This window comes from Adiantum capillus-veneris, chromosome 20 (assembly GCF_014529385.1).
Source record: "Adiantum capillus-veneris isolate H3 chromosome 20, ASM1452938v2, whole genome shotgun sequence".
Classification (NCBI taxonomy): Eukaryota; Viridiplantae; Streptophyta; class Polypodiopsida; order Polypodiales; family Pteridaceae; genus Adiantum; species Adiantum capillus-veneris.
In genome coordinates, this window is record NC_140950.1 from 78,952,121 (window position 1) to 79,096,299 (window position 144,179).

Sequence of the window (144,179 nt, forward strand, 5' to 3'; positions counted from 1 at the left end):
GCGTACTTGCGATCAAATTCTTTGGCCTCCAAGCGTAATTGCTCGCGTTGACGCTCCATGGCTGCCATTCTTGCTTCGTGCCATGTTGTCATCATGTCCATCATCGTCTTGCACCAAAAGCCTCCATAGGATCTGGTGCAATCCTTGGCGTAGATGGGGAAGGGTCGGAAAAACCTCCTGGTGAGGAAAACTCCTCTTCTCCACTCCCATGCTCACCACCTCCAAGCGAAGTATCCATTCCACTTCGAGTGATGACCATCTACTGAGATCTTTGGTTCTTAAGTTCACGAGGAACTTGGGTTCTTGTGGGTCTTGGGTTCTTGAGGGTCTTGAGATTCTTGAGGTTCTTCTTTCGCTTGCAATCTATGTTAGAGAAAGATCTTCTCTTCACCCGAGTTCTATTCTTTTCCGCGGGCGCACCCCTTGGCGTCCTTACGCTCACATCAAGGTTTCTTTTTCCCACCTCACGTCGATTGGCCGGCCGCTAAGTGCACGGTCCGCTCTCAATGAGTGAAAAGAGAAACAAGGGGAGGCTAGACAAGCCCTTCTTTCTTGGGTTTCCTGTCACTCTTCAAAAACACGATTAGGAATCGACAAGCCCAAGTGAACTTGGGTTCGTGCGACCTCAACGAGCAATTTTTTTTTTCTGTGGTTCTTTCCTTGAGTGATACAGAACACTGCCAAAGCTCTGATACCAATGTAAGGTGCAACGGAATTGAATGTTGAACTTTGCTCAAGATGAGTGCTCCGAATTGTGCTCAAGGTTCCTTTTACTTACGGAAGGGAGAGCCTTCCGTTCCTTTAGTGAGAGAGTGCAATGGACACAAACAAAGCGGTGAATGGACATTGTGAATGGAAGTGAATGAGACTGAGAGATAGAGAGAAGAGAATACGACACCGAGAAGTTGTCAAACCCTCCTCCGAAGGCCCCACTCTCTATGGCGAGAGCGGTCTACTTATGATTGCACAAATCTCTACAATGCTTGGCCTTGCCGACGATGTCGACGACGAGACGGCCTGAATCTGAAAATGCTAATGGCCGAAAGCTGCAAATCTTTATTTGCTGAATTCTGACTCTATGTCGATGACGACGTCGATGGCGACGACGCGACGACGACGCACTGAAAACGCAGATGCTGAAATCTGCTTTTTCCGGGCTGAATATGTAAACCTTGCGAAATCTGACCGTGCGGCGAGGATCTGCTGCAGGAAGGTGAGATCTGCGAGGTTCAGGGGTTCTACTGCAGGTACTGACTGCTGAAAACTGAAAACGCTGATGCTAATGTGGATTCCGTCGCGAAGGAACTGCAAAACGCTAGGTCGCTTGCTACTCCGCAAACGCTAGGGCTGAATTCTGCTAACGCTAGGGCCGATCTGCTATTGTGGGGAATCTGCTAACGCTATGGCTGATCTGCTGTTTGCTGTCGCTGTGAATCTGCAAATGCAAAAATGCTGGCTGATCTGATGCAAAAACGCTAGGCCTTCTGCAATGCTGAAAACGCTAGAGTTGTCGCGGGGGTTGGTCTTGTTGAGAAGTTGCCTGTTGAGCAAGGTGCTCCTGCTGTCTCTTCTGCCAAAAAGTGCTAGCGCTAGGTTTGCTTATATACAAACTTAGCAAATTGCCCTACCTACTTTCCAACAAAAGTCACTTAAAAATAATAAGTGAAAAATGTCAAAAATAGGAAAAATAGGTTTAATGCACTGGAAAATGCTCCTGATGGTAATGTTGATGATCATGCTGTGTGCAACCAGAGGATATGCATCTACTCTAAGTGATTGGTCGTGCACGGTTTGCGAACAGACTCACAAAAGTGCCAGATCACTTCCTATTCTAGACTGACTTGATTGACTGAACCCTGGTCATGCTGTAGCTTGTCCACGGACACATAGGGTTGGATGTGTCACGTGACATCATGTTTTTGTGTTGAAAGTGGTTTCAGGAATTTTCAACCTCGGAGATTCTTGAAGAAGGTAGACGCATGACTATAGACGAAGTTGAAGCATTGCAGATGACTTTGTGTTGCTTTCGGCGCGGCCCAAAGAAGCAAGCGTTGCAGACCTTTATGAAGTTCAAGTATCGCACGACCCACACCTTAGAGTGGGCCGGCGAAGAGTCCTTTCATGGATTCCTGATGTTGTTGGTGATCTCCCCTGACGCCATACAGTTCGGTACCAGTACCTCACTTTGAAAAGGAGAGGATGTCACGTGACACATCCAACCCTATGTGTCCGTGAACAAGCTACAGCATGACCAGGGTTCAGTTCAGTCAAGTCAGTCTAGAATAGGAAGTGATCTGACACTTTTGTGAGTTTGTTCGCAGACCGTGCATGACGAGTCGCTTAGATTAGATGCATATCGTCCGGTTGCACACAACATGATCATCAGCATTCCCATCAGAGTCCATCAGGGGAATTTTACAGTGCATTGAAACGTATTTTCCCTATTATTGACATTTTTCACTTATTTATTATGTGACTTTTGCTGGAAACTAGGTATGGCAATTTTGCTAAGATAATATATAAGCAAACCATAGTGTCCATCATTCGGTTAAAGGTCGCTGGAGCATTGGTAAGCCCAAAAGGCATCACCAAAAACTTGAATAAACCGAAAGTCGTCTGAAAAGCTGTCTTGTAGACATCTCCCGGCGCGATTCGGATCTGATGATATTCGCTCTTCAAATCGATCCTGCTAAAACAAGAGGATCCATGTAGTCGGTTTAGAATATCATCGATTCTAGGAATCGGAAATCTGTTCTTGATGGTGATTTTGTTGAGAGCTCTATGGTCAATGCACATTCTCCAAGATCCGTCTTTCTTCAAAACCAACAACACCGAAGAGCAGTAAGGTGAAGTACTCGGTTGTATAAGACCCTTTTCAAGAGGTCTTTCACTTAGTTCATAATCTCTTCATTGTGGGCTCGGCTCACATGGTAAGGTGGCCGGTTCGGTGGTGTGCTTCCAGGTATCAGATCAATGGTATGATCCTAAGGACGAGCTGGTGGCAACTCGCCTGGTAGGCCCTCTGAAAAGCAACCGGCATGAGTGTGGAGAAAATCCTGGCGTTCTTTATCAAGGTCAAAACATATTCGACCTTCAATCATCATTCAGTTCTCTCCAGAAAATCAAGGAAAGAAGCTGAATTTCATCAAGTACAATCTCTGTGCCCTTCATTTGTCAAAGTCGCTTTCTCAGCTCGATAGTCAACCACGGCATTGTTCTTTTGGTACCAAGGGATTTCGAGGAGGACGTCACAACCTCCCAACGGCATTACGTAGAAGTCCTCGTGCCCTAAACACTCTTGACATTGCAAACAAAATTTGCCAACGATTGGTGTAATGGCATTATCCCGTCCGGGTGCCGCTAGAACTACCTCCGCCTGTGGCCTCAGCCTGTCGGGCGTAATTCCAAATCGAGCTTCCAATTCAAGTGAAAAGAAGTTGGCCTTGGTTCCTCCATCAAAGAAAATGAGGGCTTCCTGTTATTTCACTTTACCCTAGGTGCGGTAAAGTTTGTACTTTCGTCCATCTGATTAGGTTCGGGCCCCACGCAATGTGGTACCGGTTCTATTTTCATCTGCCTTTTCTGCCACATTCCTTTGTTGCTCTAGAACTCTCTGGCCTGTCTTTAGTCTGTTCTTGCTCTGCCTTTTTGGGGCACTTTGCGGAGATGTGCTTATGTTCCTCGCATCCAAAACACTTCCCCTCTTTGAGATAGATAAACCTTTCTCTAAGAGTCTGTCGGGGACGTGTATCTTTCTTTTCTTTGTTCTGGGAACTCTTTCTCTTTCTACTTTCATTATTAGAAGTTTGTTGAGTTCTCTAAGTCAAGATCTCATCAGTGGGGTAAGTCACTTTGCCCGAGTGTATGGCAAAACCCCGTTTATCATGACCCATCAATTCTTGAATAGAATGCGACTTTTGTTCCAAGCAATAGTCTCGGATCTCTGTAGGAAGTCTGTAGCAAAACCGCTCAATCTGTTCCTTAAATGAAGAAGCTGGTAGAAAAGATCGCCAAAATCTCTCGCAATCAGCGTCCAAAGAATCTCCCTTGGTCATCCGAAGATGATTCCAAGCGGTTCGTATATCTCATTCGTACTCTCAAGTCAGCCAAGAAGAAATAAAAAGCCGTTCGAATTTCAACCATTTAACCGGAGCTTCCTTTCTCAGTAGAAGAGTGGACCACCATGTTTGAGCATCACGGAACCTAGAAAAGGATTCAATTCGATTGTCCACCTTCGTTAAATTCTTTGACTTTCTTGCTTTTTTCTTCGAGGAAGTCATATTGGTTGGCTTTATAAAAATGTTTCTTCTTATGTGATCGTCGGAGTCCGAAGTATCTGACAATGAGTCCTCGGTAGAACTGTCAGAAACTGGGCAAAATCTAGGCTTCTTTGCCTTTTTTTTCTTGCCCTTTCCAAAGCAAATCTTTTGGCTTCGCTTGTTCATGTCTTTCTGCGAGTACAGGTTCTGCTTTTCTGCACTAGTCTGTCTTTTCGACTTTACTCCCTACGTGAGAGGAGAAGCAATGGCCACACGCCATCTCGAATAAATCTTATCAATCGAGTAATTCTTCAGGTGTATCACCAATCTCGGGTCCTTGGAGTAAATCAATCTGTTCACACAAATGCCTTATCTCAGTCAGATTCTTCACCAGAACCCATGTGTAATTTGGGAGTTTTAATGGCTTTATGCCGTGTAAGACAGAGCGATGAAGACGGGAGCGCCCCCGATGCGCGATGTATGAAGGGTGGGAGTGGCTAATAAGTCCGGTGTCGGGGCACGAGGATTCTTTCCCTGCGTGCCCTTTGTGCACATGGTTAATGTTTGGTAGGGGCTATCTACCTGCGCATCTGCATGGGTTGTTGGCGAAAAATGGATTCGAGATACACGAAAACAGTACATTATGATATTGGCAATGAGCTTTCTTTATTCAAATGCCAGTTGGGTAAGGAATTTGTAATAATATACTGCAAAAGTATTACACAGAAGATTAAGTATCACATGGGTCGCTTTTGACATACCTTTTACGTAGGATTTGATAGTTGCAAGACACTAAATTTATGTGTTAGGGAATCTGACAGGTTTTGAAGGCATTTGTGGACATGCTTTTTTTTAATGTATGACACTGCGCTACAAATATTAATAAGGGATGTCGTGTCTTTGCATCAAATGCCCCCCTTTAATCCCTACATATGTAACCTTTCTTTGTGGATTTCTCCCTTCCATAACCCCCCTCCCTTACACTTACGTGCTACCATACAATAATTATTAATGAATCCCCCACGAAAATATGACTTTTGTTGTGGAATGAGGTTTAATGGCAAGAAGAGCTGAAAATAATTTCCCTTCCCAGCTAATTAGAGGCACAAATTCTTATCAAAGAAAGGGCGAGTATCACCAAGGCTCTGGTTGCGATGGAAATTCGACATGTAGAAGTTTTGAGTATGGTGTAAAATTTGGATTCATTTCTGTCCTTTTGATGTTCATGAAGATGCCCATGTCTGTTATTGCGTCTATTGTCTGCTCTCAAGTAATGCAAGGACAAAGGTTCAGTTCAGTCTTTTAGTGTTATAACAATTTAGTATTTACAATGTAGACTCCTTCAAATTGGAAAGATATAGGGATGTTGTCATCTATGTAAGTTCTGATAAGTTACTAGTAGTCGTTTCTAACATTAAAAATGGTTTGTGGGCATTTTTGACACCGCGAGGAATGAAGAAAAAGAAAGGAGGGTAGCTCCACGTTATTGCCATCAAGCTCATGCAATTGCCAGCAAGTGCTCCTTTCCATAAAAAAATCAGCGGCAAAAATCAGGAGAATTCTCCAAATGTTTTGCCAAGTCGGAGTGCAATCACATAAAATAGCTGTGTTCCTCCAACGATAATAGCAAAAGATTCCAAAGCTTTCTGCAAAAGCATCAAGTAAGAATTGAACAATCAATTAAGGATTGGACAATGCATCTCTTATTCAATTTTTGAACTAAATTGTGTTTGAGCTGTGAATGTAAGGCAGCCTTACCACTGGTGGGCCTCGGAATTGATTTTCGTTTATTTCCTTTGATGCAAGCCTGCATATTACAAGAAACATACCAAGTTGATTGCATTAATAAGCGATACAACGAATTTTGCGTTGCATAGATCTTCCCACTAAGGTGGCATGGCAACCTTCCTTAATTATGACGAAAATGCACGATTCACAATACACAAGGCTTAATGAGAGAGAATGCTGTTCTGATGCTTGGCATTGGATGCCAACAAGAGCCTACGCCTGCATCTGCAATTGCAAGAGCATATGGTGCATGCAGACAAGAAGATTTTCTGATGATGAATAACTTATTTAAACATTTTGCTCTGTCTGCTAATATATTTCCCGTCTACTACACCGCCCCCGCCCCCAAAAAAAAAGCATACAGGCATGCAGGTGCATTCACTTGTTATTGGCAGAAGCAGGCCTAATGAAATTCATATTGTGATGATGACAATTACCCAAGGGCTTCCCATGAGAGGAGCAGCGCAATAATGGCAATGGCAGCGCTAGCTGTGAAGCTTTCCAAAGTCCACGTATGCACATGATGTAAGCCGCTCAAAACCGATCCCATTCCCACTGCGCCTGCCACCAGTGAAAATATTGCCAAGTATGTTGTCATCTCGCTGGTCGAAACTGCATTTAATTTGCGCGCGCGCGCGCACACAGAGATTAGTCTTGAAAGAGTCCATGGTAGTCTCTCTCTCTCTCTCTCTCTCTCTCTCTGTCACACACACACACACACACACACACACACACACACACACACACACACATAGGTACGTACGTGTAGCGCTAGCACGCAAATGCACATGCACATGTGCGTGCACACACATACATAACTGAAATTTGGGCATACCTTATGTGCTCTCTCTCTCTCTCTCTCTCACACACACACACACACACACACACACACACACACACACGAGGGAGGGAGTGAGAGAGCACCCGGGTCAAGGGCGCCATTGATGGAGAGGTTCATGACATAGCCAGCAAGTGCAAGGAGGATCATGTAGACGCAGAAGTTGAGGATGAGCAGGCCCAACGTAGCAGCACGCGGTAAGCCTCCCGCCATTTCTGTACTACACGCTTCCTACTTCTCTCTCTCTCTCTCTCTCTCTCTCTCCTTGTCCAGCATCCAAATCAGAGTAGTGCTACTGCTCGCCCGCGCGTGAGCATCCGAGCGTGTTACACTCTTTTGGGTTAGTCGTGATTTGGAACGTCTTTACGCCCCTCCATATCCACCTACACACACGCTAGCCCAATCTTGCAAAGGTGCAGCAAAGCCTCTTCCGAATGCCATGTTTTTGCTAATTAAAGTAAGAAACGTTAATAAAGTTAAGATAGCCCGTTTTTTTTTTTTTCTTTTCCCCCTTTTTTGCAAAACTCACAATGGTGAGTAATACATTGTGAGTAAATTGTATTAGTAACACCAAAAAAATTTACAACTTCTAGTCATGCTCGTGCCGAGCCATAGTAACCATAGGTACATTGATTGTCAGGGGAGCCACCCCATGACTCTTAAGAGGACACTAGAAAAACTTGGTTGAGCAAGGGGCAAACCTTGACCCGAGCATGGATCCATATACCTAGCCATGTCAGTTAGTCAAAGCGGCCCGTTCCACTCATCATAGTTCTTTCATTTCGTTACCTTGCTTTCTTGTAATATCTCTGTGAACTTAGCCGTTTTCAGGGTGTTCTCGAAGACTCAACCGTCCTTGGCCTTCCACACATGTTTGAAGTAGCAAAATCTAACAACTTGCGTGTTGACAAGCAACCCTTGGCTTTTGAACACCTTCCCACCCAGGAAGAGATCGATCTTGCAAAACTCTATCTTCCAATCCTTTTGCAAATCTTTCCTATGCCACAAATCGTCGGGCACTTCTTGAATACGTGAGGGAGCTCCTCATATGTATTGGAAGCATCTAGTTGACCCAATCCCTCTAGCTTGACCGTTCATGCCAAATAGGTAAGGCTCCCCATAGCACCGTCCATAGGAAAGGCTTCATCTCAAGTGGCCAATGTGGGTACCATATATTCTTTGTAATTGTCACCCATCTTGATTCTAGCCATTGCTTACCCCACTACCTGTTCAAGGGGGAAAACCAATCTTTCGAGATCATAAGGATGTTATACATGTTCTTGGTTTGTGGTTTAAGAAAACGTATGTTCGTGGGTCAACGCCATGCTTTTCATTTGAAACTGGACTTGTCGGCATGTAGCCAATATCTATATAGCTGTTCTATAACTCTATTTCCCAACAATCTTTTTGTCCCAATGAGGTGGTGAAATTGGGAGGCCAGTTGGTTTGCTCCTTTCCAGCTATTGTTGCTGATGTCCCAAAATTGGCAAAGTTGTTTAAGACCTTTGTTATTGATTTTTCTGGCAACCTCCCTCCAAAATGGGTTCAATAGGATGCTTCTCGCCTCCCAAAAAATTCTAAAAACAATATTTTTTCTTGGTGATATGTGCATGAGAGAGAGAGAGAGAGAGAGAGAGAGAGAGAGAGAGAGAGAGAGAGAGAGAGAGTTCCACAGGGTCTTTAATGGATACCCCATCATGTAATCAACAACGGAGGGTTGAGCGCAGGGATCTCGAGGGAGTCCGACATGAAGCAAAGGGTCAACGCAATGGGTGGTGTGAGAGATTTAAAAGCAGGACGTGCACGTTGGTAGCTCAGTGCCTTGACCAGGTATGCGCTCCCTTTCGGTGTCAGCAATGTATGAACACTTAACTTATAAAGTAAACCTATGTGGGAAAAAGTAAATTAGGACCACAAAAATAAGCTCGAACTCGCTCAAACAAAATCTGATGGTTGAATTTGTCTTGTATCTCCCACGTGTAGGTGGTCCTGGTCGATCCCATGATGGGGTCTTCATTAAAGACCCCTAGGCTTTAGCGCTGAAGAGAGGGGTGGGGGGAGGGGTTCTTAGGTGGTGGTGGTTATGCGAGGGCTTAGTTATCCGTTTGGGTAATTGAGGCTACTGAGCCTCTTGCACATTGAATGAGCGATAACTGAGCCATGGTCACAGTCACGTGCGAGCATAGTTTTCGGTGATTACATGCATGTGGCAGTCAACAAAGGCTACATGGAGGATATTACCTTTGTTAGCAAGAGAGAAGAGAGAGGATCTAGAGAGAGAACATTGATTCCTTTGAAAGGTGCCTGCACTAAATGTATTACAAACCCTCCCAATGCAACTGTGCCAAAATCGACATAGCTACAAAAGCCTATGCTCTGTAGTACTGAGCTGGCTCAATAGGATACGCGTGACCACATTGTGGCTCAATTATCTGCATGAGTTAGTGATAACTCGTGATCACCAGCTTATAAAGAAATGTGTGAAAAGGTAAAGAAAATGGTCTTAGTTTTTTCAATTTCAAGATGTAGTACTAAAGAGAAAACAATGATTTCAAGGTATGTACTTTAAACCCATCATTGTCTTATCTCTAATGTCTTTTTTTTTGGGCAAACTCACAATTGTGAGTGATTGTATTAGAAAGAAAATAGAAAATTACAAATCAATCTCAAGCCCAGGCCGAGCCTTGAGAGGCGGATATTACATTAGACTTTACAACATAAAGGCTTTGATCGAATGGCTTGTGCTGCTCAAATCCAATCATCCGAGTCATGAATTTTACTTGTCGTATATATCAATTCTTTGCTTTCTTGAATAATTAATGAGAAACTGGCCACAGAAACTTCATTATTGAAGACACGACAGTTCCTGACCTTCCAGTTATTGTAGAAGAAGCAAAATCTAACAATTTGGGTATAGATAAGAAGGGCAGGACTTCGAAAGCGTTTTCCTAAGAGAAAGATCCTTCTTGAAGAAACCAAGCTTCCACGTTCTTTGAATCCATTTGCACACCTTCCTTGCCAAACCTCTTATGGTTGGACATTCCATAAAAAGGTATGACAGGTCTTCACTAGCCCCCTGGTAGCCATAGCATCTATCGGATCCTATACATCATGCCTGAATCTTGACACCCGTTAGCAGGGCTCCCCAAAGCACCTTCCATAAAAACACCTTCATGAAGTGGGGCCATTGTGGCTTCCAAATGTTTAAGGTGACCTCAGTCCACCGAGCTTATGTCCACTCTATCTTCCATTGTTTGTTTAAGGGGGTAAACCAATCGTTCTTGTGCATGAGCTCCTGATATATGATCTTGGCTTGGGGTTTGAAAAAAGACCTACCTTTGGGCCATTTCTAGGTTTTCCACTCAAACGTAGAGTCTTGAATTGACATTAGACCGTTGTTCAGGCCTTCAAGAACTCTACAGACAAGCATCTTCTCTTCTTATCTCTAATGCTAAAAGACCCGCCCAAACACTACGGCTTTTTTAACTGGCACGCCAAAAGGACATGTTTAAGTTAGGTCAGGACAATTTCTCTAAAATAGAAGAAAAATGTAAAAGTGACGAGTGATAGTAAAGTCAAAAGTCATTGTACTCTCTATACATCAAGTGTATGCTTTTTGGCAAGTTAAAACATGCCATAGAGGAGCTTTAACTAGAATTCACACTACATGAGTGAGATTCACACTTCCGTCAGTGGAGTGGCTACCTTTAAGGGCAAAATAAAAAAAGTTATTGAGAAGCAAGTATGATCAATATTGAAAAATCAAAACAAAAGAAAAATCCTTCATCCACCGTTGCACTTAAACTGCACAACAAATCCTTTTATATCCCCAGAATAATAAACTTATTCTGTCATTTCGATCATAGTCCTTGAATGAAAGTCTACCAAAAACAAAATGGCCCAGACAAGAAAATGTTACACGTGGAATCCCTCACAACCCAATGTTCCCTACATTTTGTTCCAACTACTGTGGAACATCACCTAACATATACAATTTCACCACTCATTTGTCATAGCCAAACCCAACTGAAGACTCTCACCACCTCCGACGATGGTGCCACCGCGGAGAGGAAGAGGAGACTTTGGAATGTATGCATGCGTTGTCGTGCTGTGACACGTACATAGTGGGAACGCATGCTACAAGATCTATCTTGTATTTTTTTAGATACATAATTATATTTCCTATAGTGTACATATGCATATTTAAGTATAATAATAAGCCTTCTATCTCATCCTATTATTTTTCTCAAGGGTAACCTATCCTTACTTTACCATCATAAAATACTATGGGAAAAGCATCAATAGCTTCGCCTTTTTAACTTGGGGCAAAAAGCATGGATTCTTTATTTCTACTATTTCATTATCATCTCACACCCTAGCTAGATCCTATATCTAGGGTAAACTCCAATATATATATATTCTATGTATTTTTTATACTTTTCTTATATTTCTTTTTAAATAGCTACAAGGAGAGAATCAAATCCTAGTGGGACACTAGGTGGCATGATTTCAAAGATACACTTATTTTAATGCATTATTGCAAGCATGATTACAAAACTTTGTGAAGGAGCAATGTCATGCTTTCATATGGCATGAGGTGTCCTTTAGAATTAAATGAAAGTCTAGGCTAAGGAGACCACATGAAGACTTTTGCTGCCATAAATGGACCCTATATGAATTTTTTACACAAGGTTCCAATCCGAATTGGAAAACGATTTTAAAATGAAAATCGTAGCTAATGAGCTGAAGGTTCTGGCCATATTTTTACTTTTTTATTTGGAGCCACGGTTGAGGAGTTATGATCAGAATACTGGACCCCAGTCTGCCCACATCATGCAGGGACATCTCATTTCCAACTTTTTCAGTTTCTATTCACACTGGCTCCTCTCTTCTTGTGTAAACCTTTAGGGGCTCCCTTCACCTATAAAAGGGGACCTCTTCTTCCTTGAAAAGGAACTCAAGCATTCAAACCATTGATGAGAGGAATTCATGAGGGAGTGAGTAGTAATGCCTAATTGTACTGAGCCATTAACATAAGCCCAAGCCTACACTTTTTCCTAGAAGAAGACTAGCCTTCTTGCAACAAGCTACCCTTGGAAGATCAACTCTAATCAAAGAAGGTCTTACACTTGGTGTATCAATCAAAGTGGAATTCTCCACTCTTCTTCTCTCTCCATCAATAATGGTGTCCAAGGGTTTGTCAAGTAAGATGTGTTCTACATCGATGTTTTCTTGATTTCTTGTTGTTTTCTTTTTCATCTCTAATCCAACATATATATATATATATATATATATATCTAATCTCATCTCTTTAACCAAATCTATCTCTTTCACTCTTAGTAATTCATCCTCTCTACAAATTTTAGGTTCTCCTTGCTACAGGTACATCTCTCCCCGCAGTATTCTTATTGCCTACGGGCAAGAATAGGGCTTGGGAGGAAAACTTCTCATCTCTTCTCTTCTCTTCTCTCATATCTACATTTCTCACATACTATCTTAGATGAATAACCCACATGATGATAATTTCTATCGCTTTCACTCTGTACGATCTATTAGAATTTACGTATGGATTAGCCGTAAAATACACTTTCAACAACGTATAGTGTTTCTCTTTGGCCCAGAAAGGCCCAATGAAATACTTCTATCACCAGATCCCATCATACTACCTCTCATAGACTATAACTTTTCTTTTGACGTAAGCGTAGTTATCTTGCTATGAACCAAGAGGATTTGTACACACAATTAATCCCAATCACTAGACAAAATATATATATTATGGTAAGCACAAAACTACAATTCCAAAGAACAATTCGTAGCCTATTTGGCCAGCCAAGATTGAATGCCATTAACTCATCTGTTAACCCTTTCATATTACCCATGATACGATATGACCATAGCCTTGATGTTTTCATCTTTGTGTTATTTTGACATTTTCTTTTGTGTTCTTTCTTTGTGCGTGTGAGTGCAAGAGAGAATGGGTGGGCTTCTTTGATTGTACTTCTTTCCAAACCCTAGTCTTCAAGGCATCTATGGTTTAACTCGTTCATATAGTTTTTGTCGAGTTCTCTCACAAACTCTCACAGGCATAAGCCCGGTGCTTTCCTGGCAAGACCGCAAATTTCTCGACATATTTTTGGTGAACCCGACGCGAAACTGCCAGGGTGAGAGTTTGTGGATAACCATGGGTGCATGTTGAGCAACAGGATATGCATTTTGACCCAACAACAATGCAAATGTTTCAAGCATTTGCAATGTTCATGCAACAACAACATGCCACTGAAAGAAGGGAGATTTCAGCAACGAAGGCCATACAAGCGGTCGTCAACAGAATGGATCAATTCAATGGCAAAGATGTAACCAAGTACTTACGCGAGTATGTGAAGGAGATGGAGCTGCATCGCGTGTCAGAAGGTGAGATGATTCAAAGCTTTGAGCTAGTTGTTGCTCCAGAAATTAGGGAGCATGTTAGGGAAATTAAAGATGGACATGGGAGAAATTGGGAAGAACTCAAAGTAGCTTTAAAGGAGGAATATTTCATGGAGGACTCTGAGAGAGTGACCAAAAGGACATTCTTAGAATGGGTAGTCAAGCCAAAGCAAGGACTATCAATAACAGAACTACTTAGGGAATTTGAGCGGCGCTATGCACAACTCACAAGGACAAAAAGGGCCACACTAGATGCAGAGAAGACAGATCTTTTCTTACAAGCTGCAAGTAAAGAGTTTCAAGAAAATTTGGAGCTTCTTCTTGAAGATAAAGATGTTGAGCAAGGACTAAAGACCGACTGGAATGAGGTTGAAGGTGCTGTCTCACTGCTTGCCAAACGACAAAGAAGAAGGGACAAGATGGTACTAAACACTACAAGTCCTTCCACCTCAACTCCTGACAAAATGGTAAAGCCTACTTTTATCGCTCCTAAGTTTGATGAGTCCATGCTAGATGAGCTTGTGAAGGGAATGCGTGACTTGAAGGTGAAGCTTGCAAAGCTTGAAGAAAAAGGCCAACCATCAGGGCCACTTCCTAGGCAAAGACAACAGCCCAAAGAAGGGTTTGTTAATAGATGTATTTGGTGTGATAGTACAGACCATGTAAGAAGGGATTATGATGATTTTAGTGATGCTTTGTCAAAAGATGTTGTCTTTTTTAAGGATGGTAAAATCCACTTAAGATAGACAGGTCTACCCTTGAGAACTAACTTTGGGAAGGGGGGAATGCAAACCTTAGTTGAAGATATGGCAACTAAACATGCCACCTCTTCAGTTGAGGCAGCTACTTATGGAGTAAAAATTGAGCATTTTTGTGATGAAGAGGTGACCATCATGGTCAAATTTTGCCAAATGTCATGCAATTAGCTAAAAAGGGAAAGCTTACAAATGAGATTCTACATGAAGCAGATGATTGCATACGTCTAGAAACAGGATGGAATGATCCGGTGGACTCATTGTCAGTGCATGCCTACATTACAAAATGCCAACAAAATGAGGCAATTGTAGAAGAGAAGCGCAGAGGTGAGAATGCTGATGAAGGACCATCAAAAAGAGCTTCTAGAACTGGGGGAAGAAGTGACTCAATTCCTTCTCAAACACCCTCAACAAAAGGAGCATCTCCACCTGAAGTACTCATGGAGGAGTCTACAACAGGAAAGAAGAAAGAGCCAACGAAAGGCAAGACAAAAGGCCCAACTTATAAACTACAATCTGATATTGAGGTTGCTACAGATTTAAAGAAAGTCTTGGAGGAAAGGATCTTGAATAGCAAGATTGAGTTTACTCTGGGAGAAGTTCTTGGCATTGCAAAGCGTGAATTCCATGAGGAGATCATTGACATCATCAAGAGGAGGAGGCAAACCCTTGCTGAAGTTTCTCGTCCACAGGTTGAAGGGTAAACCTCAAAGACACAAGGGATGCAACTGCAAAATAAGGAGAATGATGGAGCTGTGGTAGGATGCTACCAATCTAGTAGGAGAGTGAAGCAAGTGTATTTCTCAAATGATGATGAAGAAGTTGAAGATATTCCTAGGAGTTACTATTCACGAAGTCATTGGGCAAGGGCTACTACAGAAACTTTGGTCAAGGTAGATGATCTTGAAGAGCCATTTGTTGCCTTGATTGACCATGGTTCAGAAATAAACATAATGTCAAAGAGTCTCTACAACAAGTGCAAATGGCCGATGGACACAGATCATGGCTGGATGGTAAATGTGGCAAACAATTCATCCGGTGAATTGTATGCAACATGTCCAGGTGTGAAGGTAACAATAGGTGATGTAAAGATTGACCAAAACTTCTTTGTACAGGATACATCTTCATATCATCTCATCCTTGGACAACCCTACATTGTGGGAGTTCGAATGGAAACAAAGGTAATGGACGATGGTTCAGCATATGCTAGAATACGTAGCAAAGATGGTAAACGAGCTGTCCAATTTCTCACAGTCTGTGTAAACCATGAAAGAAATCGTGACAACCTCAGAGAACATCCTCTACCAAAAGTAAGCAAAGAGTTTCATGATCATAGAGAAATGATGGGTTTTGGCCAAGTACCATTGTAAAGCGGGATTGCAGTGGTACAGAAAGAAAAAGGGTCTCGCCTGATCCAAAAATAGGTGAAACTTTCTCGATGAGCTGCATGGTAACAAGGAATGGATCAGTATGTTTTACAAAACTTGAAGATTTGAAGAGATATGAGAAGCAATATGTGCATAATGTACAAATAGGCATGAAAAAGAGTGGGTTGCTAAAGCCTACTGAAAATGTTTTGGGTTTGTGTGAACAAGTTTCTTTTGTAGATACTATGGGTGAGCTTGATGCTATAATGAGGTCTAGTTTGCATCTTGAAAATGAAGTTGTGGAAGTTTGCTCTATGGAAATGTATCAACTAATAGAAGCCTTTAAAGAAAGCCAAACAGTTGGCCCAGAAGTCCATGTTGAAACTAAATACAAGAGTGTAGCAAAGAAGGTGAAACCAGTAGCTTCACCCTTACCACCTAACAACAGGGAAAAGATTGAACAGGCTTCTTTACAACCAAGTTTGCGGAATCCTAAAAAGATCGGGCATACCTTCACAAAGGAGTCTTTTCAAGAGTTGCAGATTGGTTGCGAGGAGTTTCTAACATAGGAGGAGACAAAGTGCTTCAAAGAAATGCTTTCAAAGCATGGTAAGGCTTTTGCATTTGAGCCACATGAGATAGGATGTGTTGATCCTTATATTGTAGCTCCTATGGTAATTTTCACAATACCTCATGTGCCTTGGAATCTGCGGCCTATTCCGGTTCCAAAGGCTCATTTGCCAAAGTTAGTAGAGCTACTGAATGAGAAAATCAAAATGGGAATCTTGGAGCCTTCTTGTGCTCCATACTCAAACAGGTGGTTCACAGTTCCAAAGAAGAATGGTTCTCTACGCTTCATCCAAGATATGCAACCAGTGAACAAAGTGACAATTAGAAATGTAGGTACAGGTCCAATTGTGGATGAATTTGCAGAGGCGTTTGTAGGGAGGGCAATCTACTCAATGGGGGATCTCTACTCAGGGTATTATCAATTTCAGCTTGCAATCGAAAGTAGAGACTTGACAACCATGAGGACACCTTTGGGTTTGGTAAGGATGTGTACCTTGCCAGAGGGAGCAACCAACTCGGTTGCACATATGATGAATGGGATGAATAAGGTCTTACGTGACTTTATTCCTCAAATCACAATGCCTTTCATTGATGATTTGCCTATCAAAGGATGTGAAGAAAGTGACAAAGATGAAGCTTTGGATCTCAAGGGATGTCGCAGGTTTGTGGTAAATCACATAAATGATTGTGATAAAATTTTGTCTAGGTTGGAAGAAGTGAATCTCACATTGTCAGGGAAAAAGTCTATGTTTGGTGTCAAAGAAGTGCTCATTGTGGGGCACATGTGCGGGCCATATGGTAGGAAACCTTGTCCATCAAAGGTAGATGCCATCCAAAGAATGAAAGAAACATGCACTAGCATCACTGAAGTTAGAAGGTTTCTGGGAGCATGTGTCTTCTATGTTATTTGGATTCCACATTATGCACATGTAGCTGATCCTCTTTATCAGCTGCTTAGAAAGAATCAAAAGTTTAAATGGACAGAAGCACATGTAAAATCCATGAAAAAGCTAAAGGAGTTACTCCAGTCAGCAACGACTTTGAGAAAGGTAGACTATGAGTGTCAAAGGCTAGTGATTGTGACAGTAGATACCAGTCCTATAGGGATTGGATAGGCAATAGGGCAAGATGACAAAGAAGGACACAGGTATGTGGTAAGATTTGGAGCAAAGGTACTAAGTGCTCGTCAAAGAAACTATCCACAGATAAAGAGAGAGTTATGGGGTATGGTTACAGCCTTGAAAAGTGGGAAAGAGTACCTAATTGGTGCATGTGTGGTTGTAGAAACAAATTGTCTACCACTTCTTGGGATGATTACAAGCTGCTCAACACCAGACATTGCTATGTTGCGGTGGATTGCCTACATTAAGTCCTTAAATCCCGAGTTTAAGCACATTGCAGGTAAAGACATTACAGTGGCAGATATGCTATCAAGGGCAAGGTATGAAGATGAGTCACAAATGATTGATGAGGGAGATGATGTAGGCACAAAATTCTATTCTATCTCTCATGTCAAAGGTAACAATGTTTGCATGACTAATTCACTTGAATTGTTCTTGAAAGATCTTTATGAAGGTGATTGGCTTTCTATTGGAAGGTACTTGAGTACTCTAACAAAACAAGATGATTGGTCTGAACAAGAATTCAAGAGGATACGCAGGAAAGCATATGGGTACTTTTTAAGGGATGGTTACTTGTGGAAGCATCCTAAACAAAAGGGTGCTACACCACAACGGGTTATATGTAAAAAAGAGACTCAAGTAAAGCTCATGCAAGAGTTTCATGAGAGTCTATGGGCTGGACACAGGGGTGTGTGGGCAACCTTCTCCAAGTTGAAAGAAAAATACTGGTGGAAGGGTATGTATAAAGATGTATCTCAGTTTGTAGAGTCATGTGTAACTTGTCAAATGTATTCAAATGTTCGACATCGTGATGGATTGCACCCTACATATCCACTAGCCATGCACTATAAATGGGTAGGATTAAAATGTTTAAGAGAAGAGAAGACAATGATCTAGAAGATATTGATGAGGAAGAAGAGAAAAACACAGATGAAGATCAAAGTGAACATGAAGCTCTGGAATCATCCAGTTAAGAAGAAGACAAGAAAGATGTACAAGAGGTCTATTCTTACAAAGAGACAATGTGGCACATACCGGAGGATGTGCAGGTTTAGAGGGGGTGGATGTCGTGTTGTGACACGTACATAGTGAGAACGCATGCTACAAGATCTATCTTGTATTTTTTTAGATACATAATTATATTTCCTATACTGTACATATGTATATTTAAGTATAATAATAAGCCTTCTATCTCATCCTATTATTTTTCTCAAGGGTAACCTATCCTTACTTTACCATCATAAAATACTATGGGAAAAGCATCAATAGCTTCGCCTTTTTAACTTGGGGCAAAAAGCATTGATTCTTTATTTCTACTATTTCATTATCATCTCACACCCTAGCTAGATCCTATATCTAGGGTAAACTCCAATATATATATATTCTATGTATTTTTTATACTTTTCTTATATTTCTTTTTAAATAGTTACAAGGAGAGAATCAAATCCTAGTGGGACACTAGGTGGCATGATTTCAAAGATACACTTATTTTAATGCATTATTGTAAGCATGATTACAAAAATTTGTGAAGGAGCAATGTCATGCTTTCATATGGCATGAGGTGTCCTTTAGAATTAAATGAAAGTCTAGGCTAAGGAGACCACATGAAGACTTTTGCTGCCATAAATGGACCCTATTTTGATGAATTTTTTACACAAGGTTCCAATCCGAATTGGAAAACGATTTTAAAATGAAAATCGTAGCTAATGAGCTGAAGTTTTTGCCCATATTTTTACTTTTTTATTTGGAGCCACGGTTGAGAAGTTATGATCAGAATACTGGACCCCAGTCTGCCCACATCATGCAGGGACAACTCATTTCCAACTTTTCCAGTTTCTATTCACACTGGCTCCTCTCTTCTTGTGTAAACCTTTGGGGGACTCCCTTCACCTATAAAAGGGGACCTCTTCTTCTTTGAAAAGGAACTCAAGCATTCAAGCCATTGATGAGAGGAATTCATGAGGGAGTGAGTAGTAACGCCTAATTGTACTTAGCCATTAAGATAAGCCCAAGCCTACACTTTTTCCTAGAAGAAGACTAGCCATTCTTGCAACAAGATACCCTTGGAAGATCAACTCTAATCAAAGAAGGTCTTACACTTGGTGTATCAATCAAAGTGGAATTCTCCACTCTTCTTCTCTCTCCATCAATAATGGTGTCCAAGGGTTTGTCAAGTAAGATGTGTTCTACATCGATGTTTTCTTGATTTCTTGTTGTTTTCTTTTTCATCTCTAATTCAACACACACATATATATATATATATATATATATATATATCTAATCTCATCTCTTTAACCAAATCTATCTCTTTCACTCTTAGTAATTCATCCTCTCTACAAATTTTAGGTTCTCCTTGCTACAGGTACATCTCTCCCCGCAGTATCCTTATTGCCCACGGGCAAGAATAGGGCTTGGGAGGGAAACTTCTCATCTCATCTCTTCTCTTCTCTCATATCTACATTTCTCACATACTATCCTAGATGAATAACCCACATGATGATAATTTCTATCGCTTTCACTCTGTACGATCTATTAGAATTTACGTATGGATTAGCCGTAAAATACACTTTCAACAACGTATAGTGTTTCTCTTTGGCCCAGAAAGGCCCAATGAAATACTTCTATCACCGGATCCCATCATACTACCTCTCATAGACTATAACTTTTCTTTTGACGTAAGCGTAGTTATCTTGCTATGAACCAAGAGGATTTGTACACACAATTAATCCCAATCACTAGACAAAAAATATATATTTTGGTAAGCACAAAACTACAATTCCAAAGAACAGTTCGTAGCCTATTTGGCCAGCCAAGATTGAATGCCATTAACTCATCTGTTAACCCTTTCATATTACCCATGATACGATATGACCATAGCCTTGATGTTTTCATCTTTGTGTTATTTTGAGATTTTCTTTTGTGTTCTTTCTTTGTGCGTGTGAGTGCAAGAGAGAATGGGTGGGCTTCTTTGATTGTACTTCTTTCCAAACCCTAGTCTTCATGGCATCTATGGTTTAACTCCTTCATATAGTTTTTGTCGAGTTCTCTCACAAACTCTCACAGCCATAAGCCCGGTGCTTTCCTGGCAAGACCGCAAATTTCTCGACATATTTTTGGTGAACCCGATGCGAAACTGCCAGGGTGAGAGTTTGTGGGTAACCATGGGTGATCATGTTGAGCAACAGGATATGCATTTTGACCCAACAACAATGCAAATGGACAATTACCCTATGTGGGCTTACATGATGCAATATGTTCTTGTGTCAAAGAGCGTTTGGAATATTGTGCAAGGCATTGTTGGACGTCCTGGTTCTGAGGATGTAGGCGATGTTGAGGATATTGCAGGTCTTGTTGCAAGGATTGCTGCTATTAGAGTTGTTTTTCCTACGGCATAAAAAGCTAGTTGGGATGTAAAGGATGCACAGGCTCATGCATTGATTGCGTTGTCTGTGAAGCGCACCATTACTCCTCACATTCCTTCAACGAAATCTGCAAAACAGGCTTGGGATATTCTAGCAGGTCTTTATGCAAGCTGCAATGAGGCTAAAATTACTTTGCTACGTAAAGAGCTGGAATCGAAGATTATGCATGAGTAAGATGATATGGATAATTTCATTGCTGGTGTCAAGGATATCAATGAGAAACTTATTTCTGCAGGTGAAGTCATTTCAGATAGTTCCCTTGTGCAGACTATTCTTGATGCCTTACTAGATTCTTACCAGACTTTTGCTAGTACTTGGAAACTTATGACCCAAGGAAATCTGAATTTGTCAAGTTTGATGCATTATGCATATTGCTGTTGCAAGAGTCACTTTCCAAAGAAAACAGGACTAGGCAGTGTGCAATTGAACAGGCTTTTATTGCTTCTCAAAGAAAGGGTGGTAACAACAATGCAGCCACTTCTTATGGTTCTGCTGCGAGTGTCAAAATTTCTGTTCCTAATGCTTTCGCTGGTAGCAATTTATCTGAAAATTCTGGTGATAAGGGCAAAAAGAAGATGCGTTGCCATTATTGTAAAGCTAATGATCACTTGATCAAGCAGTATCCTAAGTTGAAGGCCAAAGAGGCTAAGAAGAAAGAGGGTGGTTCCAACTACAAATGCAGCCATTGTTGAGTCTTTTGTGAAAGAAGACTGTGATGCTGATATTGATGCAGAATGGGCTTTTAATGAAGAGTGCACGTACAATCCTGCTGTCCATGATGCATGCATGTTAGTTGCTGCAGATTCACATGTGTGGTATTTCAATAGTGGTGCTACAAAGCACATTACCTCACATCGTGAATTGTTCACCTCTCTTGAGTCTGTCCCTCATGGGAATCCAGTCACTTGTGCCAACAATGCCTCTTATCTTGTTCAAGGAGTTGGAAAGATTGTGCTTTACGTCTGCAAATGGAAGTTCTTTCACACTTGTTGATGCACTTTATGTACCTGGGATCAAGAAGAATCTTTTGTCTGTATCTGCACTTGCTAGACTTGGACTTGTAGTCAAACTTGCGGATGACAGATGTACATTTCATGATCTCAGTTTTAGTGATGAAATTGTTGCATCTGGCCTTTTGTGCCATGGGCTGTATAAGCTCACTTTGTATGACAAGTGTGCACAAAATTTTACAAATGCAGTTGCAGATTCAAGGGCTGTTTTAGATGCAAAACTGTGGCATTCACATTTTGGGCATCTGAATTTTGCCAGTTTGTTGCATTTGCAGAAATCTGATATGGTTGCTTCTTAGCCGCGTCTTGAAGCACCTGTCAAACATGTTTGTGAAGGCTGCATTTTGGGTAAGATGCAGCATTTAAAGTTTCCAAAGGATGGTTCAGTTAGGGCCACATGCAGGTTGCAACAATGTTTGTGGGTCCATGCAAACTCTGTCCTTGGGCAATTACCTTTATTTCCGCTTAAAGCAAAGTCCGAAGTTTTTATGTGCTTCAAATTTTTTTTGGCTATGGCTGAAAATGTATCAAAATGTACTATGGGCGCCCTCCGTTTTGGTCGAGGGGGGGAGTATATGTCTGATGAATTTAATGCATTTTTGGCTAGTCGTGGAAATAAAACACCAATGTACAGTGCCTTATACACCTCAACAAAATGGTGTTGCTGAGAGGAAAAACATGTCACTTACAAAAATGGCACGATGTATGGTCAAAAGTCAAGCTTTTCCGCATTCTTTTTGGATGGAGGCCATCATGTGTGCCACTTATGTACTTCAAAGGTGTCCTACGAAAGCTTTGCAGTAGTCTATTACTCCATATGAAGCATGGCATGATAGAAAGTCTTCTACTGAGCACATGCATGTTTTTGGCTATTTGGCATATACTTTGGTGCTACAAACACAATGCAGAAAATTGGATGATAAGGTTGTCAAATATATTTTTGTTGGTTATAGTGCTGAAAGCAAAGGCTATAGGTTGTATCATCCACAAACAAAGCGTATCTTGGTTTTACGGAATGTAGTGTTTGTGGAAGATTCTGTTCAGCCCTTGCTGTCGTGTACTAGGGACAATAATGTAAGCTCACAGGACATTAATGACACTTTGTTGCCTCTTTTCAGTGGTGGAAGTTCGAACGTAAATTCCAATGAAGCAAATGTACAGCCTATGGGGTTTCTTGAAAATGTTAGAGATTGGCCTATTACTGATGCAGATGTACATGATGTACTTGACGAGAAATGGAATGAAAATGAGCAGGCTAAAGGTATGCTAAAATGGATGGTGCATACATTGCATGACAGTAAATTGCATACACCTTTGTCTAGTCGTACTCGTTTAGGCTTTGGTCATACATCTTATGCATCTGATTGTTATGCTTTGGCTGTGTCTAGCTTACATGATGTTGAGGCACCTCTGTCTTTTGATGAAGCCTAGAATTTAGAAAATGGGATGGCTGCCATGCAATCAGAATATGATGACTTATAGAAAATGACACATGGACTTTATGTGATTTGCCTTGTAGAAAAAATGCCATTGATACGAAGTGGGTTTACAAGTTGAAACGCAAGCCGGATGGTGAGATCGCCATAAGGCTCGACTTGTTGCAAAGGGTTATGCACAACAAAATAGCATAGATTATGAAGAGGCTTTTTCTCCCACTTGTCATATGACTACTGTGCGTTTTCTATGTGCATTGGTAGCTCATTTTGGTTGGGATGTGTATCAAATCAGACATTGTTACTGCTTTCTTGAATGGTGACATATTTGAGAAAGTCTATGTAATGCAGCCTCACGGTTTTTTTAAGAAAGGACAAGAGGACAAAGTGTGCAGATGTAAGAAGGATTTGTATGGGTTGAAGCAATATCCTGGTGCTTGGTATGAGAAAGTTGACACTCATTTGGTCAAACGAGGCTTTCGTAAAGTCCAACAGAAAACACATTGTATGTAAAGCGTGAGGGTGATGTACTTCTCATTGTGGTTCTTTATGTTGATGATTTGCTGATCACTGGACCAAATGAGAGACATATTGCTGAATTTAAGGGTGATTTGAATGCTACTTTAAAGATGAAAGATTTGGGACTGTTGCATCATTACTTGTGTGTACAATTTAAGCAGTTTCAGAAAAGTTACATAGAGACATTGCTATGTAAGTTTGGACTTGAGGATTGCAAACCTATTGCCACTCCCATGGAAACAGGTTTGAAGTTGAGTCTACATGATGCTGATGATCCTGCTGATGTCACTCTTTACCAAACTACTATTGGCTGCCTCATTTATGTATGCAACACGAGGCCGGATATTCAGTTTGCAGTCTTACAGGTCAGCAGGTTTATGCATAGCCCAGGGTCTAAGCATTGGCAGGCTGTCAAGAGGATTTTCCGCTACCTTAGTGGCACTTTACATCTTGGCTTGTTTTATCCCAAGGGGGAAATCATTGCCTCCAGCCTTACATGCTTTTTCGGACTCAGATTGGGTTAGTTGTTTTGACACGCGAGTGTCCACAAGTGGTTTTTGTTTCATGCTTGGTAGTTCATGTATATCATGGTTGATCAAGAATCAACCTACTGTGGCCACTTCGAGTTGTGAGGCTGAGTACAAGGCAGTCTTCACAACTATGGTTGAGTGTATATGGCTCAGACGCCTTATGGCTGATTTGGGTGTTGGACAGGACACTGCCAACACTATCTACACTGATAGTCAGAGCGCACTGGCAGTTGCGAGGAACCCAGTTTTTCATGCTCGCACAAAGCACGTTGAGGTGCATTACCACTATGTCAGGGAGAGGCTCTCAGCATGAGAGATCAACTTGGCTTATGTGCCAACACATGACAACCTTGCAGATCTTTTCACAAAGGCATTGTTTCGTGAGAAGCTTGAAGCTTTCCGCAAGGCTTTGGGCCTACTCCCCTTTGTGGACTGATTATGTCCTCAGGGCATGGCACTTTCCTTTACTCATGTGCCAGCTCTCGTTCACCGCATCACTCCAAGGGGGATTTGTTACCATATACATGTGGTAGTGATGTGTGTGAGCACACTAGGACCACCCGGGAATTTTTTCCCTCTTTAGGAGGTTTTTCCCCCCGTGCATTGTATATACGCCCATCACTTTAGGACTATCTATCTTTCTATTGCACACTAAGTAATACACTCTCTATTGTGTGCCTTGAGCTTCCTTCGTCTTCTCCAAGCTGTGTGCGTTTCTCTGCAACCCTAATTCCAACAATTACTTCAACAAAGTTTTTCCTATTTCCAACAAAGAACTTGTGTTGAACTGTGAGAGGAATTCCATCACAGAGACAGAGAGAGAGAGAGAGAGAGAGAGAGAGAGAGAGAGAGAGAGAGAGAAAAGAAGAAGAAGAGAAGATAATTTTTAACTTCGTAGGAAACTATCCCAAGAGACCTTAAAGATCTATCCATTGAGGAGAGTTCAACTCAAGACCTGTTATGTGTGTGTGTGTGTGTGTGTGTGTGTGTGTGTGTGAGAGAGAGAGAGAGAGAGAGAGAGAGAGAGAGAGAGAGAGAGAAGAAGAAGAAGAAGAAGAAGAAGAAGAAGAAGAAGAAGAAGAGAATTTTAGCGCCATAGGAAACTATTCCAAGAGACCTTAAACATCTATCCGATGAGGAGAGAGAGAAGAAGAAGAAGAAGAAGAGAATTTTTGACGTCACAACTGGAAGATGTAGAGAGTGCTCAAGATATCATTAGACAATTAGAAACAAGATTTTGAACATGATTTTGTAAGCGAACTTCTTAATACAAGTGACTTTCATCAAAGCATGGAAGCCACCAAAGCCAAGAGATTGCAGACAACACTTGATCCAAGAAAAAATTATTCTTGCGCAAGAATTTTGGAATTGATCAGTAAAGTCTCAACACAGTACGTACAAATGAATTTATAGGTGCATGGTCTACAACTTGGTGTGGAAAATCTATTGGCGTTCGCAACGACATATTTGATTGTGCCAAGGAAGGGATGCGTTAGTTGTGGCTTTCTCACCGTGGACATCTCAAACAACCATCTGCCATAATCTCAACATGAGCCTGGCCAAGATGCCTTTGCCTATTTAGATATCCATCCCAAGTCTTAGTCTCTCTTTCCTTGCAAGAAGAAGAATATATGTGTAGGACGTGCATTGTAGGCCGCACACACGCACGTGTGTGTGTGTGTTATAGAGAGAGAGAGAGAGAGAGAGAGAGAGAGAGAGAGAGAGAGAGAGAGAGAGAGAGAGAGAGAGAGAGAGAGAGAGAGAGAGAGAGAGAGAGAGAGAGAGAGAGAGAGAGAGTCTTTCGGCTTGATACCTTGAAGATCTCCCGCTTTGCGAGTGGTCAACTTTTCGAGTTTGTCACGTACATCCTCAATAGTAAAAAAAGAGGGTAGTATTTGGTTGCTCATATAGTTGCCTACAACGTGTATACAAATCTATAAGACCCAAGTTACCAAAACTCTCAACCTGCTTGCTCCTCAAGTTTCTCCGAAATCTTCCACATGATGCGTGCCTTTCTTGGACTTGAAGAAATTTGAATCAATGCCTTGTATGTATGCAAATGACTTTGATAAAAATCTTTTTCCATAGTTGCATCTAGCTTCATCAAGGACTTTCAAGCATCTTGATATTCTTTATCAAACCAACTTTTCCATGAAGTACGATCATACAAGCGAAATTCCTCTAACCTGTTAGGTTTTAGGCCCGTGGATGGTTTGGCCGGGCGCCTGCCCATTCATTCTATTCTTTTGGTTATAATGGAAATAAGGAGTGTGAGCACATTGGCTCACTAAGCTCCACCCAAGACTGTGTTGCTCCTTCTCCTTCCCTCTTCTCTCCTTCCCTCTCTTGCATCCTGCACACATCTCTTTCTCAACCATTGAAGTACGATCATACAAGCGAACTTCCTCTAACCTGTTAGGTTTCAGGCCCGTGGCTGGTTTGGCCGGGCGCCTGCCCATTCATTCTATTCTTTTGGTTATAATGGAAATAAGGAGTGTGAGCACATTGGCTCACTAAGCTCCACCCAAGACTGTGTTGCTCCTTCTCCTTCCCTCTTCTCTCCTTCCCTCTCTTGCATCCTGCACACATCTCTCTCCACAAGTGGTATCAGAGCTACCGGCATCCTGACCTCGAGCCTCGGCTACTCGCATGTGCAACAAGCCCAAAGCAAGCATGAAATTTTGAGGGGAATTTGAGCATCTGTAGATGATCAACAGTCAGGTAGCAGCTCGGCACTGAGCAAGGCAAAGGGAAGAAAATCAAAGTAGGTCGAGAAGCAAAGATTTGTAAGGCAAATCGAGCTTGAGAGTGTGTGTTGAGGCACACACACACACACTGCTTGAATCTTGAGATTGCAGGCATCGCTGGTGAAAAATTGGGATCAACAAAAATCGTAGCACTGGTTGCGCATCGAGCTGGAGTAGAACACAAACACACACTCTCCTCTCCGCAGATTTCATTCAACAGAATCAACAGACAAAGAAAAAAAAAAGGACTATGTATAAGGGTGGGTGCACGCACCCCCCCCCCTCTGCCCCCTCTTTATGCATCATCGACTCTGTCTCTTGTTCACACACACATACACACCCTTTGACTAACATCAAGAAAATGTGTGAGAGAGATCTCCAATTTCGACATCGACAGTGTGTGTGGGTATCTTTGACTTTGACATTGACACCACTCTTGCGCATCAAGAGAGAGAGCAAAGATTCTACATTTTCTTCGACATTGGTTCTCAGCCTCCCACTGCTCTTCATCAGCACTGTCTGATAGCAGGAGGCGGCCTTGGCATCGGCAATTCACCATCGATATTGGTGAGAGCGGATCGGCTCTTGGATAGACTCTGACATCGGCACTCGACATTAGAGACATTCCGACACCGACTTAGCAACTATTGACATCGGTAAGTGCTTCTGTCGGGCGGTGGAAGGCGACATCGGCTTCAATTTTTGGCATTGACTTTGTCGATGATCTATCGACGATCTTTTGGCATGCATGGACGAGGTACCTTTATCATAGAGGAGTGATGCTTGATATTCGCATTGAGTACATCTTCGTCCAACGACGAAAATCGGCACCGACATTCCCAGTCTACACCAACACTCAGGTTTACAGGCGGCTTTTGAGCCCAAATACAACAGTTTCTCGGGGTTTTCAGATGTTTACAGGCACAACACCTTTTAGGCGATTTTGACAGTCATTTTGACAGCAGTTTCTCTGCGACAAATACGTTGATAGATGCATATTTTTTCAAAGAGGGAGAGCTTCACTGTAGAAAGTAGAGTTATTACTTCCTTGCCTGCCAAGAATATGGTGAGAGAGAGAGAGAGAGAGAGAGAGAGAGAGAGAGAGAGAGAGAGAGAGAGAGAGAGAGAGAGAGAGAGAGAGAGAGAGAGAGAGAGAGAGAGAGAGAGAGCTCTATAATATGAAGGATAGCACGACGACTTCGGGTAGAGATGGAGTTGAAGATGGATTGAGGGAGAGAAGATACCTCTTGCATCAAGGAAAGAGAGCCTCCACTTCTAAGAGCTTCTGAAGGCAAAGAAAAGTGCTAAAAATAGTGAAAAGCAGGAGATAGGTTCACTCGCGTTCGCGGACCCCCTTTTTTCTATGTGATTCTAAATATGCAATTTTAAATGTTAAGAAAAGCTTGTCTATTTTGAGGAAGAGAGAAAAAGAGAACTTCTTATCTTATCTTACCTTACCTCTCTTTCTTTTCTAAAAATACTCTTTCTTTGCTAAAAATACTCTTTATTTCCTAAAGCTACTATTCTTTTCCTAAAAACACTCATAGCGCTATTGAGCTCTTTTGAGAGCATATATCCTCGCATGGATCCTTTTTACTACACGCAACAATCCTTGGCGCATGTTCGTGCGTTGTCACTTATGTACATTGAGTTGTAGTTATTGCCTATTGTACTTCATGTGGAGCCATTTATTGGCTATTTTGGCAGCTTTTTCGACCGTTTCTGAGATTCGAACCAAAAGAGCCATTTTTGAGACTCTAGCTAGTTGTTTTGAATCTGCTTTAGTCGTTGCGTGAGGTTTTCTTTGAGCTGGGGTATTTTCAAATATTGAGATACCTTCGATGATACAGGTTATTGGAGCTCCCCTCTTACGGTACCCTCGCCATAGGATATGTATTTGGTTGGATTTTTTTTCTTTTGACACCAAGTTGGTGGTCACACAGCAGTTGGTTTTGAGCAGTTTATGTCTAGTGACTGTTTTGAGCAGTTTATGCGCTTCCTTATGTCCTGTCGAGTTTGAGAGTTTGCTCCTCGTACGAGGAGACTCTGTCGAAGTCGCGAGTCCATTTTATGCGTTGTGGCACATTTGATTGTTCTTACACTGTGATTCTGCTACATTTGGTTTGAGTTTCTTCTCCTGTTATAGGGAAAACTCTGCCAAAATTATCCCAAGAGATTCACCATAAAGTTTTTGGCCACATTCTCTTGAGTCATGGCTGCGTGTAGTGATTCCGATAGAGAAGAGTACTACATCAAAAAGTTTGATGGCACAAACTTTACTATTTGGCGACAGCGTATGCAAGATGTTTTGATCAACAACGGCTTGATAGCACCCTTGCATAAAAGAAGAGAGAATGCGTACACTGATAATCAATGGGAAGACTTGAATAAACATGCTATGGTAACCATTTGCCTGCATCTTGGTGAATCCATTTACTTTAGCATAATGGATAAGACCAATGCCAAAGATTTATGGGATGCTCTATGTGGAGCATGGGATGGAAACAATGCCTCAAACAAGGTTTTCTTGATGAAGAAGCTTATACGCATCAATATGAAAAAGCGAAATAATGTTAGTTCTCACTTGAACAAGTTCAACAACATATTTTCACAGCTTACTTCAAAAGTCTCAATTTTGATGATGAAATGAAGGTTATTTTCTTGATATCTTTGCTACCATCGTCATGGGATACCTTCAACATAGCAATTCTGCACCTAATGGTAAGCTAGTTTTCAACGATGTTTCTAGTGTGTTGCTCACTGAGGAGATTCAACGTCAATATCTTGATGCGAGTGGGCATGGTGATGCGTATGTGGCTAGTGGAAATCGTGACAAGCAACAAAAACGTGATCATAGCAGCAGTCGTTCTCAGGATCGCGGGCAAGGTCGTACCAAGAGTCGCAGCAAAGACATGAGAAATGTTGAGTGTTATTACTGCCATAAAAAGGAACACTTGAAGAAAGATTGCCCCACATTGTAGCATGACAAGGGTAAGGAGAAAACAAAGGGTGACAAACCTAAAAGCATCATAAAAATTAAAGAGCTTAATGTGGTTGAGTCTCTAACCATTGAGACAGTTTCTGACGTGGCAAATGATGTGTTGATTTTCACATCGGATTTGAGTCCTAATGCATTGTTAGCTCGTGACGAGTGTTATGCACAGAATTGGATTGTGGATACAAGTGCTAGTTTTCATGTGACTCCTCACAAAGAGTGCTTTTCTACATACATTGCCACGCATGACACAATGATGCTAGGCAACTCTTATGAGCTTGATATATGCAGTGTGGACAAAATCCAATTTTCTACGCGTAATGACACTGAGTTTATGCTGCAAAATGTTAGACATGTACCCAAATTGACAAAGAATTTGATGTCCATTGGACCACTGGCTGATTTGATTACACTACCATGTTGGCTTATGGTTCTTGGATTATCAAGAAGGGGAATTTGGTTATGCTTAAAGGCCAAAAGTATGGCTCATTGTACTCACTTTATGTCTCTTTTATGAAAGAAAATTCTATTTGTGTAGCCAAGCTTCGGTCTACATAGTTGTGGCATAGCCGGCTAGGTTATATGAGAAAAGGGAATGAAATTCTTCCAGTGTTGTGGTTATATCTCCATGTTAGATTGATCTAACTTCTTTTTATGTGACTCGTGAGCATTGCTCTATGGCAAAAAAATGTTGACATCCTTTAGACAAGGATTTAGGAAGTCCTCTAGATCTCATTCATAGCGACTTTTGCGGATCTATGCCGGTCAAGTCTCTAGGGAGAGCATTATATTTTTTGACATTCATAGATGACTCTACTAGAAAAGTGTGGGTTTATCTCTTGAAGAAAAAGAATGACACCTTTAGTGCCTTTCAGAAGTTCTTAGCCCTGGTCGAGAACCAATCGGGTAGAAAGCTTAAAGCTTTGCAAAGTGAAAATGGAGGCAAGTAGATCTCCTCTGAGTTCAAGGACTTTTGCAGTAAACGAAGCATTAGAAGACACTTTATCATGCCTTACACACCCACCCCAGAACGGTCTGGCTGAGACGATGAATAGAACCATTCAAGAGCGGGTCACTTCTATGTTGTCTATGGCCAACTTACCAAGAATTCTGGGGAGAAGATGTTATGATAATTTCTTATTTGATCAATCAATCACCTAGTATATCATTGCAGTACAAGGTTCCACAAGGGATGTAGAAAGGTAAACAACCCAATTATGACAGATTATGTGTATTTGGGTGTGAGGCATTCTCACATATGCTAAAAGAGCTTAGACAAAAGCTGGACCCAAATCACACAAGTGCACCTTCATTGGATATGATGTGGACGGAGAGGTGGGATATTGTCTCTGGCACCCCGAATCTAAGAAGGTAATACAAAGCACACATGTGATATTCAACGAGTCTAAGATGCACAGACAACCAGCAAAAGATATTGAGTATCACAGATTAGGATTTGAGGATGTTGCCTCACCACCAGTTACACAGAATATTGACAAGCTAGTAAAAAATGACTAATCTCTATCCATGCAAGCATAAAAGGGGGAATCATGACGAGAATGTAGCAATTGGCTATAAATTTGGGTGCTCTTTTTGGTGTTGTAATTTTCATCTATACATAATGTTATGAGTGCCATCATTCACAATTGATACAAAATCTTTCAATCCTTTCTTAATCATACATGCTACCCTTCCTTGCCTCTTCATTGCTTGAGATTCTTTGATCACATTAGTGAGTGTACGTTGTAATCCTCCAATCCATTAATCCTTTGTGCATCATGCTCCCAAGTCTAAAAAGAAGTACATCATCGATTTTTCTTGTTAGTTCATCTATGCCCACCCCTGTATTCCATGGGTATCCATTGCAATTTCAAAAGCATACTTTTAAGTGTAACTCAACCAGATAGATCGCACGTTGATATTTGCTCGAGGGACTTTCCTCCTTGTTGGGTATTTTGTTTTCATGAGAGTTCTCCTTGTTTTTCTTACTGTCTCCTCATATCGCTTGCGACGCATATTTTGTTGCCTAATAGTACGATCTTCACATACAAGACATTTGTATCCCTCAAATAAATTCAGCTACTATCAAGGATAATATTTTTTTGGTGTCATCTAACATGGTGCATACGATTGGTCATTCTCCCGAGAAAAGAGCTCCTTGCTTACCAACTCTATGTGCTCCATATATGATAACTGTTGCCATGCCAAAGTGGGTTTTGAATAAATCTTCAATAAAAATGGCAAGAGAAGGAAGTTATTATAACTTCTCTTTGGAAATTTATGAATAACAATGTTCTTAGAATGCCACTCTCATTCCCTTCTTTTCTACATACACATCCTCAACATTCTTTGTTTGGGCCATAGCTTGCATAAGAGAGGAATTAGGAACCACATTGCCGCAAAATACATCAATTCAAGACTTGTTTGTGCATACAATTTTCATGTCACATACATCCCGGCTCATGTGTCAAATTTATTCTCTTTTAATGCATGGCCCATACGACTTTGCTTATGTGCTCCTTCAAAGAGTTCAAGTCCACAAGAGGGCATTTACATTTTTAGACTTTCTCTTCAAGTTGCATCAAACGTGTTGTTTGCATCTCAATCTCAAGTGTCCTCTTGAGTTTCTCATTCTCAACAACAAGAATGTAAGTCTTCACCTTGCTTGTTTATGGTCTTTGCAACGATACCAAGTATACCATCATCATGGTTTTTGATGTCATTGATTGAGTGGTTGTGTTGCTATCTCTACACTTAGGAGATTTTGGATCATTCTCTACAATGGTTATGGACCTTATTGAAGAAGAAGAAACCTTGCAAGTGCCGGAAGACATTGCATGTAAAATAAGAGATGAGAGGCAACTTTCCCAAACTTGTTCACTTAAAAAATGCTATTGCAAAAAAGCCTTCCATAACTTTGAAATTATATGTTTTTCCACCAACACCTATAGAGCGTTGTGTTCTTTGATTGAGGCTATAGATCACTTAAATTGAACTTTGGATGAAGACGTTATGCTTGAAAGAGTGAATTGCTGCCTACTAGGTCAAAAATGGCTGCGCGAGAGAGAGAGAGAGAGAGAGAGAGAGAGAGAGAGAGAGAGAGAGAGAGAGAGAGAGAGAGAGAGAGAGAAAAATTATTTTTAACGTTTATGTGAGGCCAAAGTCGGGCTATGAGAAAAATCAAGTATACACGTTGGAGAGGGGGAAAGGGGAACACACCCAACACACAACACAACCCCTCACTATAGCCCAGGGTATACACAGCGCCCCAATCCACTAGAGTTCACCTTCAAAATTCAACACTACCCGCAAGCAAACCACCACTTTCGCACAACCATACGCACATATGCCTTGCAATGCACCAGACAGACTCAATCACTCCGTTCTGCTCAATTCATAGCCTTCCACACTCACACAACCTCTCTCTATCTCTCTTTGCACGACAAACCTCGGGGGGGCACACGCGCCCACACACGCGCGGAAACACGCGCACACAAGCAGAGAAGGGGGAAGGGGGAATGACACCCAAAAATAGTAGAGAATAGTCTTCTAGCATATGAAATACCATATACAACCAACACACTGCCGGCATGAACCTCGGCAGCCAACACAATGGCTGAAAAGCCTTGGCAAAAACTTCATGGAAAAAACCTAACCTTGGTCCAAGACCCCAAATGAACATCTATCTCCTTTTATAGGGGTGCCCCTAGGAGACTCCAAAAAGAAAAATGGGGTGAGCTTCCATGTCGTGCACTTCACTTGGAACTCCAATTAGAATTTACTTGCATTGCCACCACTTGGCATAGTCCAATTTTGGAAACATTTTCATGGCGTGTATATCCTTCTAATATCCGCCCAACTTGGCCGCTTGGCTTGCTCCCCTTGGGGCCTTTAAATTCTCCCTTTGCTTTGCTATCCTCTACTGGCCGGATAGGCCTCGACCCTTGGTTGGCTTTGTGACTCCCTCACTCCTCCTATCATTGGTTGCGGGACCCCTCCCTTGTCGAGGCAATAGTGACCTCGCTATGGGGTGGGGGGGAGGGGGGGGCACTTTTGATTTCAAAAGAAGGCCTCTATGGCCGCGGGATAAGACCCCTAACTGCCACGCGGATATGCCACATCATCATCACTGCCACGCGGGAGCACCGCCTCTGCACCACTGCCACGGGCCAAAACCGCCTCCAAACGCCCCACACAGCGCCTTGCGCAGCGCCGACTCTCGCGTGCCATATCCAACGGGAAGGAGAGCTCCCCTCTCTCTCCCCTCTTGTGTACTAATGGGCACTCATGGTCCAATATATATACTGCGCCGTCCGCAGCCCGCGACTCGCATATGGGGCAATTGCTAGGACACGTGGCAGCCCGTCGTTGAATTGCACCCCCAAGGGTCATAAACACCTTCCAAAATATTTAGAAAAAACCCCTTTTTTTTGTCCTCTTCCCCAAGATCCTATAGTCTACTCCCGGACCCGATTTCCAAGCAGTAGCAACTTACTGAAACTCCACCTTCCCGCTCCAACCACACTTGCCGTTGTTAACCCTCACGGCTCACGGACACCCCATCACCTACGACGGACGTGTATTATGTATTTGGTAGAGTCAGGTACCGGGCTTGTCGGACCAATAGGAAAAGGGTAAGAGTGATCGCCGATGAGAGGCGCACTCTAATTGGGACATTCAAGGGATTAGCTGGCTAAGCATGGGCGCCCAAGCGTGAATGGGGTGAGCTCATATAAAAGCCAACTAAACCTAAAATTCACTCATTCTCTCATTTGTGCAATAGAAGAGTGCTCTTGCTCCATCTCCATCTCCATCTTCTTCTTCTTCACCTCCTTGTGTGTGTGTGTTTGTGTGTTTGTGTGTGTGTGTGTGTGTGTGTGTGTGTGAGAGAGAGAGAGAGAGAGAGAGAGAGAGAGAGAGAGAGAGAGAGAGAGAGAGAGAGAGAGAGAGAGAGAGAGAGAGAGAGCGATCGAGCATTGCGGCGGCACGACGGCGGTGAAGCGGTTGAGTGCGACGTAGCGGCGTCTCCTTCTTCTTTGCGGCGAGGAATCCTCCACGGCAGGAGCATAGAGCGGTGAGTGACACACCATTGCCCTCTTTTGAGCTTACTAGTTAAGCTAGTTGTGTGCTTGGAGCCGTCTATGGCTCGCACACAGTGTTAGGCAAGGCCCTTGCTTCGACAGTGCGGCAAGGAGCGCACATTTTTGGCGCCGCTGCCGGGGAATCGCTCTGCACTAAGCCCAAGAGGCACTTTGTGCTTCTCCTATGAGTTGTCTGTAGTAGGAAAGAAGAGGAAGAGGAAGAGGAATGAGTTATTTTTCTGCAAGTTGTTAATTTCTGTATTGTCTGCAAGTTCTGTGATTTCTGCATAATGTTGTGTTTTCTGTTTGCACACAGTCTTTGCACAATTAGTAGTCGTTAGCTTGTTCACAGTGAATGAATAAGTAGGAAGGCAATTAGCAATTTCTGTTTGCACACAGTTTGTACATAGTTTTCTGTCAAGGTTTTCCTGCACACAGTCTTTGCACAGTAAGGTAGTGAGAGAGGAAGTAGCTGGACAGTTAGCTCACTATCAGTAAGCAGTTAACAGATTAGTTAGTAGATTAGTTAGTGGTTAGCAGCACTGTTAGTAAGTAGATAAGATAGTGAGCTGTCTGTGAGCTGTTGACAGAGAGGTTAGGTAGGTGTTGACAGTGTGTGTGGCCAAGAAAGGGTCACCTAAACCGCGCACGGTCGTCGCCTCAAAAAATAAAAATAAAAAAAATAAATTAAAAAAAAACCCGAAAATATTTAAGCGTGAGTGACTGGGGGGCTACACTAAAATTTTGATCGGGATCGGGATCACTTCCCCAAGCCCAAGCCCAAGCCCAAGCCCACGCCCACGCCCAGGCCTCAGTCCTATGATATATACTAGACTCACTCTTATATATATACCCTACCCCCTCAAGAGGGAATGAGAGCATGTGGGGCAAGTCCTCCACTCTCCTCCCTTCTCTTCCCACTTGCACCCTTAGACTTTCTAATTTGGGCCTAGTTCCCTACTAGAAATTGACGGTTTTAGGGATTTCGAGGGTATAAAGTGACCAAACGGAGGGCTGTAAAGCACGGCACGTCCCTCTGACCAAGACGCTCGTTTTGAGATATCATACGTTCTATTCTATAGCTAGTTCAGAAAAAAAGGACCAAAAAAATAAAAATAAAAAAAATAAATAAATAAGAAAAGACTTGGGTTGCAAAACACCCAAAAATACTAGGTGAGCAGCCTTCACGGGCACTCACTGACACTTCTAGGGGATCCAAGTCATATGAACCTACGCTCTGGACGAGTGTTAGAGCGCAAGCATATTGGTAGTGACTCCATTTACGCGGGCACCCATTATTCCTCCACCCTAGGTTCTGAACCTTCGGCCGGGACTCAAGGTAGCGCGACCCAAGATCCTCATATCGCGTCTAGTGATTCTTCCTCTGACTACAAAGTCATGGAGGGGTATCCTACACCAAACCCTGATAGTTCAAGTCAAGACATGCATGCCATGGGCCCACGGCCCGGGTCCAGCGTGTTTAGCCGCTTAAAAGAGACCCTTAGTAGAGCTACTCGCTCCGAACATGCGGTTAATGAAATAAATGAAGGGAGTGGGAAAGTAAATTTTTCATTCATGCCTAAAATAGCCCCTATGCTTCTTGAGAGTGTGCATGTGAATGTTCCATCCACTGCACCTCCTGATCCTTTAGGACTATCTCCCTCTGAGGTTTTACTACCCGATGGTAGGAGTCTTGCCGAAGTACAAGAGATCGAACGCTATATGCAAGCAACAAGGGAGAGGGAAATTGAGAACCTACGAAGGCTAGAACAAAGTCGAGCCGTGAAAGCAAAGGCTCCTATGACAACAATCATGCTAGCCGAGCAACCGAGTGCTCCCAAGGTAGCAGTCACGAAGGGACAAGCGATGGGGAGCAATAATGCTTCCACTTCGAGGGAAACCTCCAGCACGCCAGGCCTAGATGGGATATTCCTAAACAAAAATTGGGAGTATGACCTACAAGCAGAAGCTTTAACTGATCGGTACACAGGACACACCTATCATGTGGGTTGGTTAGATGTTCTACAATCCACATCGGGTGCTACTAGCATAGATGAGCAACAACAGAAAGTCTGTGATGTCCTCCATAAGATTGTCGAGTTAGAAAGATAGAACACATGGATCAACATGCCTTCAACAGGCCTAATGAGATTCTTGGATACGGGAAAGGCCAACCAACCAACCCTATCACAAATGGAGACTCCCTCAGTGAGCCCCCTTGATCCTCCATATGTTGTTTCTCCAGGAGCCTCAGTACAATCTGAGACCACAAGTGGTAGCTTTACCTTCCCAGATCTAGCTCATCTTTCTCTTAATGATACTACGGCTACCATGCATATCCCGGTGGTGAGCATGACAAGAAGTACACCATGGAGTTCATTTGTTAACACTGCGCCGATGCCTAGTAGCACAGTGCCCCCAACTACACCTACATGTATGTATCAATCATGTGCACCTGTCCTACCTCAGCCTCATGTAGCTCCTACACCTCCGATTATTCCAAGAGCTTACAATCCACAATGGCATTATCCAAGCTCTTATACAAGTGGAGCCATGACATTAAATAATAACATGCCATATCAGGCACCCCCTATGCCTAGGGCCACGCCTGTAAACTTTGGACCACCGTCTGGTACACGACCATATGAAATATGGGACCCAAGAGCCGCGCGTATGCCAAGGCCAAGGCCAACTCCCATCTCACATGGGGGTTCCAGGAGCACATACACCCATTATACCTGCTCAAATAGGAGATTTGGCAGCATTTGCTCAAACTATCGGTCGCTCTATTGCGGAAAACATGCGTAGTGCACTTGATAGAGAGCCTAGGAGCAAGGCAGTTCAAGTAGCTAAGCTCACACAGAAATTCAGTGGAGACGGAGATGCTAGAAAGCATATGGAAGTCTTTGAACATGTGTGCGATTCCTTGGAAGAGCACAATGAGCTACATAAGTGTAAGGCTTTGAGTTTGACCCTAAGCGGAAAGGCTGGAGATTGGTATAGAACTTTAAGAGTAGAAGAGAAAACGATCTACTCTACTCTTAGGAGACTGTTCTTAAAAGAATACATACGAGAGGGAGTACTTTGGGGTGTAGCCTCTCAGCTCCAGAAAGCCCAACGAGAAGAAGGTTCAACAACAACCAATTGCTCGATAGATTCATTAGGGGACTACAACATGAAAGTATCTATAATGGCCTAGTCATTAGAGGTATCACTACTTGGGAAGCGGTCACCATGAATGCAATCCAATTGGAGGATAATTTAATGATTGCAGGAGAAAGAGTGTCCGCCGAGCCGAAGTCTAGTAGCTCGCAAGTGTCAGGGCATGAGCCAATGAAGATAAAGCCAATCGTGAAAGAGCAAACGATATCTGAGATGACTTTGGCAGATCTCACCAAGGCCATCCAAGAAAGCCTTAGGGGTAATCGTGCTCCACAAAACACTCATATGTATCCAAGAAGGGAGCAACAGTGGTGCTCAATTTGCTTGGGCCCACATACTACGAGTGAATGCCCTACTTTCAGAGTAAAGTTTAACGGGACTTGTAACGCGTGTGGTAGGTATGGCCATCAAGCGAAGGATTGCCTAATGCTTAAACGCATCATGGAAAATAGACCGCCTATAGCTTGGGCAGACTCACCTCGAGTTCTTGCATTGATGCCTACCCCACCCATGGAGCAACAGTTGCCATTACAGCACATGGTCCCTAGAACCCAAAATGTGGTCCAAACCACACCGTTGCCACCTCCAGTGCTAGGACCGCAACCCCCTCATCCAAGAGTTACACCTATGAACCAAATAGGTTGCGAGTCATCTAGTACTTATGTAGATTGCGAAGAGGACATAGACTCTAGTATCACCTATGGAGTCGACATGCTTGAGGAGTGTCCCATGTACTATATGGAAGACCATTGGGGACAAATCAAATCGGTATATCAAGCTACTGCGCTAGTAGCAAGAGGCCAAAACTTTAATAGTTTTGCCACGAGACCACCTCTTCAATGCTACAAATGTGGTGGACCACATCGAGTAGCTGAGTGCCCCATTAAAATGCAAAAGAATGCTGCACTAATGCAAACAAGTCAAGGGAGTGCATTGGCAATGCCAATACTCACTTGTAATCATTGTGGCATAGATCATTTGATCGCACAGTGTCCTAACAATCCAAACGCACCGAAAATCACACCATTGAACATAATAGAGATTGTTGATGGGACACCACGAACTATAAACATAGCACCAGTGAATGCACTCACACGGTCAATGCTCCAAAAGCAAAATTACATCCTCGAAGAGAGAGATGCTGCATCCATTGGATGAGCGAGAAAGAAGAAAACACGAAGAAAGAAATCTCTTAATGCTTCTAGCCCAAAACCTAGTTCAAAGACTAACATAGGGACAGGAGAGGTTCCGGTGTATATGAATGACCCTGAGGATGACTCAGATTCGATAGAGACCACGGAAATCAAAACTATTACTACAAAGGAAAAAGCCAGTGAGGAGGATCACGAGAGGGAATTACGACGAACACCAAAAGAGTATTCAAAGTTAAACCACCCAGCTGCGAACCCCCAAGATAAGCCACGAGAGACAAAAAATGAGGATTGCAAGAGAAAGATTGGAAACTATCTAAACCCAACAGTGGAAATTAAACGAGTCCAACAACTGAGGGGTTTGGTGGAAGAAACTCAACGAACATTAGAACCTGAACCCAAACATATCCAGATGTCGGACACAATGTTTCCCACACAAGTTCAACCTCACAAGAACTACAGGCTGTTAGCTATACCCAGTATCATTCGGGAAGAGAGTGAGGGTAGGACATCTGAAAGTGGACACACACCTTTCCTACTAGAGAGAATGTTTGGTAAGGGAATGCCCGACCCCCTTGAGGAAGTGGAGATTCCATCTTCACCATTCTCTTGTCAGGGTCCTACGTCCCACAAGATGCCATTAAATGTTGCCAAATTGATGGATTTCATGTCTTCAGAAGTTAGAACCACCATCATGTCTAAACTGTATAAAGACCCTGAGCTAGTCTCAGCTCTTCGAGCCTTCCTCAATGGAGAATTACAGGCCGGATTACCACAGTTTGCACATATGAACAAACCTGACTCGGTAATGAATGATGAGGAACATTTAGCACCACCATCTGACCTAGCGGGACATGAATCTGTAATTGAAGTACCCGTTAACAAGTTGCGACAATACTTTGAAGGTGATGAATCTAATGCTACTCTACCAATCACTACTAAAGGATTAACTGTAAAGGGGGTCCTTGACGGTGGTGTGGGAGTCAGCATGGTGACAAAGAGTTGTTGGGAGTCTATGGGGCGACCTCACCTTGAAGCCACAAGCGTAGTGGTAAAAATGGCTAATGGATCTATTGTTACGTCTATTGGAATGCTAAAGGATCTCAGAATCAAGGTCTTGGGACACAAGGTAAGGCAGACTTTCATTGTTATGGATTTTTCCAAGCATCCTATGTCATTTGAGATGATCTTAGGGCGTCCATTCATGAGGGAAGCAAAAATGGTGCAAAAATGGGTTTCTCCAATAGTCATTGTGCCAAAAAAGAATGGGAAACTAAGAGTGTGCGTGGACCTCAAGAAAGTTAATGCAGCCACTAGGAGAGATCATTATCCCTTTCCATATTTAGAACATGTGCTTGAAAGAGTTGCGGGCAAGGAAGCTTATAGCTTTTTAGATGGGTACTCTGGTTACAATCAAATCACAATTGCATTAGAGGACCAAGCTAAAACTGCTTTTATCACAGAGTTTGGAGTGTTTGCATTTCATGTTATTGATTTTGGCTTAACAAATGCCCTTGCTACATTCCAACGATTAATAAACACTGCGTTGTCGTGCTGTGACACGTACATAGTGGGAACGCATGCTACAAGATCTATCTTGTATTTTTTTAGATACATAATTATATTTCCTATAGTGTACATATGCATATTTAAGTATAATAATAAGCCTTCTATCTCATCCTATTATTTTTCTCAAGGGTAACCTATCCTTACTTTACCATCAGAAAATACTATGGGAAAAGCATCAATAGCTTCGCCTTTTTAACTTGGGGCAAAAAGCATTGATTCTTTATTTCTACTATTTCATTATCATCTCACACCCTAGCTAGATCCTATATCTAGGGTAAACTCCAATATATATATATTCTATGTATTTTTTATACTTTTCTTATATATATTTTTAAATAGCTACAAGGAGAGAATCAAATCCTAGTGGGACACTAGGTGGCATGATTTCAAAGATACACTTATTTTAATGCATTATTGCAAGCATGATTACAAAAATTTGTGAAGGAGCAATGTCATGCTTTCATATGGCATGAGGTGTCCTTTAGAATTAAATGAAAGTCTAGGCTAAGGAGACCACATGAAGACTTTTGCTGCCATAAATGGACCCTATTTTGATGAATTTTTTACACAAGGTTCCAATCCGAATTGGAAAACCATTTTAAAATGAAAATCGTAGCTAATGAGCTGAAGTTTCTGCCCATATTTTTACTTTTTTATTTGGAGCCACGGTTGAGGAGTTATGATCAGAATACTGGACCCCAGTCTGCCCACATCATCCAGGGACAACTCATTTCCAACTTTTCCAGTTTCTATTCACACTGGCTCCTCTCTTCTTGTGTAAACCTTTGGGGGCTCCCTTCACCTATAAAAGGGGACCTCTTCTTCCTTGAAAAGGAACTCAAGCATTCAAGCCATTGATGAGAGGAATTCATGAGGGAGTGAGTAGTAACGCCTAATTGTACTTAGCCATTAACATAAGCCCAAGCCTACACTTTTTCCTAGAAGAAGACTAGCCATTCTTGCAACAAGCTACCCTTGGAAGATCAACTCTAATCAAAGAAGGTCTTACACTTGGTGTATCAATCAAAGTGGAATTCTCCACTCTTCTTCTCTCTCCATCAATAATGGTGTCGAAGGGTTTGTCAAGTAAGATGTGTTCTACATCGATGTTTTCTTGATTTTTTGTTGTTTTCTTTTTCATCTCTAATCCAACATATATATATATATATATATATATATATATATATATATATATATATATATATATATATATATATATATATATATATATATATCTAATCTCATCTCTTTAACCAAATCTATCTCTTTCACTCTTAGTAATTCATCCTCTCTACAAATTTTAGGTTCTCCTTGCTACAGGTACATCTCTCCCCGCAGTATCCTTATTGCCTACGGGCAAGAATAGGGCTTGGGAGGGAAGCTTCTCATCTCTTCTCTCATATCTACATTTCTCACATACTATCCTAGATGAATAACCCACATGATGATAATTTCTATCGCTTTCACTCTGTACGATCTATTAGAATTTACGTATGGATTAACCGTAAAATACACTTTCAACAACGTATAGTGTTTCTCTTTGGCCCAGAAAGGCCCAATGAAATACTTCTATCACCGGATCCCATCATACTACCTCTCATAGACTATAACTTTTCTTTTGACGTAAGCGTAGTTATCTTGCTATGAACCAAGAGGATTTGTACACACAATTAATCCCAATCACTAGACAAAATATATATATTATGGTAAGCACAAAACTACAATTCCAAAGAACAATTCGTAGCCTATTTGGCTAGCCAAGATTGAATGCCATTAACTCATTTGTTAACCCTTTCATATTACCCATGATACGATATGACCATAGCCTTGATGTTTTCATCTTTGTGTTATTTTGACATTTTCTTTTGTGTTCTTTCTTTGTGCGTATGAGTGCAAGAGAGAATGGGTGGGATTCTTTGATTGTACTTCTTTCCATACCCTAGTCTTCATGGCATCTATGGTTTAGCTCCTTCATATAGTTTTTGTCGAGTTCTCTCAGAAACTCTCACAGCCATAAGCCCAGTGCTTTCCTGGCAAGACCGCAAATTTCTCGACATATTTTTGGTAAACCCGACGCGAAACTGCCAGGGTGAGAGTTTGTGCGTAACCATGGGTGATCATGTTGAGCAACAGGGTATGCATTTTGACCCAACAACAATGCAAATGTTTCAAGCATTTGCAATGTTCATGCAACAACAACATGCCACTGAAAGAAGGGAGATTTCAGCAACGAAGGCCATACAAGCGGTCGTCAACAGAATGGATCAATTCAATGGCAAAGATGTAACCAAGTACTTACGCGAGTATGTGAAGGAGATGGAGCTGCATCGCGTGTCAGAAGGTGAGATGATTCAAAGCTTTGAGCTAGTTGTTGCTCCAAAAATTAGGGAGCATGTTAGGGCAATTAAAGACGGGCATGGGAGAAATTGGGAAGAACTCAAAGTAGCTTTAAAGGAGGAATATTTCATGGAGGACTCTGAGAGAGTGACGAAAAGGAAATTCTTAGAATGGGTAGTCAAGCCAAAGCAAGGACAATCAATAACAGAACTAATTAGGGAATTTGAGCGGCACTATGCACAACTCACAAGGACAGAAAGGGCCACACTAGATGCAGAGAATACAGATCTTTTCTTACAAGATGCAAGTAAAGAGTTTCAAGAAAATTTGGAGCTTCTTCTTGAAGATAAAGATGCTGAGCAAGGACTAAAGACCGACTGGAATGAGGTTGAAGGTGCTGTCTCACTGCTTGCCAAACGACAAAGAAGAAGGGACAAGATGGTACTAAACACTACAAGTCCTTCCACCTCAACTCCTGACAAAATGGTAAAGCCTACTTTTATCGCTCCTAAGTTTGATGAGTCCATGCTAGATGAGCTTGTGAAGGGAATGCGTGACTTGAAGGTGAAGCTTGCAAAGCTTGAAGAAAAAGGCCAACCATCAGGGCCACTTCCTAGGCAAAGACAACAGCCCAAAGAAGGGTTTGTTAATAGATGTATTTGGTGTGATAGTACAGACCATGTAAGAAGGGATTGTGATGATTTTAGTGATGCTTTATCAAAAGATGTTGTCTTCTTTAAGGATGGTAAAATCCACTTAAGATAGACAGGTCTACCCTTGAGAACTAACTTTGGGAAGGGGGGAATGCAAACCTTAGTTGAAGATATGGCAACTAAGCATGCCACCTCTTCAGTTGAGGCAGCTACTTATGGAGTAAAAATTGAGCATTTTTGTGATGAAGAGGTGAGTGACCATCATGGTCAAATTTGGCCAAATGTCATGCAATTAGCTAAAAAGGGAAAGCTTACAAATGAGATTCTACATGAAGCAGGTGATTGCATACGTCTAGAAACAGGATGGAATGATCCAGTGGACTCATTGTCAGTGCATGCCTACATTACAAAATGCCAACAAAATGAGGCAATTGTAGAAGAGAACCGCAGATGTAAGAATGCTGATGAAGGACCATCAAAAAGAGCTTCTAGAACTGGGGGAAGAAGTGACTCAATTCCTTCTCAAACACCCTCAACAAAAGGAGCATCTCCACCTGAAGTACTCATGGAGGAGTCTACAATAGGAAAGAAGAAAGAGCCAACGAAAGGCAAGACAAAAGGCCCAACTTATAAACTACAATCTAATATTGAGGTTGCTACAGATTTAAAGAAAGTCTTGGAGGAAAGGATCTTGAATAGCAAGATTGAATTTACTCTGGGAGAAGTTCTTGGCATTGCAAAGCGTGAATTCCATGAGGAGATCATTGACATCATCAAGAGGAAGAGGCAAACCCTTGCTGAAGTTTCTCGTCCACAGGTTGAAGGGGAAACCTCAAAGACACAAGGGATGCAACTGCAAAATAAGGAGAATGATGGAGTTGTGGTAGGATGCTACCAATCTAGTAGGAGAGTGAAGCAAGTGTATTTCTCAAATGATGATGAAGAAGTTGAAGATATTCCTAGGAGTTACTATTCACGAAGTCATTGGGCAAGGGCTACTACAGAAACTTTGGTCAAGGTAGGTGATCTTGAAGAGACATTTGTTGCGTTGATTGACCATGGTTCATAAATAAACATAATGTCAAAGAGTCTCTACAACAAGTGCAAATGGCCGATGGACACAGATCATGGCTGGATGGTAAAAGTGGCAAACAATTCATCCGGTGAATTGTATGCAACATGTCCAGGTGTGAAGGTAGCAATAGGTGATGTAAAGATTGACCAAAACTTCTTTGTACAGGATACATCTTCATATCATCTCATCCTTGGACAACCCTACATTGTGGGAGTTCGAATGGAAACAAAGGTAATGGACGATGGTTCAGCATATGCTAGAATACGTAGCAAAGATGGTAAACCAGCTGTCCAATTTCTCACAGTCTGTGTAAACCATGAAAGGAATCGTGACAACCTCAGAGAACATCCTCTACCAAAAGTAAGCAAAGAGTTTCATGATCATAGAGAAATGATGGGTTTTGGCCAAGTACCATTGTAAAGCGGGATTGCAGTGGTACAGAAAGAAAAAGGGTCTCGCCTAATCCAAAAATAGGTGAAACTTTCTGGATGAGCTCCTTGGTAACAAGGAATGGATCAGTATGTTTTACAAAACTTGAAGATTTGAAGAGATATGAGAAGCAATATGTGCATAATGTACAAATAGGCATGAAAAAGAGTGGGTTGCTAAAGCCTACTAAAAATGTTTTGGGTTTGTGTGAACAAGTTTCTTTTGTAGATACTATGGGTGAGCTTGATGCTATAATGAGGTCTAGTTTGCATCTTGAAAATGAAGTTGTGGAAGTTTGCTCTATGGAAATGTATCAAGTAATAGAAGCCTTTAAAGAAAGCCAAACAGTTGGCCCAGAAGTCCATGTTGAAACTAAATACAAGAGTGTAGCGAAGAAGGTGAAACCAGTAGCTTCACCCTTACCACCCAACAACAGGGAAAAGATTGAACAGGCTTCTTTACAACCAAGTTTGCGGAATCCTAAAAAGATCGGGCATACCTTCACAAAGGAGTCTTTTCAAGAGTCGTAGATTGGTTGCGAGGAGTTTCTAACATAGGAGGAGACAAAGTGCTTCAAAGAAATACTTTCAAAGCATGGTAAGGCTTTTGCATTTGAGCCACATGAGATAGGATATGTTGATCCTTATATTGTAGCTCCTATGGTAATTTTCACAATACCTCATGTGCCTTGGAATCTGCGGCCTATTCCGGTTCCAAAGGCTCATTTGCCAAAGTTAGTAGAGCTACTGAATGAGAAAATCAAAATGGGAATCTTGGAGCCTTCTTGTGCTCCATACTCAAACAGGTGGTTCACAGTTCCAAAGAAGAATGGTTCTCTACGCTTCATCCAAGATATGCAACCAGTGAACAAAGTGACAATTAGAAATGTAGGTACAGGTCCAATTGTGGATGAATTTGCAGAGGCGTTTGTAGGGAGGGCAATCTACTCAATGGGGGATCTCTACTCAGGGTATGATCAATTTCAGCTTGCAATCGAAAGCAGAGACTTGACAACCATGAGGACACCTTTGGGTTTGGTAAGGATGTGTACCTTGCCACAGGGAGCAACCAACTCGGTTGCACATATGATGAATGGGATGAATAAGGTCTTACGTGACTTTATTCCTCAAATCACAATGCCTTTCATTGATGATTTGCCTATCAAAGGATGTGAAGAAAGTGACAAAGATGAAGCTTTGGATCTCAAGGGATGTCGCAGGTTTGTGGTAAATCACATAAATGATTGTGATAAAATTTTGTCTAGGTTGGAAGAAGTGAATCTTACATTGTCAGGGAAAAAGTCTATGTTTGGTGTCAAAGAAGTGCTCATTGTGGGGCACATGTGCGGGCCATATGGTAGGAAACCTTGTCCATTAAAGGTAGATGCCATCCAAAGAATGAAAGAAACATGCACTAGCATCACTGAAGTTAGAAGGTTTCTGGGAGCATGTGTCTTCTATGTTATTTGGATTCCACATTATGCACATGTAGCTGATCCTCTTTATCAGCTGCTTAGAAAGAATCAAAAGTTTAAATGGACAGAAGCACATGTAAAATCCATGAAAAAGCTAAAGGAGTTACTCCAGTCAGCAACGACTTTGAGAAAGGTAGACTATGAGTGTCAAAGGCCAGTGATTGTGACAGTAGATACCAGTCCTACAGGGATTGGATAGGCAATAGGGCAAGATGACAAAGAAGGACACATGTATGTGGTAAGATTTGGAGCAAAGGTACTAAGTGCTCGTCAAAGAAACTTCCACAGATAAAGAGAGAGTTGTGGGGTATGGTTACAGCCTTGAAAAGTGGGAAAGAGTACCTAATTGGTGCATGTGTGGTTGTAGAAACAAATTGTCTACCACTTCTTGGGATGATTACAAGCTGCTCAACACCAGACATTGCTATGTTGCGGTGGATTGCCTACATTAAGTCCTTAAATCCCGAGTTTAAGCACATTGCAGGTAAAGAAATTACAGTGGCAGATATGCTATCAAGGGCAAGGTATGAAGATGAGTCACAAATGATTGATGAGGGAGATGATGTAGGCAAAAAATTCTATTCTATCTCTCATGTCAAAGGTAACAATGTCTGCATGACTAATTCACTTGAATTGTTCTTGAAAGATCTTTATGAAGGTGATTGTCTTTCTATTGGAAGGTACTTGAGTACTCTAACAAAACAAGATGATTGGTCTGAACAAGAATTCAAGAGGATACGCAGGAAAGCATATAGGTACTTTTTAAGGGATGGTTACTTGTGGAAGCATCCTAAACAAAAGGGTGCTACACCACAACGGGTTATATGTAAAAAAGAGACTCAAGTAAAGCTCATGCAAGAGTTTCATGAGAGTCTATGGGCTGGACACAGGGGTGTGTGGGCAACCTTCTCCAAGTTGAAAGAAAAATACTGGTGGAAGGGTATGTATAAAGATGTATCTCAGTTTGTAGAGTCATGTGTAACTTGTCAAATGTATTCAAATGTTCGACATCGTGATGGGTTGCACCCTACATATCCACTAGCCATGCACTATAAATGGGTTGTGGATCTAGTCACGATGCCTTTAGGACTCTGGCAGATGAGATACTTGGTTCTTGCACGAGAGGACCTAACTAACCAGGTTGAAGGAAGAGCATTAAGATCTAAGACCACAGAAGTTGTGTGCAAATTCCTTCTTGATGAGGTGATTTGCCGTTATGGTTGTGTGGGAAAAATCACTGCAGATCGAGGTGAACTGGATGCCGAAGAAGCAAGGGAGTTCTTTTCTAGATTAGGGATCAAGCTTTCTCTTACTACAGCTTACAACCCTGAAGGCAATGGAAAGAGTGAAAGAGGGCATCCTCCTATCATCAAAGCTTTGGCCAAGGCTTGCGAAGGAAGAGTTGGTGAGTGGCCAAAATTGTTACCATATGCTTTATGGGCTGATCGTACAACACATAGCTCAGTAACTGGCTACATGCCTGCGGAGCTAATGCATGGTCAAAAGCCAGTGATGCCGATTGAGGATACAATTCCCACATGGAATGTACTACCTTGGCAAGAGGGACTTAGTAGGGAAGATCTCCTTGCATTGCGTATAAGGCAGCTAGAGAGAAGACCTGGAGACATTGAAGCTGCAAAAGAACGACTCAAAAATGCAAGGTTGAAAAACAAGGACTATTTTGATAAGCGACATCGACTCAGGAACAAAGCAATTGACAAAGGTGACTGGGTTTTAGTGTATGATAGTAGCCTTGATAACCAGCACACAGTCATGCGTAAGTTCTCAAAAAGATGGTTTGGACCGTATGTTGTAAAGCATGTGCATGAAAATGCTACTTACAGCTTGTCTGAACTAGATGGTACAGAAGTAAAGATTCCCATTGCAGGAAAAAGGATTAACATGTTTAAGAGAAGAGAAGACAATGATCTAGAAGATATTGATGAGGAAGAAGAGAAAAACACAGGTGAAGATCAAAGTGAACATGAAGCTCTGGAATCATCCAGTGAAGAAGAAGACAAGGAAGATGTACAAGAGGTCTATTCTCACAAAGAGACAATGTGGCACATACCGGAGGATGTGCAGGTTTAGAGGGGGTGGATGTCGTGTTGTGACACGTACATAGTGGGAACGCATGCTACAAGATCTATCTTGTATTTTTTTAGATACATAATTATATTTCCTATACTGTACATATGCATATTTAAGTATAATAATAAGCCTTCTATCTCATCCTATTATTTTTCTCAAGGGTAACCTATCCTTACTTTACCATCAGAAAATACTATGGGAAAAGCATCAATAGCTTGCCTTTTTAACTTGGGGCAAAAAGCATTGATTCTTTATTTCTACTATTTCATTATCATATCACACCCTAGCTAGATCCTATATCTAGGGTAAACTCCAATATATATATATTCTATGTATTTTTTATACTTTTCTTTTATTTCTTTTTAAATAGCTACAAGGAGAGAATCAAATCCTAGTGGGACACTAGGTGGCATGATTTCAAAGATACACTTATTTTACTGCATTATTGCAAGCATGATTACAAAACTTTGTGAAGGAGCAATGTCATGCTTTCATATGGCATGAGGTGTCCTTTAGAATTAAATGAAAGTCTAGGCTAAGGAGACCACATGAAGACTTTTGCTTCCATAAATGGACCCTATTTTCATGAATTTTTTACACAAGGTTCCAATCCGAATTGGAAAACGATTTTAAAATGAAAATCGTAGTTAATGAGCTGAAGTTTCTGCCCATATTTTTACTTTTTTATTTGGAGCCACGGTTGAGGAGTTATGATCAGAATACTGGACCCCAGTCTGCCCACATCATGCAGGGACAGCTCATTTCCAACTTTTCCAGTTTCTATTCACACTGGCTCCTGTCTTCTTGTGTAAACCTTTTGGGGGCTCCCTTCACCTATAAAAGGGGACCTCTTCTTCCTTGAAAAGGAACTCAAGCATTCAAGCCATTGATGAGAGGAATTCATGAGGGAGTGAGTAGTAATGCCTAATTGTACTGAGCCATTAACATAAGCCCAAGCCTACACTTTTTCCTAGAAGAAGACTAGCCATTCTTGCAACAAGCTACCCTTGGAAGATCAACTCTAATCAAAGAAGGTCTTACACTTGGTGTATCAATCAAAGTGGAATTCTCCACTCTTCTTCTCTCTCCATCAATAATGGTGTCGAAGGGTTTGTCAAGTAAGATGTGTTCTACATCGATGTTTTCTTGATTTCTTGTTGTTTTCTTTTTCATCTCTAATCCAACATATATATATATATATATATATATATATATATATATATATATATATATATATATATATATATATATATATATATATATATAGATATATATATATATCTAATCTCATCTCTTTAACCAAATCTATCTCTTTCACTCTTAGTAATTCATCCTCTCTACAAATTTTAGGTTCTCCTTGCTACAGGTACATTTCTCCCCGCAGTATCCTTATTGCCTACGGGCAAGAATAGGGCTTGGGAGGGAAAATTCTCATCTCTTCTCTCATATCTACATTTCTCACATACTATCCTAGATGAATAACCCACATGATGATAATTTCTATCGCTTTCACTCTGTACGATCTATTAGAATTAACGTATGGATTAGCTGTAAAATACACTTTCAACAACGTATAGTGTTTCTCTTTGGCCCAGAAAGGCTCAATGAAATACTTCTATCACCGGATCCCATCATACTACCTCTCATAGACTATAAATTTTCTTTTGACGTAAGCGTAGTTATCTTGCTATGAACCAAGAGGATTTGTACACACAATTAATCCCAATCACTAGACAAAATATATATATTATGGTAAGCACAAAACTACAATTCCAAAGAACAATTCGTAGCCTATTTGGCCAGCCAAGATTGAATGCCATTAACTCATTTGTTAACCCTTTCATATTACCCATGATACGATATGACCATAGCCTTGATGTTTTCATCTTTGTGTTATTTTGACATTTTCTTTTGTGTTCTTTCTTTGTGCGTGTGAGTGCAAGAGAGAATGGGTGGGCTTCTTTGATTGTACTTCTTCCCAAACCCTAGTCTTCATGGCATCTATGGTTTAACTCCTTCATATAGTTTTTGTTGAGTTCTCTCACAAACTCTCACAGCCATAAGCCCGGTGCTTTCCTGGCAAGACCGCAAATTTCTCGACAGCGTTTAAAGAATTTCTAAGGGAGTTTTGTGAAGCTTTCCTAGACGACCTTTGTGTTTATTCTTCTTGGGAGAAGCATTTGTTATATCTACGAAAAATATTTGAAAGGTGCAGATTTTATAGCATTTCATTGAACCCTTTCAAATGCCAATTTTGGGTTAAGCATGGAGTCATTCTAGGGCATATAGTGTCCAACAACGGGATATCCGCAGATGAGAGTAAGATTAAATCCATTGTCGATTTGCCACCACCTACGAACTATAAAGGAGTTCAAACATTTATGGGCCATGTTGGTTATTATCGAAGGTTTATTTTAAACTTTGCTGAGATAGCGCGTCCATTGTACAAGCTTCTTATCGAGTTTCACTGGACGGACAAATGTCATCAATCTTATGAGTTATTAAAGAAGGCCCTAACAAGTGCTCCAATTCTGCGAACACCTGATTGGAATGTACCTTTTCATGTGCATATTGATGCATTAAACTTTTCTATTGGGTGTGTTCTAACTCAACCAAGAGAACATAAATTGGACTACCCTATTAGCTTTGCAAGTCGCCAATTAAATGATGCCGAGATAAACTACACTACTACAGAGCGAGAAGGTGTAGCTATGATTTACGCAGTAAAGAAATTTCGCTATTACCTTCTTGCTACCAAGTTTGTGTTTTATGTGGATCATCAAGCATTGCTATATTTGGTAAACAAGCCGTGTTCCACAGGTCGAATTACACGATGGTTGTTAATTCTTCTTGAGTTTGACTTCACCGTTGTTGTGAGGCCTGGGAGGAAACATGTCATGGCGGATCATTTATCTCGTATCCCTAATGGCGAAGCTCCTACGGGGGTTGATGATGAATTGCCTGATACTCCTTTGTTCATTGTTGAGACAATGCCTGAATGGAGTGAAAAGATTGTTAACTTCTTAGTTAATGGTTTTCCACCCAAAGAGCTGCGAAAAGATATAGCTCGAAAATTAATCAAGGAATGCGAACCCTATTGCTTACTGGCTGGAACTCTCTATAAGAGAGGAAAAGATAATGTTCTTAGACGCTGTGCCCGCGAGGACGAGTATTTATATATTCTACAAGAGGCACACATGGGCGTAGCTGGTGGTCACTTTTCAGGAAAGTTGTATTGCCCGAAAGATTTTACAGTCAGGCTATTGGTGGCCCACTCTGTTTAAGGATGCATCACTTTTTGCAAAGGGATGTGATGAATGCCAACCCTTCAAGAAGCCACAAAGAAGTGATAGGATGCCTCTACATCCCATCAAGGTAACCCAACCATTTGAAAAGTGGGGCTTAGACTTTGTAGGACCGATTAGTCCGACTGCACGTAACATGCAATCACGATATATCATTGTGGCTACCGACTATGTAACCAAATGGGCTGAAGCAAAAACAACACGAAAGGCGGATGCAAAAACAACAGCTAAGTTCCTCTTTGAGAACATTATCACACGTTTTGGATGCCCCTTTGAACTTGTGAGTGACAATGGAACTCATTTTATAAATGAAGTAATAAAAGAACTCACATCAAACTTCATGATATCTCACCACAAGTCTACACCCTATTATCCCCAAGCAAATGGCCAAGTTGAGAGTACCAACAAAACTCTCATCTCCATTTTGACAAAGACAGTTGAGGCTCATCGCACTGATTGGGACCTAAAGCTTACATCAACTTTATGGGCTTATCGTACTGCGTATAAAGTTGCTATTAATTGCACACCGTTTAAGATGGTGTATGGCCAAGAAGCATTTATGCCATGGGAGTTTTTCATTCCTAGTCTTCGAGTAGCTTCTCAAGAAGTTTGGGATGGTAACCCCTTAGTGGAGCGATTATATATCCTGGAAAGGCTAGATGAAGAAAGGCAATTAGCTGTGCGAAATGCTCTAGTGGAGAAGGATAGGAGAAAGAAGTGGTTTGATAGCCATTTAAAGGATAAAGACATCAAGGTTGGTGATAAAGTTCTTATGTACGGGGTACGTAATGAAAAGAAGAAAGCTGGTAAGGGACCATATCGAGTGTGTGAAATTACCCCGCAAGGGACCATTCGTGTGGAGACTCTAGATGGAGTTGAAACCATTTGATTCCTTAATGGGAGTAAATTCAAAAGATATTATGATCCTCTAAGCCAGGAAGAGTTGCAAGCCATCCATCAAAAGAAGGCTGCCAAGGAACAAGCAGAGCTTAGAAAAATCCAAGCAAGAGTTGAGGCTCGAGAACGACAACAACGTCTTAGACGCCAACGAGAGGCTAATCTGGGAATCACGCAAGCATTTTTCGAGGACACAGATGACGACTCGTTAGAATCTGAGCCACCGCTACGATACCCAATTGAGCTAAATAGCCCCTATGGGAAAGTACTATACAATGCCTTATTAGATACGGGAGCTAAACACAATTTGTTATCCTATGGAGTTTGGTGTCAATTAGGGAAACCGACCCTATCCCCGAGTACGATGCAAGTCAAGGGCATTAATAAAAAGAAAACTGCTATTCTTGGAGTCCTTCAGACCCCTGTTGTCTATGAAAATGGAAGCATAGTGCAGAGGTTTTTAGTCATGCCCGCGGGAGCTATGGAAGGCAACGTAAACCTGGGACACACGTGGATGTTGGCAACCAAATGCACTATTGATTGGGATATTGGTAGTGTCACGACGCGACCACCGACTCTTACCCCTATCATTCAAGCAAAGTCACCTACGTTGCAAACTCTAGCAAAGTTGAAGGATAGCCAACATTCACAAGCCAAGGTGGTTAACTCGTCTTTGACGGCTACCCATGAACCTAGCACTTCAACACTTGTAGTTGCAGCAAGCAGTAATATTGCAAGTACTCAACCTGCACGACCTAAGAGTACATATGAATGGGTCCCCAAGGCCTTTCTTCCAACTACCTCAACCCTCCCATCCATTTCAAGAAAAAATTTCCCTGGAAAACCATGAGCGCGCTCTAGGAGATTCAAGACCAAATCACGATGTATTCCAAAACGACTATTAGAAGCCCAAGGCTACTATGATGGAAATGAGCAAATTTGGGTACCTAAACGTAAAATGTGTCCTTCCCTATCGGCAACAAACCCATATGAGTCAAACAGTGTAACGCTAAAGCCAATGACAGACCGTGGGAAGGGAAGAATCACAGAATGCTACACACCTAGTCCAGAGCTAGTTTGGGCTCCAAGGCAAAACCAATTTATTCCACCTAGCTTAGGAAGGGGGGAGTTCCATGAAGCTTCTAGCTCCTCATGTAATACATCCATAGAGGTAAAAGCTTCTACACAGCCTCCATCTATAGTAGTGGACCTCCATGAAGCTACAAAAGAATCCACACCTCCCAGTGTTCAAGAATCACCTGATGAACCACTTCAAGTTCGATCCTGGGAGAGTACCTTACCACCCTTGAAACTTGACGAGGCACCTAGGGTAATAGAAAACTACTGGAAAAAATCCTCACCTATTACCAACTGGAACAATTGGTTTCAAAGGGTGACGAGCTCATTTCAAACGGTATGATCTACCCAAGGAAGGGGGGAGTGTTTGCTGACAATCATCACTCACTCACTTTCCTCTCAACCTTTCCCCCTGACCCCTTAATATCCAATCTTAGGGAATGTATATATAAAGCCTTATACTCACAAAAACAAGATAAAAAAGTAAAAGAGCAAGAGCCATAACACAAAATCATAAAAACAAATTATGCACAAGAACACGACCCTTGTAATATTTGCACTCTAACCATCATCTATTTGCGTGTACAGATATGGCTAGTACGCTAGAGCCATCCACTCCTGCCTTGGGTGAGAGGTACCCTCGTTTCTTTTCACAAATATTTCACATGGTCTTTCCACTGCTTGCATGTGAATGGGATTTGATAGGTACGCTAGCATGTGAGAGGAATTTTGAGGAGTTAGAATGGCTGGTACGTCTATTGACCACGTCCGATCCATACTTAGTAGAGAGCGTTTCTCCCACTGCACAAGCCTACCCTTTTGACCAAGATGACTATAGGCGTCTAGTGACCTTCTTCGTAAACATGGGCACCTATGATGAAGAAGAAAATTTACAGGACTACACGGATGGCACATATGGTCTCATGGATGATGACTTTGTTTATCTCGACGACGAGGATAGGGGTTTAGCCTTAGGGTTTCCCCCCAACCTCTACAATATCCTATTCCCTTGACTCTCTAGGGGAGTGCAAATAATCAGGTTAGGGTTCCTTATGTTTTTTGTTGTGTTCAATAAGTGTTGGTACCTTTTCCCACTAATGTGCCTCTTGGAGGTATTCCTTTTGTTTCCTCGTGTGTACAGGAGCGTGTTGCTATTGATAGGATTTGGACCTTCATGGAATCTTTATCTCGACTCACTCTTCAAATCAAGCACGACCATCGACACAAACAGGTGTTTCTTGTCCATTAGCATTGCCCCTTATCTTTTTTGCATCTATGATTGTCTGCTTTAATTGTGATTGGTAGGATAATATCCAGCACATTTGCTTAGTAACAAACATTTAATTCAATGTAATTTTTTGTCATAATCACTTGTCTAGGTTTAAAAATCAAGCAGTCCGACTAAGCTAGTTGACCAAGTTAGGTGTTAGAGATCTTCTCTTAATACCATGGGGAATGCCTTCCTAATAATCAATGGTTACTTAGGTTCTTAATCCGATTTAGGCAGCATTGTGTGAAATGTACTAGGGCTTTCTAGTGGGCTTGACCCTATTGACCTTTAGTTTAAGTATTATAAAGGGAGTTTACTAGTGTGATGAGCCTGAGGAGGTGTATCAGTGTTATATGACCCCCCAAAGTTACAAAATTAAAATGCTAAAAATGAACAAACAAAAAATCAAAGTGCCACGCTGTAAAATCTTAAGCTAGAAGAGAAATCTCAGCTTGATTTGGTACTTCACTCACATGTATTGCCTATGGTACTAGAGCCCTAGAGGTTCCCAGTGTGGGCGCTTTTCCTTGAAAAGCAAAAAACCCAAGGCATACATTATAAGCACACACATCAAATTGAATCACTGTGAAAAGACTTTGGGGGGTCAAAGAAAAAGTAATCAGTCAGGCGATGATTTCATGAGAAATTCCTTTTATGGTAGCTTAACTACAAGGTCTTCTAGATATAGCCTCTAGTCAGCCCTCGAACATGAATACTTGGCTCTCGCGATTAAACAACTTAATTGACCACAAAAAATTAAGAAGCTTATCCATGGTCTTAATATTCGATCTCTAGTGTCTTTCGACCGTCAAATTAGCGACCCCAGACTTGTTTAATTTTTTACCTTTACATCTGTTTATGCATTTGATTACATTGCAATTTAATGTTCATTGCTGACAAATTGTTTGAAATTCTTTTACCAATCAATTTGTCTACCTAAAACTGCATATGCTTTTTAATCACTTATGAGAATGCAATTACTGTGCCAATGTTGTTTGATTTTATAGTGACTGAAGAAGGCTAAGGACATTCATCTCAAATGCTCTTCCACCTCGACGAACAAGCTTCAACTCAATAGCTTCCGAGGACGGAATCTACATCAGGAAGGGGGGCATGTTAACCCTCACGGCTCACAGACACCCAATCACCTACGACGGACGTGTATTATGTATTTGGTAGAGTCAGGTACCGGGCTTGTCGGACCAATAGGAAAAGGGTAAGAGTGATCGCCGATGAGAGGCGCACTCTAATTGGGACATTCAAGGGATTAGCTGGTTAAGCATGGGCGCCCAAGCGTGAATGGGGTGAGCTCATATAAAAGCCAACTAAACCTAAAATTCACTCATTCTCTCATTTGTGCAATAGAAGAGTGCTCTTGCTCCATCTCCATCTCCATCTTCTTCTTCTTCACCTCCTTGTGTGTGTGTGTGTGTGTGTGTGTGTGAGAGAGAGAGAGAGAGAGAGAGAGAGAGAGAGAGAGAGAGAGAGAGAGAGAGAGAGAGAGAGAGAGAGAGAGAGAGAGAGAGTGCGATCGAGCATTGCGGCGGCACGACGGCGGTGAAGCGGTTGAGCGCGATGTAGCGGCGTCTCCTTCTTCTTCGCGGCAAGGAATCCTCCATGACAGGAGCATAGAGCGGTGAGTGACACACCATTGCCCTCTTTTGAGCTTACTAGTTAAGCTAGTTGTGTGCTTGGAGCCGTATATGGCTCGCACACAGTGTTAGGCAAGGCCCTTGCTTCGACAGTGCGGCAAGGAGCGCACAGCCGTTGTCAGGAGTTTTTTGGAGCAAGGGATTGCACATATGTACATACACATGCATGGTGCATCGAATAAAGGATTGTCCATTTTCCAGAGCAGGTGGTTACGTGTGGGGCCCACATGTGTACAGGTAGGACAACATGACATAGTGCATCGATTTTCATCGTTACTAGTACTAGTGTGTGTTTTTTCTACAATAATGAGGCGTTGGTAGCGCGTCAAACTTCTCGAGGAAGCTATCCGCGGGCCGACGACATGAGGTAAGCAGGTGCATCAGATGGCATCTAGTGGCGTTAGGAGGTCGAATGGGGTCAATACTTGCACCAGGATGAGTACGGACACAACGTGGGTGTTTTCTTGTGATAATTATGCAGAAAGGTCATCATGAGGACCATATTTTGGGGCCACTTCACATGGTGGCGGGATGCATTATTGGAAAAAGCTGAGTGCTAGGTGTGCGGATGATGTGAAAAGATCACAACTATGCACTGCGAGGTCAGTTTTTGGCCTGTTCGGGGTCCGTTTGAGGTCATTTAAAAGGCCAAGGGTGCCCAAGTGAAAAAGCTAAGTGTGGGAACTGAAAAAAATAGAGAGAAGACCAGAAAAAACGTGGAGAAGAGAGGAGGGACAGCCACAACTGTGTTTTTGGGGTTTTTGGAGCCTGTTTTGGACGCAAACTGCTTATCCGAGGTCGGATTTGAGCACTTTGACATTGTAGACTGGAGTTTTGGGCCGTTCCGGACGCGATGGCGTTGTCCATTTTGCCAAATTCCTCATTTTTTTTTTTTGTTTTGGCTGTGTAAGTTTCTCATATGAGCGAAGCTTCTGCTCCAGTTTGTGATTGTATCTGGCTTATTTTACCCATTCAGCTTTGATCGATCATTGCTTCGTGCTCCAACCTCGGAATGACATGCCGTCAACTTCGACTAGCTCCACATAGTGCATACTATCTTCGAGAACCTTGGCGAGGCCCCAAAGATGCCAGATGATGCATTCTCGAATGCGACCAAGTGGGCTCAGACCCGACCCCTGGTAAAACTTCAATTGGCCATAAAATACAAACCATAGCTCTGATCCGCAATCTGAAAAGCCGGGTAGGCTCCATGATTTGAGCTCTACACACTTGTACCTCGACTTCCTCTTGGACCACCTGTCCCCATCTGCCCTGTCCGGCAAGAATCTGCAATCCCCTGGAACTTCAACCTTCAATAACTTGGGCTCCATAGCTCGGTATGATGAGCCGTCTAGACCTGGTCCTTCAACACTTCAAGCTCTTCATTCATGGACCCAAAAGCTGCACTTTGCATCTCCTTCATCTGCTACCCAAATTAGCTCCTCATGGAGCCTCCCTTGGCCTATAAGCCGCATCATGCATACACTTCCACTGCTACCTGTCATCCCATGACTTCCCTAGCTGCTCCAGCCCTTTGCCATGCTTCTGCTTGCCTGCATACATCTGTCCATGCCACCTTCTAGAGTCGACACACTTTGGCTGCACCAACGTGTGTATGTCTTCCATCTACCGAAAAAGACAAGACCACCCAAACTGGTATAAAATAAAGAGAAAACCTTGGAGTATGATGGGATGTACCTGAAGGGGGATGGAGCTCTAGTACTGGGGATGTGTGGATGTCTATATGCTTAGGGTAGTAAAACCATGAAGATGCATCAAGATAGCTAGCTTCATCCTGTGTGCTAAGGGAGGTACGTATAATGTGGTACATGGGAGGATCGACAGCAATGGCTACTTGGATGAATGCACCTGGGTGAGCCATCATCTAGGATCGTCTCTCCTCATCAGTAGCTCAATGCTCTTAGGTTCTGATCTTTTCGATCTATCTATGGTGGAGTCATGGGGCTCAACACACGCGGATGTCATCGGGCCCACGACTCATCTCAACCTGCTCTGAAGAGTCATTCTCCTCGATGCATCCAAGAGTTAAGGAGTTGTGGTCCTGATTTTCTTAAAGGCAAGCTCAAACTCTAACCGGGATTTTAGAATTTTAGCCGGCGGTTAAAATACATTGGACCCTCATTTTTTCTAACACTACCTCTCTCTTTCTCTCTCTCTCTCTCTCTCTCTCTCTCGCACACGTACGTGCGCGCGCACACACACACACACACACAATTTATTTTAGCTAAAAATATTGCCTTACTGTAAAAACGTTACATTGTTTTTCCACCCCCCTTAACTATTGAGCCTCCCCGTAGGTATTGAACGTCTTTCTTTTTCCAAACTCCAAGCACCTCTTTTTTTTCCATTTATAACCAAGGAGTTCTTTACGTCCATTTCCCATGTGCTGCCGTCTCCACATGCTCTGACTTGTAGGTTCTCTGTTCGGCCATTCCACATTGGAATTTCACTTTGCTATCTCCAAACTCCAATAACTCCGTCGTATTGTGACCATCCCATGGCCTCGAACAACGAGTCATAAAAGTGGGAAAAAAGCCCGATTTGCCACCGTCACGATTGTCTGCCAACTTGAAGTGGGCGTATCTCGACACCCATGACTCCGATCGATGAGTTGTAAGTTCCGGCCAGCACCCCACATCACATGCAACCTTTGAAAACCTTGGCGAGCTAAAAAAATTTCATGTCAGCATGCCTATCGAGGTGGTCAGCTTGCCACACAACTGGCCCCATCAAAAAATTTGTCGATCCATAACTTGCCCATCTGAGCTTCTGTTAATGATCCAAAAAGCGGCATGCACCACAACTTAAGCTCTTCAAGTCTATCTATTTGCATCAGCTTTGGCCACTTGTCATCACCTGCCCTGTTCGTCGAGAATCTGTAAATTATTCCAACTTTTAACACACTACAAGAGGTTGTGTGCTCTTGTGACGTTGTTAGCGACGGAAATACACTTGGTTTTATAACCCCCGGCGTCGCTAAAACTGTCGCTAATAGCGTCGCTACGAGAGCGTCGCTATATACGCGTAGCGACGCTATATGCGACGCTATAGGCGTCGCTATAGGCGTCGCTATATGCGTCGCTATATAGAGACGCTCATAGCGAAGCTCATAGCGACGTTTACACAGAAGTCTATAGCGACGCTTATAGCGACGCTCCAGAGCCATAAATAGCGACGGTTATAGCGACACCCGAGATAATTTTTTTTTGGTGACAGGGCATTGAATGCCCTACCACCCATCAACCATATTGTACTTGATTCACCTTTTAAAAAAAGTGCAAGGGTAGATAATAGACCCAAAATAGTCACCCACAAGATGCATTGTTTGCAAAATGGACAAGAGTAAAATTGACAATTGTACACATCATAGGCAAAATGAATTGATTGGCAAATGTAATAATGACAATTGTACAACATCATAGGCATAAAGAATTGATTGGCAGAATGAACTGCGGTGAAAAATGTAATAATATACATGGTTCAAAAAGACGTATAAAATCCGTCTCATGATACATAAGCTATGAGAAACCCTAAACTAATGCTATCTAGCTACGGCTAAACTGACGTCGTCTAGTCAGACGTCTCATCGCGTCCAAGCGGCGTATCTGTCGGATTCTGCAAAAAAAGACAATAAGACAGCTTTCAGTAAGTATAAACATATAACGACATTTATAAAACAATACAAAAAATAGAAAAGAGTAAACCCTAATACTAACCATGCCGCCGCGAGAACTGAGAATGTCCATCAGGGCGTTTAAGCCCTTCCTGCCTGCGTACTCGCGCTCGTACGGTGTGGGATCATGTCCTGTCATCGACCACTGTCAAAACATACAAAGATTTCATTATGTTAGAATTAAAAAACTCATAAACCCTAAACTATCGAACATAAAGAGCAATGCGAAAACACTTACAAAATCGGCCTCAAATGATGCCCATCCACCGCTCCCCAAGTGGTGCGAGCTCCCTGCCTCTACTCGCGCTCTGGCTGCATCCTTTTGTTGCTTCCACTTGTCGGGATTCTCGCGTGCTGCTTTCTTCGCATTCTTCCAATCTTCTTTGGCCAGCCAATCTGGCCTGTGCCACCCATGCTTGATTGCTTTTTGGACTTCGGAACGCTTGTGTTTGCAGTATTCGCGTATTCGAATCTTCATCAGGTCTTCATTGAAGCGCTGATCCCGTGTTGGAACGGGAAACTCATCATGAAGTATGCTGATGACTCTGTCTTTTAAATCACTTGGTACTTCACTCCATTTGTTTAGTATGTAGTGTCTAAAGAGCTGAGAGCAAAGACCACGCATGCGCGAGATCACCTTCTTGCCGTCATCATCCATGATGATGCCGCCGCTGAAGTCGACGGAGTAAGGCAAGCCCTCTGGCCGGTGACGCGTGAACCTGGGTGTCCCGGCAAGGGTCTCTAGCGGCGTGTGGATGGGGGTACGGACGTCAGGTGTCTCCACCGGCGTCTGGGCCCCGAAGCGAGGAGTGTCGAGTGGGGTGGCTCCTGGCGGAGTAGGTAGAGATGTGTAGCTGCTAGGAACACTCAGCCGCGCAAAACCTGGCATAGATGGCGATGCTGTGGCTGGTGTGGGGGCGGGCAAAGAAGGGGAGGGTAAAGAGCCTCGTCGAACACGAGGCGGTGTGGAGGCATCGGCGGCGGAATCCCCACAACAACCGCCACTGCCACCACTAGAGCGCCGGTGTCTAGACGAGTGTGAAGATCGTCTCGTCGACACCGAAGCTTCGGAGCGCGCCGAATGCTCAGAAAGAGAGGGAGATGCGGATGGAGTAAGAACGCGCGATGATGCGCCAGAGCGATGACGCTCCACGTACCACTGTCTCTGCTGCGGTGACAAAGAATAAAGAAACTCCTCATCATCCATACCTGCATTAAACACACGAATATTTAAACTTAATATTGAATGAATAGAGTAGACAATGACGCAAAGACCATTTAATACAATGACGTAATGACGCATATAAATACAATGACGCAATGAATTGAGTGATAGAAGAGGCAAGTCGAAAACTCAGAATTTTCAATCAAAAGATGTGAGCGCGAGTAGAAAAGAGCGTTATACACCATGGAAGGTACTTAGAGAGCCAGAGCTTTTACAACACGGAGCAAAATTGTTCAAATACAATATTTGTGGCTTTAAGAGATCTCTCTCTCATCCTCGCATAACTCAGCATAACTTCCTATATCTATATAGAGCTCTCCGTTTAAACACATATCCTCTGTTTCATTTTGTAGCTCCTCTGCATGCACCCCATATAGAGTAGTAGCATCTTGATGCTCGTCTGGCATCACCGCAGCGGCTTCTGATTGAGCATCTTCTCTGATCTCCTCCATTGATGTCGTTGTGATTGGCACATGGTAGCCTTCATACATCCTTGCACTATGAGGGGCTACCTCTATGACGTACCACCAGTTTGATGTAGACTTTGTAGGATGAAATTTTAGCCTCTAGATCTTCTGTCATCTTCTTCTCAACACCGAGATTGCACATGACAATCCCAGATATGCGCTCATCATCTATGGTTCGCCATAGCGTGTCACGGGCTTTATCAAATCCGTCTAGCCACTCTCCAATGTACACTGGGGACTCTGATACCAACCAACCTTCTGCCATGCTACCCTCCGGACGTGCCTTTTGACGCACATATCCCTTAAGCGTTTTCATGAAACGTTCTAAGAAGAACATCCATCTGGAATGAACTGTGCCAGCTATTTCCACCTCATCAACTATGTGAACAAGAAGATGCACCTAAATGGTTAGCATGGTAGTAGGAAAATGTTTCTCAAACATGCACACAAGCTCCGCAGCATTTAGTTTGGCGAATGGTATGGAGTCTACGTTGATCTCCTTTTGTGAGATCCATTGCACCAGCTTTGCAAGTTTGTAGATTGTGTTACGGATGTCGAGAGACAAACATCCCTCAATGGCAACCGGTAAAATAAACTGTAAAGTATGTGCAACAATGATATTAAAGTCCACATTTTATGCAATGATATTAAAGTCCACTATGAACGTACCTGACACATTTTATGCCAATCGTGTGACTTCAAACCGGTAAGCTTTCCTTCTTTAGTAAAACACGTTCGGAGCGAGTGCATTACGACAGTGGGGGTCCGCAAAGATCGAATGGTCTCTTTTACTTTGTGTTCTTGGGCTCCTGTGAAAATCCATGGTGCTTTAGGGAGTTTTATCGATCCATCAGACGCTGTTTGCGGCCAATATTGCTCCATACGATCCACATTTCTAAGGTCAACTCTGGCTCCCAAAGTATCTTTCTTGCCGGTCAGATGGTCCCATAGTAGATTACCCACATTCTTGAATATGTGCATTGGATCGAGAAAGTGATTGATCATGAGTCGGGGCCAGTATGGTAACTCGTACCATAGAGATAGTCTCTTCATCCCTGGAGGCAATCCGTCATCGCACATCTCCTTCTGCTCTAAGCATGCTTGTGCAGACATCCTTGGTGGCTCTCTTCCAAAAAAGCCATCGCGTAACACATGATTCTCTGGAAGATACGCTTGATGACCTTCGTAGATTTGCTTCTTCAATGAGGGCGCCCTACGTGCATTTAGTCTAGGTCCACATGTGACACATGATCTGTATCCGCTTGTTTGAAGCCCTGCATGTATACACATGATAATAGATCAACTATGGGAAAAAACAAGATTTACAGTGTCTGAGTGAGGAGTGTCAATAGATCACCTGAGCATTCTGTTAGCCCGGGATAGTCATGCATGGTCCACATTAGAATGCCTCTGATCAAAGCATTCCGTCGTCCTGTGTGTCGGCTCATATCCACCACCTCTATGCCAATCCACAATTGTTGTAGCTCTTCCAATAGTGGACGAAGATACACATCCATATTCTCCACTTTATATCGCCCTGGCACAATCAAGCTTAGCCATAGGTGCCCCTTCTTCGTAGTCAACCACGGGGGAATGTTGTAGTTGACGATGACAACGGGCCATACACTGTAAGATGTTGATCTTTGACCAAATGGATTTACGCCATCCATAGCCAGGCCTAAGCGCAAATTTCGAGCTTCCCTGGCAAAATCCGACCATGTTCCATCTATATGTTTCCAGGCTGCGCAATCTGCAGGAATTCGTAGCACACCATCGGAAGATTTATTCTCCTCATGCCATGATGCTAGGGCAGCCATGGACTTACATTCGAAGAAATGCTTGATGCGAGGAAGCAGAGGAAAATGTCGCAAAACCTTTTGTGGAATTTTTGTCCCGTGGAGATCTACTCGATATCTTTCGGAATCACATTTCGGACACTTCTCCATGTCTATGTATTCCCCTCTGAAAAGAATGCAGTCATTAGGACAAGCGTGGATAGAATTGTAATCCATCCCCAAGTTTCGCAAAATCTTTCTTGCTTCATCTCGGGAATCTGGCATCACATTGTCAGCTGGTAGTATGTGCTCTTTAAGCAATCTACACAACATAAAAATACGATACAGTCGTGTAAAAATCTATCAGATCATTTTACATTTAGAGTTTTATTAAAGTAAACTAATTGTAATAGATCACCTGAAAAGCACTGTGACGCTAGTGTCACTCCATCCAAACTTTGCCTGCATGTTGAGAAGAACCAGGAGTGCTTTCAATTTAGACATACGTGCTCCATTATACAATGGTGTATCGGCTTCACTTTTCATATCATCATAGATAAGCCTTTCTGAATCCATGATTGTCTCGATCATTTCATCAATCTCGGGCTCAAACATTGCCTCGTTGGGAATGTGCTCTGCATGATCATCCCCCGAGCTGTCAGAGGCTACATCTTGTGGCCTCACATATGCTGCTTGACCAAAGCGCCTGCGAACACGTCTATTGGGTTGCAAGATTGCTGCTTGTTGGCCAGCGTCAGAGTCCGACGAGTTATAATTGGCAACAACTCGATTTATAATAGATGGATCGAACTCGCCAAATTTGCGAACGTGCTGCAAAGAAACACGTCTTGTCCGTCGCACAGCATGCTTGCATTGATTACAAGGACATAAGACCCTCGTTGAGAGATAGGTGTTTCGGTTGGACGGTCCCACATCCTCGTCGCTACTCATAATGAGGATAAAAATCTTATAACCTGGACAACAAATTTAATATTCTATTGGCATTCTTCGTCTTATCTCTCTCTCTCTCTCTCTCTACCTCACATTCTCTAGTCATGTCCAATCCCCGCACACCTCGGTCTAGAGGTGCATGGAGATCAGAACCACCGGGTTATAATCTCGTCTTTATTGGTCAATACCTATATTTGTGGGTACAAGAAATCTACAGACCCACATCTACATGATACTGCATGTAGTGGACAAAACCCCTTTTCCTCTTCTCTAGCTGTAGCACTTCACAGCATCTTAACATCTTTTCACAGTAGATCTTTTCACTGTTCGTCTAACTCTAAACCCTAAACCGTAAGTAATTCTTGCGTGGACTCGATCTAACGTAAATAAGCGTAAATCTAAATAAACGTAAATCTAACTAAAAATAAACCTAAATCTAATTTAACGTAAGTCTACATCTAACCTAATCTTTAACGTCTTTTGGGATAGTTTCCTACGACGTTAAAACTCTCTTCTTCTTGTGTGTGTGTGTGTGTGTGTGTGTGGGTAAACCTAAATAAACCTAAGTCTAATCTAATATAACATAAATCTAAATCTAACGTAAATTATGTTATATTAAAAACAAAGAACTAAACTAACAGGGATTATAAGAACCTTAAAACTGATTTAACACATAATTTCTCACATAACTCGGCAAGAGTTGGCATTCTTATCACTAAAGATGTGAGAGTTAACTTCTGGCGGTGACGCTGCCTCATCTCCATCTACATCTGACGACAGCAATTGGCCCTTTGGACCGTTCTTGCTCTTGTTACTAACTTTGAAGTTGCTGTTGAATGACTAGAGGTTGTCTAGATGGTCATTGTCGGGGATGTAGTGACTCTTGCCGCCCTGAAGATCCACCTTCTTCCCTATCTTCTGAAGACATTTCACTAGTACTTTTGGATCGACGGAGCCCACCATGAGTGAAGTCAGCAATACCCTATATTCCATTGAGGGCTTTCTTCACCCGCTTCATGCAGGCATCGCAGTCTATGGAGACCTAAATCTAATCTAATATAACGTAAATCTAAATCTAGCATAAATAAACGTAAATCTAACTAAAAATAAACCTAAATCTAATCTAATTTAACTTAAATAAACCTAAATCTAATTTAACGTAAGTCTACATCTAACCTAATCTTTAACGTCTTTTAGGATAGTTTCCTACGACGTTATAACTCTCTTCTTCTTGTGTGTGTGTGCGCGTGTGTGGATGTGTGTGCCAATAAAAAGAGATAAATGGTATAACCTTTCTATCACCCATGCCAAGTATGATAGATTGGTTATGCCATTTCCCTCTTGAATAATAGGTCTTGAGTTCAACTCCTCGTCGGCTAGATCTTTAGGTCTTTTAATTTTAATTAGTTTCCTACGACGTTAAATTAGTTTCTCTCTCTTTCTCTCTCAATGTGTGTGCGTTTTTTTGTTTATGCATGTTTTCTCTCTCTTTTCCTCTCTCAATGTGTGCGTTTTTTGTTTATGCATGTTCTCTCTCTCTTTTCCTCTCTCAATGTGTGCGTTTTTTGTTTATGCATGCTCTCTCTCCCTTTTCCTCTCTCAATGTGTGTGTGCATTCTTTGTTTATGTATGTGTGTGTGCGTTTTTTTTTTATGTTTGTACTCTTTCTCTCTCTCTCTCTCTCTCTCTCTCTCTCTCTACATGATGGGATGCATTACACTTGCTACATGATGCTTCAATTGACTCTCAAGTGAATGAAGCTTTTCTACAACGCCAATGTATTACGGCTTGGGAGAAATCCGGTGGGTCACGCTTCATACATTACACCACCTATATTGCCCCCAACTACAAAACCATGTTCTTCGCTGAGAGAGGAAACCGTACTCACACTTACATGCTTGAGCCTATTCCCTTGTCCGCGATATGCACTATCGCAGCAATTCGGCTTAGCTCCCATTTCCTTCGATGCGAGATAGGGCGTTGGGGCAATGGAGAAGAGTCAAATCGATTGTGCACATTATGCTCAGTGCAAGTTCGAGAGTCTGAGTACCACACACTACTAGAGTGCTCAGCTTCTGATCACATATGAACTTGCTTCTCTCACATTTTCAGCCATAACTTAGACCTACACACTTTCCTCTCCCGGCCAAAGTGTGGGCTCTCCATTGCGACTCTCATCACTACAATTTTGGAGCATCGAGAGTCACTCATCAGCCATACACATACTACATCACATGTAACTTTGGTCCCATAGGTCATATTTGACCTGCGAGGACGATAATAAAATCTATCTATCTATCTCTCTCAAAAACACTATGTGTGTGTGTGTGTGTGTGTGTGTGAGAGAGAGAGAGAGAGAGAGAGAGAGAGAGAGAGAGAGAGGGAGAGAGAAAGAGGGGAAGGGAACATTAGAGTGAGGAGAGGGAAGGAGCATACCTGGCTCTCCTTCCTCTCCTCGTGTGTGTGTGTGTGTGTGTGGAGAAGAAAGAGAGAGAGAGAGAGAGGGAGAGCGTTACCTGCTCCTTGCTTGAGGGCGCCGAAAAACTCAGATCTGAGATCTGAGTTTTTGGGCGCTCTCTGTTATTTTTTTAGCCCAGCCGGCGTCGCTATGAGCGTCGCAAATTTACTTGTAAATTTGCGACGCTCATAGCGACGCCGGGATTTTTTTTTTGAGTGTCGCTGTGTGAGCGTCGCTAATATGAATAGCCTCTTGTAGTGACAGTCATAACTTCCACACCGTATCCCTGTTTGAAGAGCCTTCTAGACCAGCTTGTAGACCATGATGAAAGCCACCTTTGGTATTCCCACTTTTTTAATTTTTTACCCCTTGATCATCCGCTTTCAATAGGCAATATAACAGAGAATTTTGGCCCTGAAAACCGCATAAAGCCTACATATCCGCTACTCTTTTCTTGCTCTTGATCTCCACAGCTGCCTGACCACTTTGGCATGCCCTTGAGAGCCCACATAACCCTGCATTGTACTCTTTTTAGTACCAACAAAATTTGGATGCACCATCATCTTTGACATAGAAACCACTCCCTCTCTTTGTTGCAGCCATAGAACCCCTGGCTCCACTCACATCGGCACATCTCTTTGAACCAACTTTGGCTTCACTTCCACTACTTTGACCTACCTAGGCACCACAACATTTGACAAACTTTGCTTAGCTTGCCACTTCTTCAAATCCTTCTTGGTCCACACTCTTGCTAAATTTATTGCTTTAGCATACATCACATGCCCATCCACTTCAACTTTATCTCTAACCTCCTTATGGAGGAAATCCATAGATTTTCTCAATTTCAAATAATTACAACAATTACCTCCATAAATTTTCTCCAAAGGGCTTCAAATTCCCACTCAAAATCTTGAAAATCTCGATCCAGGCCGTCCAACTTCTGCTTTACCTCATGCAACGACACCTTCGGCACATACTGGCATCAAAAAGCCACTTCCAAAACCATACGGTCTGTTTCTTCATTTTGCAATCCATCGTACCATCTTTTAGCTTTTCCATGAACCAGGAGCAATAAAAATTGAACTGCTCAATTTCAAATAATTAGAACAATTGCCTCCATAAATTTTCTCCAAAGGGCTTCAAATTCCCACTCAAAATCTTGAAAATCTTCGTCCAGGCCGTCCGGCTTCTGCTTTACCTCATGCAGCTACACCTTCGGCACATAGTGGCATCAAAAAGCCGCTTCCAAAACCATATGATCTGTTTCTTCATTTTGCAATCCATCGTACCATATTTTAGCTTTGCCATGAACCAGGAGCAATAAAAATTGAACCACGCCTTATTCTCTTGTCAGTCTAGTCTCTAGCACAAATAGACCATAATCTTGAAACCAGGCTTTTGCATCTTCCACCCTAGTGACTTTTGGGCAGCTGCTGGCTTTGAATCCCAAGCTGAGGAAACAGTGGTCTACAATTTTTAGCACGATACTACCAAGAGCTAAGGGCAATGTGCATGTGGTGCAAAACATGGTCTTAAGGGTAGGAAGTCCAGCTGATTTCCTTCCTCTTGTGGATGTGTTCATTGAGAAAAGGATGTAAGTACATGCCTATATAGATGGTGGAAGACAAGTATGCATCATGATGGAAGTAACCATGAGAGAGAGAGAGGTGTCAAAGTAGTAGCTAAGTCAAATGTGCACATGGGGATGGCCGACCATGCTAGATGTAGATGTTTGGGCATGGCTCAAGACATGAGAGTGAAGGTGATGAGCATTGAGTGCCTAATGGATTTCTTTGTGATGAAAGCAAGTGATAATGCTTACCTTATCATCTTGGGGAGTCGATGGATTTTAGAAATAGGAGCCAACCAGGATAAAGTAGGGTCTTCACCTTGCTTTTGACATGGAGAAAGGGAGACAAATAGTGTTAGATTTGAAGACCAAGGAGATCCGTTTCCATCATATAGCGGTGAATAATAAGAGTGATATGATGACAAGTTATGAATACAAGATCGAGAAAGCGTATGATGAAGGATAAGCTGACATAGAGGAGAGAGAGATCAAGGACGACATGCTAAAGATTGATGCTAATTTATTTGGCATCACTGCATGTTTTTGGTTGCTTGGATTATGCTTTGGTGCCACAAACGTAGCGCAAAAAATTGGATGATAAGGCCGTCAACTGCATTTTTGTTGGTTATAGTACTGAAAGCAAAGGTTACAGATTGTACTATCTACAAACAAAGCGTATCTTGGATTTACGAGATGGTGTGTTTGTGGAGGATTCTGTTCAGGCCTTGATGTCATGTACTAGAGACAATAATGTAAGCTCATAGGACATTTATGACAGTCAGTACAAGGTACATCCTCATGTTCATGGCGTAGGTGTGAAGGAAGTAGCCAGTATGTAGAACGAAGAGGTGACCAAACAAGAGAGAGAAATCTACGTCCAATTATGTGAGTCCTATCCAAATTTTTTTGAGATGGAGTATAAGGATTTGTGAGGAGCGAAGGGTGTAGAGCACAACATTATAATCAAGGAGGGCTACAAACAAGGGGTGCAAAAGTTGAGAAGACTAGGGGATATTCAAAAAGAATATTTTTGGCAAGAGATCAACAAGATATAAGATGCATGTATTATCTATCCTATGAAGGAGACAGAGTGGAAAGCTAATCTACATAAGTTCCTATGTAAGTACAAGACATCTTACAAGGTGGCTACCAACTTTACTCCCTTCGAGTCGGTCTATGGGAAAGAGGTAGTCTTGCTATTGCATGTAGAGCTAGGAGCTTTGAACAACATGTGGTGCATCAATGCCACTCAATCATCAAGAGGTTTTGCAAGATCGGATTTTCACTCTTGAAGCTTTACAAATGGATAGAGCGACAACCGTGGACTACTATGTGAGGCAGCGAGAGAAGTGGGTTGCAAAGGTCAATCCAAGTCTTCCAGACAAAAAGATACAAGAGGGAGACGTGGTGATGAAGTGTAAAAGATACTTTCATTTCACTTTCCAAAAGAAGTTCAAGAAGAAGTGGATGGGTCCATATAAGGTGCAAAAGTTTTCTCTAGTAGAAACTGCAATTGTTTCTTGCTATCATAGGTGACAGGAGCAAGTGTTTATATCATGAGGTTGTGAATGGGACGAGAGATGCTAAGTACAGGTGCTATTAGGTTTATGATATGGGATTTTGATCGAGATGTCTATAGGACACTCTACTTGACAGGGTTTTTTCTGTGCTTGAAGGCACATATCTCATAGATCACCAATCGGACGCTATGGCAATCGCTATGATAATTGAAGTGGTCAAGTAGTCTATCTTCTTGACAAGATCAATACCTGAGAAGTCTTTCTACGAAGTGGATTCCATTCTTTTGTGGCTTGTGGAATAGTGGATATGCTGCCCTTTAGGGTAAGCTGGCGTAAAGTGAAACATAACAGACATGCGAGAAGTGTGGTGGGAAACAAGACTAAGCTGGTATTTTTTTCAATAGTGAATATTGAAGCTGGAAATTAGAAGGAAAAAAAAGCGCTGCTGTAAACAGGGTGGTGGCGCTAGTGTACTCCAATGCATGAGCAAGAGAGGACAAGTGGCCGGCAGAGCAGGAGGGCACTACATGGTGGAAAAGGTAGAGGTCATGGCAGGGTGCATGAGCAGGAGCAGCTAGTAGCGAGCATGGGGGGCTGCATGAAAACATGCAGTGCAAGGGCACCACCAGGAAGGCGAGTTGTGGTAAATAACCGGGTGTTTGGAAGCCAGTACAGGAGGAGGGGCCAGTGATGTGAGGGGGGTAGGTTGGATGCCCAAGAGGGAGAGGCTCAAAGATGATCACCGAGGGGCTTATTTGCTGCGCAAAAAAATTATCCTCTTTGCAGCACCTAAATCTTTCATTGAAAAAGATTTGGACAGCTCCTCTTTTAGGTCTTTGATGTCCTGCATGTTAGCACTTGCAATCAACATGTCATCAACATACAACATTAGGATGATGAATTTCCCATCTCCCAAATTCTCCGTGTAGACGCAGTGATCCGAGTTGCATCTTGTGAATCCATGATCCAACATCCATCGATCAAACTTCAAGTACCATTGTCTTGATGCTTTCTTTAAACCATACAAGCTCTTCTTTAATCTGCAAACCATTTTCTCCTTACCTTTTACTTCATACCCCTTTGGTTGAAGTATGTAGATTTCCTCCTCTAAGTCACCGTGAGGGAATGCCGTATTTACATCCATTTGCTCGAGATTTAGATCATGAGCAGCCACAAGGCTTAAGACAAGCCTAATTGAGTTTATTTTTACAACAGGAGAAAATATTTCATTGAAGTCAATACCTTTCTTTTGAGAAAAACCTTTTACCACAAGCCTAGACTTGTACCTTTTCTTCCCACCTTTTTCTTCCTTTAGCTTGTACACCCATTTGTTTTGAAGTGCCCGCTTACCTTTAGGAAACTCAACCAACTCCCATGTTTGGTTGCGATGTAGTGAGTCCATCTCCACTTGCATGCTCTTCGTTCATTCTTCTTTGGATTCATGTTGCATAGCTTCTTCATATGATTCCGGCTCTCCAGAATCTGAGATCAAGAGATGGTTGAAGGAAGGAACAAACCTTTCTGGAGGTCTACTTGCTCTTGTAGATCTTCGGGGAATAGGTTGAGGCTCCTCATTTGATTGACGTTGTTGCACATTGTCACCGTTTGCAGTCCTTGAGTCTTCACCGTCCTCAAGCTCCATGTACTCATCACCTGTTTCTTTTGTTTGTTTTCTTTCCAAGTAATCTTTGTACATATTTTGTTCGTTAAAAATTACATCCCTACTCCTTAAGATTTTACCATCTTCAGGATTCCATAGGCGATACCCAAAGTCTCCTTCTCCATAGCCAATGAAGAAACACTTTTTGGACTTTGCATCTAACTTTGATCTTAGGTTTCTATCTATGTGCATGAAAGCCTCACACCCAAACACTTTGAGAAATGCATAATTCACCGGTGTACCTGTCCATGCCTCTTCTGGAACTCCCCCATCCAATGCCGTTGAGGGTGACCGATTGATTAAGTACACAGACGTACTTACAGCTTCCACCCAAAGCTCAAGCGGTAGGCCTGCATGTAGCCGCATGCTTCGTGCTCGTTCCATGATTGTCCTGTTCATCCTTTCCGAAATCCCATTTTGTTGAGGTGTCCTTGGGGTTGTCCTTTGCCTCCGAATGCCATTGCTAGCACAAAAGCTTTCAAAAGCTTGGCTGCAATATTCGCCTCCATTGTCGGATTTGAGGCATTTAACCTTGGTACCTGTTTCATTCTCCACAAAGGCTTTCCACCTTTGAAATATGGAAAATACATCGGATTTATTCTTCATGACATAAACCCATGTTTTTCTAGTCGCATCATCTATGAATGTTACATAGTACAATGAGCCACCAAGTGATGGTGTACTTGCAGGACCCCAAACATCAGAATGAACCAACTCAAGTTTTTTATTTTTTCTTTCATTTCCTGATTTTTGAAATTTTACCCTCTTTTGTTTACCATAAACACAATCTTCACAGAACTCTAAGTCCACTTCTTTCAAACCTGGTAGAAGCTTCTTTGTTTGAAGGATTTGCATTCCTTTGGCACTCATATGCCCAAGTCGGTAGTGCCACACCGCACTGTCAACTTCTGTAGTTGCTGCACAAGCTGAAGGTTGCATGCTAACAATACACAAGTAAAGTGTACTGTTAGTTGCGTGCTAACAGTACACAAGCTGAAGGTTGCGTGCTAACAGTACACAAGTAAAGTGTACCGACTTTTTCACCCTTGGCAACCACCAAAGATCCCTTTGAGATCTTCCACCGTTTGTTTCCGAATGCAGTGTTGTGACCTTCATCGTCCAATTGTCCTGTAGAGATCAAATTTTTGCGAAGAGAAGGAACATGCCTAACATCTTTAAGCTTCCATTCATTTCCGTTAGCAGTTTTGACAAAAACTATACCTTTGCCGACAATCTCACAAGCTTCATCATCTCCCAAGTATACATACCCAAAATTACCTTTGGTGTAGTCTTGGAAATGTTGCTTCTGTGGTGTCGCATGGAATGAAGCCCCGGAATCTACTATCCAGAAATTAGACACATTGTCTAATGAGAGAATTAGAGCATCTTGATCTACTTTACCTGCCACATTGGCCTCCGATGTTGGCTTGTTGTCTTGAGACTCTGTCTCCTTCTTCTTCTTGGACCAGCAATCCTTCTTGACGTGGCCCTTCTTGCCGCAGTTCCAACATTCAAGAACTGACTTTGTGCGTGACTTGCTCCGGCTTGAGCGATCACGACCCTTTTGGTTTTTGAACCTCTCCTTAAGCCTTCCTCTTGTTTCCACTGATAGTGCAGCACTTGATGATTCTTATGTGCTTCTCCTTCGCATTTCCTCACTTAGGAGAACACCCACAACATCATCAAACTTAAGAGTATTTGTACCAGAGATAGAATTACTTACAGCCATCACAAGGCTGTCCCAACTATCCGATAGAGATGATAGTATAAGGAGAGCTCGCACTTCGTCATCCAAATTGATTTTCACTGATCGAAGTTGACTTATGTTTGTGTTAAAGTCATTTAGGTGTTCTGCAACTGAACCATTCTCTGCCATCTTTAGATTGAACAAGCGCTTCATAAGAAATACCTTATTGGATGCCGATGGTTTCTCGTAGAAGTCGTCAAGTGACTTCATCAAGTCCTCTGTGGTCTTCATCTCCGAAACATTGAAGGCCACCGTTGACGCCAAGCTTAACCGGATTGTTCCCAGTGCCTTTCGATCAAGGACAATCCATGCTTCATCTGCCATTGTTGCGGGCTTCTTCGCAAGACCGCCTAGTGGCAAATAGAGGTCCTTCTGGTAGAGATAGTCTTCAATCTGCATCTTCCAATGTTGGTAGTTTTTGCCGTTGAACTTCTCAATCTTGAGCTTCCCTTCCTCCGCCATAGCTCCCACTCAATTCAAGGAATCCTTTCCTTGAGATAATTTAGCTACGAGCAAACCTTGCTCTGATACCAGTTGTTAGGAAATAAGACGTAGCTAAATAGATAATTGAGTAGATTACTTAATGGAGAGAGACAGATTTATATACACGAGATTATAGAGTAGAGAGAGAGAGAGAGAGAGAGAGAGAGAGAGAGAGAGAGAGAGAGAGTACACACGATATACGTGGTTCACCCAATGTGGGCTACGTCCACGGGAAAGCAGCCACTCAATGGCTTTAGTACTTCAAAACAAGAAGTAGTTTACAAAGGGATTATACCCTTAATGGAGCTCCCACCTTGCTTCACTCTCACCACCTCACACTCACCTTGTTGCATCAACTTCACACTACGAAATGTGTGTAGAAATGGCCTCCTTTTATAGGCCAAAAGGGCTGCCCTCTCTTATGAGAGACAGCCATGTGTAGCCGCCCTTGTGCGAATAAGTCCAAATTGGACCCTCCAATCCACCCATGTGTGGCCGCCCTTGAGAAGACAAGTCCGCTTTTGAATTCGGCCACCGGCCACCGGCCATTGACTTCCGACCACCGGCCATCGGCCATTGACTACTGGCCACCGGCCAACCGACCGGTTGTTTTCCGACCACTTTCCGGCCGCCGTCCGGCCATAATATTCCAGCGAAAAAGAATATTCCGGCGAAAAAAAAAAGTCTCGGGGGTCTCTGCCCCCAAGGCCTTTAAAGTTGCCCCTGATTCTTGTCCATGAAAATTTTGGTTTCCGGTGAGTGATTTTCCTTCATGCACGATGGCTTCTCCTCATAATGGGGGCCTTACAAATGTGCGCTTTTACCACAAAAAAGTACAAGGGTAAATCAGGCTCCATACTTAACATTACGTTCATACTTTATGTATCATATGTTGTCGTGTGTATATATGTTGTCAAAAGAGTGGCGTCGCGAACCATCTCTTATGGCATTGTGAACGTAATTATTTCAATAACGATGCTAATAATTTTCATGACTATGTTTTATGAGTCTATGATCTATGTAGGATTGATCAAAGAATTGATTTCATGAAGACAAACTTGGTGAAAATAAAAGATCTATGAAGACATGTTTGGTGATGCCATATTGATGACAAGCTACATAGCAGATTCACGGAGACACTTTTGATTACGAGCTAATCGATAGCCTTTACACCTCTTTATTGAACCTTTAAATTCATTATTGTATTTGATAAGATAAGAGTTGTCATAAAATCTAATATCTAACCAACCCAAATGATTTTCTCATATTAAATTGATTACTTAATGTGGGAGAATAAACGGGAACAAGTGTTAAGATATAGATATGTGCTTATAGATCTATCTCAACACGGGGCCAATAGTAAAGGGACCCAGATGGGAGATGGTCTATCAAGAGCAAGGCTAACCAATGGAGCATAAGAACTTAGGGTTAGCTTCATTGAAGACCTCCAATAATGTGTGTAAAAGTCCTTTGACCTTAGGTAAACTAGGGCTGAGCTTGAGGTGGGAACCCGGCCCAAGCTCGAGGTGTTTGTCCTGCTTGAGGTGCTTGTCGTGCTTGAGGTGTTTGTCCTTATTGAGGTGCTTGATTAAGGTGCTTGAGGTGCTTGACTTACTCCATGCTTGAGGTGCTTGACTTGCCGCTTGATTAAGGTGCTTGAGGTGCCTTGACATGCTTGCCTGAGATGCTTGTGGGAATACCCCCTAGTCCAAGTGCTTTGTCATGCTTGATGACTAAGGTGCTTGAGCTCCTAAAGTCAAAAGCATCCCTACAAGAGGGGGGGCGAGCCCTTTTCCTAGGGATTAGAGAGAGAACACACACTCACACTCACAAGGGAAGCCCCAGCTTGAAGAGGCAGCAAGGACACATGTCAGGTCCCTACCAATGTTACCTTCATGTGTTGCTTGAAGCCTATTGGCTAGGCTTCAAAGGGGTCCTATGATAAATTACTTGAATTATCTAATTGTTTTTACATTTATCAAGTCCTCTCTCTCAAAGGGTAAAGGGGGACACTTGTCCCAAGGCTATCCTTGTTGCTTGTAATGGCTTCTGCTTGTGATTGGCTAGGCCTGGAGGGGTCCAATGAGCTTCAAGCATGAGCTACAAGGGGGGGTCGACCCAAGCAAGCTAGGGGGGTGCTTAGGGGGTATACTCACCCACACACACTCACAAGCACTCTCATTGTGTGCTATGCAAAGTGGAAGAGCTCCCTCTCCAAGCAAGTAAAGGTTGAGAGCCTACACCAACACTCTTGGCTATGGAGTGCAAATCCAACCAAGAGCCATGCTTCAATGCTTAAGCTTGCCATCTCCTTCTTCTTCATTACTATGCTATTATGTATGCTAGCAACAAGAGTATGATAAGTGAGGAACTAATTCTTTCTCCTACGAAATGTTTCTTCTTCCTCTTCCCTACCCTCATTCCCTGCTAGCTCTCTCCACCTTCGAAGGTGTTTGAGGTCTTGGGACTGAGGCTTGGGATAGTTAAAGCTTTCTTCAAGTTTATGTTATGTTGGTGATGCATGAAGCTTTCCATCTTCATTGCTTCACCTAGGTCACAAGGAACACAAACAATGTATTGTAACAAGTCTCTCTTTATGGGAGAAATCATAATACAAATGCCTATTGGAGGGGGGACCGGCTCCACATAAATCTGGTCCTCAACTGTTGTCATGTTCTCTAAATTCTCTCTCTTGCAAAAGTATTTTCCATGCCAAGTTAACTAATTGCTATAATTATGTTGCTATCTTCAATTATGTCTACCCGCTATGCTCACAAAATCATTTCTTGAAAGTACTCTCATTAAATTCCGCTACTCTCAAATTGAATAGGCAAATTCCATTACAAGAGTAATGTAACTCCTCATAAAACATTCATTGTAAGAGGAATGATGTAGATCCTCATAAAATATTCATTGTAAAAGGAGTGATGTAGCTCCTCATGAACATTTGTACATTCAATGATTTTCATAATAGAACGGTGGGTGTATATAGAGCTGTGGATTTTTCCCTTGATCCCCCAAGGGTTTTTTCATCCACAGTTAGGGACCCTTATTTGAGCGGGGGTGTTGAGCTTATATGTGCAGCCACTCAATATATGGATTCTCTATATATGGCACCCAGGTCCCCTCTATATATACATCATCTCATGTGTGTATTCTACACACTTTGGGGTTCTATTTCTGTGCTCTCTCTCTTTCTCTCTCTCTCTCTCTCTCTCTCTCTCTCTCTCTCTCTCTCTCTCACTACAACAAAAGAAGGTGTTATCAATGCATATATCGACGCTTCCCGTCGCTATGAGCGTCGCTATACGAGGTGTTATCGACGCATATATCGACGCTGCCCGTTGATGCCCCTCGCTATATGAGCGTCGCTATATGGAATCTAGTCTACCCGTCGCTATGAAACCAGTCGCTATTAGCGACGCTGATAGCCACGCGTATAGCGACGACGATAGCATAAATTTTTTTTCTTGGGCTGAGGGCAGGTAGCCTGGCCTGTGCCCAGTTAAAAGATGGACACAGCCACAGCCAGACTTCCTGCCCTCTGCCCAAGAAAGCGAGCAGCACCAAAATATCAACCATGTTCCCGCGCGCAAAAATTTCGACAGAGTTCCCTTTGTTTTTACATAAACTTTTCAAAAAAAACCATATCATGTATGTGCCTACATGCTATCCATGTAGGATCTCACATGAGATTTAAGGCCAATGAAAGACAACCGTACCAACTGAAAAGCATAGCCATAACTTAAAAGCATAACCATAACTTAAAAGCATAACTATAACGAACCATAACCATAACTTAAAAGCATAACCATAACTTAAAACCATAACCGGCTATAATCACTTTGATCAAAACCATAATGCAGATAACCATAGCCATAACTTAAAAGCATAACCATAACTTAAAACCATAACCGGCTATAATCACTTTGATCAAAACCATAATGCAGATAACCATAACCATAAACAAAATTAACAATAACCATAAGCATAACCAAAAAGAGAAACAATAACTGTCTATACAATGACAATGACAATAATCATAACCATAAGGGAAACAATAACTGTCTGAACACTAACTGTTTGTACAAAAAAGAGACATAGAAGCGTGTCTGTGTCTCACAAAGCATATAGATGAAATCTGGTCCACTAATGACTAGGCGTCGCAACCTGTACATAGGACAACTCACAAAATTAGTATTGATATTACTTCACATATACTGACTTAATTAAATCAACTCACACATATTAACGTCTCACCTCAAGCGATTAGCAAGACTGTAAGGCCTCCCAGTCTACAGGCTCTCGTGAAGCTTCAAGATCATTCAGTACTTCATAGATACCTCTGCGATATCCATATGACTCCTCCTCGCGTGATGGAGCTCGATGCATCGCAATATTCTGTGTTTATACAAAAATCAAGGTAATAAGAATACATGATTCATCGCGTTTTAAAAAACGCCATAGTTAAGATCGGATTAGAAACTCACAAACTCAAAGTGAAAGGTGTCGAAGTCTCCGCTGCCAAGATGAGATGTCCCCCTAGTCATCTGTCGTACCTGCGCGGCCTCACACTGCTGTCTGAACCGCGTGGCCGCTGTCCGCTCATCCTCCCTGATCTCTAGCCACGTCTCGTGTGGGATGTCCGAAGGCTTCGGTGAGCCGGTCCTGAAAGCCTTTCGAGCTGCATCTCCTCGATGTTTGATGGTGTCCCGTGCAACACCCTTGATCCACCGTGCCGAAACAACGGAAGAACCCGGAGTAGGCTGGTACTCTCTCAGGATGGTCTCCACTATGTAAGTGACTTTTTCCTTTTCTTGCTGATCCCAAGACGTTAGAATGCTGATCGAAAACTGCAGCTCCACGAGCTGGCGAATCCGCAGTCGCATCTCAGTCCCGACTCTATCCATGTCAACAGAACCATCTCCCCGTACAGTATATAGCTTGGAGGCATTAGGATCGTGTGCCCCCCAAGGTGTCCGAGGTGTTCCAAGAGGTGTGTCGAGAGGTGTGTCTAGGTAAGACGGGGGTCGTGAGAGAGGAGGGATCGAAGCATCTGTGGACCCTCCTCCACAACAACTACCACCTCCACCTGACGATCGCTGAGATCGGCGAGTGCGCCTCTGTTGCGGAGATGAGGACGTACCCGACTCTACCCCACCCCTAGGTGTCAAAGCGGCCGTGATGGGAGAAGAAGGCGTCGTACCCATAGACGTCGTACCCATAGGCGTCCGGAACCCCGTAGGCGTCCCCCCCTAGGCGTCGGTCCCTCGGGTGTGAAGTCCGGAGGCGTAGTACCCGTGCCTCTGGCTACCCAGTACTGAGAAGCCTCTGCCATCTGAGCAGGCGTCATCCGTGTAATGAAGCCCATGAATGCATCTGCACTCATGGAAGCGGGATCTGGAATCTAGTCTGCCATACTAAAGTCCTGCACAAAGAAAGTAAAATAAAGCGTCAGAACACAGTTGTTTAAATTAACTTTAAGCTGAATTTTAAATCAAAGTCTTCACACAAACACTTACAGGCCTAGGCCTCGACAAGTGAGGCATCATCGATAAGATCTTGCACCGTATCATCGTCTATCTCTAATTGCAAACATAACTCTGCCCCAACTCGTTCTGGCAGATTGTCTTCATCCATTGCATCTTCATCTACAAGTGTCAATTCTGGCTCGTCTACGTCATCCCTCGTATATCTGTCAGCTTCCTCTGCCATACCTTCGCCCATCTCATCTAATGTCACAGTAGTATGGACGTCGTCTGACTGACTTTCCTCCTGGAGATCTTGCCCTTCAAATACTTGTTTATTTCTTGGAGCAACCTGTTGGGGTATAAAGCCCAATGTGGTCGCCCAGGTAAGTGGGCGGGCCGCCAGGTATGTACACATATTCTTTTGTAAAAACCTAATAAGAACTCACTATGCTCTACACATTACAGTACAGCGAGTTCACCATATCGTCGTGCTCTTCTTCTCGCACTCTCTCTCGCGTCGCACTTCCGCTCGTACTACTTCAACTGGTATCAGAGCTCAGATCGAGGCTCGGGGCAGCACTGCAGGAGGCTAGAGTCACGAACTCCGATTGGAGTGAAATTGGATAGGCGAAGACACGGCCCCAAATCTAGTCATCTCGGCCACCGCTCGGCTTCGACAAAGGTCTGCGCGGGCCATTTTCTACTACGTGGTCTCAGCGGGTGTAGATCCGAGTCTGTAAATTTTGGCTTCATTGAATACCTCCAATAATGTGTGTAAAAGTCCTTTGACCTTAGGTAAGCTAGAGCTGAGCTTGAGGTGGAACCCGGCCCAAGCTCGAGGTGTTTGTCCTGCTTGAGGTGCTTGTTGTGCTTGAGGTGTTTGTCCTTCTTGAGGTGCTTGATTAAGGTGCTTGAGGTGCTTGACTTACTCCATTCTTAAGGTGCTTGACTTGCTGCTTGATTAAGGTGCTTGAGGTGCCTTGACATGCTTGCCTGAGATGCTTGTGGGAATACCCCCTAGTCCAAGTGCTTTGTCATGCTTGATGACTAAGGTGCTTGAGCTCCTAAAGTCAAAAGCATCCCTACAAGAGGGGGGGCGAGCCCTTTTCCTAGGGATTAGAGAGAGAACACACACTCACACTCACAAGGGAAGCCCCAGCTTGAAGAGGCAGCAAGGACACATGTCAGGTCCCTACCCATGTTACCTTCATGTGTTGCTGGAAGCCTATTGGCTAGGCTTCAAAGGGGTCCAATGATAAATTACTTGAATTATCTAATTGTTTTTACATTTATCAAGTCCTCTCTCTCAAAGGGGAAAGGGGGACACTTGTCCCAAGGCTATCCTTGTTGCTTGTAATGGCTTCTGCTTGTGATTGGCTAGGCCTGGAGGGGTCCAATGAGCTTCAAGCATGAGCTACAAGGGGGGGTCGACCCAAGCAAGCTAGGGGGGTGCTTAGGGGGTATACTCACCCACACACACTCACAAGCACTCTCATTGTGTGCTATGCAAAGTGGAAGAGATCCCTCTCCAAGCAAGTAAAGGTTGAGAGCCTACACCAACACTCTTGGCTATGGAGTGCAAATCCAACCAAGAGCCATGCTTCAATGCTTAAGCTTGCCATCTCCTTCTTCTTCATTACTATGCTATTATGTATGCTAGCAACAAGAGTATGATAAGTGAGGAACTAATTCTTTCTCCTACGAAATGTTTCTTCTTCCTCTTCCCTACCCTCATTCCCTGCTAGCTCTCTCCACCTTCGAAGGTGTTTGAGGTCTTGGGACTGAGGCTTGGGATAGTTAAAGCTTTCTTCAAGTTTATGTTATGTTGGTGATGCATGAAGCTTTCCATCTTCATTGCTTCACCTAGGTCACAAGGAACACAAAGAATGTATTGTAACAAGTCTCTCTTTATGGGAGAAATCATAATACAAATGCCTATTGGAGGGGGGACCGGCTCCACATAAATCTGGTCCTAAACTGTTGTCATGTTCTCTAAATTCTCTCTCTTGCAAAAGTATTGTCCATGCCAAGTTAACTAATTGCTATAATTATGTTGCTATCTTCAATTATGTCTACCCGCTATGCTCACAAAATCATTTCTTGAAAGTACTCTCATTAAATTCCGCTACTCTCAAATTGAATAGGCAAATTCCATTACATTGGTATCAGAGCATTTGGTTTCTCTTTTCTTGCTTAAGAAGAGAGGTCCTTAAGTAGCCTATAAATGGTTTATGTTGTTAATTATAATAGAGTAAGTGGAACTGGGATCTAATATCGGTTTTGTTAAGCCCACTATGTGGGGGATGGTGCACACCTCGGGAGATTTGGACTTAATAATGGAGTCTTTTTAGACTTGCCTACGGCTTTACCATTATTGAGCCATAAGAAGTCCGAAAGGAGCTAGCCCTTGGTAACTCTGCTATGTTAGACCTACTCCTCTACTCTCTATAATTAACCACTTTGAGCCGTGGGTGTAGATACTTAAGAGCCGATTTTCAAAGGCTAAGAGGAGTGGAAACTAAGGTTTTGTATTGCCAAAGCATACACTAAGTATAAACATAAATTTTGTTAACATGGATGACAATAATCAAGAGAGTAGAATGAACATTGATAGCTTTGATTTTGCACATGAAGGTGCTAATGATGATGCTCCCATGTTTGTGAATTATCTCGTCACTAGGTTGCAACAAGCTATGGGCAACCCTGTTTTGCAAGCCGAAGTTACTCAACAATTTTGTGCTTATGGAATTTCCCTTCCTCTCCCAGAGGAGAGAGAGCTTAGGAGGCCTCTTGAAGAGACCCCCAAAAGAAGACTCTCTCCCATTCGAGAGGAGGAATCCAAAGAGAAAGAAAGCAATGACAGTCTAAGTTCTTCTGAAGATGTGGCTCCACGAAGACGGCGGTCTAGACGATTGCCTACTCCTCCCAAGAGGAAAAGAGCAACCTATAGTCCTTCTCCTCATCACTCTGAAAGGCAAGAGAGGAAACAAAGGAAGAAAAGGGCTAGGAAGAGGTCACCCTCTTCTCCTTCTTCTTCACCTTCCTCCTCTTCCGATGAAAGTTATGGCTATTCTCCTAGAGAATACAAGAGGGGAGGACATCGCAAATCATTTCCTGCATGGCGAAGGTCACAAAAGCTAAAGAAGTTCAAGGAGGGAGGAAAGAGTATCTCTTTTCTCACCTACGATGGCACCTTTGGTGCTACCGACAAAGTGTTGGCCTTCATCCAGCAATTTAATGCGGCCTTTGGGGACGAGGGCTTCACAGAGTCCTCCAAGCTACGCCATGTCGCTATGCACTTCCAAAAATCAGCTCGTCAATGGTGGGCTAGCCTTCGTGGCAATGGAGAAGCCCCAAAGACATGGAAAACTCTATGAGTTTCCATCATGAAGCAATTTCTTCCAAGTGATACTAAAGATAAAGTTCTTACCGAATGGCGCGGCTTGAAGCTTATCTCTCATGAGTCTATCAACAAGTATGTAGACAAGTTTTGGGATTTACATCTCAAAGCTACTGTCTTTCAAAAGATAGACTTTGCCGAACAAAGACAGCAATTCTGTGCGGGATTACCTGAAGAGATGGCCGAATACATCAACTCTCAACGGCCCGGTACTATTACCGAAGTAATCCACCACACCATGGTTGCTTCACGCATCAATTTCCATCAAGGGGCTAGACGTAATGTCAAGCCCATGGAAAACAAAGATAAAAATGATGCAAAGGGGAAATCCAATGCTCAAAATAATTCCCAAGGCACTTCCAACAACAACAACAACAATCGGTCCAAGGAGAAGGGAGTTTACAAAGGTAAAAAAAAACTCTCTCCTGAAGAGCTTGAAGCTTTTCGCAAGGACCATAAATGTTTCAAGTGTGGGGAGCAAGGACATGGCTATCGTTCTTGCCCCAAGAAGAATACTCGCAATTAGACTCCTAGGGCTTCCACCATCAAAGCTCCAAAAGAGGATGCTCATTGCAAAGGATCATCACTCTCCTATGCTTGGGGAAAGGTAAGAGAGCATGATGCATTCATCTTGTTTGACCCTGGCTCTACTCTCAACTTCATATCAATAGAGTTGGCCACCAAGTTGGGCATTCAAGCTTTTGAGATGGGAGATATAGTAACAACTGATGCAGCTTTCAAGGGACAACAAGCCTCCGTTACTCCCTTGATTGGGAAGTTGAGGCTTCATGTCCAAAGCTATGTCGACAAAGAAGACTTCTACATCTCTCCTCTCCAACATCAGGATGTTATCCTAGGGGCACCATGGTTTGATCTCATGGCTGCCAACATGAAGTTCCCTGAAAGGAGAATTTACTTCACCTACAGGGGAAAGAACATGTATATAGATGCTAGTGAGTGTGGTCGCACTATTCCACTTGTAAATCCTCTTTCTTTTGATAAATCAATGAAGAGCTCAATTTCTGCGTACATGATTTATGTCAAAGAGTCTCTAAAAGCTAATAATGTTTCATCAAATGTGAATGATAGGAATCAAGAAGAGTTAGACTTGTCTACTTTTCTAAAAGGATTCCAAGATGTGTTCATCGATGATATCCCTATGGACCTACCTCCAAAACGAGGGGATGATGACCATCGTATTGAGCTCCTTCCAGGAAGCTCACCGCCTAACAAACCTCCTTATCGAGTCTCACAAGCTCAACAAGAGGAGATTATGAGGCAAGTACAGGAATTGGTAGACAAAGGGATGGTGAGGCCTAGTTCCTCTCCCTTTTGTTCTCCAGTCCTTTTAGTGCAAAAGAAAGATGGTACATACCGTATGTGTGTGGACTATCGAGCACTAAACCATATCACTATCAAAAATAGATTTCCCGTGCCTCGAGTAGAAGATCTGTTTGATAATCTACAAGGCTCTACCTACTTCAGTAGGATTGACCTTATCAAATAAGGATAGTGGATGAAGATATCCTAAAGACCGCGTTTCGCACAACATTTGGTCTTTATAAATATCTAGTCATGCCTTTTGGCTTGACTAATGCACCAGCTACTTTCAATCATCTCATGGAGAAATTTTTTAGACCATATCGTAAATTCACTGGAGTGTTATTTGATGATATCATCATCTACTCCAAGTCTTTGGAGGAACATAAGCAACATCTCCAAGTGATTTTTCAAGCCTTGAGGGAGAACAAACTTTTTCTCAACCAAAAGAAAAGTGAATTCTTCCTTCAAGAGATTCAATATCTAGGTCATATTATCTCTCACGATGGTATTCGTATGGATCCATCAAAGTTAGAGGTAATAAAATCATGGCCTAACCCAAGGAATCTACATGAGCTAAGACGCTTTATTGGTATGTGTGCATACTATAGACGCTTCATAGCAAAATTCTCTCAAGTAGCAGGACCACTACACGACTTAACAAAGAAGAACGTTAAGTTTGTATGGACTGCTAAGGAGCAAAATGCTTTTGAAAAACTCAAAGAGAAGCTTACTTCCCAACCAGTCCTCGTGCTTCCGGATCTCTCAAAGACATTTGAGGTCCAATGTGATGCGTGTGGTGATTGCCTTGGAGCGGTTTTGCTTCAAGAAGGGCATGCCATAGCATATGAGAGCCGAAGGCTCAATAGTGATGAACGAGTCTTGGGAATTTATGAGAAAGAGCTTTTAGCTGTTCTACATGCCCTAGACACATGGAAGCACTACCTATTGGGGACTCCATTTATTCTACGAACCGACCACCAAAGTCTCAAGTATTTCATGACGCAAACCAAGCTTTCCGACAAACAAATGAGGTGGGAAAATTTTCTTTCGCAATTTAATTTACATATTGCTCACATAGCTGGTAAGCACGATCAAGTTGCCGATGCACTTTCACGACGACCAAAAGTTAATGCGGTGTCTATAGCTACTCACAATGATCTATCCTCTATGATAGATGAGTATGCTACTGACCCTGACTTTAGAGACATAATGTCAGCCCTTGCTTTGGGGAAGAAAGAGGAACCATTCACCTTGCAGGATGGTTATCTTCTCCACGGCAATAGGCTATGTGTTACCCATTCCCTTCGGGAGAAGGTTATGTATGAATCCCATGCTCCTCCATATGCAGGGCATAGAGGTATTCAACCTACTCTCCGAGGAGTAGAGACGTATTTCTATTGGCCTACCCTGAAAGTGGACATACAAGAGTATGTTTCAAAATGTGTAGTATGCCAAAAGACCAAGTATGATAGAGGGAAGCAACCTGGATTACTCCAGTCATTGCCTATTCCAAATTCACCATGGGAGAGTATATCCATGGATTTCATCTTTGGATTACCCAAGTCTATCCATGGGAATACAGGAATATGGACAATAGTTGATAGGTTTAGCAAGCAAGCACATTTTATTCGTGTCAAAAAGACTATTAAGGCACATCAAATGGAAACTCTCTTCATATCTCAGATTTTCAAGCAACATGGATTACCCACATCCATCGTGTCAGATAGAGATCCTAGAATGACCAGTAATTTTTGGAAAGGTCTCTTTGAAAATCTAGGAACAAGATTGAATTTCTCTTCGGCCTATCACCCACAAACGGATGGCCAAAGTGAGATAGCCAATCTTACGATACTCGATCTACTCAAGACTTATGTTACCGAAGTAGAATAACGCTCACAATGGGAAAAGTATTTACCTCTAGTAGAGTATGCCTACAATAATACTGTCCATACTTCTACCGGGAAAGCACCTCTCGAGATCATAGAGGGAAGACCTAAAAGTCCCTTGCTACTCAAAGTACATGGGAAGATCTTCGCCGCCGATGAATATAGCCGTGACCTACAAGAATATTTTCAAAAGATTAGGGAGGCTATAGCCATCTCTCAACAAAGGCAAAAAGCTGCTGCTGATAAGCACAAAAGAGCCTTAATGTTCAACGAAAATGATTGGGTCTTACTCAAGTTTCCTAAGGCTCGATTAAGGCAAACGACGGGCAAAAATCCTATGGGCCATCAAAAGTATTATGCTAAACTAGCAAAAAGATACTATGGTCCTTTCCAAATCTTGAAGCCTATCAATGAGACGGCTTATCAACTCAAGTTGCCCAACCATTGGCTTATACACAATGCCTTTCATGTAAGCCTACTTAAGCCCTACAAAGGAGAGCCACCAATTGAACCAATTATTGAAGACCCTCCCGAAATTGAAGACCAAGAAGAGGTGCTACAACCCGAAGCTGTCCTTCGGCATGAAGACAAGGTACTATGACATGGTAAGATAATCCGACGGTATCTTATTAAGTTCAAAAATTATCCTTTTGAAGATGCTAAATGGATGCAAGGAGTACAACTTAAGGATAGTATGAACCTTGTCAATGCTTACAATGCTACATTAGAGTAAGCAAACGTACAACTCTCTTTTAAATGACTCATGTTTTTGTCTTATAAGACTAATCCTCTTTTTAATTGTGCACAAATTTAACTAGTATGCATGCTTAGAATCATGTTTGTGATGACGACGTCTCTCAAACACCAAGTAGAATTTGTCACTCTACTTTGGGAGAATGAAATGGACTAAAGAGCAGACATGCTTGCGGAAGCTATGTCTTCCAAGCACCAAATGGATTAGTCATCCATATTGGAAAGATGTCGTAGGGTAAAAAAAGGGATCCTCTACCCGCTAAGTACGATTGACTAATGACTAAGCCTTTATCTCTTCTAGCTCATAGTCAAGGACGACTATGATTTCAAGAGAGAGGTTATGTCATAAAATCTAATATCTAACCAACCCAAATGATTTTCTCATATTAAATTGATCACTTAATGTGGGAGAATAAACGGGAACAAGTGTTAAGATATAGATATGTGCTTATAGATCTATCTCAACACGGGGACAATAGTAAAGGGGCCCAAATGGGAGATGGTCTATCAAGAGCAAGGCTAACCAATGGAGCATAAGACCTTAGGGTTAGCTTCATTGAATACCTCCAATAATGTGTGTAAAAGTCCTTTGACCTTAGGTAAACTAGGGCTGAGCTTGAGGTGGGAACCCGGCCCAAGCTCGAGGTGTTTGTCCTGCTTGAGGTGCTTGTCGTGCTTGAGGTGTTTGTCCTTCTTGAGGTGCTTGATTAAGGTGCTTGACTTACTCCATTCTTTAGGTGCTTGAGGTGCCTTGACATGCTTGCCTGAGATGCTTGTGGGAATACCCCCTAGTCCAAGTGCTTTGTCATGCTTGATGACTAAGGTGCTTGAGCTCCTAAAGTCAAAAGCATCTCTACAAGAGGGGGGGGTGAGCCCTTTTCCTAGGGATTAGAGAGAGAACACACACTCACACTCACAAGGGAAGCGAGAGCTTGAAGAGGCAGCAAGGACACCCATGTTACCTTCATGTGTTGCTTGAAGCCTATTGGCTAGGCTTCAAAGGGGTCCAATGATAAATTACTTGAATTATCTAATTGTTTTTACATTTATCAAGTCCTCTCTCTCAAAGGGGAAAGGGGGACACTTGTCCCAAGGCTATCCCTGTTGCTTGTAATGGCTTCTGCTTGTGATTGGCTAGGCCTGGAGGGGTCCAATGAGCTTCAAGCATGAGCTACAAGGGGGGGTCGACCCAAGCAAGCTAGGGGGGTGCTTAGGGGGTATACTCACCCACACACACTCACAAGCACTCTCATTGTGTGCTATGCAAAGTGGAAGAGCTCCCTCTCCAAGCAAGTAAAGGTTGAGAGCCTACACCAACACTCTTGGCTATGGAGTGCAAATCCAACCAAGAGCCATGCTTCAATGCTTAAGCTTTCCATCTCCTTCTTCTTCATTACTATGCTATTATGTATGCTAGCAACAAGAGTATGATAAGTGAGGAACTAATTCTTTCTCCTACGAAATGTTTCTTCTTCCTCTTCCCTACCCTCATTCCCTGCTAGCTCTCTCCACCTTCGAAGGTGTTTGAGGTCTTGGGACTGAGGCTTGGGATAGTTAAAGCTTTCTTCAAGTTTATGTTATGTTGGTGATGCATGAAGCTTTCCATCTTCATTGCTTCACCTAGGTCACAAGGAACACAAAGAATGTATTGTAACAAGTCTCTCTTTATGGGAGAAATCATAATACAAATGCCTATTGGAGGGGGGACGGGCTCCACATAAATCTGGTCCTCAACTGTTGTCATGTTCTCTAAATTCTCTCTCTTGCAAAAGTATTTTCCATGCCAAGTTAACTAATTGCTATAATTATGTTGCTATCTTCAATTATGTCTACCCGCTATGCTCACAAAATCATTTCTTGAAAGTACTCTCATTAAATTCCGCTACTCTCAAATTGAATAGGCAAATTCCATTACAAGAGTAATGTAACTCCTCATAAAACATTCATTGTAAGAGGAATGATGTAGATCCTCATAAAATATTCATTGTAAAAGGAGTGATGTAGCTCCTCATGAACATTTGTACATTCAATGATTTTCATAATAGAACAGCGGGTGTATATAGAGCTGTGGATTTTTCCCTTGATCCCCCAAGGGTTTTTTCATCCACAGTTAGGGACCCTTATTTGAGCGGGGGTGTTGAGCTTATATGTGAAGCTACTCAATATATGGATTCTATATATATGGCACCCAGGTCCCCTCTATATATACATCATCTCATGTGTGTATTCTACACACTTTGGGGTTCTATTTCTGTGCTCTCTCTCTCTCTCTCTCTCTCTCTCTCTACAACAAAAGAAGGTGTTATCAATGCATATATCGACGCTTCCCGTCGCTATGAGCGTCGTTATACGAGGTGTTATCGATGCATATATCGACGCTGCCCATCGATGCCCCTCGCTATATGAGCGTCGCTATATGGAATCTCGTCTGCCCGTCGCTATGAAACCAGTCGCTATTAGCGACGCTGATAGCCACGCGTATAGCGACGACGATAGCATAAATTTTTTTTCTTGGGCTGAGGACAGGTAGCCTGGCCTGTGCCCAGTTAAAAGATGGACACAGCCACAGCCAGACTTCCTGCCCTCTGCCCAAGAAAGCGAGCAGCACCAAAATATCAACCATGTCCCCGCGCGAAGAAATTTTGACAGAGTTTTCTTTGTTTTTACATAAACGTTTTAAAAAAAACCATATCATGTATATGCCTACATGCTATCCATGTAGGATCTCACATGAGATTTAAGGCCAATGAAAGACAACCGTACCAACTGAAAAGCATAGCCATAACTTAAAAGCATAACCATAACTTAAAACCATAACCGGCTATAATCACTTTGATCAAAACCATAATGCAGATAACCATAACCATAAACAAAATTAACAATAACCATAAGCATAACCAAAAAGAGAAACAATAACTGTCTATACAATGACAATGACAATAATCATAACCATAAGGGAAACAATAACTGTCTGAACACTAACTGTTTGTACAAAAAAGAGACACAGAAGCGTGTCTGTGTCTCACAAAGCATATAGATGAAATCTGGTCCACTAATGACTAGGCGTCGCAACCTGTACATAGGACAACTCACAAAATTAGTATTGATATTACTTCACATATACTGACTTAACTAAATCAACTCACACATATTAACGTCTCACCTCAAGCGATTAGCAAGACTGTAAGGCCTCCCAGTCTACAGGCTCTCGTGAAGCTTCAAGATCATTCAGTACTTCATAGATACCTCTGCGATATCCATATGACTCCTCCTCGCGTGATGGAGCTCGATGCATCGCAATATTCTGCGTTTATACAAAAATCAAGGTAATAAGAATACATGATTCATCGCGTTGTCAAAAACGCCATAGTTAAGATTGGATTAGAAACTCACAAACTCAAAGTGAAAGGTGTCGAAGTCTCCGCTGCCAAGATGAGATGTCCCCCTAGTCATCTGTCGTACCTGCGCGGCCTCACACTGCTGTCTGAACCGCGTGGCCGCTGTCTGCTCATCCTCCCTGATCTGTAGCCACGTCTCGTGTGGGATGTCCGAAGGCTTCGGTGAGCCGGTCCTGAAAGCCTTCCGAGCTGCATCTCCTCGATGTTTGATGGTGTCCCGTGCAACACCCTTGATCCACCGTGCCGAAACAACGGAAGAACCCGGAGTAGGCTGGTACTCTCTCAGGATGGTCTCCACTATGTAAGTGAATTTTCCCTTTTCTTGCTGATCCCAAGACGTTAGAATGCTGATCGAAAACTGCAGCTCCACGAGCTGGCGAATCCGCAGTCGCATCTCAGTCCCGACTCTATCCATGTCAACAGAACCATCTCCCCGTACAGTATATAGCTTGGAGGCATTAGGATCGTGTGCCCCCCAAGGTGTCCGAGGTGTGCCAAGAGGTGTGTCGAGAGGTGTGTCTGGGTAAGACGGGGGTCATGAGAGAGGAGGGATCGAAGCATCTGTGGACCCTCCTCCATAGCAACCACCACCTCCACCTGACGATCGCTGAGATTGGCGAGTGCGCCTGTGCTGCGGAGATGAGGACGTACCCACCTCTACCCCACCCCTAGGTGTCAAAGCGGCCGTGATGGGAGAAGAAGGCGTCGTACCCATAGACGTCGTACCCATAGGCGTCCGGAACCCCGTAGGCGTCCCTCCCCTAGGCGTTGGTCCCTCGGGTGTGAAGCCCGGAGGCGTAGTACCCGTGCCTCTGGCTACCCAGTACTGAGAAGCCTCTGCCATCTGAGCAGGCATCATCCGTGTAACAAAGCCCATGAATGCATCTGCACTCATGGAAGCGAGATCTGGAATCTCGTCTGCCATACTAAAGTCCTGCACAAAGAAAGTAAAATAAAGCGTCAGAACACATTGTTTAAATTAACTTTAAGCTTAATTTTAAATCAAAGTCTTCACACAAACACTTACAGGCCTAGGCCTCGACGAGTGAGGCATCATCGATAAGATCTTGCACCGTATCATCATCTATCTCTAATTGCAAACATAACTCTGTCCCAACTCGTTCTGGCAGATTGTCTTCATCCATTGCATCTTCATCTACAAGTGTCAATTCTGGCTCGTCTGCTTCATCCCTCGTATATCTGTCAGCTTCCTCTGCCATACCTTCGTCCATCTCATCTAATGTCACAGTAGTATGGACGTCGTCTGACTGGCTTTCCTCCAGGAGATCTTGCGCTTCAAATACTTGTTTATTTCTTGGAGCAACCTGTTGGGGTATAAAGCCCAATGTGGTCGCCCAGGTAAGTGGGCGGGCCACCAAGTATGTACACATATTCTTTTGTAAAAACCTAATAAGAACTCACTATGCTCTACACATTTCAGTAGAGCGAGTTCACCATATCGTCGTGCTCTTCTTCTCGCACTCTGTCTCGCGTTGCACTTCCGCTCGTACTACTTCAACTGGTATCAGAGCTCAGATCGAGGCTCGGGGCAGCACTGCAGGAGGCTAGAGTCACCAACTCCGATTGGAGTGAAATTCGACAGGCGAAGACACGGCCCCAAATCTAGTCATCTCGGCCACCGTTCGGCTTCGACAAAGGTCTGCGCAGGCCATTTTCTACTACGTGGTCTCAGTGGGTGTAGATCCGACTCTGCAAATTTGGGGTTTTTCGGCCTACGACTGCAGGTGCTGAGGATATCGACACTCCTAGAGTGTTGATTTGTGGCTGTCTACACATCGAAGGACGGCTCACAGTTCTTGGAGGTGTGTCACATACGACACGGGCGCATCTACACACAGACTGTAGGCGACATCCACTAGTTCATCAGGTAGCTTGTGTTTGCTGCTTGATATTCCAGATTTCATCCTGACATTGCAGGTACTTCCACATGGGATGTATTGTCAGAGATGATGTATGTCTGTTGAGGGTTTACTGGCTGTGAGTCACGCAGCAAACAACCGCCGCAGCGGTTACATCATACAGTGGGAAATTTGTGGATGTATGACTTTGTGGGAAGTCTATGTACTGTCAGATTTACTGCAGCCTTTGTTGAGGGTCGAAAGAGGTTTTATTGAGCTGGGGGATTCTCGAATGTTGAGATCCTTTCGGTGATACAGGTCTTGGAGCGATCCCTCAAGCACCCTTAGATAGGCAGCTAGGATGTATTGACTGTGAGTTAGACAGTTGGGATTGCATCTTTGCTTTATTGCCGTTGAGGCATTGTCGCAGTCTATGCTTACAGGACAGTGACAGGACAGTGAGAGACAGTACAGGTGCAGGACAGGTTTACCCGCAGCTTACAGTGTCAGAGAGACAGTGTTTTTTGACCTGTTTTTTGGTCTGTTTTTAGTACACCAGAGCCATTTTACAAAGGAGACTCTGCCAAAATTTTTGCAGAATCTGAAGCTTTCTTGGTTCATTTGACAGGTTGATATTGGTTCAGAGGTCAATTTACAGGGGAAACTCTGTCGAATTTTTCCCAAAAGAAAAAAAAAGTAAACTACTGTGAAGCGTAGCTATGGCTGGATCACAGGACACTGCTCTTTACAATATCAAGAAGCTGGATGGAACCAATTTCCCATTGTGGAAGAAGCAGATTTGGCACGTGTTGGTACAAAAGAAGTAGATATAACCTATAAAGCTCAAGGGGATAAAACCAGAAGATATGGACGAAGATGAATGGAGCGAAATGGATAAATAGGCACTTTCTACCATTCTGCTGACTTTGGCAGAAAGCGTTTACTTCAATGTAGCAGACGAGATGTCGGCTTATCAAGCATGGTTAAAGCTGAGTGATCTTTATGAGAAGCAGAGTGCAGCTTCACAGGTATACTGGCTTAAGAAGCTTGTTGACTTGAAGATGAAAGAAGGGACACCTATGTCCAATCATATGAATGAATTCAACACAATCTATAGTCAGTTGTCAGCTCAAGGTGTCAAGTTTGATGAACCTGTTAGAGCTATGTTCCTGTTGATCACATTGCCGGAAAGTTGGGACACTTTTCGCTCAACTTTGAGTAATTTTGCACCTCCAGATGGTTTGAACATAGCAGGTGTAGAATGAAGTCTTCTTACTGAAGAAACCAATAGAAAGACAATGGACAAAGGCAAAGGAACAGCCTTAGTTGTCAGGGGAAGGACCAAAGAAAAGTACAAAGGTGGAAAGAGGAATCAGTCTCGTAGCAAGTCCCGCAGTGCTAAAGGCAAGAGTGACATAGAATGCTACCATTGTGGCAAGAAGCGTCACATGAAAAGAGACTGCAGAGAATGGAAAGCAGAAAAAGGCAAAGAGAAAGCTGAAGACCATGGTGAGAAGAACAAGTCCTCAGTGAAGATTCAAGAAATAAATGTGACAAACACTGTTGTAGAGGATGAGTCTAGTGTCAAGAGACATCTACTTCTTGAAGAATACAATGGACTCAGCTCTTCTTACAGCATCTGATGGAAATGCATTGAGTGACTGGATTATAGACTTAGGGGCATCACTTCATGTGTCTCCAAACAAGGAGTGGTTTACTTCTTATGTGACCACTAAAGATCATGTTCGGCTAGGCAATGGGAAGACATGTGAGATCTTAGGTGTTGGAGATGTTCAATTGAAGTTTCAGAATGGCTCTTCTTTCACGCTCAAGAATGTGAGACATGTTCTCGCAATTACAAAGAGCTTGATCAGCACAGGTTTACTTGATGATGCTGGCTACGTCACCACTTTTGGATAGAACATGTGGAAGATATCCAAGGGTTCTATGACAGTAGCACATGGAGTAAAGTCTGGAGGACTTTACATGATTTATGTATCAAATGTCTCTAAAAATGTAATCAATGTAACCGAGCAACCGAACGTTTCTTTGTGGCATAGCCGGTTAGGACATATGTCCAAGAAGGGAATGGAAATCTTGTCTTGTTCTGGTTATTTTCGTGGATTTTCATTTAATGATTTTGAATTCTGTGAACATTGTCTGTATGGTAAGCAAACACAGCAGCCACATAAGCATAGAAGCAGTAGAAGAGATACACAGTTGGCACTTGTTCATAGCGATTTGTGTGGACCTATGCCTAACCTATCTCTAGGGGGAGCTTCTTACTTTATGACATTTATAGATGATTACTCGAGGAAAGTATGGGTTTACTTTCTCAAGCACAAGGATGAAGCGTTTAGTGCTTTCAAAACATTTGTGACACTTGTGGAGAATTAGAGTGGCAAGAAGCTTAAATGCTTACGCACTGACAATGGTGGAGAGTATGTTTCAAAGGCCTTTCAGGACTTTTGTGAGTCAAAAGGTATAAAACGTGAACTTACTGCTCCTTACAATCCTCCTGAAAATGGTGTTGCTGAGAGGATGAATAGGACCATACAAGAGAAGGTCAGAATTATGTTGTCTAATGCACAGCTGCCAAATGGGTTTTGGGCTGAAGCTGTATCAATAGCTGTTCATCTTGTAAATAGATCTCCTAGCAAGGTTTTGCAGAAGGATTCAGTGCCAGAGATGGTATGGTCGGGCAAAATGCCCTCATACAAGCATCTCAGAGTCTTTGGCTGTGAGGCATATACTCACGTTCCAAAGGAATTTAGGAACAAACTTGAGCCAAAGAGTAGAAAGTGCATCTTTCTAGGCTATGTTAATTCTGGTGAGATGGGGTACAGACTTTGGGATCCCAAATCCAGAAAGGTTGTCCGCAGCAATGATGTTCACTTTAATGAATCCAAATATCATTCTAAACCAGAGAGGGTTGAGGAGATTAGAAGAGTTGTCTTCCAAGAAGATGGACCTGCACGTGCAAGACAAAATTTCAGGGCTCAAGAGGAGCAAGGACAGGATAGAGTGGACCCACAGGTTGTGGGTGAGCCTGAGCCACCTATTGTGCGTAGATCTGGACGTGTCACGCGACCTCCTGATAGGTTTGTTCCATCTATGAACTATGTCATGTTGACTGATTGCAATGAGCCTTCATGTTACAAGGAAGCAGTGCAAATGAAGGACTCCGAGAATTGGCAATTGGCCATGCAGTCAAAGATGACAGCTCTGCATAAAAACAAGACATGGAAGCTAGTTAAATTACCACAGGGAAAAAAGGCTCTACCTTGTAAATGGGTTTACAGGTATAAGATCCCCGCTCATGATAGTCAGCCAAAGTACAAAGCAAGGCTTGTTTCCAAGGGCTTTACGCAAGAACAAGGCATTGACTTTGATGAAGTCTTCTCTCCGGTGGTCAAGATGACTACATTGAGATGCTTTCTTGCATTGGTTGCCATATTAGATTTGGTGTTGCACCAAATGGATGTCAAGACAGCGTTCTTGCATGGTGATTTAGATGTGGAAATTTACATGCAGCAGCCATAAGGGTTTGTTGAGAAAGGCAAGGAAGATTGGGTATGCCAGTTGTTAAAGAGTCTTTATGGCTTAAAACAATCACCGAGGGCATGGTACCATAAATTCCACAAGTTTATGCTTTCTCACGGCTACAAACGTAGTGAGTTTGATCACTGTCTATATACAAAGAAGGCTAAGGATGGTAGTTGGCCGATCCTTATTTTGTATGTGGATGACATGTTGATTGCTTGCAAGCACTTGGAAGAAATTTCAGCTTTGAAGTCAAAGATGGAAAAATCGTTTGACATGAAAGACATGGGTGAGGCAAGTCATATACTTGGTATGCGCATTGAGAGAGACAGATCAAAGAAGTTGATTTGGTTATCTCAAACAGATTATATTGACAAGGTTTTGGAACGTTTCAATATGGAGAAGGGAAAGGCACTGAGTGTTCCATTGCCACCATATGTGAAACTTAGCAAACAAGATTGTCCTGTGTCTGAGGAAGAACAGGCTGAAATGGATAAGATTCCATATGCGTCTGTAGTGGGTATTTTGATGTATGCAATGATTGCTACTCGCCCAGACATTGCATTTGCAGTGGGAGTAGTAAGTCGATACATGTCAAACCCAGGCAAGAAACATTGGAAGGCAGTGAAACAAATATTGAGATACCTGAAAGCTACAAAGAGTATGCGAATATGCTATGGGAGTCAGGAGCTAAGTGTAAAGGGTTTTACAGAGTCAGATTATGCAGGTGACTTAGACAACCGAAGGTCTACGTCAGGGTATGTCTTTACATTGGCTGGTGGAGCAGTATCATGGCATTCTAGATTATAAGATTGTGTTACTCAGTCTACTACAGAGGCTGAATATGTTGCAGCATCAGAGGCATGCAAAGAATCAATTTGGCTTAATCTACTAGTAATAGATTTGGGAATCAAAGAAGAGATGCCTGTGTTATATTGTGATAGTCAAAGTGCTATACAATTGGCTCGCAATCCAGTTTATCACTCAAAGACAAACCATGTGGATGTGAAGTATCATTTCATCAGGGAAATGCTCGAGGATAAGCAACTTCAGCTTGTCAAAGTTCACACCACAAAAAATCCTGCTGATCTACTCACAAAAGGACTTCCCTCAGAGAGCTTTGCACATTTTCGCAAGCACTTAGGTGTAGGGTAGTACATCACTTCTCTACATCTCTTGTATATTAGCTTGTATAGTAGCTTCTCTCACACTTGAAGTACCACATTGGAATTTAAGTGGGAGGTTGTTGGGGTATAAAGCCCAATGTGGTCGCCCAGGTAAGTGGGCGGGCCGCCAGGTATGTACACATATTCTTTTGTAAAAACCTAATAAGAACTCACTATGCTCTACACATTACAGTAGAGCGAGTTCACCATATCGTCGTGCTCTTCTTCTTGCACTCTCTCTCGCGTCGCACTTCCACTCGTACTCCTTCACAACCTGAACCACAAACCACCATTGTCGCTCTCGAGGGTCCGGTACAAAGACCACTTGCTCGCAATGTTCGGGGAGAGCAAATGTGTCGCTCACATCTGTCCAAGTCTTTGTAGAATCTTTTTGCACAAGTTTGTTTCCATCTCTGCGTACCGTTGCATTGCAACCATAAGTAATCACCTTGAACCACTTCACATCCTACAAAAACATCTCAAACCGCCTGAAGCTTTCTTTCAATATATCTGACACCAGACCACAATAATCCATGTTGCTAGTGCTCTCATTTGTGTCTCTAGCACTGGCCCTGCTCTTTTGCATGAAACTAACCATTACCCCACTGTCAAACGTGTTTCTTCCACTATCAATTTGTTGTGTTCTGAAATGCTTTCCATGCGACTACAATGCCATGTATGTATGATACTTCCAATCACATCCAATAGCCAGCTCTTCCTCTTCTAGAGTTATGGGTTCTCTGATTTGTGGAGCTGCTGTCACTGTCTTGTCCAACCATGCCATTGTAGGGAATTCAGGTAGAGGAGCGAGATAGTCTGGCAAGGGTAAGCCTCTAGTCGTTCGACTTCGCCTGAAATCCTGTCGCTCTAGATTGCGTCTCTATTTCTCTTCTTCGTACCTTTCAAGCCATTTTTGCATCGGCGCTAAATTTAGTATACAAAACCTCATGATCTTTTCTTGCATGCATGGCCAGGTTCATTTTCTTCAGCACCCCTTGCCCTTGCGGCTCCCCTCCCACCAGTCTTGCATCCTCCTCATCGCTCCACAGTCGAGGCATTTCTGGGTCAGAAACGGATAGAAATTCGGTCATCAATACAAGAGACTCTTGCACCAGCCATCCTTCTACCATGCTCCCCTCTGGACGCGCTTTTTGGAGAACAAAACCCTTAAGTGTTTTCATGAACCGCTCTAGAAAGAACATCCAACGGCTGTGGACTGTACCTGCCACTGCAACCTCATCTACTACATGGACGAGCAAGTGCATTTGGATAGTTAGGCAGCTCGTAGGTAGATACTTCTCAATCATGCAAACTTCCTCAATGGAGTTAGCCCTTGCGACTGCAGTAGATTCCTCCCATATCTCCTTGGAAGAGATCCACCGCACTAGCTCTGAAATCTTGTATATGTAGGTCCGCACTTCCTCCGTTAAACACCCCTTGATCGCAATTGGAAGAATGAATTGCAAGAACTTATGCCAGTCGTGCGATTTCAACCCTGACAGTTGATCGTCACGGGTGAATGCTGTCTTGAGACATCGCATATATCCTGTTGGCGTCTTGAACTCTGAAATCACCCTTTTCACTTGTCGCTCTTCGTTTTTTAGCAATACCCATGGAGCTCTTGGAATTTTTGTTTGACCAGATGCATTGGTGAAAGGCCACATCTTTGGCATCTTTCCAACCGACTGCAAAACATCTCGTGAAGCTCGATTGTCTTTCATTCCCATGATTGTCTTCCAGAGGAGCTCTCCGACATTCTTGAATATATGCATTGGATCCAGCAAATGGTTAATTAGTAGATCACCCCAGTACGGCAACGTCTGGAGAATGGACAAACGTTTCATTCCTGGAACAGGTTGCCCCTCATGTTGCTCCCATGGGCGATGCCACTCTTGTACATGCATAGGACGACATTCGACGCGACCAAGCTGGCCTTCGCGCAAGTGATGGCCATCTGGAAGATAACGGTGGTGGCCTTGATAAATTGTCTTTCGAAGAGAGGTAGAATAGCGCACATCCAAAGACTGCCCGCAAATTGGACATGCATTGTATCCCGAAGTTGTTAGTCCTGCATATATCAAAGCATGAATTAGGCCAAGGCAAAGGGCTTGCGAATAGCGAGAATTTTGTAAATCAATAACCATTACCAAAAGCTTCTCCGTATCCTGGCCAATCATGCATAGTCGACATAAGAAGTCCATGGATCCTTGCATGCCTTTGTCCTACTGTTTCAACCGCATCTGCTATGTTGATCCCATGCCATAACTCCTGGAGCTCATCAACTAGTGGAGCTAGATAAACATCCATTTTTTTGCCTTGAACTTACTAGATACAATCAAGCTTAAAATCAAATGACCCTTCTTGATAGCAAGCCACGGTGGGAGGTTGTAATTGATAAGGCACACGGGCCAAGTGCTCCATGACGAGCTTCTCAAGCCAATTGGATTGACTCCATCCACTGCCATGCCCAAACGCAAATTGCATGGTTCACTCTTAAAATGTGGCCAGGTATCTTCAATGTGCCTCCAAGCCTTCGAATCAACGGGCACCCTAAATGTTGCGTCAGTGGATCTATTCGTAGAATGCCACCGCATCAACTTTGCAATGGAACCACAACGAAACATTCTTTTTATCCTAGGAATAATAGGGAAATGCCGCAACACTTTAGCTGGCATTGTCTCGCCAACTGCATCTTGTTTGTAGCGCATTGCTCCGCACTTAGGACACGATAGACAATCTGCAAATTCATTGCAAAAAATAATGCAATCATTTGGACATGCATGAATCTTGTTGTAGTCCAAGCCAACTAAGGTCAGAAGTTGCTTTGCGTCTGGCCTGGAGGGGGGCATTTCATTGCCAGCCGGGAGAAGTTGCTCCCGCAATAACTTGTTTAAGCCACATTAAATTAAAAAGCTCTCCAAGCACATCACCGTTGCAATCGGAAAATCTCTTTTGTAAATTACGTACCTAAACAAAGCAGTGACGCTTGCATGTGACCACCCGTACACTGACTGAAGATTCAAAACGCCAGACAAGTACGAAGCACAGATATTTTGGCGCCTTCATAGATTGGTTGACATGCCAACTTCCTCAACATTTCTTCAGAAAATAGGCGCACGGCTTCTGGTGCTGCTTCGTTCGCGTTCTCCTCGCTTGTCTGGAAGAAGGCATCCAGCATCTGCTCCATGCCGTCGTCTTTTGTCTGTAAGCCCTTTTCTGCTTCCATCCGTGGCTCTATATTGGTCGGACCTTCACGCATAATCTTTTTTCTCTCTCTCTCAAATGTAGATGCTATGTCGTGGAAATCAATGCCCGTTCCGTAGGAGTCGTATCGCAGAATCTGTACGGTTTCTCTAGCAAGCTCTCCGTACTTGTGCACATGCTCATTACATATCCTACGCTTGCGCAAGATTTGATACTTGCAGAGCGTGCACGAGCATGCAATCGTTTCCTCCATGTTAGTTGATGACGTTGTCATCTACAATGATTATGAATGTTGTTTTAATATATATATATATATATTATATATATATATATATATATATATATATATATATATATATATACTCCTCACAATGTAAACTCCCTCGCATTCTCTAGTCTTGCCCAATCTCCATACACCTCAGTCGAGAGGTGTACGGAGATCAGGACCACTAGGTCAAAATCTCGTCTTTATTGGTCAAATCCTATATGGGTAGACACATACGTGTACTCCCAGGTGTACATGGCAATGCATGTAGCAGGCAAAACCCCTTTGCCTCTTTTAGTTCCATAGTTTCTTCTCTGTCTACGAACCCACCTGCCTCCATTCCGAGGTAGCCTATCAGAGAAAGCTTTCCAATGCCGCACTTGATGAATCATATATTAAAGCATGACCATTTTTGTCATTTTTGTAATGTTCCGTCTGTTTGCAATTTTTTGCACAGGTTTTTCCAAGGATATTATGCCCATCCCGGTGTTTTTTTCACCACATGCACAAGCCATGGATGTTCTCAGCCCAATTAATGTTTTCTACCTAATTGTTTACCGGACGGGGCCTCCATGTCCAAGCCAGAAGATAATGTGGAGATGGATGAGCAACTTGAGAAAGATTCAGAAGCCTTGCATGGTTATTGCTCAAAAAAGCGATCTCGATCTCTCTTTCTCTCTCGATCTCACTCTCGCTATCTCTCTTTCTCTCTCTCTCTCTCTCTCTCTCTCTCTCTCTCTCTCTCTCTCTCTCTCTCTCTCTCTCTCTATATATATATATATATATATATATATGTATGTATAAAATATATATATATATATATATATATGAATGTATAAAAAGTAAATAAATAAATAAATAAATAAATAAATAAATAAATAAATAAATAAATAAATAAATAAATAAATAAATAAATAAATATATACATATAACTCTCTTTCTCTATCTCTCTATTTCCTATCTCTCTCTCTCTCTCTCTCTCTCTCTATATATATATATATATATATAACTCTCTTTCTTGATCTCTCTAGCTATTTCCTATCTCTCTCTCTCTCTACTTACCTCTCTGTCTCTCTCTCTCTCTCTCTCTCTCTCTCTCTCTCTCTACTGATCGAACGAGCGACTGAGCTAGGGAGATCTAGACGTCCACGACTACGGAGGACTACACAACATCGACAGAGGTTGCATCAGAGGATCTAGCTAGGTCACTTTGGCTCGACATGCATAAGGCCCTGTCAGACTAATGACCATGGAGGAGATTGATGAGATCCGCCAGCAACAGCTGCTGGATCTCCTGTCATTTACCTATCCCAGCTAGCTGGTTTAGCCGTTTAGTCCATACCTAGCAGTTTAGGATTCCATAATATTTTCTTTTGTCATCTTATTACTCTGACTTTGTATCAGATCCATCACATTGTAACTTTCTTGTCTCATGTCTCATAGGTCACTTTGGCCTTTCGAAGATGTTAATATAACATTTCATTTCATTTCTCTCTTTAATTATTTTTCTTTAATTTTTATTTCCTAAGCATACATTAATTCTCTATCTCTCTCTCTCTCTCTCTCTCTTTGATTACCTGCACACACACACATTTCTCTGTCTCTCTCTCTCTCTCTCTCTCTCTCTCTCTCTTTCCTACACACACACACACACTTCTCTTTCTCTCTCTCTCTCGCTCTCTCTCTCTCTCTCTCTATTTCTCTCTCTCTCTCTCTCTCTTTCCTACACACACACACAACTCTCTCTCTCTCTCTCTCTCTTTCCTACACACACACACACCACTCTCTCTCTCTCTCTCTCTCTCTCTCTCTCTCTCTCTCTCTCTCTCTCTCTCTCTCTCTCTCTCTCTCTCTCTCTCTCTCTCTCTCTCTCTCTCTCTCTTTGTATCCCGAAGTTGTTAGTCCTGCATATATCAAAGCATGAATTAGGCCAAGGCAAAGGGCTTGCGAATAGCGAGAATTTTGTAAATCAATAACCATTACCAGAAGCTTCTCCGTATCCTGGCCAATCATGCATAGTCCACATAAGAAGTCCATGGATCCTTGCATGCCGTTGTCCTACTGTTTCAACCGCATCTGCTATGTCGATCCCATGCCATAACTCCTGGAGCTCGTCAACTAGTGGAGCTAGATAAACATCCATGTTTTTTGCCTTGAACTTACCAGGTACAATCAAGCTTAAAATCAAATGACCCTTCTTGATAGCGAGCCACGGCGGGAGGTTGTAATTGATAAGGCACACAGGCCAAGTGCTCCATGACGAGCTTCTCAAGCCAAATGGATTGACTCCATCCATTGCCATGCCCAAACGCAAATTGCGTGGTTCACTCTTAAAATGTGGCCAGGTATCTTCAATGTGCCTCCAAGCCTTCGAATCAGCGGGCACCCTAAATGTTGCGTCAGTGGATCTATTCGTAGAATGCCACCGCATCAACTTTGCAATGGAACCACAACGAAACATGCTTTTTATCCTACGAATAATAGGGAAATGCCGCAACACTTTAGCTGGCACTGTCTCGCCAACTGCCTCTTGTTTGTAGCGCATTGCTCCGCACTTAGGACACGACAGACAATCTGCGATTTCATTGCAAAAAATAATGCAATCATTTGGACATGCATGAATCTTGTTGTAGTCCAAGCCAACTAAGGTCAGAAGTTGCTTTGCGTCTGGCCTGGAGGGGGGCATTTCATTGCCAGCCGGGAGAAGTTGCTCCTGCAATAACTTGTTTAAGCCACATTAAATTAAAAAGCTCTCCGAGCACATCACCGTTGCAATCGGAAAATCTCTTTTGTCAATTACGTACCTAAACAAAGCAGTGACGCTTGCATCTGACCACCCGTACACTGACTGAAGATTCAAAAACGCCAGACAAGTACGAAGCACAGATATTTTGGCGCCTTCATAGATTGGTTGACGTGCCAACTTCCTCAACATGTCTTCAGAAAATAGGCGCACGGCTTCTGGTGCTGCTTCGTTCGCGTTCTCCTCACTTGTCTGGAAGAAGGCATCCAGCATCTCCTCCATGCCGTCGTCTTTTGTCTGTAAGCCCTTTTCTGCTTCCATCCGTGGCTCTATATTGGTCGGACCTTCACGCATAATCTTTTTTCTCTCTCTCTCAAATGTAGGTGCTATGTCACGGAAATCAATGCCCGTTCCGTAGGAGTCGTATCGCAGATTCTGTACGGTTTCTCTAGCAAACTCTCTGTACTTGTGCACATGCTCATTACATATCCTACGCTTGCGCAAGATTTGATACTTGTAGAGCGTGGACGAGCATGCAATCTTTTCCTCCATATTAGTTGATGACGTTGCCATCTACAATGATTATGAATGTTGTTTAATTTATATATATATATATATATATATATATATATATATATATATACACTCCTCACAATGTAAACTACCTCGCATTCTCTAGTCTTGCCCAATCTCCGTACACCTCGGTCCAGAGGTGTACGGAGATCAGGACCACCGGGTCAAAATCTCGTCTTTATTGGTCAAATCTTATATGGGTAGACACATACGTGCACTCCCAGGTGTACATGGCAATGCATGTAGCATGCAAAACCCCTTTGCCTCTTTTAGTTCCATAGTTTCTTCTCTGTCTACGAACCCACCTGCCTCCATTCCGAGGTAGCCTATCAGAGAAAGCTTTCAAATTCCGCACTTGATGAATCATATATTAAGGCATGACCATTTTTGTCATTTTTGTAATGTTCCGTCTGTTTGCAATTTTTTGCACAGGTTTTTCCAAGGATATTATGCCCATCCTGGTGTTTTTTTCACCACATGCACAAGCAATGGAAGTTCTCAGCCCAATGAAAGTTTTCTACCTAATTGTAAACCGGACGGGGCCTCCATGTCCAAGCCAGAAGATAATGTGGAGATGGATGAGCAACTTGAGAAAGATTCAGAAGCCTTGCATGGTTCTTGCTCAAAAAAGCGATCTCGATCTCTCTTTCTCTCTCGATCTCACTCTCGCTATCTCTCTTTCTCTCTGTCTCTCTCTCTCTCTCTCTCTCTCTCTCTCTCTCTCTCTCTCTCTCTCTCTCTCTCTCTCTCTCTCTCTCTCGATCTCGCTCTCGCTATCTCTCTTTCTCTCTCTATTTCCTTATTTTCCTATCTCTCTCTCTCTCTCTCTCTCTCTCTCTCTCTCTCTCTCTCTCTCTCTGTCTCGCTCTTCACTTCCCTACCTCTCTCTCTCTCTCTCTCTATATATATATATATATATATATATATAAAACTATCTTTCTCTATCTCTCTATTTCCTATCTCTCTCTCTGTCTCTACTTACCTCTCTCTCTCTCTCTCTCTCTCTCTCTCTCTCTCTCTCTCTATATATATATATATATATATATATATATATATATATATATATATATATAACTCTCTTTCTCTATCTCTCTAGCTATTTCCTATCTCTCTCTCTCTCTCTCTCTCTCTCTCTCTCTCTCTCTCTCTCTCTCTCTCTCTCTCTCTCTCTCTCTCTCTCTCTCTCTCTCTCTCTACTTCCCTATCTCTCTACTGATCGAACGAGCGACTGAGCTAGGGAGATCTAGACGTCCACGACTACGGAGGACTACACAACATCGACAGAGGCTGCATTAGAGGATCTGGCTAGGTCACTTTGGCTCGACATGCATAACGCCCGGTCAGACTACTGACCATGGAGGAGATTGATGAGATCCGCCAGCGACAACTGCTGGATCTCCTATGATCTACCTATCCCAGCTAGCTGGTTTAGTCGTTTAGTCCATACCCAACAGTTTAGGATTCCATAATATTTTATTTTGTCATCTTCTTACTCTGACATTGTATCAGATCCATCACATTGTAACTTTCTTGTCTCATGTCTCATAGGTCACTTTGGCCTTTCGAAGACGTTAATATAACATTTCATTTCATTTCTCTCTTGAATTATTTTTCTTTAATTTTTATTTCCTAAGCATACATTAATTCTCTATCTCTCTCTCTCTCTCTTTGATTACCTACACACACACATTTCTCTCTCTCTCTCTCTCTCTCTCTCTCTCTCTCTCTCTCTCTCTCTCTCTCTCTCTCTCTCTTTCCTACACACACACACACACACACACACACACCTCTCTCTCTCTCTCTCTCTCTCTCTCTCTCTCTCTCTCTCTCTCTCTCTCTCTTTCCTACACACACACACACACCTCTCTCTCTCTCTCTCTTTCCTAGACACACACACCGCTCTCTCTCTCTCTCTATCTCTCTCTCTCTCTCTTTCCTACACACACACACACACACCGCTCTCTCTCTCTCTCTCTCTCTCTCTCTCTCTCTCTCTCTCTCTCTCTCTCTCTCTCTCTTTCCTACACACACACACACACCGCTCTCTCTCTCTCTCTCTCTCTCTCTCTCTCACACACACACACACACACACACACACACACACACACACCGTTGAGTGAGAGAGAGAGAGAGAGAGAGAGAGAGAGAGAGAGAGAGAGAGAGAGGGGTTGGGGGGGGACATAATACCTGCGCAGCAGGTGGAGGCCAAGATTTGAGCAGAGCGCCGGTGAAAATGGCCCCTGCTGCTCGCGGGTTTCTCTTTTTTTCCCCAAATTTTTTTGCGTCGCTATACGCATGGGAAATAAAGCCTTTCCACGTGTATATCGACGCACATTGCGATGCATATATCGACGTCCTCTAATTTCGTCGATATACGCGCGTCGATATCTCCATGTAGTGTTGTAGTGTCTCTCTCTCTCTCAACAGAAAGATCTAGTGGTTGAAGAGGTGCTGATGGTTCCAAGCCAGGGAAATATGTTGGCAAATTCAACTATGGATGGTTAAATCCCTGGGAAGTGTGCTCATGGCCGACAAGTGAAATTGGTTGATGAGGTTGAAGCAGTAGTGATGGACGAGATTCCATATTCAGAGACAGGAGAAGAGCATGAGTCAGGTGGCGGCAGCTCTTTCAATGGAGATAGCAAATGAGAGACGGACTCCACTTCCTCAAGGTATGATATTTACGATATTATGCATGTAGATGAGGTGGTCACACAATAGCATGAGACAGGTATAGAGATACCTTGTGTGGACCAGGGGGTTGGACAACCCTCTCTTTTGCTTCGGGATGATAGGGTGTCGAAGATTGGTGGCATGTTGTTGATAGATATACTTTTGAAGGTTGCTTTACAAGGAGTTTTGCACCGTTTGCAAAGCTCTTTGGATGCAGATTATGTTATGGAGAGCCCTCTAGCAAAGGGAGAAATGATTTCAAGTGATGCAATTGCTTCAAATGTGGGTGTATACGCTCATTTTGGGTATCAAGCATGCGTATGGATATAGGTTATTAAAGAACCATGCTATAGGAGGCTACCAGAGAGGCTTGTTTACAGTTTTGTGGGTGTCGAGGATATATTGCTCACACATATTTTACAGATAGGTGGTTGTTCTCAATGCCATCAATTTGATCCTGGTGGAGCTGAGGTCATGCATGGGGCATCTCATGCCTTTTCGTTTGGTCCGGGGGGATTCTAGAGCTAATAAAATATCTCTCTATCTATCTACTGCTTATCTACATACAAAGTATCAATATGCAATTATCTCCTATCTAAATAATATTATGGTTGAGCATGAATGCTCAATAAGGGGTTCGGCAATGATGGTACAACTGAAGATGGTCGGCCTATGGAAGTGCATGAAGCCCATGCATGGTAGTTTGAATGCAAATGACAGGGACATTGAGCGAGTATTTGATGCAGTCAAGGGACAGGAACACCTAGATGGAGCACTCTCTAGTAGAAACTACAATTGTTTCTTGCTATCACAGGTGACAGGAGCAAGTGTTTATATCATAAGGTTGTGCATGGGACAAGAGATACTGGGTACAGGTGCTATTAGGTTTATGATATGGGATTTTGATCGAGATGTGTACAAGACACTCTACTTGACAGGGTTTTTTCTGTGCTTGAAGGCACATATCTCATAGCTCACCAATCGGACGCTATGGTGGATTTATCACTCGGGATTAATGATGATTGAAGTGGTCAAGTAGTCTTTCTTCACGACAAGATCTATACCTAAGAGGTCCTTCTACAAAGTGGATTCCATTTGTCTGTGGCTTGTGGAATAGTGGATATGCTGCCCTTTAGGGTAAGCTGGCGTAAAGTGAAACATAACGGACATGCGAGAAGTGTGGTGGGAAACAAGACCAAGCGGGTATTTTTTTCAATAGTGAAGATTGAAGCTGGAAATTAGAAGGAAAAAAAAACCGTTGTTGTAGACGGGGTGGTGGTGCTAGTGTACTCCAATGCATGAGAAGGAGAGGACAAGTGGCCGGCAAAGCAGGAGGGCACTACAGTATGCATGAGGAAAGGGCGCCATCTGGTGGCAAAAGCGGAGGTCATGGCAGGGTGCGTGAGCAGGAGCAGCTAGTAATGAGCATGGGGGGCTGCATGAAAACTTGCAGTGCAAGGGCGCCACCTCGGAAGGCGAGTTGTGGTAAAGAACCGGGCGTTTGAAAGCGAGTACAGATGGAGGGGCCAGCGATGTGAGGGGGGTAGGTTGGATGCCCAAGAGGGAGAGGCTCAAAGATGATCACCAAGGGGCTTGTTTGCTACGCAAAAGACTTTGCAAGGGCCGCTCTTGCAAGAGCTGGGAGGGCTAAAAATGAAACTGCAGGGCCAGTTTAGAGGAAGGGAGTTGAAGCTCGGGCAGGTGGCTAGAGAAAGAAGGCTGAAAGAGAGAGAGCCGCCAAAGACGGCACGAGGATTATGGGGGAGGAGTTGTTGAAGGGCAGCCAGCGCTACAGAAAGAGAGGGAGAAGGTCTCGAGTCTTGTCTGGATTTTAAGAGCACTGAAGAGGGGCCGCGAGGGCCTTGACGAGCATGTGAAGCCAGGGGAGCTTCAAAAAACTCCAACGCAATTGAAGGGACTAAAGGGGGACTAACTTTAGCAAAGGCAGCCAACAAAGGAAGGGGAGGTCGCGCAAAGCACCAAGGGTCTGTCCATGCTTGTTGAGGTAAGGAAGGAGAGTTGAAAACAGGAGAACCACATCAGGGATGCAACGATGGTGAAGGAGAGCGAGCTGCATGGGATACAGGAGGAATGCTATTACAGAAAGGTGGCCAATAGCTCTACATGCGGGGAGGCCAGTACCATGGCATAAATAGCTAAAGGTGGGCTACTCTTTGGCTCTTTGGAGGGAGTACAAGTGCAGGAGATATCCGTTAGGGCTTGTGATGGGAAAAGGAGCGACATCTACATAGTGTGGCGTCATTGCCTGGATGAGTTGCCAAGCTGGAGGAGGACGAGGGCTACCTACGGGCTGCCTTTGAATGAGTCGAGGGGCCATCAAGGATTGCACTAGAGCAGCCACTTGGTTAATGCCATCATTGTATTTGATTGTTTTTATGTGATACATAGTGGGTTTGTGTTTTTTGTCGAGTTTGCCATCAATTTCATCCGTGTCTCATCTTTTGCCATTTGCCTATGGTAGCATTGGCTCCGGGATTGTGTGTGTGTGTGTGTGAGAGAGAGAGAGGGAGATTGGTGAGCTATCTGGGTGCGGTCGAGGCATGTGTGGCCTCCTGGTTTGAGTGTGTTCATAGTGGGTGATGGTATGATGTTGGATTAGTGGTGCTGAGGTGTTTATGTGTGAGTGTGTGTAGTCGATGATGCTCAAAGGCGAGCCTTGTAGTAGAGTTTTATAGAAAAGTCTACGTGTGTGTGAATTTTCGTGTGGTTAACGGTGTCGGATATTCCCTGGGCTATAGAGAGGCAAGCTTGGAGTGTGCTGGGTGTGTTTCCCCTTCCCCCTTTCCAATGGATTCATAAGATGCAACTCAGATCACTGCGTTTACACAAAGAACTTGGGAGATGGGAAGTTCATCATCCTAATGTTGTATGTTGATGACATGGTGATTGTAAGTGCTAACATGCAGGACATTAAAGACCTAAGAGGAGCTTTCTACGTCTTTTTCAATGAAACATTTAGGTATTGCAAAGTGAATACTTGGTATGAAGATTTCAAGGGACAGGACAAAGAAGACACTAAAACTAACTCAAGAGGATTATATTAAGAAGGTACTGGAAAGGGTTGCAATGCAAGATGCAAAATCTGTATCCACACCTTTGGCTAGTCACTTAAAACTAACCAAGGATATTATGTCTCCAAGACACAAGAGGAAATAGCCTATATGTCTAAAGTTCCATATGCAGCGATAGGTTCTCTCATGTATGCTATGGTATGGACAAGGTCAAATATTGCACATGCAGTGGGAGTAGTGAGTAGGTTCATGGATAATCCAGGTAAAGAGAATTGGCAATTGGCAAGATGTGAAGTGGATACTTAGGTATCTAAAGGGTACAACCACAAATGTTTTGTATTTTGGAGGCACTGACATTTTCTTGCAAGGGTATGCTGATGCAGATATGACAAGTGACAAAGACACTCAAAGGAGCACTACTGGCTATTTCTTAACAATTGGAGGCACAGAAGTAAGTTGGGCTTCAAAGCTACTGAAAGTGGTTTTACTTTTCTACCACGAAAGAAGATTATGTAGCAATGACGGAGGCAAGCAAAGAGATTCTGTGGTTTCACAGATTCTTAAAAGAGCTTGGATTCAAATAAGACAATTGTGTTTTATATAGTGATACGCAAAGTGCTCATAGTTAAGGAGTTTAAGAAATAGTCCCTGAATAGATGTGATATACACAATTTATGTATAGTGACCCCCCTGAGCTTGCATCACATGTTATACACGAGAGGTTTTTCAAGTTCTAGAATTTCAAAATACAAATTTTAATCACTTTTTCTTTCAGTGTTTCAAATGCATCTTGAAATGCTTCAGACTACGTAAAACCCTTGTTTTTTCTTCATTAGCTTGGTTAGATAACTTAAAAGCATAACCATAACTTAAAACCATAACCGGCTATAATCACTTTGATCAAAACGATAATGCAGATAACCATAACCATAAATAAAATTAACAATAACCATAAGCATAAGCAGAAAGAGAAACAATAATTGTCTATACAATGACAATGACAATAATCATAACCATAAGGGAAACAATAACTATCTGAACACTAACTGTTTGTACAAAAAAGAGACACAGAAGAGTGTCTGTGTCTCACAAAGCATATAGATGAAATCTGGTCCACTAGTGACTAGGCGTCGCAACCTGCACATAGGACAACTCACAAAATTAGTATTGATATTACTTCACATATATTGACTTAATTAAATCAACTCACACATATTAATGTCTCACCTCAAGCGATCAGCGAGACTGTAAGACCTCCCAGTCTACAGGCTCTCCTGAAGCTTCAAGATCATTCAGTACTTCATATATACCTCTGCGATATCCATTTGACTCCTCCTCGCGTGATGGAGCTCGATGCATCGCAAGATTCTGCGTTTATACAAAAATCAAAGTAATAAGAATACATGATTTATCGCGTTTTAAAAAACGCCATAGTTAAGATTGGATTAGAAACTCACAAACTCATAGCGAAAGGTGTCGAAGCCTCCGTTGCCAAGATGAGATGTCCCCCTAGACATCTGTGGTACCTACGCGGCCTCATGCTGCTGTCTGAACCGCGTGGCCGCTGTCCGCTCATCCTCCCTGATCTGCAGCCACGTCTCCTGTGGGATGTCCGAAGGCTTCAGGGAGCCGGTCTTGAAAGCCTTCCGAGCTACATCTCGTCGATGTTTGATGGTGTCCCGTGCAACACCCTTGATCCACCGTGCCGAAACAACGGAAGAACCCGGAGTAGGCTGGTACTCTCTCAGGATGGTCTTCACTATGTAAGTGACTTTTTCCTTTTCTTGCTGATCCCAAGACGTCAGAATGCTGATCCAAAACTGCAGCTCCACGAGCTGGCGAATTCGCTGTCGTATCTCAGTCCCGACTCTATCCATGTCAACAGAACCATCTCCCCGTACAGTATAGAGCTTGGAGGCACTAGGATCGTGTGCCCCCCAAGGTGTCCGAGGTGTGCCAAGAGGTGTGTCGAGAGGTGTGCCTGGGTAAGACGGGGGTCGTGAGCGAGGAGGGGTCGAAGCATCTGTGGACCCTCCTCCACCAGCAACCACCACCTCCACCTGACGATCGCCGAGATCGGCGAGTGCGCCTGTGCTGCGGAGATGAGGACGTACCTGCCTCTGCCCCACCCCTAGGTGTCAAAGCGGCCGTGATGGGAGAAGAAGGCGTCATACCCATAGGCGTCCTGAACCCCGTAGGCGTCCCCCCCCCTAGGCGTCGGTCCCTCGGGTGTGAAGCCCGGAGGCGTATTACCCGTGCCTCTGGCTACCCAGTACTAAGAAACCTCCGCCATCAGAGCAGGCGTCATCCGTGTAACGAAGCCCATGAATGCATCTGCACTCATGGAAGAGGGATCTGGAATCTCGTCTGCCATACTAAAGGTCTGCACAAAGAAAGTAAAATAAAGCGTCAGAACATAGTTGTTTAAATTAACTTTAAGCTTAATTTTAAATCAAAGTCTTCACACAAACACTTACAGGCCTAGCCCTCGACGAGTGAGGCATCATCGATAAGATCTTGCACCGTATCATCGTCTATCTCTAATTGCAAACATAACTCTGCCCCAACTCGTTCTGGCAGATTGTCTTCATCCATTGCATCTTCATCTACAAGTGTCAATTCTGGCTCCTCTGCGTCATCCCTCGTATATCTGTCAGCTTCCTCTGCCATACCTTCATCCATCTCATCTAATGTCACAGTAGTATAGACGTTGTGTGACTGACTTTCCTCCAGGAGATTTTGCCCTTCAAATACTTGTTTATTTCTTGGAGCAACCTGAACCACAAACCACCATTGTCGCTCTCGAGGGTCCGGTACAAAGACCACTTGCTCGCAATGTTCGGGGAGAGCAAATGTGTCGCTCGCATCTGTCCAAGTCTTTGTAGAATCTATTTGCACAAGTTTGTTTCCATCTCTGCGTACTGTTGCATTGCGACCATAAGTAATCACCTTGAACCACTTCACATCCAACAAAAACATCTCAAACCGCCTGAAGCTTACTTTCAAGATATCTGACACCAGACCACAGTAATCCAGGTTGCTAGTGCTCTCATTCATGTCTCTAGCACTGGCCCTGCTCTTTTGCATGAAACTAACCATTACCCCACTGTCAAACGTGTTTCTTCTGCTGTCAATTTGTTGTGTTCTGAAATTCTTTTCATGCGACTACAGTGCCATGTATGTATGATACTTCCAGTTACATCCAATAGCCAGCTCTTCCTCTTCTAGAGATATGGGTTCTCTGATCTGTCGAGCTGCTCTCACTGTCTTGTCCAATCATGCCATTGTAGGAAATTCAGGTAGAGGAGCGAGATAGTCTGGCAAGGGTAAGCCTCTAGTCGTTCGACTTCGCCTGAAATCCTGTTGCTCTAGATTGCGTCTCTATTTCTCTTCTTCGTACCTTTCAAGCCATTTTTGCATCGGCGCTAAATTTAGTATACAGAACCTCATGATCTTTTCTTGCATGCATGGCCAGGTTCATTTTCTTCAGCACCCCTTGCCCTTGCGGCTCCTCTCCCACCAGTCTTGCATCCTCCTCATCGCTTCACAGTCGAGGCATTTCTGGGTCAGAAACGGATAGAAATTCGGTCATCAATACAAGAGACTCTTGCACCAGCCATCCTTCTACCATGCTCCCCTCTGGACGCGCTTTTTGGAGAACAAAACCCTTAAGTGTTTTCATGAACCGCTCTAGAAAGAACATCCAACGGCTGTGGACTGTACCTGCCACTGCAACCTCATCTACTACATGGACGAGCAAGTGCATTTGGATAGTTAGGCAGCTCGTGGGTAGATACTTCTCAATCATGCAAACTTCCTCAGTGGAGTTAGCCCTTGCGACTGCAGTAGATTCCTCCCGTATCTCCTTGGAAGAGATCCACCGCACTAGCTTTGAAATCTTGTATAAGCAGGTCCGCACTTCCTCCGTTAAACACCCCTTGATCGCAATTGGAAGAATGAATTGCTAGAACTTATGCCAGTCGTGCGATTTCAACCCTGACAGTTGATCGTCACGGGTGAATGCTGTCTTGAGACATCGCATATCTCCTGTTGGCGTCTTGAACTCTGAAATCACCCTTTTCTCTTGTTGCTCTTCGTTTTTTAGCAATACCATGGAAGCTCTTGGAATTTTTGTTTGACCAGATGCATTGGTTGGTGAAAGGCCACAGCTTTGCATCTTTTCCAACCGACTGCAAATCATCTCGTGAAGCTCGATTGTCTTTCATTCCCATGATTGTCTTCCAGAGGAGCTCTCCACATTCTTGAATATATGCATTGGATCCAGCAAATGGTTAATTAGTAGATCACCCCAGTACGGCAACGTCTGGAGAATGAAAAAAACGTTTCATTCCTGGAACAGGTTGCCCCTCATGTTGCTCCCATCGGCGATGCCACTATTGTACATGCATTGACGACATTCGACGCGACCAAGCTGGCCTTCGCGCAAGTGATGGCCATCTGGAAGATAACGGTGGTGGCCTTGATAACTTGTCTTTCGAAGAGAGGTAGAATAGCTCACATCCAAAGACTGCCCACAAATTGAATGCATTGTATCCCGAGGTTGGTGTGAATAGCGAGAATTTTGTCAATCAATAATCATTACTAGAAGCTTCTCCGTATCCTGGCCAATCATGCATAGTCCACATAGAAGTCCATGGATCCTTGCATGCTGTTGTCTCTACTGGTTCAACCGCATCTGCTATGTCGATCCTATGCCATAACTCCTGGAGCTCGTCAACTAGTGGAGCTAGATAAAACATCATGTTTTTTTGCCTTGAACTTACAGGTACAATCAAGCTTAAAATCAAATGACCCTTCTTGATAGCTAGCCACGGCGGAGGTTGTAATTGATAAGGCACACAGGCCAAGTGCTCCATGACGAGCTTCTCAAGCCAAATGGATTGACTCCATCCACTGCCATGCCCAAACGCAAATTGCTGGTTCACTCTTAAAATGTGGCCAGGTATCTTCAATGTGCCTCCAAGCCTTCGAATCAACGGGCACCCTAAATGTTGCGTCAGTGGATCTATTCGTAGAATGCCACGCATCAACTTTGCAATGGAACCAAAACGAAACATGCTTTTTATCCTAGGAATAATAGGGAAATGCCGCAACACTTAGCTGGGCATTGTCTCGCCAACTGCAGCTTGTTGTATCGCATTGCTCCGCACTTAGGGACACAACAGAAATTTGCAAATTCATTGCGAAAAAAGAAGCCTTCGAATCAACGGGCACCCTAAATGTTGCGTCAGTGGATCTATTCGTAGAATGCCACCGCATCAACTTTGCAATGGAACCAAAACGAAACATGCTTTTTATCCTAGGAATAATAGGGAAATGCCGCAACACTTTAGCTGGCATTGTCTCGCCAACTGCAGCTTGTTTGTAGCGCATTGCTCCGCACTTAGGACACAACAGAAATTTGCAAATTCATTGCGAAAAAGAATGCAATCATTTGGACATGCATGAATCTTGGTGTAGTCCAAGCCAACTAAGGTCAGAAGTTGCTTTGCGTCTGGCCTGGAGGGGGGCATTTCATTGCCAGCCGAGAGAAGTTGCTCCTGCAATAACTTGTTTAAGCCACATTAAATTAAAAAGCTCTCCGAGCACATCACCGTTGCAATCGGAAAATCTCTTTTGTAAATTACGTACCTAAACAAAGCAGTGACGCTTGCATGTGACCACCCGTACACTGACTAAAGATTCAAAACGCCAGACAAGTATGAAGCACAGATATTTTGGCGCCTTCATAGATTGGTTGACGTGCCAACTTCCTCAACATGTCTTCAGGAGATAGGCGCAAGACTTCTGGTGCTGCTTCGTTCGCGTTCTCCTCACTTGTCTGGAAGAAGGCATCCAGCATCTCCTCCATGCCGTCGTCTTTTGTCTGTAAGCCCTTTTCTGCTTCCATCTGTGGCTCTATATTGGTCGACCTCGCATAATCGCTCTCTATCTCATATCTCTTCTCTCTATCTCTCTCTCTCGCATCTCTTCTCTCTCTCTCTCTCTCTCTCTCTCTCTCTCTCTCTCTCTCTCTCTCTCTCTCTCTCTCTCTCTCTCTCTCTCTCTCAGATGTAGGTGCTATGTCGCGGAAATCAATGCCCGTTCCGTAGGAGTCGTATCGCAGATTCTGTACGGTTTCTCTAGCAAACTCTCCGTACTTGTGCACATGATCATTACATATCCTACGCTTGCGCAGGATTTGATACTTGCAGAGCGTGCACGAGCATGCAATCTTTTCCTCCATGTTAGTTGATAACGTTGCCATCTACAATGATTATCAATGTTGTTTTAATATATATATATATATATATATATATATATATATATATATATATATATTATATATATATATATATATAATAATATATATATATATATATATATATACTCCTCACAATGTAAACTACCTCACATTCTCTAGTCTTGCCCAATCTCCGTACACCTCGGTCTAGAGGTGTACAGAGATCAGGACCACCGGGTCAAAATCTCGTCTTTATTGGTCAAATCCTATATGGGTAGACACATAGGTGCACTCCGAGGTGTACATGACAATGCATGTAGTAGGCAAAACCCCTTTGCCTCTTTTAGTTCCATAGTTTCTTCTCTGTCTACGAACCCACCTGCCTCCATTCCGAGGTAGCCTATCAGAGAAAGCTTTCCAATGCCGCACTTGATGAATCATATATTAAAGCATGACCATTTTTGTCATTTTTGTAATGTTCCGTCTGTTTGCAATTTTTTGCACAGGTTTTTCCAAGGATATTATGCCCATCCTGGTGTTTTTTTCACCACATGCACAAGCCATGGAAATTCTCAGCCCAATGAAAGTTTTCTACCTGATTGTAAACAGGACGGGGCCTCCATGTCCAAGCCAGAAGATAATGTGGAGATGGATGAGCAACTTGGGAAAGATTCAGAAGCCTTGCATGGTTCTTGCTCAAAAAAGCGATCTCGATCTCTCTTTCTCTCTCGATCTCACTCTCGCTATCTCTCTTTCTCTCTCTCTCTCTCTCTCTCTCTCTCTCTCTCTCTCTCGATCTCGCTCTCGCTATCTCTCTTTCTCTCTCTATTTCCTTATTTTTCTATCTCTCTCTCTCTCTGTCTCGCTCTTCACTTCCCTACCTCTCTCTCTCTCTCTCTCTCTCTCTCTCTCTCTCTCTCTCTCTCTCTCTATATATATATATATATATATATATATATATATATATATATATATATATATATATATATATACTCTCTTTCTCTATCTGTCTATTTCCTATCTTATATATATATTTATATATTTTTTTCTATATTATATATATATATATATATAACTCTCTTTCTCTATCTCTCTATTTCCTATCTCTCTCTCTCTACTTACCTCTCTCTTTCTCTCTCTCTCTCTCTCTCTCTCTCTCTCTCTCTCTTATATATATATATATATAATATATATATATATATAATCTCTTTCTCTATCTCTCTAGCTATTTCCTATCTCTCTCTCTACTTACCTCTCTCTCTCTCTCTCTCTCTCCTCTATATATATATATATATATATATATAAAACTCTCTTTCTCTATCTCTCTATTTCCTATCTCTCTCTCTCTCTCTGTCTCTCTCTCTCTCTCTCTCTCTCTCTCTATATATATATATATAAAACTCTCTTTCTCTATCTCTCTAGCTATTTTCTATCTCTCTCTCTCTCTACTTACCTCTCTCTCTCTCTCTCTCTCTCTATATATATATATATATAACTCTCTTTCTCTATCTCTCTAGCTATTTCCTATCTCTCTCTCTCTCTCTCTCTCTCTCTCTCTACTTCCCTATCTCTCTACTGATCGAACGAGGGACTGAGCTAGGGAGATCTAGATGTCCACGACTGCGGAGGACTACACGACATCGACAGAGGTTGCATCAGAGGATCTAGCTAGGTCACTTTGGCTCGACACGCATAACGCCCGGTCAGACTACTGACCATGGAGGAGATTGATGAGATCCGCCAGCGACAGCTGCTGGATCTCCTAGGATCTACCTATCCCAGCTAGCTGGTTTAGCCGTTTAGTCCATACCCAGCAGTTTAGGATTCCATAATATTTTATTTTGTCATCTTCTTACTCTGACTTTGGATTAGATCCATCACATTGTAACTTTCTTGTCTCATGTCTCATACGTCACTTTGGCCTTTCGAAGACGTTAATATAACATTTCATTTCATTTCTCTCTTTAATTATTTTTCTTTAATTTTAATTTCCTAAGCATACATTAATTCTCTATCTCTCTCTCTCTCTCTGATTACCTACACACACACATCTCTCTCTCTCTCTCTCTATTTCCTACACACACACCTCTCTCTCTCTCTCTCTCTCTCTCTATTTCCTACACACCTCTCTCTCTCTCTCTCTCTCTCTCTCTCTCTCTCTCTCTCTCTCTCTCTTTCCTACACACACACACACCGCTCTCTCTCTCTCTCTCTCTCTCTCTCTCTCTCTCTCTCTCTCTCTTTCCTACACACACACCTCTCTCTCTCTCTCTCTCTCTCTCTCTCTCTCTCTCTCTCTCTCTCTTTCCTACACACACACACACACACGATGTAGAGAGAGAGAGAGAGAGAGGGGTTGGGGGGGGACATAATACCTGCGCAGCAGGTGGAGGGCAAGATTTGAGTAGAGCGCAGGTGAAAATGGCCCCTGCTGCTCGCGGATTTCGCTTTTTTCCCCCAATTTTTTTTGCGTCGCTATACGCGTGGGAAATAAAGCCTTTCCACATGTATATCGACGTGCATTGCGACGCGTATGTCGACGCCTGATAATTTCGTCGATATACGCGCGTCGATATCTCCATGTAGTGTTGTAGTGTCTCTCTCTCTCTCTCTCTCTCTCTCTCAACAGAAAGATCTAGTGGTTGAAGAGGTGCTGATGGTTCCAAGCCAAGGAAATATGTTGGCAAATTCAACTATGGATGGTCAAATATCTGGGGAGTGTGCTCATGGCCGACAAGTGAAATTGGTTGATGAGGTTAAAGCAGTAGTGATGGACGAGATTCCATATTCTGAGATAGGAGAAGAGCATAAGTCAAGTGGCGGTAGCTCTTTCAATGGAGATAGCAAATGAGAGACGGACTCCACTTCCTCAAGGTATGATATTTACAATATTATGCATGTAAATGAGGTGGTCAAAGAATAGCATGAGACAGGTATAGAGATACCTTGTGTGGACCAGGGGGTTGGACAACCCTCTCTTTTGCTTTGGGATGATAGGGTGTCGAAGATTGGTGGCATGTTGTTGATAGATATACTTTTGAAGGTTGCTTTACAAGGAGTTTTGCATCGTTTGCAAAGCTCTTTGGATGCAGATTATGTTATGGAGAGCCCTCTAGCAAAGGGAGAAATGATTTCAAGTGATGCAATTGCTTCAAATGTGGGTGTATACGCTCATTTTGGGTATCAAGCATGCGTATGGATATAGGTTATTAAAGAACCATGCTATAGGAGGCTACCAGAGAGGCTTGTTTACAGTTTTGTGGGTGTCGAGGATATATTGCTCACACATATTTTACGGACAGGTGGTTGTTCTCAATGCCATCAATTTGATCTTGGTGGAGCTGACGTCATGCATGGGGCATCTCATGCCTTTTCGTTTGGTCCGGGGGGATTCTAGAGCTAATAAAATATCTCTCTATCTATTTACTGCTTATCTACATACAAAGTATCAATATGCAATCATCTCCTATCTAAATAATATTATGGTTGAGCATGAATGCTCAATGAGGGGTTGAGCAATGATGGTACAACTGAAGATGGTCGGCCTATGGAAGTGCAAGAAGCCCAGGCATGGTAGTTTGCATGCAAATGACAGGGACATTGAGCGAGTATTTGATGCAGTCAAGGGACAGGAACACCTAGATGGAGCACTCTCTAGTAGAAACCAGAATTGTTTCTTGCTATCACAGGTGACAGGAGCAAGTGTTTATATCATAAGGTTGTGAATGGGACAAGAGATGCTCGGTACAGGTGCACTCTACTTGACAGGGTTTTTTCTGTGCTTGAAGGCACATATCTCATAGCTCACCAATCGGACGCTATGGTGGATTTATCACTCGGGATTAATGATGATTGAAGTGGTCAAGTAGTCTTTCTTCATGACAAGATCAATACCTAAGAAGTCCTTCTACAAAGTGGATTCCATTTGTCTGTGGCTTGTGGAATAGTGGATATGCTGCCCTTTAGGGTAAGCTGGCGTAAAGTGAAACATAACGGAGATGCGGGAAGTGTGGTGGGAAACAAGACCAAGCGGGTATTTTTTTCAATAGTGAAGATTGAAGCTGGAAATTAGAAGGAAAAAAAAAACGTTGTTGTGGACGGGGTGGTGGTGCTAGTGTACTCCAATGCATGAGAAGGAGAGGACAAGTGGCCGGCAAAGCAGGAGGGCACTACAGTATGCATGAGGAAAGGGCGCCATCTGGTGGCAAAAGCGGAGGTCATGGCAGGGTGCGTGAGCAGGAGCAGCTAGTAATGAGCATGGGGGACTGCATGAAAACTTGCAGTGCAAGGGCGCCACCTCGGAAGGCGAGTTGTGGTAAAGAACCGGGCGTTTGGAAGCGAGTACAGGAGGAGGGGCCAGCGATGTGAGGGGGTAAGGTTGGATGCCCAAGAGGGAGAGGCTCAAAGATGATCACCAAGGGGCTTGTTTGCTACGCAAAAGACTTTGCAAGGGCCGCTCTTGCAAGAGCTGGGAGGGCTAAAAACGAAACTGCAGGGCCAGTTTAGAGGAAGGGAGTTGAAGCTCGGGCAGGTGGCTAGAGAAAGAAGGTTGAAAGAGAGAGAGCCACCAAAGACGGCTCGAGGATTATGGGGGACGTGTTGTTGAAGGGCAGCCAGCGCTACAGAAAGAGAGGGAGCAGGTCTCGAGTCTTGTCTGGATTTTAAGAGCACTGAAGAGGGGCCGCGAGGGCCTTGACGAGCATGTGAAGCCAGGGGAGCTTTAAAAAACTCCAACGCAATTGAAGGGACTAAAGGGGGACTAGCTTCAGCAAAGGGCAGCCAACAAAGGAAGGGGAGGTCGCGCAAAGCACCAAGGGTCTGTCCATGCTTGTTGAGGTAAGGAAGGAGAGTTGAAAACAGGAGAACCACATCAGGGATGCAACGATGGTGAAGGAGAGCGAGCTGCATGGGATACAGGAGGAATGCTATTACAGAAAGGTGGCCAATAGCTCTACATGCGGGGAGGCCAGTACCATGGCATGAATAGCTAAAGGTGGGCTACTCTTTGGCTCTTTGGAGGGAGTACAAGTGCAGGAGATATCCGTTAGGGCTTGTGATGGGAAAAGGAGCGACATCTACATAGTGTGGCGTCATTGCCTGGATGAGTTGCCAAGCTGGAGGAGGACGAGGGCTACCTACGGGCTGCCTTTGAATGAGTCGAGGGGCCATCAAGGATTGCACTAGAGCAGCCACTTGGTTAATGCCATCATTGTATTTGATTGTTTTTATGTGATACATAGTGGGTTTGTGTTTTTTGTCGAGTTTGCCATCAATTTCATCCGTGTCTCATCTTTTGCCATTTGCCTGTGGTAGCATTGGCTCCGGGATTGTGTGTGTGTGTGAGAGAGAGAGAGAGGGAGATTGGTGAGCTATTCTGGGTGCGGTCGAGGCATGTGTGGCCTCCTGGTTTGAGTGTGTTCATAGTGGGTGATGGTATGATGTTGGATTAGTGGTGCTGAGGTGTTTATGTGTGAGTGTGTGTAGTCGATGATGCTCAAACGCCAGCCTTGTAGTAGAGTTTTATAGAAAAGTCTACGTGTGTGAATTTTTGTGTGGTTAACGGTGTTGAATATTCCCTGGGCTATAGAGAGGCAAGCTTGGAGTGTGCTGGGTGTGTTTCCCCTTCCCCCTTTCCAATGGATTCATAAGATGCAACTCAAATCACTGCGTTTACATAAAGAACTTGGGAGATGGGAAGTTCATCATCCTAATGTCGTATGTTGATGACATGGTGATTGTAAGTGCTAACATGCAGGACATTAAAGACCTAAGAGGAGCTTTCTATGTCTTTTTCAATGAAACATTTAGGTATTGCAAAGAGAATACTTGGTATGAAGATTTCAAGGGATAGGACAAAGAAGACACTAAAGCTATCTCAAGAGGACTAAAGCTATCTCAAGAGGATTACATCAAGAAGGTATTGGAAAGGGTTGCAATGCAAGATGCAAAATCTGTATCCACACCTTTGGCTAGTCACTTTAAACTAACCAAGGATATTATTTCTTCAAGACACAAGAGGAAATAGCCTATATGTCTAAAGTTCCATATGCAGCGATAGGTTCTCTAATGTATGCTATGGTATGGACAAGGTCAAATATTGCACATGCAGTGGGAGTAGTGAGTAGGTTCATGGATAATCCAAGTAAAGAGAATTGACAATTGGCAAGATGTGAAGTGGATACTTAGGTATCTAAAGGGTACAACGAATTGGCAATTGGCAAGATGTGAAGTGGATACTTAGGTATCTAAAGGGTACAACCACAAATGTTTTGTATTTTGGAGGCACTGACATTTTCTTGCAAGGGTATGCTGATGCAGATATGGCAAGTGACAAAGACACTCAAAGGAGCACTACTGGCTATTTCTTAACAATTGGAGGCACAAAAGTAAGTTGGGCTTCAAAGCTACTGAAAGTGGTTTCACTTTTCTACCATGAAAGAAGATTATGTAGCAATGACGGAGGCAAGCAAAGAGATTCTGTGGCTTCACAGATTCTTAAAAGAGCTTGGATTCAAATAAGACAATTGTGTCTTATATAGTGATACGCAAAGTGCTCATAGTTAAGGAGTTTAAGAAATAGTCCCTGAATAGATGTGATATACACAATTTATGTATAGTGACCCCCCTGAGCTTGCATCACATGTTATACACGAGAGGCTTCTCAAGTTCTAAAATTTCAAAATACAAATTTTAACCACTTTTTCTTTCAGTGTTTCAAATGCATCTTGAAATGCTTCAGACTACGTAAAACCCTTGTTTTTTCTTCATTAGCTTGGTTAGATGACTCACAATCTTAGAGAAATTCTTAATATGCACTTGTTCATACTGTGTTAACCCCATTAGACTCCTCACATATCTCCAAGTTTTTGATGTTAACCAATCTACAACCACCTTTATCTTATAAGGATGAATGTGGATTCTCTATTTTATGTTGAGAAGATATAGAGAGACGATGCACAGAGAGTGCAACCCCAAAGTATGTAGAATAAACAGACAAGATGGTGTATATATAGAGAGGGGACCCAAGGCTATAGTTAGAGTAGCCTCACATACAAGCTCAACAGTCCTGCACAAACAAGGATCCCTAACTGCGGATGAAAAAATCATTGGGGACTCAAGAAAAAAATAGCCCTATATATACCCACCATTATATTAATATATTGTTCAATTTACAGAAATAGATTATAAGAAGTTACGTCACTCATGTTAGATACAACAATAGCCTCAAAAGATCAATAAAATGATTTGATTAACTCTACAGTAATATCAGAAAGGCTCAATGAAAGGATCTGATTAGGTCTTCAAATACTTCAAAGAATTCTTTGGATAGTCATTAGCTTCAATAAACATATACCATCTCCAAGATACTTCACTTTGTCTTTGAGTTATAAATAATCTATTAATATCACAAAATCAAAGAGCACAAGATGGAAAACATATTACTATTAGAGAAACACACTGACATAATGTCTTTGGAGACAATTTATAACACTTCAACACACAAATAAATCCAATAAAGATTAAAACCATGTATATATTATACAATCTTCTTAACATGAGATACATGTAATATGTGTACATATATACAAAGTTGATACTCAAATATTACTGAGGCGGTCTGGGGCGGGCAACAAGAGAGGAGACCTCTAAACACCCCTCAAGGCTCCCGTGCTGCTCAATTGGGGCTGGGACAACCACAACCACCACAAAACAGCAAACCCACAGCCAAACCCAAACAAGATAGGGGCACCACCTAGTTATGGTATGCGAGAGAGATTTTGGTACAACCAAGAAGATGCACCACACAACACACACAAGCAACCTCACACCAAGACACACACAAAATGGACCAGAGAGAGCTAGAGCAAAGGGAAGAGAGAGAGAAAAGGATCTTGCATAATACCTTATTTGTGACTTGCAAATGGAGATGGTTTGTTATGATGCTATCGTAGAGCTTGTACAAAAACTCACTCAATGCTTAGTGATTGCTAATCATTGCCAAAACACACACACACAGTCTTAGGGTGTGGGAGACCTCTCACCACAATACCCTCTTACAATGGACACAAAATTGGCAATGAAAAACACACTAAAACACTTCCTAAAATCAAGATCAACCGATAAAAACTCAAAATACACAAGTCACCTTGAATTTACCAAACCATATTGCACAAATGGAAGGACGAAGATTTGAACGTCGAATCACGCCTTTGATGCACCAAACCTCAATTTATTGATGATGAAGGAGCATATACAATAGTGGTTTTGAGATTTGAGGAACTCACGCTCTCTCACTTGCAATGTGTAGCTTGAAGGCTTCTCTCACACCAAGAGTGAAGCTCACAAGTGGTTGCTACACCTAAGTCTCTCCTCACGCATAGAGTGTTGGGGTGCTATGTGAGATGTTGGAGGTTGTTTTACAAGAAGGAGAGGGGCCTATTTATAGGTTGGAGACCCCTCATTAAGATTATTAGAAATCCTAATTTACAAGCTAACAAATCAGGATTATGATTTTTTTGAATATCAAAACATTGCGGGCCTTCGTTGTCTGCTTGAGTCATGGATGTGGGCTCAAAAGAGAGCATTATTGATGGTGAATAAGGTGAAAGTAGAGTTTTAAGGAAAAGGAGAGAGAGAACAACACTAGCTTGCATACTAGCTTCCCCTCTGGATCATAAAGTGCTATACCCCCTGAAGCTGCATCATGGCTCTTTCTGTATGAACCATCAAAGAACAACACATGTGCATTGCTGATCTGTGGCACTTCTTCAACTACCTTTCTTACCACCTCTTCCTTAACAATAAGGGGATTCTCCTTGTAGGTCAACAAATCAGCTAGGGTAGCCCTTGTACTATCTTCCACTAGAAAAGAGAACTCAAACTCTTGCAGCTCAATTACCCATTTCTTCACCACATTTGACATGTTAGTACCATTAATTAACTGTGACAAAAAGGCATAACTCGTCAAGAAAACAAAAGGCCGTGGTAGCAAGTAATGACGAAATCGTCGACAAGCAAATATTATACTGGCCATCACTATCTCTACTTCCGAGAACTTTCTCTCCGCTACCAACTTCACTCGACTTGCACAATACACTGGCCTCATATAATGGCTGCCCTTCCCCTTTTGCAATAGCATGGCTCCAATGGCATCATCCCCTATTGATGAATTTACATAAAACACTTTCTCCCAATCAGGAGCCTGCATGGCTGACAACCCCCCTAACACCTCTTTCACCTCTTGAAACACTTCTTCACACTTGTCATCCCATTGCAATGGATCATGCTTTGCCACTTGCTGTAATGGATAAAGAAGCTGCGAAGACAATGAAAAAAACCGTGCCATGTACTTCACTTTGTGTATAAAAGTTGCCAATTGCTTCGTACTCGTAGGTGATGGAAGAAGAATAATAGACTTAACCTTATCTGGATCAGCCTCAATGCCATTTTTTGACACCATATGGCGCAATAACTTTACCCTTGGCTGTGCTAGATGACATTTCTTTGGATTTAGTTGTCCTCCACATTCATCATATCGAGTCAATACCATCTGCAGCTTCTCATGGTGTTCAACCCTATTGCTATAAACACAGAAGTCATCCATAAAAGCTTTAACACAACTACCAATGAATGGTTCCAACACCCAATTTGCTCTCTCTTGATAGAAAGATGGTCCATTTGACAACCCAAACGACAGCACTGTGTAGCAATAGCAGTCCCATGGCGTAATGAAAGTTGTCTTTGTGCGGTCTTTAAGAGCAATCTTCAATTGAAAATAGCCTGAAAAACCATCACACACACTGTACCTCTCATAACCTGCCACTGAATCCAAGATCTGATCAATGAATGGAAGAGGATATGGGTTCTTCTTAGTGGCTACATTTAAGGGTTTAAAATCTATACAAATCCTCCACTTCCCATCTTTCTTTGGACTAACTACTACTGGACTCACCCATTCTGTGGTCTCCACAGGGACTATGAACCCTGCCTTCAACAACTTGTCCACCTCTTCTCGCAAGGCTTCCATTTGCTCTTGACCCATCCTTCTTAGCCTTTTCCGCACTGGCTTAGCACCTTCTTTCAGCTCTATATGCATCTCTTCGCCCTTGAACCCTCTGATCTCTTCATATGAAGTAATGAATAAATCAGGAAAACTAGCCAGCATGTGCAAATATATATCCTTCTCCATAGTTTAGAGGTCTCCACTGATCATTTGTGTCATCAATTCCTGCTTCTTTGACAAATCAACCTTGGTTTGCATCAGCCCTTCAATCACTTCATAAGGCCCTTCACTTTCATCTTCAACCTCATTCGCAAATGCAACTAAACCAATCTCCTGGATTTCTTTGTCCATCAAAAGAAATGCAACATCAGCATCCTCATCACTGCTGGTAGTGCTATCACTGTCCTCATCTGTCACCGTGGAAGAGTCTTCATCACTAGACTCATCCTCATCTTCATAAAGCTCCTCTAATCGTTTCCTTGTGTCCATATTATAAAGCTTCTTGGTACCTGTCTTTCCATAGAGGCTAATCGTACCATGTCACCAATCTTGAACATGCTCCCACTACACGTAACCATGGTCTGCCCAGTATAATAGGATATGCTCCCAACCCTACTGGCATCACATGAAAATCAACCACTGCCTTTGCATCATATGCCTCCACTTCTAAGCTCTTTACAACACCTAAGCATTTTACTTTTTGATGGTTTGCCGATCTGATCTGAAAACCTGACACCCCAGCCACTGTGAGACCCTTCTTCTCAACGCATGAGTGTGTTATGACACATATTTGGGCTCCGCCATCCACATAACCTTGTCTTAAATTTTTCCTTTTATGCCACACATCTACTATTGGACAAATGTCTCGTAGCTCATCCATTGCCAACACCTTTACTGAACCTCTCTCTGGATCTTTCTCCATTGGGTTAACCATCCTCTTCCACTGTCGCTTTAGTTTAGGCACCATCTCTATAAGCTGCCCAAAAGTAACATCTGCCTTCCTGCTCGTCAGATCCTCCTTCAAGTCATAGCTTAATTGCCCATCCCCCATTAGGAAAAATATGAACCCTCTAGGGGCCCTTTGGGATTAAGGTTAATTAGAGGCCAGCCAATGAGAAGAGGGTGGTGGACACACTCTATGCCCTCAAAAATGTAGAGGGACAAAGTAGTCTTACACTTTTTAAATGGGCTCTTACCTAGTGAGAAGGTAGGGTGGGGGGGCGGGGGGGGGGGGGGGGGGGGGGGGGGGGTGGGCCATATGGAACCTCCAACTTCCCTCCTTTTTGATCCGGTTATGAAAAAATCCCAAAAATTTGAAATTTTTCAAAAATTTCAAAACTCAAAATTCATCTTCTGAAAACCCCCCTAAAACTATTTTATGGTCAAAAAAGCATTTTTTGATCTCAAAAAGTCAAAACGTGCATCCAAAAACCCTAAAATTCAAAATTTTTAAAAAACTTTTAAAAAATCTTTTTTTGCTATCCAGAGCTCTCCCAAAATTAGTTATTAAGCAAAAAGGGATTTTCTCTCTCTAGAACCCCTTTTCCAACCCCTCCTTGGTTGCAACCATCACACTCATCCTCTACTCCAACACTCTCTCTCTTTACACCATCTCCATTGCTGCAGCAAGGAAGCTCCTCTCTCCTCCCCTACCACCTTCCATTGCCACACCAAGCAAGGCTTATCCACCTTCTCCTCCCAGTGCCACACCAAGCAAGGGTTGTCCACCTTCTCCTCCCATTGCCACAAGGGTTGACCATTTTCTCATATCACTTTATCACACCTACATTGTAGCAACAAGCAAGATTCTTCTCCTCCTCCTAGTTTGCTTTGCTCAACCATGGCCAACTCTACTTCGCAAAGGCGACCAAAGGATGAGGTCACAGCACTTGCATGCCACAACACTAGAGGTGTAGATGATGAGTGGGTGCCACAAGAGTTCACCAAAGGTGCTTGGGTATACATGCAACCATCTGCTGTTGGCCCTCATCGTGTGCGGAATCGTGCAAACTTGGATCTTCATTGGAAAGGAAAGCTCCTTGGCTTCAAGAACCGCGAAGACAAGGGGACCATAGACATTGTGCAACATGTTTTCTCAATGTCAACCATGCACTTGCAACAACCACCTCGATTTCCAACACATTGTAAGTACATGTTTTGAGAATACAAAGCTAGGTGTGAAATCACAGTGTAATGTTATTATGGATTCATACTTAACATTTGTCATGCATTTATAGTCATATTTCCATCCACGTTGGTGGAGGAGCAGCCACTACATAGTCTCTCCGGCACATTCAATGCTATACATGCGGATATTGGAGCAATAATGTTCCCGCATCTTTGCCCAACCAAACTGGTTCAAAGAAGGATTTTCTTCTATTCTCACTCCTATATTGTCCCTACTTCTACACAAGCATTTGGAACGCTTGAACCCATCAAAGTAACTTCCTTATTAAGTATGGAGTGGCCGGTCCCAGATTTGTGGTCGGTAGCATCTTTCAAGCAAAAGATGATCATGGATGTCCAAAACTCTTTGAAATACTCTAAAGCTTCTAGGTCTGTGGGCTTGAGCTGGTGTTTGCCTATTCATTGTTTTGTGCACATTTTTAAAGAGTTTGGATTTGTGGAGACTACCACAATGCTTGTATGTAAAGATGCGCATTATGAGGAATTAGGAAGGCTTTTAGAAGAGGACTGGGGTTTTGTGGAGGGCATGCACAACGGGGACCGGTACCGTTGTAAGGTTGGAGCTTCAGGTATTGGAATGCGCTATTTGAAATCCCGCACCTCCTTGTACATACGATTTCACTATGATCGTTGGATGTGCAAGCTTAGAGTGTGGACTCCCTTACAGAGTGTAGACGGCGCTATTGCAAGATTTGACATTGCAGTGAAGATGCCCAACGATGCTTTGGAGGCAGTCCAAGTGAACAAGCATTGGACTCTCAGTAATGTTCGAGAACATTTGGTTATTATGGGTTTTGAGGCCCTTCAACAAGCACAATTTCGTTTACAAGGTCACAAGGTGAGAATCCTTCCACCACATTTTCAATACATCATGGTTTGTCGATCATTAGATGCTTATTGTAATAAATGTCCACAGATTGGGAAGAGAATGGAAGACAAATTGAAGGTCGAGGAGGACTGGGGGATAGATGGAACTATGCTATCGATCTTATAACTTTGTAACTCTTGCAATTTTCATATTGATCCCCGCTGTAATCAACATGATTTGCTTCGGCAAATCATGCCTTTGAATATAATTTTTTGCATTGGGATGAGAAATCATTTTTTGGTGAAAGTGCCTTTTTTTTTTAATGTCTTAAAAAAAGGGTACATTATAAAAGGGGGGCCACCTAACTCATTCACTATTTTCACTTTTGCAACTCCTGAGCTCCTCCACTCTCTATCCACACCCCAGGCTAAACATGGATGCTGCCACAGCCTCTGCATCTGTACCCACATCCACCCCTTTGTCACGCTTCATCCTCTTCCTTGAGGACACCAAATACAAAGGGAAGTTGGACCTCCACACCTTTTTTACTCGTCTCCCTGACCTTGACGCCACAGTTGCCCTTCACATGGATGCATTTGAGGAGATTTCTGCGTTCATGGAGGAGCACATCATAAAATATTCTGTATCTATCCCCCCACATGCAGGAATCTGGGTGCCTTGCGATCTTTTGTGCTATATACACAAAGGTGATCGCCCATTCGCCAAGCGGTTGCAACGATTCCAAGAAATTGCAACCAATGCAGGCCATTACTTGGACGAGCAAGCCCCTGGGGTGTCAGCGCTCAAGAAGCGCAAGTTGGGGGTGGAGTACCTTTCTCGGCTCGCAACATTTATCTTCTTGGTGAGCGAGGAACCTGATTTGGAGGAGCTCCGCTTACCACACCTTCAAGTTGGGTCCTTTATCAAGGACACCAAGGAGCAGCAGGTTATCCCCATGAACCCTGCAGCGGAAGGAAAAGCACACCACCTGGAGTACCCTAGGGGTCTTGAGGAAGTGGTTGAGAAATCCATAGTTGCGGCTGGCCCTAGTGACACTCCAGTGCCACTACCACTGACGGATGTGGCTATCCCAGAGGTAGAAATTAGCCGCTTCTCCTCAGTGTTAGTGGATGGGGAGGAGTTTGTGTTCCTGCATGATTTGGAAAAAGCATTTGGCCTGCGCATGGATGAATGCTTGAGTGTGCTATGCAACATCAGCAAATGTCCCTTAGACAATACGCCAGATGTCCTAGAAAGCAAGCTCTTGCCAGATGGGGACTCTGTTGCTAACACTATTGCAGTTGTATGTGCGGAGGTTCTGGCAGCAGAGCAGTTGCACGTGGCTGATGAAGATTTCCAAGCCACGCAAGCCAATGTTGAGGCTGCTAGGATGCGTATGCCATTATGCAACCTCCCATCTGATGATCCAAAGCTTGTATCTGTGGTGCATGGGACCATTGACTTGGATGCAAAGGGCAACAGGGAGGAGGATGACAAGGAGCAGGAGGTAAACTGTATCCTAATTTTCATGTTACTATTTTATCCTTCGTTGTCTTTTTTCTCAACCTTCATCGGTTTATGACAGGATGTTGTGGAGGTTGATGATTTTGCTGCAAGGACGGGTGGCAAGCGGACGGGCTTTGGACCTTAAGCTTCCCTTGCGCATTACCTCGGACAACTCCCCCCTGGCGATGTGGCCATTATCCATAATGAATTTACTCCCCAAGCCCATTTTATGACTTGGTCGTTAAAAGCTTTGAGCAAGTTTTTGTGTTTGAGTACCATTGCTCAAACTGCACATCAAGTGTTCCTAGTGCGTAGATCCCTTATATGCACAGCGTTTGGCACTGGCTTTCGTGGTAAAGTGCTTGCCCAGATAGGGATACCTGCTTCCATTGGCTCAACTGACCCAAATGCCATAGCGCAGTCCCTCTTGACTGGGGAGTTGCCTTACACGCAAAATAGGCGCCAGGAAATGGTAAAAAAAATTCTGAACTCCTCAGATACATGATGTAAAATCACCGTGCTAGAAGGAATAAAAAATATTTGAAATTGTCTCTGTATATTGCAAATTCTTTTCAATCTGATTTGTTAATATTGAAATTTTTTCAATTGGTGATATGAATTGTTTTTTGACTTTGTTATTTCAAGGTATGTAATTGCAGTCAATTTGAGTATAATTGTGATTTTTAAGTACCCTAGGGGGTTAGATTAGCCTATAAGCTGCAAAAAATGCCTGGCCACAAGGGCGCGCAAATGGCCCATCCATTAGTTTTGGATGGGCCATTTGCGCGTCCTTGTGGCCAGGCATTTTTTTGCCCCTTATAGGCCAATCTACCCCCTAGGAAACTTAAAAAGCACAAATTTATTGCAATGGATTGGTTTTGCAGCATTCATTGAAATGCAACCTTTTTATGGCAATTCCAGTATATGTTCACACTCAAGGACACTAGTGAGGCGGTCCGGGGCGGGCAACAAGAAGAGCAACCTCTAGAAACCCTTCAAGGCTCCCGTGCTGCTCAATGGGGCTGGGGCACAACACAACACAAACCAAAACAACAAACCCACAGCGAAATCCCAACTACACAAGGGGCACCACCTAGTTTAAGAGCGAACTAAGACGCAAAAGAGGAGAATCGTTAGAGCAACCCACAAACAAGCAAGGAATTTACACTAACCCTAACACCAATGGAACACTCTCACACACTAAAACACGAGAGAGAGAGAGAGAGAGAGAGAGAGAGAGAGAGAGAGAGAGAGAGAGAGAGAGAGAGAGAGAGAGAGAGAGAGAGAGATAGTGCTCGGGCTGCTTTGAAACGTATCGGCAATGATCAAGCAAACACAACTATATATTTAAGAAAGAGAGAGAAAGGGGGAGGGGGTGCTTGTTGCATTAATACCTTCTTACAAATCTGTCATGACAAATCAAAGTGAGATTAGTATTTGTTCAACATAGCTTGCGTAAATTTCACCACAACACATCACAAGAAAAGCCATCCCAATCACTGTCTTAAGGCCAGGGGAGTCCTCTCCACCCTATCGCCCTCTTACAGTATGTGGGATTTATGGCTAGATTGATGACAACACCAGAGATAAGCTATCAAGAACTTAACAAAAAACACCAAGACACTTACGCATCATTGTTGTCCATTACTTCACGTTGGAAGGGAGACAAAGTATCCAAGCTTAGTCCAAATCCACCCTCCTTGATTCAGCAAATGTTGGGCTAACACTAGTAGGAGAAATGATAGATTTCCTACTCTCAATTGAATGATCACTCTCTCTCTTACAATGGCATAGAGTTCCCTTGCTAATCCCCTATTACAACACATGCACATGCATAAGACAATGAGCTTCCACTCAAGAGCTCCTTCTAGAGAGGTTGAGCTTGGCTTCTCAAGCTATAGCATAGTGCTCTTGCTTATGGCTCCCCCTTTTGTGCTAGCTACACCCTCCTTTTATAGCAATTTTGAAGGCTAGGGTTACTCCTCTAACCATGGTTGGGTTAGATTTTCAGCAATTTATCTAATTTCTTTTGCTTGGAATTATCAAGAAGTTGGTGGGGAAAGAGAGAGGAGAGAAATGGAGGTGATAGGACTTTTCATACTGGGTTAGTGTTAGTAGAGTTAGTATTAATTTACAAATGGAATTGGATATTTACAATGGGAGTATCCATGTAGGATACAAATAAGGAAGAAAAACTCTTAAGAGGTAAGAAAAGGTGGATTTCTTACAAGGTTGATGCTCCAAGTGTCTTGAGTAGGGCCGATTTTGACACTTGTTGATGGTCCACTAGCTTTGACGGTACATTTTTTCTCCACTCTTGACCTTCCTTGAGAGACAAGGTAATTGAAGCTGAGTAATCAGCCACCATGATGCTGTCTTTTAAAAGAAGAGGCTGAATTTTGTGGTTTTTTTGATAGATATGGGTAATTTGGAGGAGGAAAAATGAGACTAGGTGGTCAATTTTTGAATGGAGTTGTGTGTGGGAGGTATGAGTTCACCATGGTTTCTCTTATTCTTCAAGGTTGAGGAGAAGGTGAGTGGGGTGCAAAGAGGAGTGGTGAGAGAGGTGGGGATGATGAGTGGAGAAGTGTGTGTGAAAGAGGAAAATGATAAAGTGGAAGAGAGAGTGTGGCTGCATAGCATGGGAAAAATGGGGTCCACTAATAAAATCATAGCTCACAGCTCGTAGCTCAAAAAAATATGAAAAATTTTGAGGCAAAAGTTCAGCCCACAAGCTACAACGTTTGTTTGTATCACCTTTTCAAATTCGGAGAGCAAGTGAACTTAAAAAATTCAGCAAAACCGACCGTTTTTTTCCACTGCACAAGGTCCTTGTGGGGTCCTTCTTTGGATGATTCTTTTGAATACCTCCAAGAGTGAGCCCTCCATAGTGCATGTATGCATGCCACCTACCCTTGACCTTATTTGGTAGGTCTATAATTGAAGATATTGTTGAGATTGTGATATAAGTGAATAGTACAACTAAGAAAATAAAATATTGGGGGGTCTAAAAAATATGTACATGTCAAATATAAATAATATAAGTGGAAAAAATATAAAGGGGTCAAAAGAAATCTCTCTCATTATAAGGCTACCATAAAAAGATAAATATTTTTGGTGTTCTAATTTTTTAGAAAAAAAAAAACAAAATAGATGTAGGAAGGGAAAAATTACAATAGTGAAAAAATATACACATAAATAAAACTAGTTTTTTTGGATTTTTGTTGGGGTGGAGTTACACCAAGTATAAGAGAAGCTTACATGAAAATATTTCTATATGGAATAAAGAGTATAAAAAATGGTAAGAAAAATTGTGATAATGGTAAGGCAATGTACAGAGCATAAATAACACACACCTAGGTAGAAATATTTAAATAAATACCAAAATAATTATGAAAAAATCTTTTATTTAGGCCCTATATACAAAGAAATATCTACATACGCATGGGCCATAATATACTTATATTTTTTATTTTTTTGGCTCAACTAGCCCAATGACTAGCTAATTGAGGGTTTTTTAAGAAGATATGGGAAAAGTCCCGTGACTCACGCACGCCTATGTACAGTGAAATGGTAGGGATAGCCACAGTGTTTGGGTGATTTTGGTAGGGTGAGGTAACTCACTGTGGCAGTTACAAAGAGCCGAAAAACGGCTATCATTAGCCCTCTCCCTGGATGATGGTATATTCATGTACCATCATAGAGCATCTTTTCCAAAGAGAGTGCTTCAGAGTCCTTGACGAGATCTTTATTGTTTGGCCCCTCAGAATTTTTGCTAGAGTTACACTCATGCCTCATGTAACAATACTTACATGAGACAGTGGCCTTTTGACAGATGTTTGGTAGATCCTTTGGTAGAAGGCGACTCAAATAGGGCTTCAAGCGATACCCGTTTACTTTCCTGGAGTGCTCTTTACCATTCAAGTCCATAAGTTGATAGTAACTTGAATTGAAAGCCTTCTTGACTATGTATGGCCCTTGCCATCTAGTTTCAAACTTGGCATCAAAACGATTATCGAGTCGATTGTCATACCTTAGCACAAGATCTCCTTCATTGATGCCTTTGTCCTTCAGTTTCTTGTCAAGCTTCTCCTTTGTCTGTGTGGATTTCCTCTTATAGCACTCGTATGCTGCTTCTCTTTTCCACTCAAGCTCAGCTAGGGTAAGAAGTCGATCCATCCATGCTTCTTGATCATCTTGTGCTGATTTGCCATGAAGTCGCATTGTTGGAATGTTTAGTTCAATTGGCTGTAAAGCCTCTTGACCATAGACCAAGTGAAATGGTGTGAACTCCGTGGCTTCCCTATATGTGGTTCGATACGTCCACAAGGCACCATCCAAGAAGTCATCCCACAACTTTGTCTTGTTTTTCACCATCTTTCTAATGATGCCTGCAATGACACCATTAGCTTTTTCTACCAAACCATTTGATTGGGGATAGTAGGGTGTACTGTGACGATGTAGAATGTGAAGTTCTTCACAGACTTCTGTGAGCAATCCCTTTCTAAACCCTGGACCATTATCAGAAACAATCTCCAAAGGTGTGCCAAATCTACAACAAATGTGAGTGTAGACGAATTTGCTCATTGTCCTCTCATTTACCTTTGCTACACTTTGTGCTTCCACCCACCTAGTCATATAGTCTACAGCCACTAGAATGTAGAGTTTACCATTTTTTGTCCTAATCAGAGGACCCATAGCATCAATGCCCCACTTTTCAAAGGGTCCATTTGCAAGCACTATTTGCCTCGGGCCATGCACCAACCTTCTATTTCCATTTATCTGACAATTGTGACAGCTTTTACACCAATGTTGAACATCCACATGCAAGCTTGGCCAAAGATACCCCGCAAGCAAAATCTTCTTCACAGTTGATTCTTGGGCAAAATGACCACCACATGCCTCTTCATGCAAACCTTTTAGAATGGCTGGAATTTCCTCGATAGTTGGTACTCTTCTGCACACTTGATCCTTCCCTCTTTGATAGAGAGAGCCTTCTAGGAAGAGATAGAAACTTGCCTTCTTCATGAGTCTCCTCTTCTGAGCCTTCGTGAAGTCTTGTGGAAACTCACCCTCCAAAATGTAGCCGATAATGGGAGCCAATGACTCCAATCCCTGGTATCTCGGTTGCTTGACAGCTGTTGCTACCATGATGACCTGCACTTCTCTCTCAACACATGTAACTGCTTGTTGTGCAAGTAAATCGGCATCTTCATTTTGTTTCCTCAGAATATGATATAGCTGCACTTCTTCAAACTGATTAAACATCTTACGAATGGCATGAACTTTTGTCCTTAAGCTTTCATTCTTGCATGCCCAAATGCCTTAAATCTGTTTAACAATGAGAAGTGCATCTCCCTTTACCATGAGACGTTTTATCCCTTGGCCAATGCACATCTTCAAACCATGAAGTAGTGTGTCGTATTCTGCTTCATTGTTGCTAGTTGAACCTGGTAGATTGACCTTCTCTTTCATGACCACCTCTCCACTTGGGTTGAGCAACACTTGCCCTCCCCCTGCTTTCCCTGTGGCTCGTCGAAAAGCTCCATCAAAGAACAAGGTAAAAGCATTAGGAATACTTTTTGGTGGTGGTAATGGTAGGTTCTTTACTTCAGGCACCTTAATATCCTTTTCATGCACCCTATAAGTGAGAATCCCTGCCAATTGTGCACGCACACTATCTTCTACCTTGAAAGAGTATTGAAACTCTTGCAACTCCATAATCCACTTTGAGATCCTAGTACTAAGATTCATTTGAGATGACACCCAAGGGAACAAATTCTCTGCAGTGAGAATTACAAAAGGTTTTGGTAGCAGGTAGGATCTAAACTTTCTCATCGCAAACATGAGAGAAAGCATCATGAGTTCTGCTTTTGTGTAGTCTCTCTCCAAAGCATTCATGACCCTACTAGCAAAGTAGATGGGTCGCATCCTTGTACTGTGGATATCTTGTTGTAGCAACACAGCACCAATTGTTTCCCTTCCAACACTAGAGCTAACAAAGAATGTGTACTCCCAACAAGGAGGCATGAGTGTTGGTAGCTCTGACAAAATGACTTTAATGTTACAAAAATACTCTTCAAGCTCATCAGACCATGCAAATTCTACTTGTTGTGTCAACTTTGGCAAAGGATGAAGCAACTCCGAGGCTAAGTGAATGAAGCGTGACATATACTTCACCTTCTGAATGAAAGAGATGACCTCCTTAAGACTCTTCGGTGATGGGAGATCAATAAGAGCCTTTGCCTTTGAAGGATCCACCTCAATGCCTTTATAGGAAACCTTGTGACCGAGCAAGATCACTTCATCCTCACCTATGTGGCACTTGTCGGGGTTGAGTTGACCTCCCATGTCGTAGAGCTTCTTTAAACCTTCTTCTACCCTTTGTAGATGCAATGATTTTGAGCTATAAATGCAGAAATCATCAATGAACACCCTAATTGACTTTCCAAAGAATGCTTGAAACACCATGTTCATGAAACGTTGGAATGTTGCAGGAGCATTTGTCAGACCAAATGGCATGACTCTAAAAGCATAACAACCCCAAGGAGTGATAAAGGTTGTTTTCAATTGATCTTCCAATGCGATACCTATTTGAAAGTAGCCTGAGTAGCCATCACACACAGTGTACTTCTCATGACCAGCTACCTCATTTAGTATCTCATCCTGAAATGGGAGGGGAAAGTGATCTCTTTTTGTTGCCTCATTGAGTGGACGGTAATCCACACACACCCTCCACTTTCCGTTTTTCTTAGGAGTGACAACAACGGGAGAGACCCACTCTGAATTCTCCACTGGATAAATGAAACCTGCTGCTAGAAGCTTTTTTACCTCCTTGAGTAAAGCCTGCTCCTTGATGACTCCTAGCCTTCGTAGCTTCTGAGCCTTAGGTGTGGCCTCTGGCTTCAACTCAATTTTGTGTTGAACAGCATCTACTCCACGCACATCGGTGTAGTCTTTAGCAAAAAGCCTAGGAAACTTCCTTAGCACACATTTGAACTCCTCTCTTTCATCCTTTGTAAGTGTTGTTGATAGCATACCTTCCAGCATCCCTTCATCTTGAACACCTTCGTTCTCTTGAGGACCTACCTCCTCCAAGCCTTGACAAGAGGTCTCTTGGTTACTTGGCTTAAACCTTACCCCCATGACTTCGATGGAAGACTCCTCTTCAGTAATGCTGCCGCTACTTTCTTCTTCTGAAGTGCTATCGGTCCAACCTTCTTCCGTCTCACTTTGAGATGATTCTTCATGGAGCTCCTCTTGGCGTTGCTCCTTCATGTCAAAGACAACCTTCTTATGATTGTCATTCCTACAAATTAATTTCCCACTCTCCCAATCCTGCAAAGCTCGGATTTTCATTAGCCATGGTCTTCCTAGGATAAATGGATAACCACTTCCCTTGGTCGACATAACATAAAAATCCACCGCTTTCTTAATGCCAAAGGCCTCTACAAAGACATTTTTGCAAATGCCTACACACCTAGCCTTGCTATTGTTTGCCATCTTGACTTTGATTTCAGGTGTCTCATGGATGTGCATGCCTAGTCTTTGCATGAGTCCCTCTGTCATGATGCAAATTTGTGCACCCCCATCCACTAGACCTTTCCTAACCAATCTTCCTTTGATGTAACAGTCTAGCACCGGTGTAATGTCCTCATTCATTTCAGCTTGTGCAATTTTTACAACAGGCACACTCTCTTTTACCTTTCTCCTAGTGCTAACTGCCCTTGTTAAATCCCTCCTTACTTGTGGACATAATGCAAGACATTGAGGCCATGAAATATCAGGACCCTTACCTCTCATGTCTTCCAACAAGTTGTACGGAGCCATACCATGTCCAAGAGGGAAGTCTTGGAGGTTGATACGACGTCGAGTCCTCTTGGTTTCCTTGGTCTCCTTCGCCTTTTTGCCTTGTCCATGGTCACTCTGTGATGTGACTCCTTCTTTCTCTTTACCTTTCCCTCGGCCACGCTTAATGCCATTGGCTTCCATGTCAACCTCATTTGAATTTGTCACCTATACCACATGCACATTTGGATCTGGCAAAGGTGGAACTCCTTCTACCCCTTGTGGAGGTGGTCTTGGTCCATTTGGCCTTGAGTGTTTTGGGGATCAAAGAAGTATCTCTTAAAACGATTCAAAACTTTTGTGTAATTCCCCTTAACTTCCTCAGGCAAAGAGTCAAACCAAGTACTAGCATCTTTCCTAAGGAACACCTCAAACATTTCTACACGTTCTTGATCGGTTACTATCCTCTTGATACGGCAAGACATCTTGAAATTTGCTAAAAATAATTCTGCATCCTCTCCAGGCTCTCCAAAGAAAAGAGGATATCCAGACATTTGGCGTTGGCTCTCCATTATTATGAAAGATTACAACACGAGTTACGATAAGGGATACAATAGAGATTTAGAACCACTCGCCTGCAAATGAAGAAGTAAGAAAATACCACTCTAGGTTTTCTTCTTCAGCTATCCAAGCTTCAATAAGGTCTCGATTTTTTTGATCAAAACAAAAAGGTAGCCTATTGATGAGCTCTAAGAAGGGTTGAAATTCTTCAAAGCTAAGGCGATAAACAGAAATCTCTAGAACTTCATTTTCTGGATCCAAAAGAGCAACCACGTCCCAAGTGATAAATTGCACTTGCTCTACAATTCCCAACGCACAAGCGGTTTGTATAAAAACTAGATCTTCATGCTCGTCGAAGGCCGTGAGAAAGTAGCAATTGACTAGGAGCTCCTTTCCTTCGAGTTCCACACAGTCGGAGTGAGGCAACCTTCTCACAATTTCATAAAGAACATCCTCATCAAGTCCAATCAAGTTTGCAAGATTTAAAGACTCCACTTGTGCTACAAAATTCCTGGACAAAAACTCCTTAGGATTATGGTTAAATCATTCAAAAGCATAAAGAGATTTACAATGTCTCTATGAACAAAGTGTCATAGAAGGTAGAGAAGGATGAGAATTTATACAAATTTGCAATCTTCTCTATGCTCTCTTTATTAAGACAAGCTCTGAATAGCTCCCTATCTCCTTTGTTGAAAGCGAAAGGAAGACTATTAATAAGACGCAAATGAGGGAAAAATTCACCAAATGTGAGTCTATGAAGCATGAACTCTGGCCGCAAGTTTCCTGAAGAGTCTTCCTCAATGGTGAAATGCACTCGCCAAACGCCAAATTTCACTCTATTTACCAATCTTAGGGCACACACTAGTTGGATGAATGCGCGGTCTTCCTTAGTGCCCAACAACAAGAGGAAAATGGAATCCACGCGTAGGACCTTCCGTCTTAACTTCACCACCCTCTTGTTATGAGGGAGACACCTTACTACTTGCTCCTGCAACTCAATTGGTAATAGAGCTAGATCTCTAAGGATTGAACTTTCACTGCACACACATTCCCAGTTAGAACAAATGATCATTTTTTTGTTTCTTGTAACAACTTGGACAAAGAAAAAACAAACATACACACTATTTTGCCGGGCTGCACTTCATTTTAAAATAAAATGAACACATGTACATCAAAAGAAGTGTGGTAGTTGATGAGAGGTAGAATGACAGGGTTTGGTGATGCAAGAATTTCTCCTACTCTTTGGTCACCAAACATGAACACCGTTCGTTGTTGAAAATGGATCTTTCTACTAATTGCAACGTTTATTCTAATGTGTGGAGTAAAATGAAAGGGAAAAACCTCTATTCCTGGGCCATTATCCATGGCCTATGCATGTCCCAATGCTTAAAATAACACAAAAATATAGACGTCCAAGCTAATATCGTACCTAATGAGAGGAAAAATAAAAGGATTTACCGAAGTGTTTATCTCTGCTAACCTAAGAGGACCTAAAATTCTATGAATTACTCGCTGAAATTGCAACTTAGTACTAACAATTATGTGTACCTTTTGCCTTGCAATGGGAATGAAGGGATCATACAAATTCTCGTGATTCATGCAAACTACTTGATTGTGCTAAAGGTTGAGCCTTCACAAAACATACACAAGCCTGTCCTTAGTGGGGGCACCAATTTGAGGCGGTCCGGGGCGGGCAACAAGAATAGCAACCTCTAGACACCCTTCAAGGCTCCCGTGCTGCTCAATGGGGCTGGGGCACAACACAACACAAACCAAAATAACAAACCCACAGCCAAATCCCAACTACACAAGGGGCACCACCTAGTTTAAGAGCGAACTAGGACGCAAAAGAGGAGAATCGTTAGAGAAACCCACAAACAAGCAAGGAATTTACACTAACCCTAACACCAATGGAACACTCTCACACACTAAAACACGAGAGAGAGAGAGAGAGAGAGAGAGAGAGAGAGAGAGAGAGAGAGAGAGAGAGAGAGAGAGAGAGAGAGAGAGAGAGAGAGAGAGAGAGAGAGAGAGATAGTGCTCGGGCTGCTTTGAAACGTATCGGCAATGATCAAGCAAACACAACTATATATTTAAGAAAGAGAGAGAAAGGGGGAGGGGGTGCTTGTTGCATTAATACCTTCTTACAAATCTGTCATGACAAATCAAAGTGAGATTAGTATTTGTTCAACATAGCTTGCGTAAATTTCACCACAACACATCACAAGAAAAGCCATCCCAATCACAGTCTTAAGGCCAGGGGAGTCCTCTCCACCCTGTCGCCCTCTTACAGTATGTGGGATTTATGGCTAGATTGATGACAACACCAGAGACAAGCTATCAAGAACTTAACAAAAAACACCAAGACACTTACGCATCATTGTTGTCCATTACTTCACGTTGGAAGGGAGACAAAGTATCCAAGCTTAGTCCAAATCCACCCTCCTTGATTCAGCAAATGTTGGGCTTACACTAGTAGGAGAAATGATAGATTTCCTACTTTCAATTGAATGATCACTCTCTCTCTTACAATGGCATAGAGTTCCCTTGCTAATCCCCTATTACAACACATGCACATGCATAAGACAATGAGCTTCCACTCAAGAGCTCCTTCTAGAGAGGTTGAGCTTGGCTTCTCAAGCTATAGCATAGTGCTCTTGCTTATGGCTCCCCCTTTTGTGCTAGCTACACCCTCCTTTTATAGAAATTTTAAAGTCTAGGGTTACTCCTCTAACCATGGTTGGGTTAGATTTTCAGCAATTTATCTAATTTCTTTTGCTTGGAATTATCAAGAAGTTGGTGGGGAAAGAGAGAGGAGAGAAATGGAGGTGATAGGACTTTTCATAGTGGGTTACTGTTAGTAGAGTTAGTATTAATTTACAAATGGAATTGGATATTTACGATGGGAGTATCCATGCAGGATACAAATAAGGAAGAAAAACTCTTAAGAGGTAAGAAAAGGTGGATTTCTTACAAGGTTGATGCTCCAAGTGTTTTGAGTAGGGCCGATTTTGACGCTTGTTGACGGTCCACTAGCTTTGACGGTACATTTTTTCTCCACTCTTGACCTTCCTTGAGAGACAAGGTAATTGAAGCTGAGTAATCAGCCACCATGATGCTGTCTTTTAAGAGAAGAGGCTGAATTTTGTGGTTTTTTTGATAGATATGGGTAATTTGGAGGAGGAAAAATGAGACTAGGTGGTCAATTTTTGAATGGAGTTGTGTGTGGGAGGTATGAGTTCACCATGGTTTCTCTTATTCTTCAAGGTTGAGGAGAAGGTGAGTAGGGTGCAGAGAGGAGTGGTGAGAGAGGTGGGGATGATGAGTGGAGAAGTGTGTGTGAAAGAGGAAAATGATAAAGTGGAAGAGAGAGTGTGGCTGCATAACATGGGAAAACTGGGGTCCACTAATAAAATCATAGCTCACAGCTCGTAGCTCAAAAAAATATGAAAAAATTTGAGGCAAAAGTATAGCCCACGAGCTACAACTTTTGTTTGTATCACTTTTTCAAATTCGGAGAGCAAATGAACTTTAAAAATTCAGCAAAACCGACCGTTTTTTTCCACTGCACAAGGTCCTTGTGGGGTCCTTCTTTGGATGATTCTTTTGAATACCTCTAAGAGTGAGCCCTCCATAGTGCATGTATGCATGCCACCTACCCTTGACCTTATTTGGTAGGTCTATAATTGAAGATATTGTTGAGATTGTGATATAAGTGAATAGTACAACTAAGAAAATCAAATATTGGGGGGTCTAAAAAATATGTACATGTCAAATATAAATAATATAAGTGGAAAAAATATAAAGGGGTCAAAAGAAATCTCTCTCATTATGAGGCTACCATAAAAAGATAAATATTCTTGGTGTTCTAATTTTTTAGAAAAAAAAAAACAAAATAGATGTAGGAAGGAAAAAATCACAATAGTGAAAAATATACACATAAATAAAACTAGTTTTTTTTGGATTTTTGTTGGGGTGGAGTTACACCAAGTATAAGAGAAGCTTACATGAAAATATTTCTATATGGAATAAAGAGTATGAAAAATGGTAAGAAAAATTGTGGTAATGGTGAGGCAATGTACAGAGCATAACTAATACACACCTAGGTAGAAATATTTAAATAAATACCAAAATAATTATGAAAAAATATTTTATTTAGGCCCTATATACAAAGAAATATTTACATACGCATGGGCCATAATATACTTGTATTTTTTATATTTTTTATTTTTTTGGCTCAACTAGCCCAATGACTAGCTAATTGAGGGTTTTTTAAGAAGGTATGGGAAAAGTCCCGTGACTCACGCACGCCTATGTACAGTGAAATGGTAGGGATAGCCACAGTGTTTGGGTGATTTTGGTAGGGTGAGGTAACTCACTGTGGCAATTACAAAGAGCCGAAAAACGGCTATCACTAGAAGAGCTCAAATCAATTATGAAATGAAGTTTCCAGCAAATTATCACTTGCTTTAGTTCTACCTACTACACCCTTGCACCAAAAAGTCAAATTACATTGGAAACTTGGTTTCCCAATATGTTATTTGTTTTGATATCCTATAAGGAATTCAAAGCTTGAAATGACAAAAAAAAAGGTGTCCATAAGGATCCATATAAAATATTGATGCAAAACCAATCCATTGCAATAAATTTGTGCTTTTTAAGTACCCTAGGGGGTAGATTGGCCTATAAGGGGCAAAAAAAGGCCTGGCCACAAGGGCGCGCAAATGGCCCATCTATCAGTTTTGGATGGGCCATTTGCGCGCCCTTGTGGCCAGGCATTTTTTTGCCCCTTATAGGCCAATCTACCCCCTAGGGTACTTAAAAAGCACAAATTTATTGCAATGGATTGGTTTTGCATCATTCATTTAAATGCAACCTTTTTATGGCAATCCCAGTATATGTTCACACTCAAGGACACTTGAAAAGCTCAAATCAATTATGAAATGAAGTTTCCAGCAAACTATCACTTGGTTTAGCTCTACCTACTACACCCTTGCACCAAAAAGTCAAATTACATTGGACACTTGGTTTCACAATATGTTATTAGTTTTGATATCCTATAAGGAATTCAAAGCTTGAATGACCAAAAAAAGGTGTCCATAAGGATCCATATAAAATATTGATGCAAAACCAATAGGTTTTAGTAAATTTGGTTATTTTAAGTACCCTTGGGGGTAGATAAGCCTACAAGGGGCAAAAAAAGGCCTGGCCACAAGGGCGCACAAATGGCCCATCCATCA

The 144,179-nt window shown here is 42.6% G+C and overlaps 1 protein-coding gene and 2 pseudogenes across 1 annotated transcript; 2 read left to right on the forward strand and 1 right to left on the reverse strand.

Annotated features, from left to right (window-relative positions):
• Positions 1–5,717: 5,717 nt before the first annotated feature.
• LOC147432800 (membrane protein PM19L-like) lies at positions 5,718–7,262 on the reverse strand. The gene is made up of 4 exons (XM_086492616.1): positions 6,972–7,262; positions 6,485–6,659; positions 6,018–6,066; positions 5,718–5,905 (listed from the first exon to the last, which is right to left on the reverse strand). The coding sequence occupies exons 1-4, from the start codon at positions 7,096–7,098 to the stop codon at positions 5,810–5,812; spliced, it is 447 nt and encodes a 148-aa protein (XP_086348742.1). The 5' UTR covers positions 7,099–7,262; the 3' UTR covers positions 5,718–5,809.
• Positions 7,263–22,720: 15,458 nt separating this feature from the next.
• Positions 22,721–107,140, forward strand: LOC147432801 (uncharacterized; annotated as a pseudogene).
• An 11,479-nt stretch (positions 107,141–118,619) lies between these two features.
• LOC147432802 (uncharacterized) lies at positions 118,620–119,291 on the forward strand (annotated as a pseudogene).
• The last annotated feature ends 24,888 nt before the right edge of the window (positions 119,292–144,179 follow it).

Bases quoted from the DNA above. Each gene is read 5' to 3' on its own strand.
- LOC147432800 (XM_086492616.1), bottom strand. From the start codon at position 7,098: ATGGCGGGAGGCTTACCGCGTGCTGCTACGTTGGGCCTGCTCATCCTC. The intron at 6,067-6,484 runs GTAATTGTCATC...TGTAATATGCAG, and splicing joins CTCTCATGGGAAGCCCTTGG to GCTTGCATCAAAGGAAATAA. The intron at 5,906-6,017 runs GTAAGGCTGCCT...ATGCTTTTGCAG, and splicing joins AATTCCGAGGCCCACCAGTG to AAAGCTTTGGAATCTTTTGC.